The sequence below is a fragment of the Equus przewalskii genome, chromosome 13 (assembly GCF_037783145.1).
Source record: "Equus przewalskii isolate Varuska chromosome 13, EquPr2, whole genome shotgun sequence".
In the NCBI taxonomy this organism is placed as follows: Eukaryota; Metazoa; Chordata; class Mammalia; order Perissodactyla; family Equidae; genus Equus; species Equus przewalskii.
The window spans coordinates 25,633,824-25,744,076 of record NC_091843.1 but is presented as its reverse complement, the minus strand read 5'-3'; the positions used below and the strand labels follow the sequence as shown (position 1 = coordinate 25,744,076).

The 110,253-nt window shown below is 49.0% G+C and overlaps 1 protein-coding gene across 2 annotated transcripts; it reads right to left on the bottom strand.

Moving 5' to 3' along the window:
- Window positions 1-7,532: 7,532 nt before the first annotated feature.
- Window positions 7,533-86,811, bottom strand: FAT2 (FAT atypical cadherin 2). 2 transcript variants are annotated; one of them, XM_070570434.1, is made up of 24 exons: window positions 86,647-86,811; window positions 64,035-67,314; window positions 61,752-62,066; window positions 57,223-57,281; window positions 55,482-55,793; window positions 54,262-54,472; window positions 52,583-52,722; window positions 51,701-51,982; window positions 50,437-50,647; window positions 42,643-46,701; window positions 40,900-41,096; window positions 37,974-38,127; window positions 35,728-35,961; window positions 33,025-33,408; window positions 30,546-30,760; window positions 29,407-29,544; window positions 28,654-28,797; window positions 26,808-27,005; window positions 22,450-23,260; window positions 19,496-19,641; window positions 15,000-15,441; window positions 12,698-12,851; window positions 10,562-11,019; window positions 7,533-9,532 (listed from the first exon to the last, which is right to left on the bottom strand). In XM_070570434.1, the coding sequence occupies exons 2-24, from the start codon at window positions 67,291-67,293 to the stop codon at window positions 9,000-9,002; spliced, it is 13,056 nt and encodes a 4,351-aa protein (XP_070426535.1). In that variant the 5' UTR covers window positions 67,294-67,314; window positions 86,647-86,811; the 3' UTR covers window positions 7,533-8,999. The 2 variants fall into 2 exon arrangements, with proteins under 2 accessions (XP_070426535.1, XP_070426536.1); XM_070570435.1 differs by lacking the exon at window positions 86,647-86,811 and adding an exon at window positions 69,289-69,366.
- Window positions 86,812-110,253: the final 23,442 nt, after the last annotated feature.

Here is a 110,253-nt window from a genome sequence, read left to right as displayed (position 1 = left end):
TTGAAGGGCCTTAAGAGCAAAACTAGGTTTCATGAGGAAGAAGACATTCTGCCTCAAGACTGCAGCATCAGCTCCTGCCCGAGGGTTTCCAGCTTGAAATTCCCTCATTATGTTTGTGTGTATGTGTGTACGTGTGTGTATGGATGGATGTGTGTGTATGTGTGTATGTCTCCATCTTACTGGTTCTGTTTCTCTGAAGAATCCTGACTGATATGAGAGGTAACACCCAATTTTCTTCAAGTGGGGAGATTGATTTCAGGACAGTGGAAGAGATGGCATCCTTCCCTTTTTGTCGCGTTTAAGAAGAAAAACAAGACCATCTGAGCTGCCTCTTAGATGATTTGAAAACTAATTTTTGGTGGCTACTGAATTAGATTTGTTTAAAAGCAGAGCCCTCAAGGAACACTCTTAAAGTGTAACATTTTACTGACACAGGAAGGTTGGGAACGCGTTGTGACTGTTTTCAATTATCAGGATTATTATTGGAACTAAGGGGGAGGTCAAAGGGATTCAGTGACTGTTCCAGGTCACCAACCAGTCAGTGGCAGAATCGGGATACACACGCAGCCCTTTGATTCCAGAACCCAAGCACTTCCCAACACTGGCTGCCTCCCCTCGTTGTTACAGCCTCGGGGCGGGGGAGGCCCGCTTTCAGGGATTGTCTTGACGATCAGAGAGAACGTTATAAAGTACCTGGCAGGAAGGGCTTAAGAACCATTTTCTGAGCTATTAGCTGAATTGAAGAAAAGGCTCAGAGAGAGGCAGTTTTACTTGCTTTTCGGTTATGCGCTCATTTGCTGTGACCACGTCTTACTCACCTCCTTTGTGCAGAATATTCAATCCTTTGTAGTCTGTTCACCTCTTCATGTTTTTATTCCATACTTAATGGCCATAATCCCTCCTTCCAGGTAACCAGGGCCCTCAAGGTAGGCCCACTGCACTGCTGGAGGCATACATTGAGTGATGGTGGACTGAATTTTCACCCTAAACCTGGGGCCCTTTGCTACATGGGCTGCCCTCAGACTCGGCCCACTGCAGATGCGTGCTAAGAAACCGGGTGTGTCTTGAATTGGTGCACTTTACCAGACCCTTGGCCATTGGTCTCCCCGTACCTTTTTTTGAAAAAATTGGAGTATAATCTACATATAATAAAATTCACCTGTTTTTTAAGTGTACATTTCAATAACTTTTGACAAATGCATGCAGTCGTTTGACCACCATTTCAATCAAGATATAGAATGTTTCCTTTACCCACCAAATTTCCCTTATGTCCCTTTGTAATCAATTCCATCCCCAAGCCACTTGGTCTGTGGCAATAACTGACCTGATTTTTCTGTCTCTAGTTTTGCCTTTTCTAGAATGTCATATAAATGGAACCATTACAGATGGAATCCTTTCTGTCTGGCTTCTTTCACTTAGCAAATCATGTGTGTTGTTACATGTATCAGTAGTTTATTTTTATTGCTGAATAATATTCTGTTGCATGGACGACCCATAATTTGTCTATTCATTCACCAGTTGATGGCTGTTTGGGTTGCTTCTAGTTTTGGGCTATTATGAATAAAGCTGCTGTAAATATTCATGTACAGATCTTTGTGTAGACATATGTTTTTATTTCTCTTGGGTAAATACCTAGGAGTGGAGTTGTGAGGTTGTACGGTAAGTGTATACTGACTTTATAAGAAATTGGAAAATTGTTTTCCAAAGTGGCTATATTATTTTGGATTCCTACCAACGATTTATGAAAGCGCCCGTTGCTCTGTATTCTCACCGATACTTCCTACTGTGGCCTTTTGAATTTTAGCCATCTTAATGGATGTGTAGTGCTACCTCATTGTGGTTTTAATTTGCATTTACCTAATGGCTAGTGATGTTCTGCATCTTATTCTGGGCTTATTTGCCGTTGGTCTGTCTTCTTAAGTGTTTGTTCAAATACTTTTCCTCTTTAAAATTGTCTTCTTAAAGAAATTTAAGCTTTTGCTGTGAAGCAATTATAGATTCAAAGGAAGGTGCAAAGAAATGCATAGGGAGGTCCAGGTACCCTTCTCCCAGTCTCCCCAGTGTTGACATCTTGCATAATTATAATACATTATCAAAACCAGGAAATTGACGTGGGCACAATCCATAGAGCTCATTCAGATCTCTCCAGGTGTATATGCGCTCACTGTGTCTGTGCATGTACTTATGCGTGTTTGTGTCTATAGCTCTAAGCAATTTTATCACACGTGTAGCTTCTACCACCACAATTGAGATGCTTAACTGTACCATCACCACAAGACTCCTTCGTGCGTCCCCTTTATAGACCCCCTCACCCCCTGTGCTCCCCCATAGCCCTAACTCCTGGCAACCACTAATCTGTTCTTCATCTCTATCGTTATGTTATTTCACAAATGTTATATAAGTTGAATTAAGCTGTATGTATCTTTTTTTAGATTGGCTTCTTTGTCTCAGTATAATAACCTTGAGGTTCATCAAAGTTGTTGCAAGTATGAATAGTTCCTTTTTATTGCTGCGTAGTATTCCATGGTATGGATGTACCACAGTTTATTTATTCACCCATTGAAGAGAATTTGCGTAGCTTCCAGGTCTGGCTATTACAGATAAAGCTGCTGTAAGAACTCATGTACAAGTTTCTGCTTGAAAATAAGTCTTTACTTCTCTGGGATAAATACCCAAGGGTGCAATTGCTGAGTTGTATGGTAAGTTCCTTTTCAGTTTTAAAAGGAATTTTCAAACCATTTTCCAGAGTGGCTGTACCATTTTACATTTCTATTAGCAATGTACGAATGATCCAATTTCTCTGCATCCTGGTCAGCATTTGGTATTGTCATTATTTTTTATTTTAGCCATTTATCAGATCTTATCAATATTTTGTTAGATTTATACCCCAGTAAGTATTTAATTTTCTTTGGAGCATTTGCAAACGGTAATGTGTTTTTAATTTCAGTTTCCACATGTTCATTCATAGTGTATAGAAATGTAATTGATTTTTGTGTGTTAATCTTGTATCCTGCAACCTGTGTACACTCACTTAATAGTTCTATGAGTTTTTTGGTTAGATTTCTTGGGATTTCTGTGTAGACAGTCATGTTGTCTGCAAATAGAGATAGTTGTATTGCTGTAGGATTTTTCTAGAGGTTTCCCTGTATTTCTGTACTGAGAGATTTTTTGGTATCATGAATGGGTGAATTTTGTCAAATGCTCTTTTTGCATCGATCAATAGGATCCTGCAGTTTTTCTTTTCTCACTTGTTGGTGTGGTGGATTAAATGGATTGATTTTTGAATATTGAACCAGCCTGGCTTACCTGGAATACATCCTGCTTGGTCATGAGATTTTTTTCTTTTTAGATATTGTTGGATGGTCCTCTGTTTTTTACTCACCCTGATATTTACTCTGACAAATGCAGAATCCAGAATGGAGCCTTTTTATAAATGAGCTCAACCATATGCCATAGCTGCTTTCTTGGTACAAGGGAATTATTGCCTCCGGCCCGATTCCCAGCCGCTATGGTGCTACATGAAGGCAGCAATGTCAGTATTATGTATGTTTGGGCTGGATAATTCTTTGTTGTAGGGACTGTCCTGTGCATTGTAGCATGTTGAGCAGCATCCCTGGTCTCTACCCACTAGATGCCAGGTGCACCCCACCAGTTGTGACAACCAAAAGTCCCTCCAGACATTGCTAAACGTCCCCTTGTGTGTGTGTGTGTGTGGGGGGGGGGTGGTATGGAAATTGCCCCCTCTGCCATTGAGAGGTTCTGTCTTAATACGTTTAGTCCCTACCTACCCCTAGCTGGGGGGATGTCTTTTTATCTTGGCCACGGAACAGAGGTGAGTGTGTGGTTACGGATACTATGAAAAGGTCTGCCTTTTTAATAGTAGCGATAAAATATCTATCATCTCCTGAGCATTTATTATTCCAACTCTGCTAAGCATTCTGCCTGTATTATCTCCCTTAGTACTCAGATCCAGGGAGAGAAGGTGCTGGTAATATCCCCACTTTTCAAACTGAGACATAAAAAGTTAAATAACTTGCCCAAGATGACACGTTTTCTCAGTGGTGGAGCCACGTCTGTCTGACTCCAGCCTCGAGTCTTTGCCCTGAGGTCTGCTTCCCTGCTGCTGGCTCTGTCGCTCCTGCCCTCTCAGCCCTCAGTGGACACAGAACATTTCCAGCCCCCGTCTGGGCGCCTAAGTCCTCCCACATTCCAGCCTAGCCCATCGGAACTACCCCTCCTTGTTCAAATACTCAAAACATGTATGCCTTCTCTTTAGGCTGTTCTCTTAGGCTAGCTGGCCCTTCTCTGTGCTAAATCTGAAGCTCAACTTTAAGACCCAGCTCAGATGGCTGCTTCTCTCTAGAACCTTCCCCAGCCGTGTCGGTCAGAATTTATAGCTCCCTCCCTAGCAACGACGTGACATCACTTCTCTGGTTAGCCTCATGGCTTCTGATGCTAGAGAGATGTGACTCCTTGGCCACTTTCCCTAGATCATGAGTTACTTGAGGCGTTGATCAGATCAGACTTGACCTCCCAGTGCCAGTCCGTGGGGCTGGTCATGTGTCTGGAATGGGTTGGTTTCTAAATTCACTGCAGCTTCTTCCAGTTGGGAGTGATGCCTGGCCTGTAAGGTGCTGTCACTCTATATATTTTGAATTTGGTATCAATCAAACCAAGCACTTTCCTTGGTTGGACCCATAGATTTGTTGAGGAACCTTGAGAAAATTCTAAAGGCTCGTCTTTCCCAGCCCAGTCCCTGAGGGAGTTCCCGCTCTTCGCTCGGTGGGACAGCCTGTGCCTCTCCTGATCATGCAGCTGGCAGAGGCCGCCTGAGAGCTTCTGGGCTGCCCTGAGATGCTGCTGCCCGGGCTGTTCTTCAGCACGTGGGCCCAGCTCCCTTGCAGGTTGGCATTTCACCAGTTCGTCATGTGGTACAGGAGGGTGGGTCAGCCATTCTCTGCTGAACTAGCCGTGGGCCCGGAGCAAGCCACAACATATCTGAAAACTTTCGTGCTATATCTTTTTTCCCCCCTCTGTTTTTTAGACTCTCCATAATCTTCAGCCCAAAAGAGAGTAGTTTTCCTTCCAAGGCCTTTGGCTTTGCTGGTCTTCCACCGTAGAGACTCACTTTTGGGGGTTCTAGGGGTGGCTTCAGTCCTCCCAACAAGACCTCACATGCCTCCCTCCAGAGCACAGCTCCGATTTCTGCAAGATACACCTGCCTTCTCTATAAGGTCGTGAAAAGCCCCACGTGAGGGTGCCGTTGCTCAGGCCCGCCCTCCCTCCACCGCCACCCCAAGGAGCAGTCTCACTATTCTTTTGCCATCGTCCCGGCGGATTCCAGCTGCCCTTCCTCACGGGCCGTGGTCCTAAGTCCTCGCCCCTCAGCCCTGTCCTGGCTGCCCTCTTCCAGCAATGCTCAAGGTTGCCCTGTCGCTCTTAAGGTCCAGCCTCAGAACTGGATGCCGGATTACAGGAGTGGCCTGGCGTTGAGCCCCAGCGCTGGGCCAACCCACCTCCCCAGATCTGGACGCTCTGGTTCTGTTAACGCCACCCAGAATTATACTGATGTTCTAGGCCTCCGAACTCAGCTGGGTCATGAGACTGAAGCCTCTCAGTCATTCTCGCTGCTGTTCCTCAGTCCTCTGATGTCCTGTATCTGTCATTTGTTTCGTGAACCCAAGTGTCAGGCACAGAGCTGGAGTCAGGCAGCCCTGCCCTGAATCCTGTTGCTCGAACTGAGTGTCTTTGCTTTAAGTCTGTAACATAAGTTGCAAGCCAGTTAATTTCTGTGTGCCTCTGTTCCTCCATCTGTAGAATGGAGGTGACAGCACTTAGCTCCTGGGGTTTTGTGAGGATCAGATGAGGTAAGATATGCCAAGGTCTGCTCAGCAGCTGTCATGCAGCAAGTGCCAGTAAAAGGTGGTAGTGAGATGCTTATGGTGAACTGTAGAAACGCCCAGCCCAGAAGTCAGGAGACCTGGGCTCTGCCTTTCTCTGCCATCGTTCTGCTCTTTCAGGTTCAGGACATTTGGAATCACAGCCCCAGGGCCTTGAGATGGGAGAATTCTCCTGGAAACCTTCAGGGCTTCAGTGGCTCAGTAGGCTGGGTCTTGATCCCAGAGAGCCCTCTGGTGGCTGATCCATGAAGGTGCAGGCTCAGGAGAACAAGGGAAGGGGCCCTGGTGGGCAGGTGGACTGTGGGGACAGAGGCTCCCGCATCCAGAGGTCTCCCATCTAGAAGTGATGTTATAGGGCGATCCTGAGGCTGGGGGTAGAACCTGAATGTGGGTCTCACCTCTGGGACGTTCCAGCTGTGAGACTTCGGACAAACCCCTTCTCCTCTCTGGGCCTTGGTGTGAGGACGTGGGGAATGAAGATGGACTAAATCAGTGTTTCCCAAAGATGCTTTAGGGGACCTCTGGATAGTCATTTTTAAAATCTGACTGCTTATGTATTTTCATGTGTGCTAGCAAAAATAGTAACTGTCAAATCCTTTAGTGTATGGATATTATCATTTTAAGGTGAGTAAAAAATACTTAAAAAAATCTGGAAGAAAAATATTAAGTAAATAATAGTGCAGGTGGTATTCCATCAGGGCAAAAATCATGAAAATGGTAAGCATGACAACAGAAATTTGGGCAACACTGGACTAGATTATTTGTGGTTTCCTGCTCAGTTGTGATAAATTAATCCTATCTTTATATTACCTGGTGTTATTTCCTACATGGTGGTCACCACTGATTGTTTATGCTGCTATAAGCTCTTCGTGTTTATTCCCCAGAATGGTATTACGAGGGAGCTATTATTTACTGTCTCCATTTTACTGAGAGACAGAGGCCAACTGACACCTGCCCGAGGCCACGTTAGGGAGTGGCAGAGCGGGATCAGGGCTGAGCCCCCACCCAGGGCCAGTCTGCTGTGGTGCCTCCCACGGATGTGCCTTCTCTGCCCCACCGCTGTGGGAGCCCGATGGCAGGGACTGGGCTGCCCAGTCCTGGTGTCACCTGCAAGGTCTGCCATGACGATGGTTGCCCGGTGATGCTCACTCACATCCAGCCGCACCACAGGGCGAGCTGTGGAGCAGTGGCCACGGCCATGGGCTGGCTCTGGGCATCAGGGGGCTGGCTTCCCAAGGCCTGTGACAATAAGTGCCCGCTCCCTGACCAGTGTGATGCGTTGCAAAGAGTCCTGGCCGGCGGTCAGCAGTTCTAAAGTCTTGTCCTGGGCCTTTCACTAACCTGCTGGTTAACAGACTTATCTACTAATTGCAGACAATTGTAGCAGAGTTGGAGGCATTTTTTCCAAATGGTGTCCTGGGCCCCACTCCCAGAGGGTCTGACCTTGTACGTCTGGGGTAGGGCTCCGGGATCTGACTTTAGCCATCTTGCTAGTTGTGGGAATCAGAGGCCTTGATGACCTCCTGGGTCCCTTCCAGTCTCCAAGGTCCATGAGCCTCAGCGTGGAAGGGCCTGGAGGCCTTCATGCCCTGCCCCTGACTCAACTGCAAACGGGCCAAGTGACACAGAAAATAACAGTAAAAAAGACATTTTATTGTTAAAAAAAAAACAAATGACCAATGAAACCATGCATCCCGTCACGCGTGCTCACAGTCACACACACAGCCACGCACCACCCACACAAATTCGCTCTCACCCACACAGATCCCTCTCCCTGTCTGCAGCACCCCTGTGGGTAGGAGTCTCTATTGCTCTTCCTTTGACTTTGTCTCCAGAAACAGCACACGTGAAAAGTCACTGGACCAGAAAGAGGGATTGGCAGGGGAGGGAGTGGCAAGGCTACCAGAATTCTCAGGTCCCTGCCACTCCTGGCTACATACACACTGCACATGTGTACACACGTACTATACATGGGTGCCCACATGTGCAGACACGCGCCCGCATTGACCCTCCATGCGTAGGGTTGAGTCACTGCAGGTAACACTTATGTTGGCAGGCATGTGAAACGAGGGGCAGGAAAGGGCAAGGGGTCCAGCCTGGACACTCTGATGTCCAGCCCCCTGCCTCCACCCTGTCCTGAAACGAAGTCTTAGTTCCTTGTGTCTAGGGAAGAAAAATCCCTTTGGGACAACTCATCCTGACAGCAAGATTGAAAAGTGCCTAAGAATTTTTTAAATGAAAATTACATCCTTCCTGCCTTTGGCCCAAAGTGCTTGAGAAACTTGGGATGAAGAACCCAGAGTTCTATGAGGTCTGAATTCTTTAGCAAAGAAGGTCCAGGGCTGCGGAATCCCGGCGGGCCCTTGCTGGTCGGAAGTCATGGACTTAAAGAGCTGGAGCAGGCTGCTCGGACTCTGGATTAGAAGAGTGGGACCAAGTGAGGCCAAGTGATGCTCCTTATGACCATTGTCACCTTGTTCACTATCTTATCCCTGATGCCTGCCACAGTGTCTGACATGGAGCAGACACTGCAGTGAATGTATAAATGAAGTGGGTGCACAGTGACCTTTGGTACCCATTCACCTGCTGCTCACCTCTCAGCCCCTAGGACACCCTGTGGCCCTCAGGGTCAGGTGACCCTGGACCTCATGTCTATAGCAGGTGTCGTGGTTGCCAGTCAGGCACGAACCTGCCTCTGCCTCCAGAATGGAGCTGCAGGCAGGTATACACATGCACCCTGATGGAGCTTATCCAGTCCTTTGGGCCCTGCCTCCCTGGGGGCTGAGAGATGGCAAATCAGTGACATACTGCCTCTTGCCCCTCTCAGAGTCAGTTTTTCCTGGCTTTCCAGGGTAACTGCTCTGTGCATCCCTTTTCTGTTGGGGGCCCTAGTGCTGTTTCTAAAGCTCTACCCTCAGCTTCCCTCCATCGTCAGGGACTAGCTGGGGGTCTGGAAGAGCACATTTCAAGGTATGGCAGCCTGGACTGGGTATGGGGGCTCCCCACCCCCACTTTCCCAGCCATGTTCAACTCACTCCCTCTAAGACAGGAGGAAGGGGCCAAGCCCTTGGCCTCCCACCTGCCTTCCTCTGAGGACAGCTAGAACATGACCTCCTCACAGCTCCCGTAATCACTCTCCACCATGTCAGAGCCCTCATAGTTGGGGGGGGCTTGGGGCTGGCCCCGGCCTGTGGGAATCCCACCCCCTACCTCACAGTCGGCATAAGAGGGCCCGGCCCGGCTGAGGCGCATGCTCACCCCCTTGGAGCCCCCCTCTGCTAGGCAGGGCCCTCCCCCTCCCTGCCGGAACTGTGAGTGGTAGTAGCTAATGGCTGTGTACTCGTTGAGACAGGGGGCCAGCAGGTGCTCCCGGGGACTAGGGGGCCGTGGGGGCATCAAATCTTCCAGGTTTTGGTTGCTGTAACGGGGTGGGAGGGGTGCCCGCTTGTTTTCCATCTCCAGTGGGAAGGGGAAGCCCCCATAGAGGCCAGTGGGGTCCGGCATCACAGCTGGGGTCTGGTGGCGGTGAGGTGAGGGTGGCAGAGGGCCTGGGGCCACGTCAGGGTGGGGATATTCCCAGCATTCCTTCCTGGAGTAAGTAGGGGGCCAGACCGCGACTCCGCCTGGGTACACTGAAAGGGAACAGCAAGATAGGGTGAGCTCTGAGTTTCCCTGGCAAAGGTTCCAGCTGGCCTGATAGCTACAATCTATAACTTAGCATGTAGTGGAGACGGCCCAAGGAGTGGGTCAATATGTGGCTCATCTATGCGTGTTGTCTCTGGCAGCTTAGGTTGATAGCTAGAATCCAATGGGGTCAAATTCAAGTCCAGTGGTTCAACGCAAAGTCAGCCCATCTTGGAAATCTACCTCTGATCCGAGGGTCAGTGAACAAGGGAATAATATGGATGTCTCCAGTAGCTACTGGTTGAGTTTTGTCTCCTTAATTGAAGGAAACAGACACACAGTTTGGAGCTCGATGCATGATGGCATATACCATAGAGGGCGATTAAATGAGATGTGGCTTGGAAGATTGGAGACTAGGCATCTTTGGTCCTAGCTGTGTTGCTGATACTGAATAGTTGGGTGAGTTAGAACAAGTCACTGTCTTTATGGGCCCCAGTTACGCTATCGGCAAAAAGTTAATGAAAATATCTGTTTTAACTATTGGTGAATAAGCCAGAAAATACAAATTGTTTACAAATTCACCTCCTTTTGAGCCAAAGATTGTGGGGGTGGTGAAGGTCCCTCCTCTAGGCCAGCCAGGTCTGGCCCAAGGCTGCTGCCGTTCCAGATTGGGTGGACTACTGCTTCTTTTTCCCTTCCCAGAAAAGCCCAAAGCCCCTTTTCACTCCAGGGATCCTACCCACCCCTATCCAGGGTTTATAGGTTTCTGCCATGGACATCAATCCTACGAAATGACTTGGAATTTAGAGGTGTGGGTCCTGGTGCAGAGGAATACACCACAGACTCTGAGTCCAGAGACCTGGCATCTGTTCCAGTCCACTAATACACTGTGACCTTGAACACATCCCTTCATATCCCATACCAAGGGATTGGACTGGATGGTGGCCCAAAACCCTTGTATCTCAGATAATGGAGTGTTTAGGTCTACCACCCCTTTCCATCAATGCCAGAAGCTAAAGGCCTCTGGTTATACTCACCCATATCCTCGCCTGACCAGGTCCTCTTAATGATGGACTCATTGTCAGAGTGGGAGGGGACCACAGCTGGCGGGAGTCTGGGAGGCACACTGCAGACCACTGGCCGCTGCTTAGAGCTGGGTCCAAAAGTGACAAGTTCGTTGGGAACTGAGGTCTTGCTGGGCTCCAGTTGGTTCACGTTGTCACAGGAGCTGGTGCTCAGGGGGTTGAGCTCGATGGCAGGCATGGCTTGGGTATCAACACCAACGCTCCTGGCCAGGAGGTCTGGGTCCTCCATGGCCACAGGCTTGTGGGACTTGCAACGGCGACAGTAGAAGAGAAGCCCAGCAGTGCATACAGTGATCAACAGTAGGGCAAATATGATGATCAGAATCTCCTGCTGCCCCCAGTCTCCCCTTTTGATCTCAGGGGTGACTAGGCAGTGTCCTTCTGAGCAGCCCCTGGCCTCCATTTCACACCTGCAGAGACAGAGAAGTAGTCAGGGGCAGAGTCACTGTACTGCCCTTTCCATGTCCCATCTTACAAAGATCTATGGGATGGAGACCCCTGCACTCAAGCCTACCCTTTCCAATTTTTCACCAAAAAAATAAAGATAATTATCAAACATAACGACATACCAACTTCAGAACTTTCCATCCTCCACCAGTAAGGGATGGGACTCAGCTACACCTTCCTTCATGACCGCTTGGATCCAGGCTCTGGGCACATCCATCATTTTTCACCCATAAGATCTAGGCATTGGATATATTCTCCACCAATGAGGTCAGATTTCCAACTGTATACTGTAGTAGAGGCAGCTGACATACCCAGCTGTCCTCTAGCAATAATGTCAGGGTCCCAGATACAAGTCAACAGTCACCCAGCAATGGCCACCAGGCACCAGTGTTATCCGCTATTCTCCACCAGAAGGCCACAGAAACACAGCGTGGCCCTGCACAGACCTTATATCGGGCAACTTCCTCAGAGAGAGCACCTGGAGCCCTGTGACCTCTCAGGTCATCTTTGGCTTGTCATTCCATGCTGGAAGGCTCCTAGGAGACTTCCATGGCCAGCTTTATCCACTTTTGAGGGATATTGGGGCCAGGCTCCCTCCATCCCACTTGAGTCCAAAACATCTCCCAGGGCCTGAAATTTCACCACCACCAGCTTGTCCTTTTGTGTTTAACACTGTCCTCCCCAAGCTCCTCTTTTAAAATGCAAACGCCACTTTCAGCCAGGAAGGCTCCTCCCATCACGTCTACCATCTACCGAATAGGGAGCATGCTCCACTGCAGAGCAGGAAGCGAGGTGGGGCCGCAATGCTAGTTGCCGGGAGAAAGGACTTGGGTCATAAACATATGGGGGAATCTTGGGTAAGCCCTTTCCTTCCCCGGGCCTCAGTTTCTCCATCTGTAAAATGAATGGGTGGACTGTATCATTGGCTCTCTTATGTACATGCTGACAGCAAGGGGATCCCTTGGCAGCTTGTAAAAAATAGAATCTCAGGCCTCATTTCTTGGAGATTCTCATTTAGTTGGTCTAGGAATCTATATTTTTTGCCAGTCTCCCTTATGATTCTTTTTTAAAGGCTCCCAAGTTGGGGAGCCATAAAACCAGCTAATTTCCAAAGCCTCTTTGCCTCTCGGATTCTAGGAATGATTTGCCTTCCCTTGCAACCCACCCCAAGCCAGCATAATATGAGGCACACGTGGCTTGGCAGTGGGGTTCGAGACCCACAGCAGTGTCTGTACCAAGTGGAGTCATTGTTCCTAGGCTGCTTTCTGAGAAGTCATGAGCCAGAGCAAGAGAATAAGTTTAGCTATGTTCAGACTTCAGCAAAGATCAGAACCAGCTGAGAAGCTGGTTAGAAGTGCAGATTCCTGGGCCCCAGCCCAGTGAGTCTGATTCAGCAGGGTCAGACTAGGCCTTGGGAAATCTGTCTTTTTAACAAGCACCTCCCCCTCCCAGAGTGTTCTGATTCAGGCGATCGAAGGGAGAAGCCTTGACACTTGGAAAACAGCAGGGAAACCAGGTCCGTGGAGCGCTCAGCCCCTGGGCTCCCACTGGCTTCTCTAGAGCTCCGAGTGCAGAGGTCATTCTTAATGATGCCAAATCCAGAGTGAGGAGCCAATGGCAGGTGGCCTCTCCGGTGCTTACCTGTCTCCCGTGTAAGGGTGAGGGCAGTTACAGGAGGCTCCTTCGGGGGAGGAGATGCAAGTCCCACCCTCCAGGCAGGGTATTGAAGTGCAGTTCTCCCTTCTTTGTTCACAGTGCTTCCCAGAGAATTGTGGGGGACACTGGCACACGTAGCCTGGGAGGAGGGGAAGGGAGGTAAGAGAGCGCACTGGCCTAGCAGTCAGGTAACCCAGGCTGAGAGCCGTCCAGGATGGAGGGGAGACCTCGGTGCATTTGCAGTCCATGCGTTCACGTTTAGTTATTGAGTGCCTTCCTCTGCAATGAACACCAGGTTGGGCGCTGGTGCCCTGCTGGGCAAGACTTGATCCTGCCCTCAAACAACTTACAGGCGTCTAAAGAATAATAATGGATATCCTCACCATCATCCCAGACAACACTTATTCAGTGGTAGTCATTGTCCTAAGAATCTTCATATATGAGCTCATTTGATCCTCATGACAACTCTGAGATTGGTTACTATTATTATCCTCATCCGGGGACAGGTTGATGGCAGGTGAGGAAATGAGACACAGAGAATGTATGACATTTGCTCAAGGTCACACAGCTAGTAAGTGACAAAATTGGGATTCAAACCTAGACAGTTTTATATAATATCAGTATGTTACTAATTATCATAAAAATTAGTCTTATTGAAGGGATGTGTTGCCGAGAGGGGACCAGCCTAGTCTAGGAACCAGGGGAGGTTTCCTGGAGGAGGTGATATTTCAGTTGAGACCTGAAGGATGAGTAAAAATTAGTCAGGCAAAAAGATAGAGGGGCAGACAGGAAGGTGATTCAGGCAGAAGAACGTGTGCAAAGGCTCGGAGGGGAGGCTGTGGCATTCCCCAAGAACTACGATGCCAGGGTGGGAGAGCCTAGTGAGTGGAGGGGAGAGTGGGAGGTGCAGGGCCAGGAGGTGGGGGGGGGGGCAGGGCATCGGAGGGATGAGCCATATGCAGGAATTCGGAATCGGGGCTCTACCGGAACAGCACGGGGAAGCCACTGACGGGTCCTAAGCAGGAAAGTGACTCGCTCAGACCTGTATTATGTAAAGATCACTCTGGCGCCCTGCTGGAAGATGCAAGTGGGGGGAGAGAAGGGGGAGAGCAGGAGGCAGCTGGCACAGCAGAAAAGGTGAGAGACGACAGGGGCTTGGGTCAGAGTGATGGCGGTGGGGATAGAGAAGGGATGGACTCCTTGGATATTTGAAGGTAGAAATGACAGTACTATTAGCCAGACAAAAATTAGGAAATGAGACCATGCCAGGTGTTGACATGGATGTAGGTACATAGAAACCTCATGCACTGCTGGTGGAAGTACTGGCTGCTGTGGCCAGGCTGGAGAGCAATTTGACCCTATTTAGTCAAAATAATTGTTTGCATGCTCTGGGTATGTGAATTCCATCCCTGGTAGGGGTGTATGTGTGTGTGTGAAGAAGGTCCTCACACCTTCTGGAGACATGAGTTTACAAGATGACATGTCTGAGGAAGCCACCAGGGTGTTCATTGCTGAGAGAGTGGAGAGGGAAATGTGAGTGCATGCACGCCTTGGAGTACTGAGCTGCAATTAAAGCAACGAATAAGAATACTTGTGGCAACATGGATGGGAAATTGTAAAAAATGATACACTACTTACATAAATTAGAAGTTTGAGCGTGTGGAAAACTGTAATAGACATTTTGCAAGAATTCATTTAAAGACTTTAAGTGTTAGGGCTGGGGAAGGAAGAAGGCAGTGGAGTGGAGATTAAAGGGAAATAAGAAAGAGAAACTTTGCAGGGACCAATGATGACACTAAGATGTATGATGAACTCAACCGTCTGCCCCAGAGGTCCCCATGTGTGCCCTTCCCCCATCCGAAAAAAATAGAAAGCAAGGCAGCTCTTGTTGAGAGAGAAGGAAGACTCCTGGCTTCCCATAGTGTAAACCTAATGGATCCCAACTCATATGTCACCAGACAGTAGGGAGAAGATTGGAACATTTGGGATCAGGAGGGAGGAGTGCTCCCCTGAGATCCCCGAATATGCCTCTCTCACTTAATAGCCATGTGACCTTGGGTGAGTTCCTTTACCTCTCTGGGTGTCGCTTACATAGCCTAGCAGTTTCCTGAGCGGTAAAATGGAGCCATTGATGGCTCTTTTCCCTCCCACCCTCCTTCCTTCATGGGGCTGTGGTGAAGGAGTATGCTTTGTAAACTCTGCAGTGATATGTGATTGCTAATTCAACATGTCGGAGCTCTCTGAGGAGCCTTGTGGGATCAGCCGTGGGGTTGGCCCCAGCCCTTACCTGCCCCGTGGGTGTGTGAGCACTTCCCACCATTGAGACACGGGTTCTGGCTGCACTCCTCACTGTGGAAGCAGCAGTGGGTGAGGGCCTGCCTCTCCAGTAAGCCTGCCGCCTTCTTGCCATGGGCCAGCAGCTCCAGTGCCTCTCTGTTGATCGCAACAGCATCCAGGCAGCCTTCAAAGCCCCGGGAGACCTTTGGGGAAGAATGCAAGAGGACACGGCCTCCCAGAAAGAGGTCTCTCTCAGGCCTCCGACCCCGGCAGGTCTCTGGCAGCACAAGGGTGGCGTTGCCTGCGCTGTCAACCAAGAGGCGGATGGCAGTGTCCATCTCCTCCAGCAGAATGGTGTGCCACTGTTGGTCATTCACATGGAGCCAGGAGGAAAGATTTCCGTAGAAACCACTGGGGCAGCCGTATTCCAGCCAGAGCACTCCATCGACCAGCTGCAAAGAAAACCCAGATGCCGTCAGCAAAGCCAAGAAGTCCTTATTCAAATCACCGCCCATAGGCTGCAGTGCAAAGAATGTTGGTCATGTTTTCAGGGGTGGGAGGGGTAATGTTTGGTGGTTTTCAAGGCTGTTTTACACGTTGCATTTGTGAAGCATAAAAGCCCTTCAAGTGTTCTTCTGTCCATGGCCTCATTTGTCCATGGGATGGTCTGGGCAGGGATGACATCTCCATTTCACAGATGAGAAAACTGAGGCCCAGAGGTGCCTCGCAGATCAAGACCGCATCTTTTGGATTCTTCTTCACAGGCTTCTCCAACATTCTACACTCCCAACCGTGTGCCTTCAAGGAGGTTTTCAAAAGACCTCCCTCTCCCTCCTTCTTTTATTTATTTTTTTTTTGAGGAAGATTAGCCCTGAGCTAACTACTGCCAATCCTCCACTTTTTGCTGAGGAAGGCTGGCCCTAAGCTAACATCCGTGCCCATCTTCCTCAATTTTATGTGGGACACCTACCACAGCGTGGCGTGCCAAGCGGTGCCATGTCTGCACCTGGGATCCGAACCAGCGAACCCTGGGCCGCCGAGGAGCGGAATGTGCTCACTTAACTGCTGCGCCACCGGGCTGGCCCCTCCCTCCTTCTTACTCAACAGTTCAGTGGCTCTCAAAGTGGGTCTCCAAGATCTTTTCAGGGGATCCCCCAGGGGAAACTATTTTTCGTAATAATCCTAAGACATTATTTGTCTTTTCTACTCTCATTCTCTCACAAATATACAGTGGAGATTTCTAGACACATGCTATCCCAACAGACAAAGGCAGAAGTAGATACGAGAAGGCAGCTGTCTTCTAAGTCAGACATAAGAGAGATTTACAAAAATGTAAAACAATGCCACTCTTTTTTTGTATTTTGGAAAATGTAATTATTTTTTGCAAAAATACGATATTTATGTTAACATGTAACGGATTTCTTGTTGTTTTAAGTGCATCAATAAAGATTTTAACATTTCTCAGTTTTAATTTCGAATATTGAAAGTGTCAATAGCTATAACAAAACTTCCCAAGGATTTTCAATAATTTTTAAGAGTGTAAAAAAGTCTTGAAATCAAAAAGTCTGAGAACCCCTGCGTTAGAACATTTTAGTTCACCTTACCTCCAAGAAGCAGGACTACTTGGGGTCAAATATTTTTCTGATCATTCTGGGTGAGGTGGAGCTTTCTCTGGGTGAAACTGAAGATCTAGCCCAGTGTTTCTGGGAAGTTGGCCATTTGTATGCCATCTTTCAGATTTTTGCCCTGGTTGAATACTACCTATACCTTTATTGACTTAAAAAGGAAACTTAGTTTTATTTTGGAAAATAGGAAACCAATGTAACTTGCCATTAAGAAAAGAGAATGACGAAAATAAGTACAACTCAAAACATTGTCGTTAAATCGCTCCTTTCGGTTACCTAGGACACAAATCTGTTGATCCCACCAACAGATCAACAGTGTTGTCACTGTCTTTCACCTCTGTAATGTCCTCACTCCTCTCCTTATCAGGCTTAAATTCCATAGCCAAACTCCTGTTCCTTTCTAACTTAGTGGAACTGACTTGGCAAACCCACACATTTGGTAAAATCAGACTCTCCACCTACTCTATATGAGCATCGTGGAGCTGAACTTGGCTGGAGAAAAGCACACAGCCTTGCTTATTGGTCTCCCTCTAATTTCATGATCATGAGTCTCAAATGAGCTCTTCAGGCTGCCCAACCATCATACTAGCTTCCTTTAGTCTTCTCACTCTCCCTGATGACTATTTTCACAACTTCTCTCTCCTCACACCCCTAATGTCACCCTCCTCATCCTCACTCCAGCAATCAGATAGGAACTTGCAGGCACCCTCACCATCACATCTGTCCAATCGGCAAAAGCCTCTCTCTCCATTATGCACTAGATCCCACCCCCCGAAGGATGAGGGTCCACTGACTCCTTTCTCTTTCCTGCGTCTTTGTTCCTTCTCTACTGGATCAACCCAATCATCATGCAAACATGTTGTCATTGCTCTAATCTAAAAAAACAAAAGTTGTCTAGAACCTACTCCTCCTGCCAGATATCACTTTCTTTCTTTGCTCCTCCTTTGCAGCAAAATTCCACCCCCACCCACTATGACACTGAAACCACTGGTGTTAGGGTATTCAGTGACTTCTGTGTTGCCAAATCAATGATTGATATCACTTCCCATCTTGCTTGACCTCTCAGCAGCATATTGCCCAGCGGGTCACTCCTTCCTTCTTGATAGGCTTCCCAGATGCAACATTTGGTTTTCTTCCAATGTCACTGGTTGTTCCTCTTCAGTCTCGTTTGTTGGAGCCTTCTCTTCCCCTGATGTCTCAATGTTGGAGTGTCTCAAGGATGAACCCTTGGTCTGCTCTCTTTTCAATCTACATTCCTTGGTGATCTCCCAGTCTCACGGCTTTCAGTTCTATGTATATGCTGAAGACTCCAGATCTTCATCTCCAGCCCAGGCCTTCCTCACAAATGCTAGACTTGTTTATCCAGCTCCACTTGGAGGTCTAATAGGCATCTCAAACTTACATGTCCAAAACTGAACTCTTGACCTTCCCCCCAAAACCTGCTTTACCCATATCCTTCCCCAGGTCTGTTGGTAGCAACTCCATTACTTCTAGTTGCTCAGGCCAAAATGTTACTCCCAGCCCTCGTTCAATTCATCAGGAAATCCTGTTGACTTTACCTTCAAAGTTGATCCAGAATCTGACATCTTCTTCCCAGTTGTACTGTGGTTAACCTGGTCTAAACTGCCATCATCTCTCACCTGAATTATTGGAACAGTCTTTTGGTTGGGTCTCTCTGCTACTATTCTTGTTCCTCTAAAGTCTATTCTCAAGCCAGCAGCCATGATGACCCTTTTTGCATATGTCATATCATGCCAATTCACTGAGGAACCTTCTAATGCCCTTCATTTTGCTCAGAATAAAAGCCAACGTCCTTAAATAGCCTATGAGATCATTATAGATATGCCCCCATTCCATTATATCTCCGACCTCGACCCCTACTACTACTGTTCCCCTTGCTCACTTCACTCAAGCCATATAGACCTCTGGGTTGGTCCTTAAACATGCTCAGCATTCTCCTGCTATTCCCTCTACCTAGAATACTGTTCCCCCAGATGTCTACATAGCTAACTCCCTCACCCCCTTAAATTATTGTTCAGTTATCGCCTGAATGAAGCCTTCCCTGACCACCTCATTTAAAATTGCAACTCCTAACACTCCTGATCCCCTTTAAGTGTTTCTTCTTTCTTTTTGATCATAGCACTTAGCACATTCGGACAAACTATAATGTTCTGACTTATTATGTTTATGTTTCTTGTCAGTCGGCCCTCTATAGGATGAAAGCTCGAAGAGGGGTTTTTGTCTTATTCACTGATGACACCCATGCACCTAAGACAGTGCCTGCCACATAGCGGATGCTTAATAAATATTTGTTGAATTAATTAAATTCAAACCAGCTGCCAAAGACTGCTTTCTCTCTGTCAAAGTGGCAGATTGGCGTGTGTGATAGAGGTGTTAAAATCGGGCGGGCAAACTTAGACTTTCTAGATGACGTAATCAGAAGGTCTGAAAGACCATTCGAAAGGAAATCATTTTTCTTCCATGCGATTCCATGTAACTTAATGCTGGCTTTGTCATCTTGAGCACCCCCATGGTAGCCAGCCTCCCACCCCTCTGGGGAAACACTGGTCTATTAGTCAGCACAAGTGACAAAACCATCGGGGCCCAGGTGGCCTCAGTCATCTCTCTTTCTATCTTCAGAGGCTCTCTTATCCCACAGAACAGCCTGACCTCTAGTTGTCCTTGAACATATATCTCCAGGTAGGGTGGCTGTGGCGATCAGGACTAGAAAGTCTCGTGTCCTGATCCAACAGTCACGGCCAGCATCCCTGAAAACCACGCAGGGATTTCTTTGCAGAAATGGCCTTCTTGGCTGTGCTCATGCTCCCCCACCTCCCCAGCGCATGCTCACAGGAAATCTCTCGGGCTGGCGGTGTCTTACCTTCACGGAGACACGCACTGTCTCATTGCTGAACAGGAGAATGGCCTGTGACTGGAGTGTTTTCAGACGGAAACGGATGTGCCAGTTCTGAGCCTCTGGGAGACTGTACCGGGCGAAGCTCTGCCCGCTGAACCTCACGGCAGTACCTGTGACAGCAACCAGAGGTGTCACCTGCGCGTGAAGTGGTCTCCATAGACCCCTCCAACTGACGGTCCCATTCAGCCCTTGGGGGGCTATCACCCTGTATACCTTCCTTTGGCCCCGGGGACCCCAGCCTTGGCTCCCACGTGGGTCGGGAACTATGTGCTCAAACTATTAAGAAAGCAAGAATCAGGCCAGAAAAGTAATCAATCAAATGTGTGGAAATCAGAATTTCCATCCTACGTAGTTTCCACGTTACTTCTGACATCACTTGGGGAAGAAGGAGGTAGAATTGGAGAGGATTTAGCATATACGTCTGATCTCAGGAACACCACAAGGGATTTTTCCCTCAAGATATCTCTATCACCAGGAGTATAATCAGTTGAGTAAGTACTTCCCAAATGAAATGCTTCTGAGAGGTCAAGGGACACTCTGTGATACAGGAAGGGGGCATGAGAGATCGTGTGGTCAAAACTTCTGTAAAGCCCCGTGTGCTCCATCCCCCCGCGGCAATTGCTAATGCGCAGTTGCATAAGGAGTCTTCACCTCAACTTGAGTTTCTCAAGTTTATCTGACAATGGGACCCTCTTATGTGACCACCTATGCACCTATGCCCTTGGAAATAGCAATCTGTGGGACCCCCTTTGGGAAATGCTGTGTTATATCAAGTACTGCCCTCCCCAGATTGTTAAAGATGCACCCTCCTGAGAAGTGAACTGAGCTCTTAAATCCCTAAAACTTCTGTGTGAATAAGCTTATAGTTGTCAAGGGAAGGATGAGTGGTACAGGCCCCAGATAGCTAGGGAAGAGGAATAGTTGAGGAGAGAGAACAAAGGCCAAAAGGAGGAGAAGGAAGGACAGATTACAAGACCCTAGGAATCTATCATTCCATAGGTCTAAAACGCTCTGATGTGGCAATTCCATGGTAGTCGGTCATTATTGGATGGGATATTGAAGATGATCTGGATCAGGAATTCCCACACCTGGCCGAATATCAGAATCAGCTGGAGAGTCTCTTAGAACACGGAATGCCAGGCTCTCCCCTCGGAGAGTACGGCTCAGTAGTTCTGGTGCCACATGGGGATCCGTGTTTTAAAAATCTCCCCACGATGGATGTGCTGACTGGAAGAGAGCCCGAAGGAGGTTTCTGAGATGCTGGTCATTTTCTGATCCTTGATCTAGGTGCTGGTTACACCGGTGTGTTTGGTGTGAAAATTCACTTATGACACACAGATCTTTCTGTATGTCCTATTTCACTAAAAGGTTAAACAAACCCTCCCCAAGTGATGCTCATGCTCCGTGAGCCAGCCTAGCTAGTGCATCTCAAAGTGCACCCCTGGACCACCTGCTTCAGAATTGCCTGAGGTGCTGGTGAAAAATGCCAATTCTGGCTTCACCCAAGACCTTCTAAACAAAACACTCTGAAGGTGACACTCAAGAGCAGCTCTCTTTAAAAACACACTCCCCAGGTGATTTTGCACAATCTTCACTTTAGAACCTCTGCCGTCTGATGCCAGGTGGTCAAGAGAGAACCTTCCGCCATCACAGCTTTCTCTGAAGCTGACTCTGGGGCAAGAGACACAAGAAGGGAGGCCCCCTCCCGCACCCCCGAAGAGTAGCTCACTCAGCCTACATCCAGTGGGCCCTGGAGAAAGTCCACCAGTCTTCCCAGAAAGAACTGCCCTCATGCAAACTGGGTCCACCCGCAAAGGATAGGCCAGGCCAGGCAGGGGGCGATGGTGAGCTGGAGGTGATGCCATTCTCCTTTTGCCAATGCTCCTGAGCAGGTCCAGGGCATTGGTCTTAATGCCGGGGGCACTGGGGTGAGTCCTCTCAGAAAACTGAGTTCCTGAAGAGCTTGGTGAAGAACTCAGGCTTTAGAGTGGGACACACAGGTATTTAAATAACCAGCCTTTCAGTGGAGGCTGTACAGTTTCAGGCAAAGCGAGACAATACAATCCCCATATCTGAGTTGCAACTGTAAATGGAGCTAACGGCCCTGCTTTGTAGGCTGTGGTGCCAGGGAGTTTAGTAACATAAACACAGAGCCTGGCACCCAGCAGAGTCCTTATAGCAACAACTGCTACCGTGTGAATGACAGACACCACGGATGGGATGCTTATTACCGGCCAGCCAGGGGTTAAGTGCTGTTATATCCATTGAGTAATTTACTCCCCAAACCAACTCCAAAGGCAGATGATATTATTTTCATTATTTTATAAAGGAGAGACTAAAGCTAAGAGGGTTTTAATAACCCACCCAAGGTTATACAGCTATCAAGTGATAGAGCTGGGGTTTGAACCTTAGCTGTTGCCTCTAAACCTTCAGGTTATAAGCACCAGGCCAGAGTAATAACAGTAGTATTAGTAACTCGTGTTTATTGACCACATCCTATATATCAGGCACTCCTCTAAGCAAGCCTTTGCTATTTAATACTCATTTAAGTCCTACAACAGTCCAAGGGCACAGAGAAATTAAATAATTTTCCCAAGGTCACCTGGCTAATAAGTGGCAGAGCTGGGATTTGAACCCAGGCAATCTGATGCCCGAGTCCATGCTCTTAGCCATGATGCTAAACTGCCTCTAATACTCTTAACTGTTATTTTCAAAATTCTAAAAAGTGGCCAGGAGTAAGGGTGCTATTCCCTGACTAGATTTTGTGAGGCCACTGCTGTCTCACGGTGGCCTGTGGCCTTTAGCCCTGTTGAAACTTCCCTTTAACTACCCCCCAGAGCCTCCTGGGATGTCCCTGCCTCGAGTTAGCCTGGCTGAGCCCACAGTGCTGTTTGTCCTGGGGTGGGCCCACTCCTCACCATTGCAGGAGCAGTTCCTCTCCAGGCGGTGCCGCGGGGTCAGGATGCTGAGCCGGGCTGTGCTGTACGTGGGCCCAACCCTGGGATCCAGGTGCACTGTCTCTTGGCACATTTGACCCTGGCAGCTTGGCCCTTGGCAGGGCACCACGGGCATGGCTGACCTCATCTGAATTCCCACCGAGTGCTCCATCTCCTTGGCTGAGCGAGTGATGATGGATGCGAGCTCCTGCAGCTTGTAGAAGGTTCCGGAATGCCCCTCAAAGACCAGGAGCACATCCACCCCAGCCATGGCCTCTGCAGGCTGGAGGCTGGCCAGGTGGATGTTGGCTCGTTTGATGTCCAGCTTGTTGCTGAGGAACCTCTGCAGGTTCCTCCAGTGGTCGCTCACCAGCTCCTCTGGGGTGAGCTGGTGGAAGCCCATCCACATGGCCTGCTGCAGAGCCTCGCGCCCCACGTGCCACACGTGGACGTGGACCCCAGCAGTGGCAGTGAAGGTCCCGTCGCTGACTGTGACGTTGAACGCATAGCGGCCCCGAGGCAGTCCTGGAGCGGCGATGATCTTGCCATCGGGCGCACCCACTGAGAAGTGCCTGTCCCGGGTCTCCCCTCCCGCCAGGCTGTAGGTCAGTGTGTCCTGGGGGTCTCGGTCTGTGGCGTGGATTTTACCCACCATGCCGCCCTGGAACTCCTCCTCCCCGGTGGTGATGAAGATCTCCAGAGGGAGGGCGGAGGGCGGGTAGCGGCTCTGCTCCATGACGTGGACCCTGACAGACGTCGAAGATGACAGGGGAGGGATGCCGCTGTCGGACACCTGTGGGCAAAATAGGCACCACCGTTACATAGGGCTGCAGCCTCCTTGCCGAGACTCAGACTCGCTGCTTGAGGGCAGGCTCAGCATGTTGTCATGACTGAAAAAAACAATAATTCCAAAAGCTCCGAAGCTTTTGCGGAGGGAGTTACATCCACATACCACACGGTAAAATCTAACTCCACTTCCTCATGTGACCTCCCTCCAAGCCTCTTCCTAAATCTTTCCAACTACACACTCGGGCCTCCTTCCTCTTGAACTTCTCTCCTTCTAGCTCTTTCCTTAAATGAGTTATCACATGTGTCTTGGCGATTCCAGTGAGCATCCTCGTGGCCCTCTCAGCCTATGGAGATTCTCTTCGGGACTCCCCTTTACTATGCGACTGGGGTGGGGGTAGGGGTGGGCGTTTCTTCTTCACCCAGCCAGCAAATATTTATTGAGTGGCTTCGATGGGCCAGGCCCTCTGCTATGATCAGGAGAAAAGAGACAATAAATAAGTTGTTAAGTAAACAAGAAAATGTTAGACTTGGATAAAGTGCTATGGAGGAAATAAACGGAGCGATGTGACAGAGAGATCTGAAGAATGAAAGAGACCCGTTTAGATCAGGTGGGAGGGACGGTGTCTCTGAGGAGGTGACATGAGCTGAGTCCTGAGAGATGAGAAGACATGAGGAGAATAGGAGACAGACAGGGAACAGCAATTGTAAGATCCTCCGGTGGAAAGAGGGTGGTGTGCAAAACAGAAAGAGGCCACGGTGGCTGGAGGAGGGGGCAGGGCTGAGGAGCACAAGGCCGGATTTTATGCCAGAGCCACGAAAAGGCTTCGAAGGTTTTTAGCAGTGACGTGACCTGGATTAAGCAAGGAAAAGAATGTAAATTAAAAATGCATCTTCCTTTCCCCTTTCACCAAGTGCCCTGCCACGTTCTGCTCCGACTTAGGAAGGACAAAGCTTTCCACAAGGGTCTCCACACTTTTCCGCATGGTGAGATCTCGTTCACCTGAATTCCAGTGGTTTGAGTTGGTAAGACCTTTGTAAAGTTACACCTACTGCTGGGAATTGTGTATCACTCTGATGAGCTATCAAGAGCAACAACAACAATCATAGTTTATCTTTCTTATGACATAGGTACCCTTAAGTCTCCCATTTTACAAAAGATATAACTGAGGCTCAGAGAGGTCAAATAACTTGCCCAAGGTCACACACTAGGTAAGCTGAGCAGAATCTAAACTCCTACCTATGACCATAGCCTGTTTCTTTGCTGGCCTATGGTGCCTCCCAGTGAACGGAAGTGGAATTACAGGACATATGCAAGAGATGGTGATGATGCCCATGGTTACTGAGCACCTGTCCAGGCCAGGATACAGAGGTCAGGCAGCTGTTGTCACTCATCCTTTCCTAGGCAATCACATCTATGCCCTTGGTTTCGAGGACCCTCTACATTAGTCCACACCTCTCTCCTCTGAGCTACAGACTCCCATTCCCAACTCCCTACTGGACACCTCCACTTGGATGTCTCATGGGCACTTGAAAAGTAACATGTGCAAAACAGAGCCCTCATTTTACCCCATAAAGCTGTCCTTCTCCCACCCCTACAGTCTTCCCAGTCTCATAAATGGGCTCAACACCTCTCTTCCCTGGAGCAGGAACCTGGGAGTTGGCCCTGATTCTTCTCTTTTTTTCTCTCTCTCCGTATCCAATCCATCACCAACTCCTGTTTATTTCCAAGCAAAGTTTTCTCCAAATTTCTCCACTTCTGGGGCTGGCCCCATGGCCAAGTGGTTAAAGTTCTACATGCTCCACTTTGGTGGCCCAGGTTTGCAGGTTCAGTTCCCAGGCGCGGACCTACTCCACTCATCAGCCATGCTGTGGAGGCATCCCACACACAAAATAGAGGAAGATTGTCACAGATGTTAGCTCAGGGCAAATCTTCCTCAAACACACACACACAAAGAGGAAGATTGGCAATGGATGTTAGCTCAGGGCGAATCTTCGTCACCAAAAAAAAAAAAAATCTATCCACTTCTGGCACCTTTACCATCACCTCAAGGTCTCGGCACCACTATCTCCAGCTTGGACAACTTCTCATTGACCCTTGCCCCCTCCATTCTTGCCCCCTTCATTCACTCTCTCTACAGCTCCAAAATGAGCCTCTTGAGACACAAGAAGGGTCACTTCCCCGTCTGAAACCCCTCAACCACTTCTCACCGCACTTAGATTAGAGTCCAAAAGTATTTCCAAGGCTTGGAATTAGGATGACTGTACTCCCCGGTTTGCCCAGGACAGTCTTGATTTTCACCTGTTGTGGATCAATTATTACTAACTATTTTTAGTGTCTCTCTCATTCTCAAGAGGGTCACAGTTTGGTCCTCAAATATTATGGTCATCCAAGCTAGGAGTCCTCCATGATCCACCCAACCCATCTCTTCAGCTTTATTCCCACCCATACTCCCCGTGCTCTGACCACGCTGGCCTCACCTCAGGTCACTTCAGGCTCTTTGCTAACTTGGGACTTTGGCTCATCTTGTTCTTTCTGCCTGTGACACTCTTCTGCCCACTATTCACAGGGAGGGCTCCTCAGGTCTCAGCTCAACGTCCCCTCCTCATGAGGACAGCCACCCATCTTCTGAATATGTGTCGTCTGTGCCTTATGAGTCTCTCAGCACTTTCTTTCTTCATCTATTTATTGTTTATCTCCATAATTAGAACCAAAAGCCCACGGGCACAGGGACCATCCCCTCCTTCCCCCTGCTCTATTACCAGCAGCTAGCATAGGGCCCGGTATATGACAGATGCTCAATAAATACTCGTTGAATGACTGATAAATGGCTGACTGACTGGATGGCTGAATGGATAAATATACCTAAGCCCAGAGCAGTTCATAGGATAGTAGAGTCCACTAGACTTGGGATTTAGGGAAGGGATTTAGGGCGAATAAAATGAGGGGGAAATGTTTGATACCATCTTGGCCACTTTCCTTAGGCAGTTCTTATATAACCCATAATAATACCATAATCCCCTACACACACACACACACATACACATATAATATATATATATATATATATAAAATAATTGACATATATATTATATATATTCCCTCATTTGGACCCCACATCAGTTCTGCGAGCTAAGTTTTTAACAGGACCTGGGGTTCAGAGAGCTGTCCTGGCCAAACTCAAGGAGGTGGAGCCAGGGTGAGGCTGGCCTGCAGGAGCTGGGCAGGGACTAAGAGCTTGGGCTCTGGGCTCAGAGTGCTTGGGTTTGAAGCATCCCGCCTCTGTCATTATTAGTAGTATGACTTTCAGCCAGTCATGTCACCTCCGGGTGCCTCGGTTGCCGCATCTGTGAGGCGGGCGTGGTACCCGTACCCGCCCGAAGGCACGTTGTGAGGATTTAAAGCAATGATGCACATGGGGCACTTCGCCCAGTGCTGGCACACAGGAAGAGCTCTGTAAGTCCTTTTTCCTAATAGTAGAATCCCTGGTAGTGCATTTGCGAGCACGTTACTGTCCCCATGGTCACCACCAGTGGCCCAACACAGCTCTCACCTCGATCTGAAGCTGATACCATTCCTGGACTCTCCTGCTCAGGCCCGCCATGGTCACCAGCCATCCATCTGGGGTCACGTGGAAGGCAGAGCCGTCGTTCCCCTTGGTGATTCGGAATGAGTAGGGGGGGCCATTCTCTGGGGAATCTGGGTCACTCAGGATTAGCTGCAGGACTTTGCTGCCAACAGGGGAGTTCTCCTGAGACCAAGAGTGACACGAAATCAAAGAGCAACGTGAGTCCCAGTCCTTCCTCAAGCATCTTTCTGGATCCCCTCATCTGAGGTGAGTCCCGGCACTCTGGCTGCTTCCAGGACATGCCTGGACCTCAAGCTGCCATTCATTCATTCTGCCTGCCTGTGAGCTAGTTGTTGACTTTGTCAATCTAGACTAGGAGCTCCCTGAGGGCAGTGCTGGGTCTTAGAAACAAAATCCACTGGGGCTGGAATGGTCTTTAGAGTCCTCTCATCCTACAGGGAGGTGACTTGCCCAAGGTCATATCACTGATGATTCATATATATAAATTAATGAGTGCCTGGAATCCATGTGGGAACTTCGTGATTCATAGAGTCAACTGAACACCAATAAATAGTTTCCTGTTCAGAGGGCCAATGGAACACACATCCAATGAGAAAATTCAAAGATGATTAGGAATTCAGCAAAGAAAAATGGACCTCCTGGGTATTCTTCCAGTCTTTGTTCTGTAACATAGGGATTCAGTATGCTATAACACAATGGTTGTTAGTTGTCTTTTTAGCATCAAAATCTTATCTACAAACAGAATATTATGGGAAAAAATTGATAGTTTCCTATCCAAGAGACATTCTTCCCTTCCTTCTTTACAAAACTCTATTTTGTTCAGGTGTAGGGTGACAATATCCTAAGATATCCTAAGAGATGGACTATGATCGGTCTAAGTCAGCTATAATAATTAGATTTCCTATGCCAGTTTTTGGTTTAAGGGTAACCATATAATCCAATTCTGACCACTGGAGAAGTCTACCAGATGGGGGTTCTGAAAGCCTTCTTCTTTGATAAAAACAGATCCTGCAAAAGAAGTCCCCTTCTGTTTGCTTTTGAAGATGGTTAGGCAAGGATGTGATGCTGGAGCTGCAGCAGCCATTGTGTAACCATGAGGTTACATGAGGTGACGGAATTTCAAAGAAGCTAACCCAAGGCTGTGATATCATTTTCCTGCTGAAATAACCAATTCTGGAGTAGGATTTCCTACCATCAGACCTTTTGTAATGTAAAATAATAAGTCCTTATTACTTAATAAACTTTTAGTCACGTGATCTGTTAACTGCAGCCAAAGCCTCCTAACTCATACTCCTAAGAAACAAAATAGGTAAAAGTGGAGTGAACTGGTTGAAGCATAGCAAGACCCAGAACTCTGCCCTCCTATCTACTTCCTCACCTCCCTCCCCGCTTATGGTCACAATTCCCCATAGAATTCCAAGGCCCTCAACAAACCCCATATGCAAACCACTGGTATCGTGGAAATAGCTTGGGATCTGGAAGACTTTCTGGGTTGAAATCCCAAGTTTGCCACTTTCTAACTAGGGCACAGTTCCGCACCTGCATTTTTAAAATCTGTAAAATGGGTACTACCTACTTCACGTGGCTGTGTGAGTCCCAAATGAGACAATGGATGTGCAAGTGCCTAACACAGTGCCTTATTGTTTTAAATTCCTTAACCCCCTTTCAGCACACTGTGTTGCCATTAGGGTTATCAGTGGCAAGGTCACAGCCGCTATTTGGGTAGACTGATACCCGTGGTGAGTCCCCTCCACTAGGAGGGAAACGAAGGGAGGATGGGTTCCAGATGCCTTTGGAAGCTGAAGCGTACCTGGACAGAGGTGCTGTAGTTGAGCTGGAAGAATCTCGGTGGGTTATCATTGACATCAACCACTTGGATAGCGATGTCTGTGTCCTCGTGCAGTGGCGGCCGCCCGTTGTCTGTGGCTCGGACCCTCAGGGAGTAGCTAGAAGTCTATAGCAAGAAGCCCAGTGGAGAGTTAGCAATGAGACTCCTCAGTTCTGCCCCCTAACTCATCACTAACATTTGCATAAAAATAAGATAGAGACACTCCCCTATGCCCGCCCCCATTGCCCACCCATGGCATCTTAGGGCCCAGGTTCTGGAGTCAGGCAGAAATAGATTGGATTTCCAATTCAACCACTTACTAGCTGTGAAGTGTTGGGAAAGTGACTAAATGTCTGTGAGGATAATATCAGGACTTCCCTCCTAGGATCATTTTCAGGACCGAATGGCATGATGTATGTAAAGCACTTAGCAAGGTGCCTGGCACAGAGCGGGTGCTCCATAAATGAGGGCTTGTTATAATGAGCTAATGATCCCTGGTCAATAGTGAGAAGCTGGCCTGAGCTCCTCCAGGAACAGCTAGTGGTCACTCAGCTCTCTCCTGGCTCTAGCCTCCCATGCCACAGAGGCCCCAGGGAAAAAACAAGTGGGAGATGTTGAGGACAGGTCTGAAGAAGGGTCAGGATGGAGCATCGACCATGATTCATCCTCCAGACCTGCAGGAGGCCCATATTCTGCTCTGGGGAGCTCAGATTGGGCCTCTCCCACATGACTCACCTGTTCCCAATCCAGGGCCTTGGCCACCTTTAGCTCCCCCTTCTTGGGGTGGATGGTGAAGTGCCCGAGCTGGTTCCCTCCTACCAGGCTGTAGGTGATGGCGCTATTTACAGGTCCATCTTCATCAGTTGCTGACACCTGCAGCAGCAGGAAGGTGGTTGTGAATGGAGGGGCAAGGGGGAGTCAGAAAGGAATCTTGGCCCCTGGGAGTGTAGAGGGCACAGGTATGTCCCTACCCCAGTGAATGCCTTTGGGCTGGCAGTCTCCGTACCACAGTCATCCCTTTATTTACCTCCTAGTATGGACTTGAGCATGCCATGTTTCCTTCATGTATCCATCCATTCATGCATTTACTCACTCACTCATAGTGACAGGGTGCTAGGTCCCATGCTAGGAGGTGACGAATGTGCTAAAATGAATATGCTTGCCGGAAGCTTAATGTCTAATTTTACGGGTAATTCTAATTTGGGGCAAAGTATGACCAGCTGTGTGAGAGCACAGAGAACACAGTGATAAATTCCACATGGAGAGATTAGAAAAGGATTCACAGAGGAGAAGGAGGCCTTTTGGGAGTGGAGGCGGCATTCCAGGCATGTGCCAGAGCGCATGGACAAGCAGAGGACGTTTGGGGAAAGGCACATTGTCCTGTGTGGTTGGAGTGTAGGGTGCGTGTGGGGGAGTGGAGGGAGATAAGACTGGAAGGCAAAATGAAGAGGGGTCATAGAGAACCCTGAATGTGGGCATGCGGAGTTTGGCTTCGCTCCATGCAGTAGGGAGCAATTACACATTGAAATACAAAGAGGTGTTATTTGGTGTCCCCTCTGCCCCCTGCCCCCATGCACTGACACTCCATGTCACACACTGGGACCAGGCCCCTCCCAGGCTTTGAGGCTTTGAGCCTCTGGCAGTCTTCTGGGGCCTCTCCCATGCCCATTCTATCAATATCACATCTTAGATCTTAGCAAACGTGGCCCTGAGAACCTCTGTCAGGAGGGACAGTCTGCCCGAGTGGCTACAAGTCATTCAAGTTTATAGTGTATTAATTGATAAACTAACCCATGCTCATAAATGACTAGGAGAGGTGGGAGAACCCACCCCAGAGTTCATGCCCCTCAAAGGGCGGAGTTGCAGATCCTTACTGTGAGCACGAGGTCACCCACGACGGCATTCTCTAAGACCCTTGTGCTGTACAGATCCTGGAGGAATCTGGGCCGGTGTTCGTTAGTATCAGTGATGTTGACCACGATGGTGGTCATGTCACTGAGGGAGGAAGAGCCTTTCCGGCTACACTCGATGGACAGGAAGTACTTGGGGTTTGTCTCAAAGTCCAGGCTCCTGTTGACGTACAGGATCCCTGAAAAAACAAGAGGTGATGGGGGCATTGAGGCAGTTGGGATCACCAAGGCAGAGGGCTGAGGGGTCTTGAGCCAAGCCTCAGGAGAGGCAGCTCAGCAGGCTTGGAGAGACAGAGCTCCTCCATCATCTCCTCCATTATCTTCTCCATCATCTCCTCCCTTGTCTTCCTCGTCTCCTCCATCATCTCCTTCATCTCTCCCATCATCTCCTCCTTCATCTCTTCATTTCCCCTCCCTCATTACCCTCTCTCCCTCCTTCTCCTCTCATTTTCCTTATTATCATTGCCAACAGCAGCGTCCCCCTCATTTATGTCTCCCATCCGAGTACTAACCAGGCCCAACCCTGCTTGGCTTCTGAGATCAGACGAGATCAGGCGTGTTCAGGGTGGCATGGCCGTAGACTCCCTCACTTATTTCTGTAGTAGCTCATTGATATCTCATTTAAATCTATAATATTAAATCAACTTCATGTAAGTTTGTAATAACCTGTAGAGCAGAAACAGTGTGGTTCCCATTTTCTAGCTGATGATGCCATTTTCCAGGAACTGATGTTTTCAACAGCTAAGTGAGCTGCCTGACCTCACTCAGCTAGTAAATGACAGAACTTAGACTATGAAGAGTTTTACATTGTTCAACAAACTGTTAGGGCATAGATTTATTGTTCTGAAAACTGGAAAAGAAAAGAATGAGGGTTTATCTTGCCATTCCCAGATAACCGAATAGTTAATGATGAGAAACTCTTTATAAAAGAATTCCAGTTACTAAATGAATGAAGAATGATAAGAAAAATCACCATTTTGCGGCTAAGAAATAATATGTCTAAGAAATAATATATATCTAAGAAATAATCACCTCTGGCTACTGAAACCATAAGAAGTGTTGACGAAGAACTCTATGATGATGGGTCAGGCTGACAGCACCTGAGCCCACCCTCAGTCTTAACCCAAAAAAGAACCCAACAGCCATATGTGCTTCCCGACATTGTCCAAAGGAGAGCAGCGTTGTTGCCAAAAAATTGAGCTTGAACCTGATCAAGGCTTTTGACCCAAATGTCATTTGTAAGAAATATAGAGGCTAGAGAGACAGGTTGTATGGCATCACAAAGATACAGGTAGCCAGTCCAAAATATAAAAATTCTGCCCAACATGTGACCCAAGTTTTTCACTACATAAATGGCAGGGGGAAATAAAGAGGGAGAGGAAAATGTAAGAGATTAAAAGAGACTTAAGATATTGCGTATAAACCAAATGCACTGTGTGGACATTTTTGGGATGTTGACAGACAAACTTCAAAGAGACATTTTTGAGATAATCTGAAAAACTGTCTGGCTGGGTGTTAGACAATATTAAGGAATTATTATCTTTTAGGTGTGATACTGGTATTGTGGTTGTGTTTCTAAAAGGAGTCCTTATCATTTAGAGATAGACACTGAAGTATTTACAAATGGAATGACATGATGTCTGGGATTTGCTTTAAAGTAACTCAGCGAGGGATGGATGGGGTGGGGGGTGGTAAAGATGAAACCAAACTGGCCGTGTGGATGACTGAGGCTGGGTGAGGAAACATGGGGTTCATTATACTGTTCTTTCTTTTTTCGTATGTTTAAAGTCTCCATAATACAAACTTTAAAAAATACTGCTCAACAGTAAGGCGCCTGCTTTGGGAGGTAGAGGGCACCATTGCAGGCTCCTGTGGGAGGAATCCGCATGGGGCGTGGTCTGACCCGGGGGGCCTCTGAGGCCCCTCCACGAGGCTCTATGAGTCTGACTTAGACTCTTCTGGGGCTAGGGGGAAAGAAGAGAGGTGGTTTCCTAACTCTCTCTCTCTTCATGAGAAGAGGGGGAAATTCAGGGGTGCCAGGATGTTTTGGGGAGCCCTCTAGGAGGGAAGCATGCCGCTCTGCCCTGGGCTGCTTAAGCCCCAGATTCCAGCAAGTGCTTTGTGCCTCTGCAGCCGAGGAGGGAGGGTGGCCTCAGCCTCCTGGGGCTGGGTCCGAGCTGAGACCTTGAAGCTGCAAACTGTGGGAGGAGAGTGGGTTGCCAAGGGTCCCACGTGGGGATGTGGGGCAATAAGGGGGGTTCCCACATAAGCTGGGCCCAGGGTTCAAGGAGGGATTTGGTACCTGGAGAGATGCAGACTAAAGAAAGGACCAAAGGAGGTCTGCCCTGAGAGGGGCTGTGTGGGGCAGACATGCCCCGTAGGTGAGGAATCCAGTGTTCCCCAAGACTCTGGGGTTGGGGGGCTGCCTCAGGCGCTGTCTCACCTGTGCGGGGATCCAGGCGGAACCTCCCCTGCTCGTTCCCGCTGACCACGCGGTAGCCGGTCTTCTCAGCACCTGGGCGAGTGAGGGTGGCCAGCTGCAGCACCTCCGTGCCAAGCTGGGCATCCTCAGGCACCTGCACGCTGTGCTCGGTGTTCAGGAACATGGGCAGGTAGTCATCGAGGCCCACCACGGAGACGGTGACGGTGCCCAGCGTGGACAGCGGTATCGGGGTGCCCAGGTCAGAGGCACGGACGGTGAGCTCCAGGGCTGCCTGCGGCCTGACCTGCAGCGGCTTCTCCAGCCGGATGACACCCGTGGTGGCCTCGATGGAAAAGTGGCCTTCTGCAGAGTCCGTCAGAGAGTAAACCACCTGGGCATTGGTGCCTGTGGGGGAGACCGAAGGCGTGATTCACCCTGAGGGACCCTCCTCTGGCCCTGCCCGCAGCGAATCTTCCAGCCAGAGGAGGGCTGGGGTGGGGGTAGGGGGTTCCCATAAAGGCTTGCATGCTTAGTCTGAGTGAAAATCTCCACACAGGGGTTCTTGACTGTGGGGTTCAAGGCCTCTAGAAAGGTTCTTGGGGTCGGGGCGTCTACAAACCTATAAAATTATCTGAAAATGTTTATATGGGGGTTAGAGGCCAACATCAGCTTATAAAGTGAAAATTGTGCAAGATCAAACCCATCCATCACAAGTTCCTTGGTTGTGAGAGAACAACTCGGTATTTTGATTGTGGTGGTGGTTACATGAATCCATACATGGATAATATTGAACAGAGCTGTACACACAAACACACGGGCACACACACATCCAAACGAATGCATATAAAACCTGGTGAAATCTGAATAAGGATTGTACAGTTACCAGTACTGGCCCAGTGCCGGTTTCCTGGCTTGGATCTCATACCACAGCTTTCTAAGGTGCTGCCATTGGGGGAAGCTGGGTGAAGGACGCAGGGCTCTCTCAGTTCTATTTTTGGAACTTCCTATGAGTCTACAATTATGTCAAATAAAAGTTAAAAAAAGACCCATATAAAGTTCTTAGTAAATCAAAACACACGGGGTTTCTCCAGCTTTGGCTCAGATTGTATTGTTTCCTTTGGTTGTGCACCCGATGAAGCAGTTGGCTCATGTGGGGGCCACAGTGTGTGAGGAATACCAACATTTAATGCTCAGCCATGAGATCCTCACCCAGTGGGTCTCACGTCTCACACATGAGTGGGGACACATGCCCCTTTGGTGGAATGGTGGCAGGAACTGCCTATAAGAATAGCCGAATTTACATAAATTAAACGTGCATACCATGCAATTCTCCCATGTATGCGTTTTTCTGGAGAGACCGTAATCTTTCTAAAGAGAGGGAGCTGCTGGTCAGGCCACATTTGGAACATCTGGGTAGAATATTTGGGTTAGAATAATAACAGTTTTGAAGGGTTAACGGTGAACTGGTGCAAGGCCAGAGGGAGGGTCCTAGAGGGGAGATGGGATCGGAAGCACGTGAGTGAAGAGGCTAGGGCTCCTCCGCCCAGGAAGGCAGCGTGGGCCTGGAGCAGAGAGTCCCCACCTCCCAGTCTCGGAAGGGCTGTGAGGGCTGAGGGTCTAGGAGGCCCGTGTGGAGCAGAGGACAGGACCAGGACTGCCGGCGTCAGCTCCAAATAGGCAGCACTTGACAATTCTCCAAGGTTGCATGGAAGGAAGGGGCTGCCTAGGAAGCAGGGAGCTTCCTGTCCGTGGAGGGGAGCAAGCACTGGCTAACTGAACATTTGCAGGGCCTTGTAGACGTGAGAGGACTTTGCACTGACGATTTGCCCTCCCTAGAACCCCTGCATCCCTCCAAAACCTCTCACCTCCTTCAATGCCAGGCTGAAACTCACTCGCTCTAGGAAATCTTAAATTTACTCTACTGGGGTCGAACAAAGCAGGGGGTTTTGATCCCACTTTTATTATCATCACTGTCATTTCCTGTGTTCATCTGGCTACTTTGATCCTGAAGCCATTCTTTACCCACCTCAATTATAAAATTTGACTCAAGGAAATTGGACCTGTACATACACACACACACACACACACACACACACACATATACATGTCATATATATGTGTGTGTATGTATACAAAACCACAATAAACACTTCATGACGGCAGAAGCTATAATAGGTACAGTATGGAATAAATACTCCTGGAGGAATCCAATTTGTCTTGTAAATTTTAAAAGGACAAGAATTAATCCTAATGAAAATAATGTCATTAAAATTAAAATCTAAGATATTGAAAATGATTCCACATCACTGTATAGAAAATTGACCAAGGAACTTAATAGGCTTTAACGGAGTTTGTGCCCCAAATTCCTTTCTTGTAGCAAATCAGTCAGAGTTGAATAATTCTGTTTGGTGTATTTCAGATTAAATGTTTGTATTCAAAATACCCTTGAGGCAAAATGGCAGGATTGAAAGGGCTCCAGGTCTAAGTGGTGGTGAGAAACAATGAGGCCAAAATGCCCCGTACTGGCCTCAAAACACTGCCAAAATCCTTTGTCACAATGGACTTAGGTACACAGTTTTTGGATAAACATCTTCCGCTTGTAAGTGTCTGTAGACTCAGCGAGGAGGCACAGTCCTTACCAGCCCCAGAGAAACACACAGAGAGCCAAATCCTCCCCCAAGGGGACCCCGTGAGTAAACGGCCTCCCCTCGTCCTCCTTCTCACCTTGGTCAGGATCCCGGGCCAATACCACCGCCACAGGGGTCTTAACCGTGGTGTTGTCAAAGACAGCCACAGCACAGTGGCTGGGGAAGAACCGGGGGGCGTTGTCATTCACATCCTCCACGTGGAGGGTCACGTCTGCCTGGCACGATTGGCCGCCTCCATCCGTTGCCTTGGCAACAAGGCTGTACACATCCTTCTTCTCTCGGTCTAGGGCTGCGAGCGTGGTCAACTCCCCTGGCCAGAGAAATGACAGCAGGTGAGTTTTCTCTGGGGGACATGACCCCAGCATGTGCTTTCTAGGTATCTCTGGGAGACAACCTCAGCCACACAGAGTTTTGTCACAGAGAAATGGGGTCAGTCCTGTGTACATGTGGTTAGGAAAGAAGCTCAGCCTGTATCCCTCACACGCGCTCACCTCTCTAATTCTCCCAAACATATTCCACCACCACATCGCCAATTTAAGACCAACGTCAACAAGCTACAAAGAGGCACGACATTTTTAAAGGGCAATTAGGCAATTTCTACCAACACACAACACGTGTTTATCTTTTGGCTCACAATTTCACTTCTCGGAATACATCTTATAGGATAATTAACCCTAGGATAAAAATGCATGTGTAAAGATATTCTCTGCAGCATTGTTTATAATAACAACATATTGACGAACATCCTATATGTCTTTCAAAAGGGGACTGGTTAAATACATTATGATTTAGCCATACGTAAAATACTGTGCAACCAAAAAGGAATTATGATAGAGTTTTTTGTACTGTCTTGCTAATAGCTCCAAGATATTGCTATGTTAAAAAAAGCAAGTCACAAAAGAATATTCTATATAGAGATTTTCGACATCTGGGAAAACCAGTCTGATAGAACATATACCAAGAGTGCTTATCTTTCGGGGAAGGGCTGGTTATTATGCTGACTTTCCATTTCTGCATAATACACGCCTACCTTGTTTGAATTTTTGTACAATGAACATGTATTATTCCCATATTCAGAAAAACCACCTGGGTTGTTTTTTTGTTTTTTTTTTTTTGCAATCCCACTGATCATCCCGCAGCTGAGCAAACAGCAGCAGAGAGAGATTAGGTAACCTACCTGGGGTGACTCAGGATGCCTGTGTGGGGGTCAGGAAGGATAATGTCTCCTGTCCATCCGGACAGCTTCCTGGGACACCACTCTCACCTGCCACCTCCCTGCTCAGGAATCTCCAAGGCATCCTTTGAGCTACTGGTTCTAAGCCAAGTATCAGCAGCTGGCCTCTGTAACCCAGGCCTTCTGCGCTGCCATCCCCACACCCGCCCCTATAGCAGCAGGCAGGCATCCCACCTCTGTGGGGCTGCTCTTCCAAAGGAAGCAGGCCCCACCCTGTCTTCTCCACCAGACTCTCATGGGCCAACCTCTCGCAAGTATTCAGGGTCTACCCTGCAGGGCTCTCTGCTTCCCGCTCTCTACTTTGTCCCCTAACTAATAATAATGACAATGGCAACCACCTCTAATGAACTCTTATTATGTGCCAGACCTCGGCTGGACTTCTATATACTTTATCTGTTGGGATCCTTACAACAATACCGTGAGGTTTTGTCCCCAGTCTGCAGCATATGCATCTTGAGATCGTGTCCTTGACCTTGATGCTCACCTACCTAAATCCCCTATAGCTTTAAAGGTAGGATTTGGCAGCCCCTGCCCTGTGGGCCTTATCCTTTGTCCTCTCCCTTCCCATTCTGTGCACCGGTTTCTGGCCCTCCATCAGGTCCTCAGATGTGCATGCTCTTTCCTAAAACTTGATCCTTGTATAAATTCTCCTTCTACCTCGAATATCCATCCCTACCACTCCCTTACCCCCTGGCTAACTCTTACACGTCCTCAAGTCTCACAGAAAATGGCATTTCCTCAGAGAAGTTTTATTTCATCTTGCGCCCAAGACTGAGTCAAGTTCTCCTGTCAAACCTCCCCTTAGCACCCTGAATTTTTCCTTAACTCAGCACATTTCAAACCACCGATTCAATGGTGGCCTGTCCCACTAGATTGTAAAGACCCAGATCTTGTCTTATCAGTCTGTTGATTATGTCCCCAGCATCCAGTGTGATGCTCGGCACACACTGCCAACATATGTTTGCTGAGTGAATGGATGGATAGATAAGAGAATTCCTATTTCTTCTCCCAGGAGCCTACCACAGCACTGGGCACTTGGTATTCAGTAAATTAGTTCTTGGATTGATCTTGCAGTTCAGGAAACCCACCTGTATGAGGATCCAGCTTAAATTCATCTGCTCCAGGACCATGCAGAGAATATGTGATCTGAGCGTTGGTATCAGAGTCTAAGTCTGTGGCAGAAACTTTCAAAATGAAGTGTCCTGGAGATACATCTTCACTGACTTTGCCGGTATAGAGAAGCTGGGGAGGGAAGACAAAGAAGAGGGAGGTTGTGGGAGGTACACTTAGATCCAGAGAGAGAGGCAGAGTGACAGAGAGCGAGAGATGGAAGCAAAGAGACAGATTAGAGAGCAGAGATGGAGAGAGAAAGAGAGAAGCAGAGAGAGGGAGGGAGGGGATCAGAGAGATCGAGAATAAGATGAAACATGCAAGGAAAACGGAGATTAAAAACAAGAAGGATGACAAGAGAACTAGTCAGAAAAGACAGAGAATGAGAGAGAAGTTCCACCATCCAAAAGCCCACACTCAGGGCTAGAAGGACCTGCTGCAACCTACTCCACGGGGTCCTTTGAGGCTTCTGGATAGGGCTGATGAGATGGGCCTGATAAGAGGCATTCTGGAAGGTATCAGGTCAAGCCGCTCACCACGGGCCAGGCATCCCTGGTCTCTTTGGTGAGGCCATGCTGTCAGGCTCATCCTCATGCCCACACCCCCAGGATAGGCCTTTGGCTATTTGAGTCAGGCCTGGACCCCAGTGGCCCCCAGAGCCTGCCCAACCATCCCTCCATTGTGAGGACCTTCATGGCTTGGCAGGGGAAGTGGCACGGGGGAGAGGCTAGAGCTCCCTGAGAACCCAATGTTCCTACAGCTGCTGGCTCTGGGCACAGTTTCCAAGCAAACCAAGGATCCCTGTTCATGCTTTGCGTGGTGGTTTCGTGCCTGGGTGGGCTGTGAGGAGATGGCCCCCCAGGCCTCTCTTCCCTGCTCTAGTGATGTTGTCGACCACCTTGGGAAGGCCAGGGGGAGCTTGGTCCCAGCCTCTCTCAGCATGGGGAGGATGCAGGCTGGTTGTAAGGATGGCTGAGGGAAAAGAGGAAGAAGGTATGGCCACCATTTTCCCTCAAAAGGCTGTCCTTCTGAGGGGCTGGCCCCGTGGCCGAGTGGTTAAGTTCGCGCGCTCCGCTGCAGGCGGCCCAGTGTTTCATCGGTTCGAATCCTGGGCGCGGACATGGCACTGCTCGTCAGACCACCCTGAGGCAGCGCCCCACAGGCCACAACTAGAGGAACCCACAACAAAGAATACACAACTATGTACCGGGGGGCTTTGGGGAGAAAAAGGAAAAAATAAAATCTTTAAAAAAAAAAAAGAAAAAAAGGCTGCCCTTCTGAGACCACCCAAAAGGTGGTTATCTTGGATCCTGCAAAGACCTTTCCCACACCCCCTGATAACCCAGGTTCTCTTTTTCTCCTATGCTTTTCTGTTGTTGGAGTGTGGAAGACAGAGGAAGAAAGGGGGATGGGATATATGTCTTTTTGTGTGTTCCAAGGTATGTGCCCATATGTACGTATGTGTGTGCAAATAAGTTGAAGTATGTATATATGCAAATACATGTGCAACTATTTTTGTGTGTTACATATTTGCCTGTATGGATGGATATACATATGGATGAATGTTGTGGCTATGTAGATATATGCTCATGTGTATGTGTATATATATGCATAGGTATTTGTGGGTATATGTAGAGTTGTAGATGATCTTTTGTGTGTGTGTATAGGTGTGAGAATGCATAAGTTTGCATTTATGTATAGATACTGAATGGCTGGACTTTATGTAAATCTGAATTATGCTAATTTTAGATGTTATAAAATTTAAATGTTAATAATTTAACTTTATTTGCAAACTTTGAAATAATGCAAATCCCCTCAAAGTTAAAAATTATTTACTGTGTTCAAAAAATATATGTTTAAGGGCCAGCCGGGTGGTGCAGCGGTTAAGTGCACACCTTCCACTTCAGCGGCCCGGGGTTCGCTGGTTCGGATCCCAGGTGCGGACATGGCACCGTTTGGCAAGCCATGCTGTGGTAGGCGTCCCACATATAAAGTAGAGGAAGATGGGAATGGATGTTAGCTCAGGGCCAGTCTTCCTCAGCAAAAAGAGGAGGATTGGCAGCAGATGTTAGTTCAGGGCTAATCTTCCTCAAAAAAAAGAAAAAAAACCCCAAAAAACCTAACTACTAAAAAATAAAATAAATAAATAAAATTAAAAAGATATGTTTAAAAGCAAAGCTACATGACAATGATTGTTGATTTATACCCTCTAAGAACGCAGCTCTTCTCCTGACACACGCACACGCACACACATACACATGCACACAAACACACACACACATATCACTCAACATTTGTTCCCATGGGATATTTAGGGTTGAATTATACTATATCCTCAGGAAAATATCCCTTATCAAAAATGTAACTGTGTCCGTATGTTTATGTATGTGTATAACCTGGAGGAGGGTCTCTGTGTTGGTCTGTATTACCCATGCAGATATGGGGATATGCGTATACGGGCATGGGGGGCTGTGCGGGAGTCTCTGGGGGCGGGTCTCTTTGGATGTATTTGATAATAATGAGCCATGCTAAGAAGCTGAACAGTGGAAGGGTTTGCCACTGGTCGTAGCTGACTGTGTTTGGAGAAATTAGAAGTTACATTATTTCTAGATATGCTTTGCAGGGAAGTTGACCTTTGTGGGGAGTGTAGAGGGAGAGGTATGGACCATGGGTCCTAAAGAGCTTGGTGACATCCCTATGAGGGGGGTCAGGGGGTGTGCCAAGGAATTACCTAGAATGATCCTTGTCTAGCACACTAGTCTGAGAAGCCAGGGAGAAGCAAGGGCAGGTGTGGTCAATGATGGCAAGCCTCAGAGATGGTCCCCTGAGTTCTTCTCCTTCCTCCTTCCCTTCATTCCAGCTTTCTTGCCTCCACTTCCACCCCACCGCTCCCCACGCTCTTACCTGTGAGCACTGTGGGCTGTTATCATTGATGTCCAGGACAAAGATCTCCAGGAGGACGGAAGCCTGGAACTTGCCATCGGAAGCTGTGATTCTGAGCAAGTATTTGGCCATTTGCTCGCGGTCCAGGGTCTTCCTGGAGAAAATCCTCCACTCATCTCCAACTTGGCTGATGCCAAACTGGCCCAGGGGGTCTCCCTCTAAAAAGATGGGACAGAGTTTCCAGAAGCTGAGCAAAAGGAGCGAACCAGGCTTTGTGCCATAAGTGACTGCCCACCTGACACGTTTTGTAGGATTACTGGGAAAGGCAAAATTTTCCTCCCTGAACTAGGGACCCACAATTCTACTTCAAGTCACTTATTCAGTGTTATGAAGCCTCTTCCAACTTCAAAGGCCTCTTGTTAAATGGAATTATCACTGCAAGAAGCACCACTCCAAAATATGTGGCTGAGAGGCAAATTTCTTAACTTTCGTGCTTTGGGAGGCACTGGGGGAAGTTAAAGGGAAGCAAATTTCAATTCTATACAAGAACCTTCTGGAATCTAGTATCTGTTTGACAGTGGAGGGTAGGAAGTGACAACAACACTAAACTCTCTGCAGTTTTACTTTACAACTGAGGACATAGACCAAGTGGAGGTTGAGATGGGTCACTAGCCTTGCTTCTGAGTCATATTTCCTGGACACCAGTCACTGATAGGGGAGACAGATTTCTGAGATTCTAAGATTCCACAGTTCCAAGATTCAATGATTCCAAAAGTTGATGATATGTTGACATTTATTATTCTACTATTCGGAGATTTTAAGACTTTTGTGTTTTTAAGAGCCTGATACTGCAAGATGATAAGATTCTATCTCCCTAAGTCTCCATATTTCAAAGAGCTCTGATCCAGGATCTGTCTCCAGGAGTCTGTGATTCTTGGTTGGAACTTTAGGCTCATTAACTCTCCACCAGATAGCAGAGATAGACAAAGGAGCCATGTCTGTGGGAATGAGATGACATGGCACCTGGGAGAGGGGAAAAGGACACCGACAAGTAAAGAAACTCTCTTTTGGCTACTGGTTGGCTCGTTCAGCCACTGGGCAGGGATTGGGGTGATTTAAGTTTGCAATAGTTATCCACTGAGGAAAGTAGCTTGTACGGTGTGGTTTTAATCCCAGCCTGAAACAAGCTTGCAGTGTGCCCTTGGTGGAGTTTCTCTCCCTATCTGGGCTCTGGTTCTCCCATGTGTCAAATGAGGGGATAAGGCTGGAATCCTATCTAAGGAAGTGTTTTCACTCCAACACGTACATCCTGTGATGGAATAAGAAGGCTTTTCTACTTTCTACAACTTGCTCTAGACAGAATACTACTCTACGAGGACAGTCACCTGATGGTTTTCATGGATTACACAATGGTTGATGCCTTCTCCATCTCCCAGAAGCTAACTGAGAACAGGTACAGTATCTCTCTTCTATCTACTCCACTTAAAGTAATCAGAGATCCTCTTGCAAAGCATTTTCATATTTATAGGGGGCTCTCAGAGCTTTTTCCAGTTATATCTTATCAGCATCCTGGGAGGCCAATGAGAACAGATATGCCAAGTCTATAGATGGAGCAGTTGAGGTCCTGGGAGGTTAAGTGATTTACCCAAGGTCACACTGCTAATAAGCGGCAAAGCCATAACTTAAACCCATGCCTTAGGGTACCTCTTACTGGACTTTTCTCAATGCACCCCTGTGCCTCCATTGCAAGACAGGTATCCTTACCTGTGATATAGCAGGTGACCTGTCTATTCTGTTCAGAGACATCAGCATCCAAGGTTTTAAGAGTGGCCACAGGTTCACCAGGTTCACTGTTCTCAACCACAGATCCTCTGTAGTCTTCAGAAGCAAATTGGGGAGCATTGTCATTCTCATCTGTAATGGAGACTTCAACCAGGACCTGAGAAGATAGCTGGATGGTCCGGCCATGGTCATAGGCCACCACATAAAAGCGGTAGGTCTGGCGGGTTTCGCAGTCAAGTTCCTGGAGCGTGGTGATCCAGCCGGTCTCACTGTCAATGGCAAAGAGCTCATGGATATTGCTACCAGGGTCCACTGGCAGCCTGTAGCTCACCTGGCCATCATTCCCAGTGTCCTGGTCATTGGCAGTCACTTGAATGACTGTAGTCCCCACTGGCATATTCTCAGTGAGGACAGCCTTATATGGATCAGCCTCAAATATAGGCCTATTATCATTGACATCCTTCACTTGGATGTTGACAGAGACTAAGGAAACCAAGTAAGTGTCATTATGGGGGCAATGTGCCATCAAATCAATCTGGTACCATTTGGTGGACTCGTAGTCCATGGCTTTCCTCACCTTTAGAACCCCTGTGTTTCGGTCCAAGGAGAAGGTGCCGTCCTTGTTGCTCTCTGGTGTAGTGCCCTGCACTAGACTGTAGATCACTGGATCTTGAGCTGCCACTGCTTTAACAGAACCAATTTCAGATCCCTCTGGAAGGTCTTCAGATGCAGAGAAACTATAGAGAGGTTCAGAAAATTTGGGCAAGGATACTTCATTAGGAACCACCTGAAGTCGTAACAGCACCAGAGAGTTCCAGTGAGGAGGGCCCCCATCTTGGGCTTTGATTTTTAAGTCAAAGGCCCGATTTTCCAATCCCACCAGGCTCTCTTTCACCTTGACAACACCAGTGGTTGGGTTGATTTCAACGACCTCTTCATCCAAGTCCTCCATTGAGTCCACTGAGTAGGTGACATCTGCATTTCGACCTTCATCTGCGTCATATGCCAGCACCTGGATAACTGGGGAGTCTTTACTGACATTGGACTGAACGGACACTGTGTACTCAGATGCTTTGAACTGTGGGGGGTTGTCATTTTCATCTGTGAGGATGATCTTTACAGTGCAGAAGGCCACTCGTCCCCCTCCATCCTGAGCCATGACCTTAATAGCAATGACTCTTTCTGTTGAATTTTCCCGATCCAGTTTCTGCAGAGTGGTAATCTGGCCACTGGGGTTTATGGAGAACTTCTCATCTGCTAGTTTATTGATGATGGTATAATCTACAGTGCCATAGGGACCACTATCTTTGTCTATGGCTAGCAACTCAATCACCTTGGTTCCCACCTTTGCATTCTCTGCTAATTCTGCCTCATAAACATGCTGCTGGAACTCCGGGCTGTACTTGTTGGCATTTGTAGTGTTGATATACACAGGCACAGTTGCTTGGAAGACCCCATCAGAAGCACCTACCCTCAAACTGTAAGAAGAGTCCAGGTGCTTTTTGCAAAGGTTGAGCATAGAAATTATTCCCGATGAGCTGTTAATGGAGAAGTGCCGGTCCTGATTGCCAGAAAGAATCAGGTACTCCAGGCGGGAGATGTCTCTGCTGTCAGGGTCAAGAGCTTGGACTTTGAGAACCAGGTGTCCACAGGTTGCTAACTCACTGACATTGGCTTCATACTGAGGTTGCCTAAACTCTGGGGGATTGTCATTGATGTCAGACACATTGACAACCACAAGGGTTTCACCAGTGAGTGGGGGGTCTCCTCTATCCATGGCCCTGACTTTCACATGAAAGTGTTGTTGGGCTTCATAATCCAGCTCTTGAACTGTGGACATCTCCCCTGTGCTTCCATTGATCTGGAAGAATTTGGAAACATCCGAGCCATCCTCTACAATCTGATAGGAGACATCACGGTTCTGCCCTGAGTCCTGGTCAAAAGCCAACAATTGGATCACAGGGGTCTGAGCAGGCAAGCCTTCTGAGATTGAAGTGGTGTAGACTGATTGGGAGAAAGTGGGAGGATTATCGTTGATGTCCTCCACCAGGACTTCCACTGTGGCTTCAGAAAATGACCCCAGAGCTGTGTCTGTGGCTCTGACTGTGAACGTATGTTTGGTCTTAGACTCATAGTCCAAAGGGCCTGTTACTGTTAGGACACCAGTCTTAAAGTCGGTGGTGAAGAGCCTCAAGGGCTCTTCCTCCACAATGTTGTAGATGAGCCGGAGTCCCTCTGGACTGCGGGCCTGGGTGTGGAGAATTGGGGTATAGAGTGTAATATTTTCTGGCACTCTGACTTTGTAGTAAGGACTCTGAAACAGTGGGTTGGATTTATTTCTCACAATGACAATTACTTCTTCCTCAGTCTGGAGGGATGGGGTTCCTCCATCTCGAGCAATGACCTTGAGGTGATACTTATTTAAAGCTTGATAATCAAAGGGTTTCCTCAGTGATATGTCCCCAAGATAAGGGTCCATTCGAAAATATGTGTAATCTTCTGCAAATGCATATGTAACAGCACCATTTACCCCCAAGTCCTGGTCAGTGGCAGACACCTGAAAGAGGACATCCCCTGGCTCTGTGCCGTCTTGGATTATGGTGTAATAGGGCAGATGCTTAAATTCAGGGTGATTGTCATTGACATCCTGAACAAAGACTCTGACTAGAGCCTGAGCTACTCGCTGAGGGGTCCGATTGTCCCTCAATTCCACTGCCACCTCATGAATGTCCTGTTGTTCTCGGTCAAATGCCACACCTCGTGTCTGCAACACGCCTGCTGACTTGATCATATGAAACATATCTGTGCCATTCAAGAGGAAGTAGGAAAGAGTGTCATTCAAATGACTGCCCTGGCCACCAAGAATCACCAGTGCCTTTCTGTCCCGCAAATTCTCTTTCACTGTTGCCCTGTAGACATCTTGGTCAAACCGTAAGCTTGTGTTAAGGGCTTGTGTTAAAAAAATTTTTACCAGTGCAGTATCTTGATACAGGCCATCAGAAGCCCTGATGATGAGCTCTCGATTGAGTCCCAGGAAAGCAGGATTCAACACAGATATGCAACCAGCAATAGGATGGATGGCAACAGCTTCATCAGCATTGCCAGTTTTGATGCTATAATTGACTTCTGAGTCATCATCGCTGGCGCGCACTGTGAGGAGCTCCATACCCGGATGGATGGGTGCCACTAATGCTACCTCATATATCTGGTCTGAGAACCTGGGAGGAGAGTCATTTACATTTCTGACATTGATGATGACGTGGGCAGGCCTGGGTGCAAATAAGATGGGGCTTCCTTGGTCATGGACATAGATGCTGAATTGGAAAGAGGGCATGCTCTCGTAATCCATCTTTAATATGATGGTTAGGGTTCCCATGCTGGGGTCGATTTTGAAAAACTTCAAAGCTTCTGGATCCAAAATTTTATAGACCAACAAGGAATTAGCTTCCTTGTCACTGTCAGAGGCACGAATCACAACGGGGTTGTTGTTTTCATCCACGATCATGCTGTTCAGTGGAGCTGCTTCGCTAATTTGGCCCACAAAAGTCAACTTTAAGAACATGGGAGCATTGTCATTTTCATCAATGATGTAAACAAGAACTACAACATCAGTAAATGCACCCGCCATATTGCTGCCTCGGATCTTCAGCTGGTAAGATGAAATTTTCTCATGGTCCAAGTTCTTCTGGGTGGCAATGAGGCCAGAATACGAGTTCATGGAGAATACACCATCCTTGTTTCCCTCTCTTAACTCATAGGTGACTTCTGAGGAGCTTGCAGCTGAGACAAGGAGGATTGGAGAACCAACAGGGATTGACTCAGGGATCTCTACAAAGTACTCGGCTTTTGAAAAGATGGGGGCGCTGCTATCTGAGGGGTAGACGTGAATAATCACTGTAGCCAGATCATGCCACTGTGGGGAGCCTTGATCTTCTGCCTTCACTGTCAGAGTATACTGGACATGATTTGTTTTCCCAAGTTTCTGGGCTAGAGTGATAATGCCAAGTAGGGCATCGATGTTGAAGAAACCCTCGCTGTTCCCTGAAACAAAAGACAAGACAAACCAAAGTTTACCAAACCCTCATGGGGTGCCAACTAGGCTTTCGAGATCAGCAAAGAGGCTATCACACAAAGGTTGGACAGGGCAAAATCCACATCCCCTGCCTCCCTGGATTTAGTTATGACAGAGTGTATAGGGTAGATATATACTTGATAAAATTCCTCATATGGTTCACATAGCAGATGCTCCATAAATGACAGCTTCAATTATCACTAAGTCTTCGGGTCACAACTTAAGCCACAAACCAAAGCTGCAGTAGGTCTTTGAAGCAAAGACAGGAGACTTATACTTTGTAGGAAAGACGGACTCCACCCGGTATTTCAGTGGTGCCTTTTATAGGAAAAGCTTCAGTCATATTATGCAGAATTTTTAATCATCCTTTACATAACTTTTAATAGCTTTGGTTATATACTTGCTATAAAAACTATATGAAAGTTATAGTTATATACTTGATATAAAAACTTGATATGAAAACTATAAATATGGAGTCATAAATTGTCAAGACTGTAGGGACTTTAAAACCCACTGTGTCTACTTCCCATATAGTCTATAGTGGGAAAGTCCTTGTCAGCCTTGGGGAGTGAGTGGTAAGGAATTGAATGGGGCGGGGGGGTGGTACTGGATAGACCACCCAGGTGCTGAGGCTCCTCATCAAATGCCCTTTCCACCAGCCCTGGGTTTCCTAAACTTCAGGCGTTCTCACATTGCCTTTACAGTTTTTTCTACATCCAGCCACTACTATTTCATATTATTATTTAATCAGTGTTTTCCTTTAAATTGATTCATTTTTCAAATTTAAAATATTTTTAACAGGCAACTTTATTTTGCTACTTTAAAAAGAAAACCGTTATTGCTTGCCAGAAATCAGAGGTTACCAAAAAAATGGCAATGGAAAAATATCTTATTAAAATCTGGATCAAATCTGTTGCTTGCTAAAGGGTGTCAGCCTCAGACCTATCCTTTTTCTTTGGTAAAGATGAAGAGTAGCAAGTGTTAGAGAAGAATTAAAAACACTCTAGAACCCAATGGAAGCTTTGTCCTTGACTCCTCAGGGAGTCCAAATGAGAATCAAAAAGGGAATACTTTCTCCACATCCGGCTACCTATTTTTCTTTGTGGTTCTTTTTAAATTTAATATCTATTTTGATAAATGCATAGGAACACTTCAAATTTAAGTTTTGAGGAAAGTTATGGTTATACGACATTGCATGGTTCACAAAAAATAGTGTTGAAAACTAATTATATTTCCCTAAAAAATAGTTTCTCAAAGCTATGGCAGTTTTTAAAGTCTGACTTTACTTGGACAACAAAAATCCTTTTTCTTTCCTTCTTTTTTTTGTTGTGGTAAGAGCAGATAATATGAGATCTATCCTCTTCACAAATGTTTAAGGGTGCTGTACAGTATTGCTACCTATGAGCACAATGTTGGATGGCAGAACGCTAGAACTTATTCATCTTGCACAACTGACACTTTTTTCCAGTTTTATTGCAATATAATTGACATACGAAATTATATTAGTTTACAGTGTACAACATAAGGATTTGATATATGTATATGTTGCAAAATGATCACACAAAAAGTTTACTTAACATGCATCACCTCACACAGTTACAAATATCTTTTTCCTTGTCATGAGACCATTACCTATTTAATGCCATGATGACTGATACCTGAATAATTTAGCTCACCCCCTCTCCCCCAGGAGGTTAGGTCTTCCACTTGGGGAAGTATTGCTCTTTACTATTATTATTCCATGGGTACGTATTTTATTATTTCAATGGCAAAGCAAATAGCTGGGCTTCGTCTCAGAACATTCCATCTGATTCTCCCACTCATGGAAGCCATTCTCCAGCTGACTAGTGAGGTGATTTCCCAGTTTGCCTTCGTGAAACAAATCCCAAGTTCAGTCAAAGGACATGGTTTTGATGAGTAGACAGCAGTCTAAAAGTAGTTCCATTAAAAGTAGCCAAGTAATCTATCTAAATGTTAATTATAATTTCCTATCTTATACTGCTGAGAGAAGAAAAGCGGGGCCCAAAATTGTATGTTCATTTTGATCTTAGTAATGCAAAAAGGTGCATAGAAAAAGACAAGAGGGAAATACACAAAATTATTTTCTCTGGATGATGGACACTATGACTGAGCGCTATTTTCCTCTTTATACATTCCTGTTTTTTCCATGTTTTAAAAAATGAGCATGTGATTATTCACAATAGCCAAGACAAGGAAGCAACCCAACTGCCCATCAGCTGATGACTGGATAAAGAAGCTGTGGTGTATATATACAATGGAATACTACTCAGCCATAAAAAAGACAAAATCGTCTCATTTGCAACAACATGGATGGACCTTGAGAGCATTGTGCTAAGTGAAATAAGCCAGACAGAGAAAGACAAACACTGCATGATTTCACTCACATGTGGAAGATAAAGAAACACGTGGATAAAGAGAACAAATTAGTGGTTACCAGAGGGGAAGGGAGTTTGGAGGGTGGGGGAAAGGGGGAAAGGGGCACTATACATGGTGGTGGAAAAAACTAGACTATTGGTGGTGAGCATGATGTTGTCTACACAGAACCTGATATATAATAACGTACACCTGAAATTACACAATGTTATAAACCAATAGGACCTCAATAAAACAATTTTTTAAAAAATGAGCATGTGCTACTTCTATAATCAGAAGAATATTTAAAAACGAATCTTAACTTATCTGTAAAATAAAATTAGTGCCTCCATCAATTGGGTTGTCAGTGGGATAAAATGAGATAAAAGATGTGATTATACTTCATAAATCACAAAAAGTAAGCAATTAATGGGGTATAATTTGTATTCTTCTTCAGGGATCCATAAACTTCTGCCACATAGCAAAGTATAGCAACTTCTCTTTTTCCAAAAAAGGAAAATGTAAAAAGCTCTGATTTCCTGAAAGTGTAGAAGATACTGACAAGCAATAAATGACAATGATGCTCTATGAGGGCAGAGACAAGCCATGTTCATCTTTGTCCTTCCACAGCATCTAGCTCTACGAAGTGTTAATTACTATCAAAGATAACAATTATTATTAAATACTTTCAATTATGAATTATCAAACATTACAAATTATGATTAATAATTAGGTGGATATTAGATATTATCATTTTTGCTACATTAATTACTTATAATTAATACTTATCCATGATAGCAATAACCCCTGGCATTTGTATAATATTTTACCATTTACAACATGTATTAACATACATCTTCTCTTTTAATCTTTGTAAAAACTTTCTGGTACAGGTAATATTATTCCCATTTTTAAGATAAGGAAAACCATATAATAGATATGAAATCATGATGTGGCGTTAGCAGAAAATGAAAATTACTCCTAAAACTGTACCATGCATCTCATAAAGTATTTCTAGGTCCCTCTATTGTATTGGTACAAAGATATTACATTTTTAAATGTTGCGTGGATTTCATAAGCATCCCTTACACGTAGAGTCGTTGGTAGGTTTATATAATATCTATATAAGTTCTCCCATAGCTTGAGTAGTCCCTTAATTACTGCTCTTACCATCTTTGAAAGTGCAGTCCCAGGGAATGCTCTAGAATGGTAATTTGCCAAAGCTTAGAGAACTTGGCCCTTGATTAACTCGCAAATTCATGCCTCTAGTCCTTTCTCTTATTGCTGAAGCCCCTTCCCCTATGCTCTGGACTCACGGCCAGGCCTCTCACCTTTGAGGAGGGAGTAGTGGACTTCAGCGTTGTCTCCTCTGTCACCATCCATGGCTCGGACCTGGAGCAGCTCTGTGCCGGGGGCTGTGGTGTCAGCAACATTCGTCTCATAGTGGAGCTGGGTGAAGTGCGGTGGGTGGAGGTTCCCATCCTCCACGTGAATGGACACCCACACAAAGTTCCTCTTAATGGGCATCTCCTGGTCTCGGACCTATGGGCCCAAGGGGGTAATACAGCGAGCAGCAAATGGCAGGAGAGGAGGCAGGTTAGATTAAGGCCAACGAAATAGAATGCCAATGAAAATATACCCAGTTGTAACTCTCCCTATTCCTTTAAATTTTGCTCTCATTTTTGCTCTTTCCTCCTTTTAAATAAATTTATCGATTAGTGATTACTAGGCTTAGCTATTTTCATGGATAATTTCACTTTAGGAGAAAGGCAGAAATAAGCAGAGAAGCAATATTTTCCAAATTAGGTCTCATAGAATATTAGTTCTTCAAGATGTTATGCAGGGAAAAGAAGAAAAAATAAAAAAAAACGGTTCTACGGTCATTCTAGAGGGAGCACTGAATTAAAGGAAGTTAAAGCCCAGAGGATGATAAACTAACGCGTAAGGATCCTGGACCTCGAGTCAGGAAGGCTGGACTCTGATTCTGGTTCCATCATAAACAACTGTATGATGGTGAGCAAGTCTCTCTTCCTCTGTGGGCCCCAGGTGTAAGATAAGAGAAGTTGATGGGTGGGATCAGAGCTGGGACCACAGTGAGGCACGTAGGGCATAAATTTAAGGAGGCACTCACTCTCAGGGTCATAAAAGTGCAGGCACACAACCCTAAGAGTGAGTCTTCCTCAAATTTTGTGCCCTACGTACTTTGCCTGCCTCACCTTAGTGCTTGCTCTGAGTGGGATGGTGTCTGGGTCCCTCCCAGCTCTGACACTGTGTGAATCCACAGTGTGGTCGTGCAGTCATGGAGCACGGAGAGAGCTGTTGGGGGATATTTGAAGTGAGTCCAGAGAAAGCCAAGGTTATAGGAGTTTCCTTGGCAGCTGTCCCATCCCTTTCTTCACCCCCCCCAGGCATCCCTTATGGAAGGTGCTTCAGGCAGGCTGTGAAATGTCACAACTCATTTCATGGATTATCATCATGAGCATCAGGACACCTGGCTCAGCAGGGGAAAGGGAACCTGCAGCACGCCTCCAAGCATATCCACCCCCTCACATCCGCATGCAAGTACATCCTCGCCCGATTTTGCAGTTTACTCACCATAACGGTCAGCGTGTGCCAAGAGAGCCCAGAGCCCAGGTCCAATTTTCCCACAGTTACCAGGACACCACTGCTTGGGTCTAGCTGGAAGAGGCTGGCACTTCGTGGGTCTAGGCTGCCGTGTATGGTGTAGATGAGGCCCTTGCCCTCGTCTTGATCCGTGGCCTGAACGCGGAGGAGCTCAACCCCAGGCAGCGTGTCTTGGGGAACTCTGACCTCATAATGAGCCTCCAGAAACTGGGGCCGATGGTGGTTAACATTGGCAATCACGAAGATGTGGACCTAGGGAGGCGAGTGAGAGAGGAGACAGACTGTCAGCTCCAGGGGTCAGGGACCTTGTCTGTCTCATTGGTCACCAGATCGTCTGCCTAGCACAGTGCCTGGCACGCAGCAGTCACTTGACAAACACTTGTCAAATGAATGTTAGGACTTAAAAATTTCGAGGCTTTCAGATAGCACACAGTCTGGTGGTTTTCGAAAACAAAATTTTTGATCAAGGGCCTTTTCTACAAATGAAGTTTTTTGTGAAATTCCCATGGGTGAAACCGATAAAACTCTGGCTGAAACGAGAGTAGAAATCCAGAGCCCCACGTACCATCATTCCTCATACCCGTGGAAGCTCCCGTGGCACTCTATCTTTAATTGAAAACCACCCATTTAGACAAACCCCCTCATTTCACAGAGATCCACAGTGGGAACAAGAATTCTCCCAAGATCACAGAAGTAGAGAGTGTATCAGATAAGACAGGCATGCAGAACCTTGATTCCAGATTCAGCGTTCTTTGAGATACACCCTTCACAGGAAGCCTTCTGTAGCCCCATTCCCACCAACGAGTCCTCCCATGTCCTCTCAACTCAAGGGTCCCCAGCAAGGTCTCTAACCTGGGTGGCAATGGCTTGAGACCCATCGGTCACCTCCACGGTCAAGTTATAGCTCAACTTCCTCCTTGTATCAAGAGGCTTGGCGATGACGATGCTGCCTGTGGTCTTCTCAATGTCAAACTCCATGTCCTTGTCCCCACCTGGTGTGGGAGTGGGGGCAAAGCACACACAACCTCACTGATTCAGGCAATAGGAGCACAACATGGGATTTGGCTGATAGATTTCCAGAAGGTGCTAGTAGATTCTGTCAAGTTATTGTCAAGTTATTATCAAGATCCAAGTGATGATAAAGAAAAAGGTCAGGTCATAAGGACTGAAGAGTCCCAGAGGAAGACCAAAATCTGCCGTGGAACGTATTCTGCTCCTAGGATTGAAACGTGCAGGAGTAACGGAGCTCTACTTCACGGCTGACAGGTGGCTTGTGCAGTCTAAAGGTGCCTACACATGGGAAAAAATGAAATCGGCCTCTGTTCAACAAGAGGGAGTTGATTTAATACACTCTAAGTATTCAAAATATAGAATCAGCATGCAGCGATCTAAATGTCCACTAAATTGAAATCTGTTTAGTGACATGGAAATATTTTCAGGATGTATTTAAAGAGGTTAGAAAACAATATTTTAACATAACCCTAATTGTGTGTGTGTATAAAGAAAAATGACTAGAAGGAAACACATCAAAATTGTGATAGTGGAATTATGTTCTGATTGATGGGCGTTTAGGTGATTTTTATTTTCTTCTCTGCACTCATTTGTGTTTTCTAAATGTTCTGTTGAATACGTCTATTAATTTTGCACAAAAGAAAAAAAAGCCAAATATAAAGAGCAGGGAATCAGAACTGGAACTAATCCAGGAGGTCAATAAGGTTGGGATGGGTGTGTATCCAATCTCTGAACCAGGCTGGGAAACTCTATAATGAGACTCCATGGTTCATGTGGTACCGAAACTCTTAGGTTAGAGATTCTTAACCTGGAATCCCTGGTTGGGTTTCAGAGAATCTATAAAATCCCTAAATTTGTATGCAAATTTGTGGGGGGGTGGGTGGTGTGCGCGCGCACACATGCACGTATGCATGTCTTTCTGGGAAGAAGGCTTAAGTATTCATCAGATTTCCAAAGGGGTTCATACTGCCCCCACCCTCTGTTTTAAAAATGTTTTAACAAATTCTTGCTTTAGAGACAGAAAGGAATTTCAGAGGAGGCCATGAGAGCTTGGACCCAACTATCTGCTACGACTAGAATGGACACTTTCCTCTGATCTTGAGGGTGGAACCTGGGACCAGAACATTAAGCGTGGCCCCAAGGTACAGCTGGCCGCAGGCTCATGGTCAGTGAAGTCAGCTCTGCACTGCTTTTCACACGGAGGCAGAAAAGGAAACACAAAACCTGTGCCTTCTCCTCCAGGTCTCCCTGGACCACCATCTTTCGTCTCCCTGGTAATTGGTAACTGAGGCACTGTCCAACTCAGACTGAGGTTGCCAGTGAGACCGTGGAGCTTCCACCTGAGGTCCTAACTGGTGTGGGAGGAAAGCTTGGCAGAAGTGGTACTCCTACTACCCACTGCCCCTGAAAACCAGGGAAGAGGCAATCACCACTAATGGCCAAAAAGGGGCTGCCAGGGAACGTGACCATGAGATGCTTGGAAAGACTGTACCACAAGGACTGACGCTGCTCTGCCACACCTGAGATGCTGAACCAGAAGAGGCCGGGTCGGCCCTCAACGCTGATGACTCCCACCATATGGTTCACGGGGTCTGTCTCCATGACTGTGAATCTGTAGTGGAGCTCGTCGAAGGCCAGGGGGATGGAGGAGGGCCGGGGCGGGGGGATCCACTCGATGTGTAGCCGGACACTGGCAGAGAGTGGTGGTTGCCCATTGTCTGTTGCCTTGATCTGAAAAGAGGCCAAAACTGAAACTGAGGCTTTGTCTTTAGTGTTGGGGCCAAAAAACAAGAAAACCCAGGTGGCCAGGCCAAGAGACAGAGCGTCCTTGACTGACCGAGCTGGCCTCTTGTCCACTGGTCCATTCCATCAACGTGCACTTGAGGACTTCCTGTAAACAGGCACAAAGCTAGCTGCTGCGGGCACGGTGGTGAACAAAACATATAACCTGTGCTCAAGAACCGCGTGGATGGTGAAAAAATAATAATAAACAACCATAAAATAAAGCCACGATTAACTGAAGGCTTACTGTGTGCTAGTTCCTAAACTGGACTTGACGTCCATGGACTTTTACCCTTCCCAACAACCATAAACATGAGAAACCAGAATTTATTGAGTTCTCACTATTATCAGGCTCTGCTCTAAGTGCAATGTCTGGTTTAATCCTCATGACAGCCCTGAGAGAGGTGCTAGTATCATCTCCATTTTACAGGAGGAAACAGGGGCTCCGCATGGTAAATTCACCTGCCTGGGACTGTCTGCCTGGTCGGCAATGAGGCTGGGGTTGAATTCATACCGTCTGACGTGGAGCCCAGGCCCTAGCCACTTGCTGAATTGGCTTCCTACAAGGAAACATTCTAGCTCCATTTTACTGATGATAAAAAAAAAAAGGCTCAAAAGGATTAAGTGACTTGGCCAAGGCCCCACAGGTGAACCACGGCAGAGCTAGGATAGGAAGCCAGGCTTACCTTGATTCCAAAGCTCCTGCCACTCTCACCAAAATCCTTATCTCTAGCAGAGTGCATTTCCCAGGCAAGGACCTTATTGCCCTCAAAGAGAAAGGCCCAGAATTCTGATCCTTTGGCTGAAGTCAGGCCTCTCAGTTTCTCTGGCAGAAAGCCAGGGAGGGGAGTGCCGCCTCCATCATCCCTGACGGCTGTCTCCCTCCTCCTATATCCTCAAAGAAAATCCCTGACCAGTTATGCCACTCCCGCCCCTGCGGCCTCCATGTACCCCTCACCGTTAAGATGTTATACACTCCAGCTTTGAAGGTGCTGCTGGATGACACCACGCCCGTGACCGGGTCGATACTGAAGCCCTCGTCATCACTCTCTTCGATGCTGTAGGTGACCCTGCCGTTGAGACCCTCATCCAGGTCTGAAGCCACCAGCCTGTACACAGGCCCAGGGGTCCCTGGGCTCAGCCTCTCTGGAAGGCGGACATTGAAGAGCTTGTGGGAGAACACAGGAGGGTTGTCATTGACGTCCAAGATGCGTACCACCACCCTGGAGGTGGACCTTAGCGAGGGCTCCCCATTGTCCTGCACGGTCACCTGGGGACAGAATCCAGTGTGAGTTGCCAGATGCAATGCAGTGAATATGGATCACCACCCGCTGCAACCCTACCCCTACCCCTGCCTTCCACAGCCTGGAAATATTAGTCAGTCTGTTCTTTGGAATATCCTTGTGATTTTTATTATCATAATCTCACCCACTTGGAACCCAGCTCTCTAGTAACCTCACCCACAGGAAAGCCAGCAAGAACCGAGAAAAAAACTAGAAAGAACTGGAAGCAGACAAGTCACGGAGGCTCCAGAAAAAAGCTGGTGCTCTTTACTCAGGAGGCCCATGGGCCGTTTCTCAGAGACCATTAACTTTTTATTTGCTCGTAATTTTCATAAGCTTTGTTCTCCAGTTTTCTTAAGCTACTGGAGGTTAGAAAAAACAAATGAGAAGATGTTTATGAAGGAGTGGGAGGTAGCTTTTGAGTCAGACTTGCGGCCCGATGCGTGAAATGAAACCCAGAGTGAGTGAAAAGGCACTAAAACAATTTCAGAATTGGGGGCTGTGTCATGCAGGGGCAACTTATCCCGGGCATCAACAGCCCCAAGGGCATTGTATGGGGTAAGACGTTTCCACTAAATGGCTCTGAATTTTTAAAAATATTTTGCTATTTAAAGATAAGTACCTCTACTGAACTGTGGAGAATGCTTTAGCCCCTAGAAGGCCATTTAGCTGCTGCTTACTAATAATACCTGCTACTTACAAAAGGAATATGCAAAGCCTGGGAGCATAGAAGGCAAAGTTTATTTCAGTTCTGCTGAGGAATTTGTGTCCCTCCCACCTGATATCTTTAAGACTAGAAGAGATGCCTGTACATCAATTATGGGTAGCTCAAGAGGGGACACAACTACTAACTCAATGGTAACTCAAGAGGGGACATTCCTTCTGATTTACTCCCCTCCAGGTCAAGACCAATGCCTCTCATTGGAATGGGCACCAAGGATGCCTATGGGATTTTAGAGACATCCTAGAAAGAGCACAGATCTAGAAGACAAAGGTCTGAGTTTCCATCCTGGCTCTCCTACTGAACTAGCATTTGACCACGGGTAACTCTCTCTCTGGACTGTGGGGATGTGCTAGAAAGCAGACTCAATAATTACATAGCACATGTGTACGGCTCGCTATTCCTTGCCCTCACTGCAGGCATTACTAATCAATCAGTGCTTCCTGCCCTGCCTGGACATGGTTTCAGATTCCTTCCCTTCACAGTGCTAAAGAGCCAGTGAAGACCCTGAGAGTCTTCACCACCAACTACAGCAAGTCTCAGCTTAAGTAGCAACTCCTCCCTGAGCCCAGTACCCTCCTCAGCCACAGTGCTTGGAGGCAAGCATGTGACCCCCAAGGCCTGGCTCGGCTCCAGCCTTGGCCTCCTTCAGGAGGATTTGGAACCCAGTGAGTGGGTTCACCACCAGCACTCACCTCCAGGATGTGTTCATCCTTGTTCTCTCGGTCCAGCTGCCGGGCGGTGGATAGCAGACCTGGGGGAGAGATGGCAGGAGGGAGAACTGAGCAGAGGGCTCCCAGGACCACTCTACTGGGGGTGAGTGCAAGGATTCCATTCAAATCCTACCTCAGAATCCTTCTGGTCTTTGGAGAACAAGAACATTAAGGAGAAATAGAATCCTGGAGAAAGAGAAGGGGAAGCGAGGAGGGGAGAGCACAGCAGAGATGATGGTATCTGTGGAGGCTCCCACCTGCATCCTGCTTTCACCATCAGCAGGGGTGCTGTGCACAATACATTGTTAAGGAAAAAAGGCAGCTTGTCGGGAGTCATAACAGAGATCACGGTCATCGCCTTCAGTTCATGGGAAATCACAAAATGGTAGCTTTTTACTCTTTTGTTATTATTACATAATTCACCTGAGTCCTAGCACTGACTCTTCCCACGACCGGCTGGCACAGACGAGCCAGCGGAGGGCTCCTCTGGGCTCCTTCCAGCTCATCTATAAATTGAGGAAGGTGAACTTGGTGATCTGTAAGTCTAGTTTTAATTTTCTGAGGCACTATCGCTATAAATTGATGGTACAAAGGAGAGGAGGTGCCAGTTCTCTGCCAGCATCAGGGAAGCCAAGAGCGCAAGGCCCCGAGGGGCATCGGAGCCCATAGACGAGAGGTCACCGCTGGGGAGGGAAGGGCTTTTTAAAATAAAAGCAGAGCTATTGGCAGAGGTCAGTGAGTCATCCGAAAAGTTTCAATAAGTTTCTTGATCTTGTTTTAGGCAACTAAATGATGGAGTAATGGAATGAAGTGTGGGGATGGGGGCTCTGTGAGAGGAAGGCGGATTCAGTGCTGCGGTGGAGCCTCCAGTGCTGGAAATGGGAGTAGAATGGGAGGAGTGGCCTCTGCCAGGGGCGTGCTCTTGCCTCGTGCAATAATAATATATAATAATAATATATATAATAATATATAATATATAGTAATAATAATAAGTCACCTGGACTTGTTCTTCCCTAACTGAAGGCAGGCATGGGAGGGATCAGAAAGGGCTCCTGGAGAGCCCCACAGCCAGAGGCCCTTCCAGCCAGAGAAGGAAGACACATGCCTCTCAGACATTGTGAATATTGCCCCAGGTCACCCCACCCAGCTCACCTCCAAGCTGAGGGGCCTGCAGGGGAGGACCCAGGATCTGGGATCCCCCAGAAGGAGTACAGGGATGAGAGGGCCTCAGCAGGGCAGCCTTCCTTCTGGCTCAGTCCTGGCTCTCCTCCCTGCTCCTTCTCCCTTCATCTCTTCTGCTCCCTTTCTCTCTCCTCTCTCTCTCTTTATCCCTCACCATCCTCCCTCTCTCTTCCTTTCCAGGTCTTGCTCGCTCCCTCCTCCCTCTTTGCCTCTCTGAGTCTCAAACACTCTTTCTCTGGTTTTTCTTTGCTCTCTTCCTTTTTCTCACCACTGCCTCCCTCCACCTTCTAAGGGCCAGTGTCCCTGGACTTGCTGCCTTGGCTTCCTGGACCATCGTCCCTGTTATCAGCCTCATCCCCCTCTGTGAGATTGGTGTCAGGATTCCCAGGGAGTGCTCGTGTAGAATGGGGACATGGCAGAGCCCCCCCTTGGAACTATGTGAGAGTCCACTGAGGACCCTTCTTGGCCCAAGGTGGGCGCTCAGCCGAGTCAGCTCTCATCACTTCTCCCCTCAAACAGGTGTTTCCCCATCACCCTATCTCAGCTCCCTCTCCCTCCCCTCCTTCTTCCAATAATTTTCCAACTGCTGTTGATGCCACTTCTAACGGATTCCAGATCCTTCTACTCCTTTCCCCCTGACCCACCACAGTCTAGGTCTTACCCAACTACCTTCCCAGCTTCCTCTCCCCCTCCTGCCCTCCCTGAGGATCATCACAGCCAACACTCACTGAGCTCTTACCTGTCCAGGCCGTTCTTCTAAGCTCTTTATACGTCTCTATCTATTAACTCATTTAATCTTTACAACCACCCAGGAGGTAGCTATTACGATCTCCATTTCACTGATGAGAAAACTCAGGCATGGAGCAGTTCAGTAACTTTCTCACGGTTCGTAAGTGGTGGAAATGGGATATGCCTTTGGAAATTCACCAGCATGCTCTGTCTCCAGGACCTGGGTCGTCTTCCTTCCTGCTCTTGCTCCCGTCGCTCTCCTGTCCGAGTGCCCGCCCAGACTGCTCCTCGTCAAAATTCTCCCCATCCTCCAGCTCAGCAGATCCACCCCTGTCCGTGAAGCCAGGGCTGACCCACCACACTGAACAGCTTCCTCCCTCCTCTGAGCAGCCACGGCACAGCATCTACACACATTTCACAAAGTTTCCTCCTTCTCCCTGGTTCTATAGTTTTTTATACCCAGATCTTCATGCTCCTGATGGACTAAATTCCTCAAGGCCTGAAATTGTGTTTTATTTATCTTCATTTCTCTCCACAGCATATAGTTTAAATACCTTATAAGGGCAGATACCTTTAACCGTTTGCTGAATCAGTGAATGAATCTGGGGCTTAACACAAGATTGTGGATGCTGGCAGAGATTGGTGCATTCATTTCCCAATTATTTATTGAGATCCTACTGTGTGTCAAGCACTGAAGATATGACAGTGGGCATAAACTATCAAGCTTCCTTTTCTGGAAAGCCTTTGAAGTCTAGTGAAGGATATGGATAATTAATGGAATAATCACACAAGTGAATATAAGGTCTCCCGTGATAAGTGTTTTAAAAACGGAGGGAGAAGATGGTGCTGGGAGATGTCTTATAGTATTAGGAAAAACTTCTCTAAGGAAAGAACAGCTGGGCTGGGATCTGAAAGAAGAGCAGGACTTAATCAGACAAAAGGAGAGGAGACGAGAAGAGCATGTGCCAAGGCCCGGTGCCAGGAGAAGGCATGGACGGAAGCCGACCACGTGGCTGGAGCCAGAGAGTAGTAGGGTGAGAGAGGCAAGATGAAGCCAGAAAGGGCAGCAGGAGCCAGACCAGGTAGAAGTTTGTGGGACACAGCAGGATCTGGCTTTCTCTTAAGGGCACAGGGAACCCATCCAAGGTATCCAGGTGGGGAAGTGGGACGATACAATGGTGGTGATAAGAAAGGAGAGCTAGCGGCTCATGGCTGATTTATGGTTTTATTTTTAAATGTTCATGCTGATAAAAGTTTCTCCTCTTCACCTGCGGGGAGACTAGGAACATCTCTGCCCTCTGGGGCGTTTTGCCAGACCCCTGTCAGGGAACTGTTGACAGTAAACAGAACAGGGATTTGGAAGAAGCTGAGGAGCTAAAGCCCTAGGTGAAAGATCTCTTCTCTCTTCCAAAAAGGGAGGCACAAGGTGGATCCAGGTGGAGAGCCAGCTCAGGCCCTGCCTTCCGAGGGAAAAGCCGCCTCCTTTTAGGAGCAAGAATCCATTCCTGAGGTCAGAGGCCAACAGGAATGGCTCCAAACAAATGTCCCTGGGCAAACAGACACTTGGATCTCCGCCCCCCGACCCTGCAGTGTCTGTCCCAGGACCCCCCATGCTCATGCGTCTCCTGTTTCCTTTTGTCTTAAGGATTGAGGGACTGCCTGCCAGCATTCTCCTTATCCTCGTCCTCGCATCTCGCCAGAGTTCTGTCCTTCCAGGAATGAATAATTGTTGGAGCTGGAGAATGGGATGTTGGGTTCAGAGGAGAGAATGCCAGCCTTCTCTGCAGTAGGGTTGTTGTTCATCCTCCAAGAGGAAGATGTGGCCTTGGAGGAATACCCACAGCAAGGGCAGTCAGCTCTCAAACTGCAGCACCAATGGGAGCCAGGGGGGGAGCATAAATGCAGGAAGCAGCCTGGGACCAAGGCAATAGGGGGTGAGGGGACTATGGGGACCAGGGGACGTGCACCGGCTCTACACAGGGAGCTGCTGTCGATTCCAGGTAATTGTGGCCCCGGGGGAATGTGGGCTCAGTGTGGCTAGATCTTCCAGTTTTTTAAGAACAACCAGAAATCTGGAATGTTTTGTGGAATTTCCTGACTTTTACATGTTAGCAACAACTTGAAAAATTGTTATTTACGGTTTGTGCAAACCAAACAAAACACTTTTGTGGGCTACATCTGGCTCACAGCTGCCAGCTGGTGGCCTCTGGATTCCTCGAAACCACCCAGCATCTTTGCCCCAGATGCCCTGGCGCCACAGCTCTGGGCCGGCTGGAGATCAGACTGACCACGGGGCAATCTGCTTAGCTTCCCTGGCCCCAAGGAGAGAAAGCTGATGTATTCCTGTTTTCCCAAAAAGACACAGTTTGTAGAGCAGTGGTTCTCAAATCTTAGCACACATCAGAACCTTCTGGATAGCTTCTTAAAAAACAGATTGCTGGGCCCCACCCTGAGTTCTGACTCAGTAGGTCTAAGGTGGGGCCTGAGAATTTAAGTTTCTATCACGTTCATAGGTGATGCTAATGATGCTGGCCCTGGACCCCAGTTTGAGAAGCACTGCCGCAGAGAATCCTGTCCACCCAGACACCCAGGGTCCTTACCTGTGAGAGGATGAACGACGAAAAATCCCATATGGTTCCCACCGGTGATGTTGAAAGTCAGCTTTCCTTTGGAGCTGGAATCCGGGTCCCAGGCATCCAGTTGAAGCACAGAAGTGTACAAGGGTGCGTCCTCCCGGACAGAGGGGTAGAATACGGGTCTGGACATCCGGGGTGAGTTGTCGTTGACATCCATAACTTCAATGTAGACTTCAGTTACAGAAGAGAGGGGTACGGAACCGCTATCCACTGCCTGGACCGTCAGCCAGTAGCAGGACACGAATTCTCGGTCCAGGGGTGCCAAAGTCAGAATCACTCCTAGGGACAGTCAATCACCAAACCCAAAATATTTTAGAGCTCAAAGTAGTTTTAGAAGTCACTTTGCCTCACAGTTCCAAAACTGTACTGTGGAAAGGGTATTGATAGGTGTTCCATGAGAAAAGGGAACTCTCGCCAATGTCGTGTGAAAGATGCTAAGTTAAACACAGGGGAATTCACATCCTCATTGGAGAACCTCTCAGACCTTCCTGTACTAAAACAGGCCCAAGACTCTAGCGTATGGGCATATGCAGGGTTTCCAGAACACAGCAGTAGGTGACCTACTTTCTCCTGACTACCTACTTCAGCTCAAGTCCTGTCAATTTATTTCCCATTCTGTAAGTGGAATTTCCTTACAGTTGGCCTTAAACCGGTTCCTTCAAGCTTCAAGTCCTTACAGATATCAATTCAAGGGTTAGGGATTTGATGAATAAATTGCTGTTCTCCTCTCCATCATCTTCACGGTTTTAGAGGCTTAGCTTCCTCCATTAGTTCACTAATTCCACGGATTGCTCACTATGAGCCAGCGCAGTTCTAGAAGTCGAGGGTCCAATAGTGAGCAAAAGAGGCTTGCACCCTAAGCTCTCATGGATCACACTCAGCTGGAAGGACCTAGGTGAGAGGGCAGGACTCCTGCTCACAGCTGTAGCATGTCTGAGCTGAAGGAACCTTACTCCTTTGACAGGTGGGGAAACTGAGGCCCAGAGAGAGCACACGACTTGACCAAGATAATGTAGCAAGTAAGTGGAAGAGCTGGGTCTAGAACCGACTCTCAAGCTAATGCTCTTTCTACCATATCACCCTGCCCTTGACCCTGGAGATAAATCGCCTGCCAGATTGTAAGCTCCTTGAGGGCAGTGACCTCCCTTTATTCACCTGGGAATTTCCTCCAGGTGCCTACCTCAGGCCCCCTCAAGTAGAGAATACTCAGTAAGTGTGTACTCAGTTGCACTTTTTTTTTTTTTTTTTTTTGGTGAGGAAGATTGGCCCTGAGCTACCAATCTTCCTCTATTTTATATGTGGTACGCTGCCACAGCAACACTTGATGAGCACTGTGTAGATACGCACCTAGGATCCGAACCTGCAAACGCCAGGCTGCCGAAGCGGAGCACGTGACCTTAACCACTACACCACTAGGCCAGCCCCACAGTTGCACTTATTTCTATGAAGCTTAAAAGGAATAAATAAGTTGCTGCCCCTTTTTGGAGGGCAGTTTGGAAATATCTATTAAAATTGAAAATATGCTTTATCCTTTGACCTAGCAACAGCATGTTTAAGAGTTTTTCCTATAGAGACTCATTCGTATGAGTAAAAGCATATGATCAAGGATGTCATATCTATATGATAGAATAAAATGCAGCCATTAAAAAAGAGTGAAAAGGGTTTTTAATTACTGACATATAAGATGTCCTGGTGTTATATTAAGTGAAAAAAATAAGTTTCAGAATTAATGTCTATTGTATTATGTTTTTATAATAATAAAATGAACAGTGATAATATATCGCATACAAGGAAGAAAAATTTAGAAGATTATAGACCAAATCATTAATAAAGATTATATCTGGGGAGATGGGAAACAGGGAAACATTCATTTTTAAATTATATATAAAAAAATGTATAACCACCATGCTTTACTTTTATAAGCAGAATATATATTTGTAGTATATATAAAATATATTGTTTGCGTGTGTGTATATATATATACATATATATAGCATATATATATGCTAGTGAGATGGTTGATTCTACTTAAGTATACACATCGACACATATGCATATAAATGTGTGTATATATATGTATATATCTCCAGTAAAGATAAAATAAAATAAAAGGGACAGGAAAGAGAGTCCCCATTTATTGCTTTGATTTTTAGCCTGCAGCCTGACTTCTTTCAGGAAAGACCCTGATTTCCTTAGGCCCATCTTCTCCCAGGACCTGGCACTCCCATCCTACCCCACTCCCAGTACCTGTGTCCTGGTCGATGCTAAAGGCTGCAAGGCCGGTGCCAGCCCGCAGGGAGTACTGGAGCTCCCCATCCAAGCCACTGTCGTCATCGTGGGCAGTCACTCCCATCACCTGGGTTCCTGAGGGGCTGTTCTCCTGCACCTGGCCCTGGTGCACGAAGGAGGCAAAGCGGGGAGGGTGGAGATTCTCATTCACATCCAGGACTATCACCTCCACATGGCAGAGGGTCCTGCGGGCCAGGGGCCTCCCACTGTCACTGACCCACAGGCTCAGATTATACCCAGCCCGCCTCTCAAAGTCCAGCTCTTTCTCCAGACTGAGCACGCCGGTCGATGGGTCCACATGGAAGGTCCCACGGGCATCATCCAACAGGGTATATTGTACTTCTCCTGCAGGGCCCAGGTCAGGATCATAGGCATCCAGAAATGTGAGGACAGTGCCTGGGGGCAGGTCCTCTGGGACCTTCAGGCTATGGAGTTCCATGATGCACTGGGGAGAGTTGTCATTGGCATCTTCCAATGTGATTGTCAGGTCAGTGACAGAGAAGAGCTGGTGGCCCTTCCTGGGCTGATCCCTGGCCTCCACCTTGAGTATATACTGAGGTTCTGATTCCCGATCCAGGTGTCCTGTGACAACCAGTTCCCCAGTGAGGGGATGGAGGGAGAACTTGTCCGTGGGGCTTAGCAGGGTGTAGCGAACCCTGCCATTGTCCTCTGAGTCAGCGTCTTTTGCTTTCAGCTCTGCAATTGTAGTTCCAATTTCTGTGTCCTCTGAGATGGTTACCTGGTACCCACCAGGAGGAAATCTGGGTGCATTGTCATTCCAGTCTTTCACATTCACTGTCAGCAGCTTCCAGGAGGATTTCTGGGGAGTGCCCAAGTCATACACTGTTACGTTGAGGATGTAGAAACTGGTGGCTTCATAGTCCAAGGGGGCAGCTACAGTGAGTAGCCCTGTCTCCAGTTCAATGTCAAAGCAGCCCTCTTCATTGCCATCTGCAATCACATAGACCAGTTTGCCATTAAAGCCAGTATCAGGGTCAGTGGCCGCCAGGCGGGCCAGGAGGATGTTGAGAGGAACACTCTCGAGGATGTCAACGGACTGCGGGAAGTGGTCCTCAAATTGGGGGGTATGATGATTGACCTGATATGCGCTTAAGGAAGTGAAGTCCTCATCATTGGAGTCCTGGTTCTGAAGCTCAACAGAGTGTAGGATGGTCTTTGTGAAATGTGTCAAGACCCCTGTTTTATCACATCTCACGGGGACCTCCAAACGAGGGTCCTTCACTACAGTAACATTCAAAGTTGTGGGTGAGGCATAGTTTTTCCCATCCGAGGCTGTAATTTTCAGGGAATAGTTGATGGATTGACCAGTAGTATGATTTACAAAAGAGCGTTTGAGGGATATCACTCCAGAGAAATGATTTAGATCGAAATACTCTAGCGCATTGCCTGCCACAAACTCATATTTCAGGTTCTGAAGCTCATCCACGTCTATAGCTGACACCGTCATCACTGACTTTCCTACGGGCCAGTCTTCACGGATAGCCACAGTGCAGTTGACTTCCTCAAACATAGGCCTGTTGTCATTCAAGTTCCTGAGCCTAAGAGAAACGGACACTTCCTTTTCCTGGCGGAATGGGGATCCCCAATCTGATGCCCGTACCCGGAAGGTATAAATTCTTTTCATGAGCTCGTAGTCCATGGGTTTGGAGGTGGAGATGATCCCCAGGTAAGGGTCGATGGAAAAGGGCACAGATTTCGGACGAGCGATGGAATAGCTGACATAGCCATTCTCTCCATGATCCCGGTCTGTGGCAGTCACAGTCAAAACACTGGTGCCTGGAGGGATGTTCTCATCAAAGGTGCCCTCATAGGAAGACCTGTTGAAGATGGGGGCATGGTTGTTACAGTCCACGATGTCGACGACCACGGTGGTGGAGGCCAGGCCGGGAGAGGCTCTGATGTGTAGCTGGTAGTGGGCTCGGTCACGGAAGTCCATGAGCTTCGTGGTGGTGATGAGCCCAGTGCGAGCATTAAGTTTAAACCCTGCACTGTCTGAGGATGGCTTTAGAACATATTGCAGGTTGGGGAAGGCTGGGGTTACTTTCACCATCGCCACGCGGCTGCCAGGAGGGGAAACCTCACTGAGCTGCACTCTGTAAACAGCCTTCTCGAATTGGAGGGAAGCCAGTTTGGAAGAGGGTAGGTGAAAGGCCCTGATCTGGGAATAAAAGGAAGGTGTGCTCGTACTCCTGGCCTGCAGGCTGAGGTTGAACCCGTGAAGGTGGTCCATCCAGTTGATGTCTTTGACGGACACCAAGCTGAACTCGCTGCTCCGGGCGTAAGACTTGATGGCCTTGAAGTACTTACCAGGGTCACCATCAACAATTTCCAGTGAGTCCACTTCAGCACCTGAGCTGTTCGCATCTACCACTACAGTGGCATAGGGGGCATCCTCACGGCTGTTTGGGGGAGCCACCACCACCGAGACGATGGCCGGGGGCTTCCTGAGGGCAGGCTCAACATGGATGACCAGTGCAGCCAAGTTGCCAAATCCGTTGCCCTCTGAGATTTTCCGCATGCGGTCCACAGCCAGCACCTGGAGCTCATATTTCCCTCGCCAGGTGACATTGAACTTCCCAGCCAAGGTGACCACGCCGCTGGTGGGATGGATGGCAAACATCTCCGACCTTGTGTTAAAGGCATAATAGAACTCGGCGTTCTGGCCCAGATCAGCATCCGTGGCGGTCACCTTGCAGATGGGGCTCTTGAGGGGCATGTCCTCAGAGATGGTGACTCGATATGAAGGTGGGGAGAAGAGGGGCTTCAGGTCATTCTGGTCCAGGATGTGGACCACCACGCGCGTCAAAGCTTCAAGCTCCAAGGTCTTCTCCGTGGCTTGGACGATGAGGGTGTAGCTGTCTCGCACCTCCCTATTCAGAAGGGCCGTGTTGCTGCTCTTAGTCCTTATCCTCAGGAAGCAGAAGTTGCCCACGACGTACTCCTCTGTTTTAAACACATTGGCCACATCTCCGGAGATGATCCGATACTTCACTGCCCACTGGGGCTCTGCGAGGTAGATGCCCATTTTCACGGAGCTCTCCACGTAGGTCTTGGGAGCAGAGTTTTCATAGATGGTTGCATTGTAAAGGGGGTGTGTGAAGTGCCAGGCTGAGGAGAAGATGATCTCTTCTTGGGGCTTCTCACAGGATGTACAACGGAGCAAGAAAACAGCAACACCCAACAAGGCAATAACCATGATGGAAAAACTCCCAAAACCCTGGGCAAAAAAGAAAGGAAGGGTGCAAGTTAGGAAACAAATGGCCCCTACTGCTGTGGTTCTTAACTAGGGATGACTTTGCCCTTCTGTCTGAAGATACCTTCGGCCGTCCCAGCTTGTTGGGGTGGGTGCTACCGGCATCTGGTGGGTAGATGCCAGGGATGCTGCTAAACATTCTATGATGCACAGTACAGCTGCCACGATGAAGAATGGTCCAGCCCCAAATGTCAGTGGTGTCAAGGTTGAGAAACCTTGTACTTGAAGAATAACAGACTGGTTTCAAGGCTCCCTCGAGGGCACCAGCAGATACAACACTGTACTGGACACTTCACTCCTTTTCGGGAAAACCTTTGGTGGCTCCCCAGCGGTGGTGAAATAGTTCCAACCGGGTACCCAAGCTTAGCAATCTGGCTCTAAGTACTTCCTACAAGGCGCCTCCCACAGGGCTGAGCTCCAGCCAAACTGAGCTGCGTCTACACGTGCGGGGACTGCAGGGAAGCCCAGTGACCCAGATCACAGGCCTGGCTCACGCAGCCTGGCTCAGCCCTGGCTCCACCGCTGACCAGCTGCTGACTTTCTGGGCAGGTTCCTTAACCTCTGTGAGGCTCGATTTCCTCTTCTGTAGAATGGGGACAAGGATATGATCCAGATCACAGGATTGTTGTGAAAATTAAACAAAATCACAAAGGGAAATGGTGCCTGACAGGTAGTGTCAACTTAATATTAGCCGTTATTCATAAAGGGAGGGGATCTGCTCAGGGCCTCACAGCTAGATAGAGGCAAAACCAGAATTAGACCTGGGGCGTCTTGAGTCTCACCTCCACCTGTGCTACCACAAGTCCCTCTGGACAGGGACTGATTCTGGCTCATCTTATGACCCTGAACAGCTCCTGGAATGTGGGATCTGAAATGGATCTTGGAGATGATGGCGTTCTGACCCTACTCCTCATGCGTAGATGGGAAAATAGAGCCCCAGAGGGAGGAAGGGTCTCGCCCCAAGTCTCATAAGAAGTGGCCGGGTATCAACTAATCGCTGGGAACTGTTGAGCTAACCATGAATGAAAGCTTTGCCCCTCTGAGACCTCCTGCTGTACCAATTCTCTCCTTTGCCATTTTGACATGGTTAGTCCCTGAACTCCAGCCCGGGTCAAAATGTGAGACCCATCAGGGCTAAGGACAGCGAGGGCTAAGGGGAGGGCAGAGTGTGGTTGCCAAACTGGGCCTTCTCGAAGCAAAATGTGAGGCTGAGTCCCCCAGGCTGGTGCCTGGCCGGCCATGGGAGTCTTCACTCCCAGGAGCTTGGTGGCTGCCAGCCAGATGTGCTGAGCATTCCTGGAGGAAACAGGCAGGACTGGTTTCTCCAGTCGCTTTTCTCTTCAAAGGCAAGCAAGAGTTAAACTTTCAGAGCAAGGAGGAAAGGGAGAAGCTTGGATCCCTGTCCTTCCAGAGTCCTGAGGTTGCTGAATGCAGGTTCCTTAAGACCTTGCAGGTCGCAGCCCAGTGTGGGAGACGGGATGGAGGCAGGAATGGAAAGTTCTGCCTAACCTGGGATCCGAAAGCCTGGGACAGGAAAGAATTGGAATATGCCCCATCCTTCCGGCCTCCCTACCACTCCACCTTGCTTGAGATCCTGTTAGTAGAGCCCCAAGCCCAGGCACCTCAGAAAACAGCGGGCAGGATGGAGGCTGGGTCCACATTTGGGGTCTTAATGCCAGTGACCGAAAGGGACGCTACACTGTCTATTCCCCACTCTTCCTGGCCCCCTACCCTCACCCCTTGCTTACCACCATAGCCCACAACGGAAATGGCCCCAGGCAGAAAGCCACATTCACCCCATCCTGGACACTGTCCCTTGCAAGCAGGAGGGGACCCCGGAGTCACTCAGACTCCAACTACCCGCCCCCGCCCCCCACCCCCGCCCCGCCCAGGGCACTGCATTTGAAGTTGAAGCCCCAGGGGAACATGTGTCCTTACCCCAGTCCCAGGTCCACTCAGGGAGCCCCGTGAGCCCAGGGTGTGCGCAGCCGCCCGGCTCCGCCTGCCTGCTTTGCGGAAAGCTTCCTGTTCACCAGGTCAGCGCGGTGGAGGGCAGGCCCCAACAAGACACCGCTCAGCAGCTGCACGGGGCGCCTTGCAGAGCGGGTGTCGTGAAGATGAGCTATAGGGAAGGGAGCAGGGGCGGGGTCTCCCTGGAGGGGCATAAGATGCAAAGAGAATGCACCCTTGGATGAGGCTTTGGTGCCCTCAGCTGTGTTTAAGCTGTTGGACCCGTAGACATGGCGAGTGGTTTGCTGAGGGAAGAGCTGGTGTCTGATATTTGTTTCTTGGCACCATGCCTGGGCAAGTGAACAGGCTTGTAGGGTGCAGAGGCATGTTGGGTTCCCTGGGCCACCCTTCTGGCCCACAGCACCTAGGACCACTATCTTGAAACATCTTGTGAAAATATAAATCAGTTCATATCACTTCTCCACTTCAAATTTTCCAGTGGCTTCCCAGCTTCCCACAGCATTTAGATTAAAATCCAAACTCCTCACCGTGGCCTGGCAGGCCCCACACCCTCTGGGCCCTGCCGGCGTCTCCAGTGGTAACTCCCAGCACTCTCCCCATTGTTCTCCAAGCTGCAGCCACATGGGCTCCTTTCTGCTCTGCAAATATACCAAACTGGGATCTGCCTCAGGGCCTTTGCACTGGCTGTTCCCCCTCTACTTAAGATTCTCACATGGCTGGCTCCCTCTTGTGATCCAGTTCTCAGCTCAAATGCCACCTTCTAACCCCTAGTTTGGTATAGCCTCCTTCCCAAAGCCTTTCTTTATCACATTCCTCCCTTATCACCACCCAACGTGTCCTTATTTGTTTAATGCCTGTCTCCTGCACTAGACACGGGGCTCCATGAAGACATGCAGCCTTGTGTATCTTATTTGTGCATGAATTCCCAGTGCCTAGATCAGTGCCTAGTACATAGTCACACTTAACAAATTCTAGTTGAGAAGGAGAAGGATCTGGACTTAGGAAAAGCAATGACAGAACGAAAGTGGAAAGAGCCTTTAGTGGCCATCCCTCCCTTTTTGAAGCTGGAAAATGAAGTCCCAAAAAAGAAAGGGACTTGCCCAAAGTCGCAGGCTGAGATCTAGAGCCAGGGGCTTTCCTCCAGGCCATGCCACCAGAAGGAGAACGTGGTCGCTTGTGAATCCGACTGTTTGCCTTCAAGTTCTAGCTGCAACCGTCGCTAACTGTATGACCTCAGGTAACTAACCTCTCTGAACCTCAGTTTGCTCATCTGTGAGGTGGGGCTGTGGAGAGCACTGCTTCCCTGGGGTTTCATGAAGACTCAGTAAGATCATGCACCTTGATGTGCTCAGCATAGTGCCTGGCCCCTAGAAGAGCTCTCAATATGTATGAGTTGTTATTAGTTTTCAAAGCCAAGGCAGAATCAATGCCAAAGGTTGGGGTGAGGGTGGGGTCCACTGATCTCTCTGGAGAAGGTCCAGCCTGGGCCCCAGCGGAGCAGGAAGCCACTGGTCTCTGCTCGAGTCTGAGCTTGCTGGCCCAGCCGCAGGCTCTTCTGGGAGCTGCGAGCAGCCGCTTGTCCGGGGCGGGGCGTCTCGCCTGTGGCTCCCCAGACTCAGAGAGAGAGGGGCATAGGGTGAAGGTGAACGGGCGCAGGAGAGCACCCACACACTCGGGAGGCAGTTCTTGAGTAGCAGTGCGGGCACGGGGATTGTGTGTGCCTGCTGGACAGAATGAATCTGATGTGAGTACACAAACTGGTAGCTGTAGGGTTTGTGTGTGCACAGGCGTGAGCAAGTGCAGGTGTGTGGGTTCACGAATGGACCCTTTCAGGATACGTGTGTGAGTCAAACTCTGCCTCCTTGTAACTCCCAACCCATTTCACAGATGGGCAAGGCAGCAGAGAGCGGTTCACAGCCCACAGATTCGGGCTGTGTGACCTTGGGCAAGTGGCTTACCTTCTCTGATCCTCAGTTTCCCTACTTCATAATTCATTTTGAGAATGAAATTAGTTAACGAACATAAATACTGAGCATAGGCTGTGACAGAGTTTTCAACAAATATTACCAAGCACGATTACTTTTTAGCAGCTGGCTCAGACTATTGCCTGTTGAATTTGTGGGAAATGAAAACCCTCAGATGTATGGTCACGTCATCCCCAAGTTGTTCTTGTGTGGGCTGATTTTCCACAACTAAAGCCTGTAGGACTATAAGGAGACCCGGATTCACCTCACCCCGTGCTTCAGCTCACTGCTCCCGCTTCTCGGACCTGGATTCTAACATTCAGAGACTTGGTGGATGCAACGTCCATGTCTTTCTCCAAGTCGCTGATATTCTGGTCGAGTCTTCTCAGAATAGGGAGAGCTCCCCGTCCCTGGGGGAATCCAAGCAGGACCTGTGATGGACATGCTACTCTAGGGGATGTTTGCCCTTGGGGAGACCAGAAGAGCTCTGAAGTCCCCCCCAGCTCACACAGGCAGGATCCTCGGGCCTGGGCAGGCCTCTGGTCTCATTAGCCTCCATGAGCCTCGGGGGCAGTGAGGGGACTTCTTCGGGCTGCGGATCAGGGGCGCACTCTCCCAGGTGCTTGTTCGGTGGTCAGTGTAGTGAGCTGGCCTGGCTCTCGGGAGACCTGGCCCTAAACTCACTTGTTCCCTGTGGCCTCGGTCAAGACAGTCACCTCTGCCCTGCGGACCTCTTTCCTAGTCCGGAAAGGATGCGTGTGTGTCGGGGGAAGGGGTTGGAATGGATCTGTGATTTCAAACCCCTCTGTTGCTTTCAGGGGCAGAATCTCTTTTGTCCTAATGAATTTGTACCTAGAAACACAACCCATAAACAGATGGAAGCAGAGCTTTACTCCTAGAAGCAGTGGCGGGGGCCTGGACCCTCGCGGCAGGCTTGTTTCTCTGCCCCTGGGAAGCACAGGTTTGAAAAGGTGGACCAGATGACCCCTAGGAGCCCCTCCCGACCTGACAGGCCGGGGCTCTGCTGGCCTAACGTTCTGTGTCCCATCATAAAAGCTTCTAAGACGTGGCTGGATGCGCTATGAGTCTACTGCTCCACGATCTGTGTTTACAATCGTCCCTGTGCAGTGGCTCGGGCATTATAGCTCTGGGAGCCTATGCCTGTGACCACTTCTGTCCTTTCTACAGGAAACCAGATGTGCTCAAAGGAATTCAAACTTGAATCAAACTTCCACTAAGGACGCTCCTACCAGATTTGTCGAAAATGTCACGCTTTGTTTCTGGAGCTGAAATTCCTCCCCATCACGCCCAGAAGTCCCCAGGCACAGATCGGCAACGACGCTCTCCCACACGGCCCAACACAGTCCCTTTTCTTGGTCGTGTCACAGACGTTAATTCATAGCCCACATAATACTCCTAGGAAACACATCTGCCCTTTTACTCCCATTTCTCAGAGAAGGGAAACCGAGATTTGCATGGCACCCCCAAGGCCGCCCGGGAAGCTGGAGGCTGAACTGGAAGCAGTGCCTGATTTCCTGAATCTAGTGGGTGCTCTGGATTGCCTGGGATCTGCGGAGAAGCAACGAGATACAAGATGGTTTTAAAAGTTTAGAGAGTCTTTCAAGAAAGAAAGAGCCGCTGGATTCATTCCTCTGGATTGGAGAATGTCCAGCCTCTCCCGAAAATCTGTGTGTGAAGTTGCCATGGATTTGGGTGCCCTCAATATTTATTTTCTGACACCCACCCACCACCACCACCCACACACACTGCCTCTGCCTCAGGCATCCAGTGTTAGGGCTGGCTCTTGCAGCTCCCAAGAAAGAAGCCTAAATATATTCTGTTTCTGACAAAAGCTGGGAGGTGGAGGGTGGACCAGGGAGGGGGAATTAGGAGGGATGGTTCCCTTGAACCAGAATTAAAATCATAAGCGGGAGAATGTTGACGTTCCAGGTACCTGCCAGACAGGAAGTCTTTAGCTACTGAAATAATTTTTCCCCTAAGTCGTAGGGAGCCATTGAAGGTTTTTGAGAAGAAGCAGGACCAGAACAGAATACATGCTGGAAAGAGTAATCTGTCATGAGATCAAAAGGGGGATCTGCCCATTCAAGACTCTCACTCTGGAGTGAACTGGGCTCGACACCAGCTCCAGTTGGTTTAAGCCAACTGGAATTCCCTGTGGGTAGGCAGACTTAAAGTGCTTCTAAGAAACTTGCATGAACACTAGAGTCATTTGCTAGTTTGTAGGCAGCCACTGCTGGCTTCTCATGTAACAAAAATAAGACAAAGAACTGGATAAGAGCAGGGAAAGGACCGATGCCTTGAGCCCTTGATGGGTCATATGACCTTGGGAAAGCCACAGAACCTCCTCTGAGCCTCAATGTACCTGTCTGTAAAATGGAGATAATAATAGCTACTCCTAGGGCTGCAGGGAAAACAGATGATACAATGGGTGAAAGCACAGGCAGTACCGATGGAGGGTGACACCTTATTAGGACCAAGAGTGGCTGGGCACATGGAAGCCAGAACCACTGTGGACTGACAGGCTGTCAGGAGCGCTGTCTGTAAGAGCCAGGCCTGCCCGAGATGGAATTAGAGGGAAGAGAAATGGCTGAAGAGGAAGTCCTTGTCTAGGACCTGGGAAAGGGAGCTGGCACTTGGGGTCCCCTTCTTTATCAGTGTTCTGATTATTATTATTGATGACAAAAATGACACTGTCTTATGTCTGTAGGCTAGCCTATACGTTTGCAAAAAATGTCTGCATGCACGATCTCACTTGGTCTTTGGGGAGGGGTGTAGCACTGCGTAGAATTAACAGTAGGAAAGTGGCCTGTGGAGTCAGATAGACCTGCTTTCAAACCCCAGCTCTACCACTCACCAGCCGTGTGACCTTGGGCAGTTATCTAACCTCTCCGGTTCCAGAAAAAGGGAAATGATAATAGCACCTATCTCATGCAGCTGTTGAGAAGGCTGCATGAGTCAATCCATGGCAAGGACTTGGAAGGCTCTGCCCGGGTCCACCCACCTAGTAGGCAGTGGATCCAGAATAGGAACAAATATTCAAGGAAAAGAGACTCTGAGAGGGCTGGAACAGCTGGAACCGATTCTCCAGAGCAGCCTCTCCAAAGGAACTTTCTACAATGATGGAAACCTTCTCTATCTGAGCCGTGCGGTGTGGAAGCCACTAGCCACGTGGGGCTATCAAGCATTTGAAATGTGGCTGGTACAACTGAGGAAGTGAGTTTGTCATCTTATTTAACCTTGACTAATTTAAACGTAAACAGCCACCTGTGACTAGCAGCTACACAGGGGACAGCACAGCTCCAGAGAGTGGGGCGCAGGAGCCAAGGATGCGTGGGGTTCAGAAGAGGATGCCGTCCGCCTACCCGCTCGCGTAGCGGGCATGCCCAGGGCCCACGGTACTTTTAGGGGTGATGTTTCGATAGAAGGTTTTTAATTTCTCTTAAATTCAGAAGAAAGAAAACAAAGTTTTAGGTTGAAGAAAATGTTTCATCTATAACAATATATTCATCTTTATACCGATGTTGTCATTAAATATATTTCTACTATTTTTTCCATGGAGGAAGGGGCTCACAAAGGCTGAAATACCTGGGCCCTCGAAATCACAATATGACCCTGGGAAGACAGATATTTGAGGGGAACAGAGGGATCCCAGGCACCTGAGCTTGAGGAAGAACAGGGACGAAGTGGGGCACGATGAGAAAGTGCTTTGTTTCTGGATCTCCTCTGCCCAAGCCATTCATTCATTCATCCACTACTTATTTATCGACAGCCTATACTGTGAGGGCGTTCTACAACAGAGAACAAGACAGACGACATCCCTGCTATTGTGGGGATTGTATTCTAGTGGCAGAGAGACAGAGATGTTAAATAAAAAATAGACACTTATCAGGTGATGAAAAGTGATATGAAGAAAAATAAGCAAGGCAGGGTCAGAGAGTGATGGGGCGGTGGGGGGGATGCTGTTTTTGAAAGTGGTCAGGGGAGTCCTATATGACAAAGTGATATTTGAGCAGGGGGAGGGCCACAAAGCCATCTTGAGAAAGAGTCCCGGGCAGAAGAAACAGGCCATGCAAAGGGCCTGAGGCAGGAGGAAGGAGGTCAAGCAGATAGACAAGAGGGAGCAAGGAGAGAGGCATTCTAGCAAGGTCAGGGAGGTGGCCCAGGGCTATTCAGGCCACAGGAAAGACTAGCAGTGAGGTGGGACACCACTGCAGGATTTATATGATGGTTACACGAGAAGCAGAAGGAGAGAGGGACCTGGGTTGGACATCAAATCTGAGAACCCTTCAAGACCATCTACGTGGCCAGCTGGTGGGACACGGGCTGTCAGGCTGCGGTTAGGTTTGTTGGGCCCACGATATGTTGGTTTGTTGTTTGATGGTTTCCAACTTAGTTAGTTGTTAACGTATAAACATTGGGAAGCTTCACTCAAAAATCTAGATTCCAGCTTCTCTTTAAGAAATTGGAGGATGCAGCATCTGTGTTCCCACGGCACAATGGCTGGAGTTGAGGGTTGGCTGCCCCACTAAAGAGCCAGGGCCGCGCTCTCCGTCCCCAAGGCCTCGCAGACACTGAGGCTGTTTCAGCTGCCCTTTATCACCAAGGTCAGTTTTCTCATCAAAGAGACACTCATTCTGTACCCACGTCTCTATCCCAACAGTGAAGAAACTAGCATCCAGGATGGCCTGGTGTCCACACACTGGGCCCGCGTCACCCCAAAGGCTCCACCCTGGCTGCAGCCATTCAAGTTTGCAGACCCGACACTCACTGAGGCCCCAGAGAAGAGGTCCCTCCCTCTCAGGGTTGTCTGTACGGATCCACGAGCTTTGCATTTGGAGCTGAAAACTCCCTAAACCAGCGGGGACCCCAGGACCAGAGGGAAGGGGGGACTCCAGCCCCACCACTTCTAGGGCTCTCTGGCCAGAGGGGTCTGTAAGATCAAAACCATCTCCAGCCCAGCAGGGCATCCAATGGCCTTTATCAATTGGAAGCATGGGGACAAAACAGGGGGAACAGCACCTCCTCCAGGTCCTACCGGGGCACAAGGGCGAACTCAGCATGGCGGTGACACCGCTGGAACCAGAACCCAGTCTCCCTGTCCTGGGTGCTTTGCTCTGGCCATGTTGCTTCCACCTAACCCAGCTCCTCTTCCAACCGGGACTCCTCAGGACCCCACAAAGCCGTGGTCCTCCTAGTGCAGCGGGAAGGAGCCAGGCCTCCGTCAGCCCTGCTCTCCATCCCGCCTCTGCTTGCACCTAGGGTCCTGGCTTCCTCTGCCAGAGCCTCAGTTTCCTCATTTGTGAAATGAGGCTAACAATGCTTACCTCCCTGGACGATTTAATGAGCTTATGCATGGAAAGCACTGAGCATATGCCAAGCACACAGAAAGTAGGTAATGCCATTACTATTACTACTTTCAGTTATTACTATTGTAATAATTATAGTAATGTTATTACTCTGACAATAGGTGTTCAAAAAATCTGTGTGGAATGAGAGAACTCTTCTCTGTATGTGTGCTGGTCCCTGCCCATACCCTCTACACACACACACACACACACACACACACTCCCCTGTGGGTCTTTGTGACATTCCTTTTCTCCTTGAAACGACTTGTAGCAAAGCTCAAGCAGCGGCTTGAGCAGCATTAAAATAATAAGAATAATTTCTATTCTGGTCACCCTGTTCCCCACTGTGGGTACTGAGAGCTCACAGTTGAGATCTCATTGAGCGTTCAAGGGAGCAGAGGGGCGCACGTGCAGCGGGCAGGGAGAGAATGTGGCGGACACCCCACCACAACACAGGTCTTCTGATCCCTTTTCTTCTGCCACTGACGTGTTGGGGTGGCCTCTCCGGGCCCCATCCTATGTGATTTGTACGAGGAAGCCATTCCGCATGCTTCCCCTCTCTATCCAGGACCCATCGGCTGCCCTCCTGGGAGCCAGCAGGCCCTGTGGCCACAGTGACGGGAAGCAATTCCTCTCAGCTGGCTCTGAGAAGCTGCTGAGATGGAAGATTCTCCTTGTTCCTTGTGCCTGAGACTGTGGGCCACCCAGGGCCACTCCCAGCCAGGTCTGGCTCTAACTCAGGCCCCCAGGGGATGGGGAGGCTACGGTCAGGGCCACATAACAAGGCGGTCACAGGCTCAGGCTTGGAGAAAGGTGGCCTCCATTTGAGTCCTGCCTTGGCCCATTGCTGACTGTAGGGCCTTGAGCAAATCCTAGAACCTGATGGAGCCTCGGTCTCTCGAGGTATACACTGGGGAAGGCAATCATCCGGCGGTCGTGAGGATCAGTTAGGACAAAGGGCCTGAAACAGTCTGCACAGTGCCTCACACGGAGCCCTCATGGCCGCCGCTGGGATGAAGGAGATTCAGGGACCAGAGCCGCTACATCTTCAGCGCCATGGGGCCTCAGTACCATTTTGGAGGGCCAAGTCGGGGCCCAGAGGGAGACTCGGAGCAAACTCCCTCATTTTATGGGGCCTCCACTAGTCCGTCAGGGAATCGGGACCAGTCCCTGCTCTCCTGCCTCGCTGAGCTAACCCTCCCCGGAGCTGTCGTCAGATGACGCCCTGACGGCAGGGAGGTTTGGAGAGCAGAACATGCTTCCAGGGGCACAGCACTGGTCACAGCCGTTTCTTGAACATTTGCCGTGGGCCAGGCCCTGTGCTAAGCAGTTGGCATGCACCATTGTTTTCAAACTTGCTTACAGCAACCCTATAATTATCCTCATTTTGCAGATGGGATAAATGAGACTCAGAGAGGTGACCTAACTTCCAAGTTCACACAGCCAGTATGTGGCCAAGCCAGGATTAAAACTCAGCTCATCTGTGTCTAACAGTTCCCTGACCCACCTCCCCGTGCCCGAGGGTCGGAAAGAGCACTGGACAGGGGATGGTCGTATGATGCCACCCCCACACAGAGATCCTATAATCACGGGTCCTCTTAAGCCGGCGAACACAGATTCTCAGCACACACTCTATCTCCAGTCCTCCCTCTCGATCCCACTCCCGCTGGCCCAGCCCAGCCATGCTGTCTGTCCGTCCGAGTGCAATCCTCTCCAGGCAGAACAGCTTAGGACCAAGCCAGCAGGCGGGCAGGCCTCGGGAAGCAGGAAGCGGGGTCCCAGCAGTGGGGCAAGACAGGCAGTTCCGCTGTCTGAGGCACTGGTCCTGGAGTCGAGCTGGTTGAACCTGACTGCAGGGCCACAGACAGGAGAGGGGTTAGGGGCAATTTGGGATCATCAAGGTGCATACTAATGAGATGCAAATGAGCCTCTGCTTGTGGGTTCCAGGCCAAGCCCTCGAGATCCACATTCGAGCCCCCGGGCTGTGTCCACACAGATTCCTCTTGCCCACTGTAGCTCCGTGCTCCACCCAGCCACACAGACACAGACTCCACAGAGCCGCTGGACAACACTGGCCATTGACTTGAATCAGCGGGTCTCCCCATTGGGAATTCCCTAACCGGGTGGGGTTGGGGGTTAAAAATACGTATTCCCAGCGCCGCCCTAGAGCTACTGAATCAAAATCTTTGGGAGTGGGGCTCAGGAATAGACGTTTAACAAGTTCCCTGGGGTGACTTTGCTGTGATGGGTGTTTGGAATCCGCTGAAGAAGGTAATCTCTTTCTTTAGGATCCTGCGTTCCTCTACGCCTCCTTTCACAGTTGATATCCCAATTGTGGCCACTCCGAGGCCCCAGTGAGGAGGGGGTGGGGAAGTTAGGAAAAGACCTCAGTCTTCACGTTTTTAGGCTAGAGAAGTGATTCTCAAATGTCGGTGTATTAAAAACCGCAGCCTCATCGTCAGGAAGTCTGATTTAGTGAGACTACAGTGGGATCAGAGCTCACGTTTTCCCCTGTGGGTGGCCCACTGACCACTCAGGGGAGAACATCAGCCATCAGGTGAAGCAGACACAAGGTTATCTCTAAAGACGAACAGAAGAGCGGACAGGAGAGGGAAAGCAACAGCTCTCATTGGCGCCTGACTCTCACCCGGAAGTCTCTGAGTCTGCAAGTCTCTCAGTTCAGCAGCATCTCAAACCCCAGAGGCAACTGTTTACCTTCCTGTGGACAGGTCTGTCTGTCTCCCAGATAAAGACAGCGCCGAGAGCCACGTTCTACCTGCAATGAAGAGAACTGAAACTGAAAATAAAAAGGTTCCATCCACACGCCTCGTGACCCAGCCATGCCACTCTCAGGTGTATGCACAACAGAAGTGCGTACATATGCTTCCGAAAACATTCCCGAAAGCATTCCGAGAATGCTCAGAGTGGCGCTGTTCATAACAGCCCCGCGTTGGAAACAACCCAAATGTCCATCAAGAGCCGTTCGGATAAGTGCATTGTGGCATGGCCATCTCATGGAATAGTATACAGCAGAGAAAATGAGACATTGCTCTAGGCAACAATGCAGATGAATCCCACTCACGTAATGCCAGGTAAGACAGTCACAGACAAATACAGATACTCTACTGTTCCAACTATATAAAGTTTAAAAGCAGGCTAAACTCATCTATGGATTAGATTAGGATAAAGTTACCCTTGTGAGGGGGCGAGGGGGTGTTAGTGACTGAAAAGGGCATGAATGGGATCTCTGCAAGGATGGTAATATTCTGTTTCTTTATCTGGAAAGGGGTTAGTTTCTGGAAAGTTCCTTGAGCTGCACACATATGGTTGGTGGGCTTTACATGCATATTGTACTTCATTAAAAACTTTTCTAAAAATGCTAATAAACGATTTCAAAGAAGACTTTTAATAAGAGGGAAGACGTTTAAATGCTAAGAGATTCTGACTATGGCAAATTGTGCGAGATTTCACGGCTATGGGATCTTGGACTCTTCCTGCCCCTGGAACCAGGAAGGAGACACTTCTCAGAAACCACGAAGTGTGGGAGCTGAGCCAAGGCACACCGGGGCTGTGGAAACCCGATGCCTCAGCAGTCCCCTTCCCCACACCCACCTCACCAGACCCACCCTCCACAGAACCGCAAGGACAATGGCGAGCCCACTTTCCACAGGGTTCCCAGGTTCAGCTGAGTTCCAGTTCATTGGGCTTACTTCATGCAGCAATTTTCTGTCCTCGGAGCAGTCTTCTGGGCCATTTTCTTGTTTGGTCCCCTCAAAGACTCTACGAGGGGAGCAAGGAGTATTTTCATTTTATAGATGGGGAAGTTGAGGCCCAGAGATGGGGATCAAAAGACTTGTCCAAGGTGATATTGCTAGCAAGCGACCCAGTAAGGACTCAAAGACAAGGCTTCAGGTGCCAAATTCACCACTCACCTGGCTACACCACAGATGAACTCTTCCCAGTATCACCTATCACTTCGTGAGAACTCGCCCTGTGGATGACTCAGAGCCCTTCAACCACCAAAAGAAGTAGATGGTATCATTTAATTCTCATTTTACAAATGAAAAACCTGACAGTCAGAAAGTCCAAGTGCCTTGTCTAAGGTCAATGGCCAGTAAGCATGGAGCATTGATTCGAACAATTGGTCTGTCAGAGCTGAGTGTGAGCGCCGAACCACTAGTCCCGTGGTTCCCAATCCAGCTGGACCTCACCTGGAGTTCCCTTGGAGCTTGGAGAAATACACAGTCCCTGGCCTCACTCTCAGACCCCACATTCTAATTTTGCAGACTGAGGATGGGGCTGAGAAATCTGTATTTTTAAAAAAATAGCCCTAGGCATTTGGGAAGCTCAGCTCTAAACTAGGCTACCACTGAAATACGACAGTAAAAACAAAATGATGTAAAGTTTAATTTAGCAATTTCCAAATAACTCACTGAACCTCTCTAATAATTAAAGTTCTCCTAACAATGGTACCCAAGCCCACAAGACGTATTTGAGAAGGGCCTGCCTGGCCAGATAACAGCTGCACTGGGCTGAGGGGTCCTGGCTGCATCCGGAGGGCTCTTGAGGGGCTGGTGATGTCTGCTTTTCGCTCCGGTTGCTGGTTAGCCACGTCTACGTTCACTTTGTAAAAATCCGTCAAGCTGTAACTTACAATTGATGCCCTCTGGTTTTGAATGTTTACAAAAAGAAAAAAAAGGCTGACCATTTGTCAGAGACACTGTACAAGCAATCTTTGCATAGAGTACAGTTATAGTAGGAATCCAGTAGGGTTCTACTATTTATATACTTTCAAGAGTTTAAGATTCTAGGATCTGAATTTTCTATGTTATGATTCTCTGAGTCAATTCCCAAGACTTCAGGAGCCCCCAAAGCTGTAATAGTAGCTAATGTTTAGTGAACTCTTAATATGTTCCGACTACTATGCTAAAAGCTTTCCATGGATGAACCTTTGTGAGGTAGATAGCACTAAGCACCCCTCCACCCCTCAGAGAGGTGAAATGATGTGTCCAAGGTCACAGAGACAGACAGCCGGAAAGCCAGGACTAGAACTCGAGCCCCCTAGCTCCAGGGCTCATGCGCCCAACCTCGGTGCACACTGGGCTCGAGCTGTGCCACGGCCCCCAGCTAAACTTCTAGGTGTCTAAACGATGCATTTTGTGCCACCCAGCCTCGCATTTGCTGGGAGGACCCAGAGGGAAGGGGCTGCTGAAGGGACAGTCGGCAGCTCTGAGCTGGGACACGTGAGCACACGTGGGCCAACACGCACCCGCATGCTGACGTTACCCCACAGCTGGCATGTACCATCCTGCTCAGCTGGCACCGACGCCAACTGCTGTGGCACCGGAGCCAAACGGGAACTGGGACCTGGAGAATTCTCCATTGTGGGCGCCCTGCCTCCTGCTGGGGGACGGACAGCTGCCGTTTACCTGCCGCTCAGGTCGCCTTGCAGGGGCCGCTCTAGTCTCAGGAACGGAAAAAGTCTCGGAAGGGGGTCAGGGCAGGGATTTTTCTCTTCTGCGGGCTTCAAACTGGAGAATGCTTAAGGCCTCACCTCAGGAGGAGGTGGATTTTAGGAGGTAATTTGTTAATCAATGGGTAATGGTGGACTATCAGGCACTGTGACTGACCAAGAAAGAGACAATGAGCTATCTGAACCTTCCACTCCGACCCCCCTCCTTAAATTTCTGCTGCACCCCACAGCTAAAGACACCTAGCCAAGGCACGCTTTGATTTAAACTCCTCTGACATGGTCCTCCAATCTTTACAAAATAAAAGCCATACCCCTATGGTGATTTTCTGAAGCCCTAATGTTTTAAAGATATATATGGAAACATTTTCAAATGCAATTATATGTCTGGGATTTGTTTCCGAATAATCTGATAGGGGAAGCATTGGTGGGGGTATAGAGGAAACGTAATTGTTGAAGCTGGGTGATGGGGTTTTTTTTATACCATTCTGCTTTTATGTATTTCTATAATTTCCCATTAATAAAAAATTATATGTAAATTACATTTTTTAAAAAAGCCGTACTCCTTGACCTAATATACAAGGGCTTCAATGACCCAGCCCTGTCCTACCTCTCCAAACGTTCCCCATCCAGCTGAGAGTTTCCTGCCTCACCTGCTGTTTTCTTTTTTTTTCAACCACTGTGCCTTTGCACATGCTACTTTCTATTTCTGAATTGCCTTTCCCACTTTTCTTTCCTCATTTAAGCCTTATTCAGTCTTCAAACTGATGTTCAGTGCCAGCTCCTCCGAGAAGCCTTCCTTCATTGACTCCATAACTGGACTAATTATGGCTCCTCTGGGCCCCATGCCAGCCCGAGTTTTCCTCTATGTTACCGCCCACCTCAAGGTATGAAGCCGTGCACTTACAGGCCTGCCTCCGTCAACTGTGAATCTTTGGGCTCCCGACACATCGTAAGTGCTCATTAAATGTCTATTGAACTAAGTGTTTAGAGAACAGAAGCCGTGTGACTGGAGGACGTGGCTTAGCTTTACCGAGTCTCTGTTCGTCTCCACACTGAAAACAGCAATAGCAACAACAAAAAGAAGCCGTAGAGGATTGTGACAGCTGACCCGCAGGGCAGTGGTGCGGAGTAGAAGAGAAGGCGTACGTGAAACGGTCTAACCTGGGGACAGGCGCACGAGGGGCTCAGTAAGTCAGAGCTCTCCTTCCGACGTTTAAATCTATCCCATGCCCAGAAATGGCTCCCTGTCGGCTGCACACCGACCTAGGACACCATCACAAACCGGCTACTGACTTTAGGCAAATCATTCAAAATCTATGGTTCCGCCTGTAAAATGGGTCCAATAAGGCCTGAAGGGAGACTTCAGGGAGCTCCTGAGGACCTTTGCATTTGTACAGTGACAGGTACCTGCTGACTCGCTGGCAATAGTGATGAAGTGACGCGTGCTCGTGTGCATGCTTGTGCGTGTGCGTGCATGTGCATGTGTTGGTGGGTGTTGGGGGAGGGGTCTGGTTTTTTTTTAGAGATTGGCACCTGAGCTAACATCTCTTGCCAACCTTCTTCTTTTTCTTCTTCTTCTTCTTCTCCCCAAAGTCCCCCGCTATGTAGTCATATATTCTATTTGTAGGTCTCTCTGGTTGTGCCAAGTGGTCTGATTGATGAGGTTTGTGTCCCCTGTCCCCTGAAGGGAAGCTTACAGTCTAGGGATCAACCTTGTTGTTGATCCCAAATTGCCTCCAGGAGACGTCGGGGGGTACGATTCACTGGCCTCCGAGGCTGAGCACCCACATAGGGAAAAGGGCCCTCTCCTGAGCAGGGCCAGGGAGAGGGAGACGGAGGAAGGTGAGAAGATCTGCACAGTAGTCCTGTTTCCCACTCCCTTGCTGTGTGACCTCAGTCAAGTTGTCAGCCTTCTCTGGTGAGGCCTCGGTGTCTCCATCTGTCTGATTCGATGATCTTTAGGGACCCTCTGACTCCCGACTCTTATCTATGATTGGGTTGGGCTAATGCTTAGTCCCTCTGAGTGACCGTTCTCGTCCATGAATTAGAAACAAAGATCCATCCATTCTCTCATAGATACACAAGGCTGCTTTAACGCGCCAGGCACCGTGCCGGACACGGGGGCCGGAGCAGCGAGCAACACTTCGTGGGAGAGACGACGTCAAACAAAAAATACACAATAAGGAATACTGCAGTTAGAGTTATGACTTGCTCAGGAAGACACCCCAGGGGAAGCAGACAGGAGCCTATTAGTGATGACTGTGGAAGCGATAAATAAGGCCCGGGCACGACATGCCTTAGCTCATTTAATTCTCACATCAATCTCTGAGGAAAGGACTATTATTAGCCCCCTTTTTCAAATGAGGAGACTGAGGTTAGAGAAGTTGAGGCCCAGGTCACACAGCTAATAATCTGCAGGATTTGGACCCACACTTTTCTTTGTAAACCTGTCTCTAAACCCCGTTATAAACGTAAGCGTCAGTACTGTTAGTCATAGAAAGCTAGCTCAGCTTGTGCTGGGGACCCAGGAAGCACGAGAGGCTTGGCCCATGTAGTACTGAAGGGTCCCAAAGGCAGGGCCCCTCGAGGGGGTGCAGGGAGGTCCCCGACTGCCCCAGCCCCGTCGCCCCCAGCACACACCAGTTTTCTCTAAGGCTTGGCACCTGCCCCACGTCCTCTCCCACCTGGCCTCACCTGGCCAGTGGCAGTGCCGGTGCTGTGGCCTGTCATGGGGCAGCTGGAAGGAGAACTCCCAGGCCAAGGTGCGTTCAGTTGCACCCAGGGAAGGTGTGCAGGGAGCGGAGGCTGGTGGCCCAACTCCCAGAAGGTGGGTGTGGAGGGAGCCCGGCAGCCTCTCCCTGTAGAAAGCCCAGCACAGCCGACACGGGCTGGAGCATGTCTGTGTCTTCCGGGTCTGGTTCCCGGAGTCCTTAAGGAGGCCGCTAAGACTCATGGCATCAGAAGGGAGTGCCAGGGAGACCTTGACTCCCTCTAATTCCTCCTCCATGTTACAGATGAGGAAACTGAGGCCTGGGGAGCTCATGGCAGAGGAGACCTTGCTGTTTCACTCCATCAGGTTGGCCACCATGGACTCAGCACCTTCCTGCCAGGAGTGTAACTTGTGCTCCACAGAGCGCCTGGGGGAAACTGAAGCTGGCCTCTTTCTGCCCCGTGGGATGGCGAGCCCCTCGGCAGACACATCCCTGCTCTGCCTACCCAACAGGCTCGTTGGGGTGAGTCGATTAAGAATGGATCTTAACAATAATCTAGCCACTTTTATTTTATATGTTGGGAAAGAGGCCCAGAGAGGTATAGAAGTGTCTTAGGCCACACAGCCTGTGAGTTACAGGGACATGAGTAATGAAATTCTCGTTCCACCATTTCCAAAAGCCTGCTTTGAAAACTTAAAATTTTCAAATGACCATGCATACTCAGCCCAGTCCCTGAACGCAGGAAGCATGGGTGAGTATCAGCTGTAATAATAACTGTTAGCAGTGTTCTGCGTGGGGGGCACTGGTAACTCAGCCTCCGCCCCCCATCCGTAGAAGGAGCTGACGGACAACAAGTGCTCGAGTCCTGAGTCTGCTTCTCTGCCTCCCTCCTCTGTCCTGAGCCCAGGCCGTCAGCTCAGGAGTGCGGCTGGGGACAGAGGCAGCCTCTCTGAGCCCTTGTCAAAGGTTGGCACGGCCCCGCTGCTCCCACACTGGGGCAAATAGCACCCCCTCCCCCAGTAGAGGGCTGAACTCTGGCCTGGTGGCCCTGCTCAATGTTCCACTCCAGCTCTCCTGCCTCTGAAGATAGGCATCGGATTCCTGCTTCCCCCAAGACAGGGGGAGAGAGCTGCTCCCACACCCCCACCCACCCCGGTGCACCTCGGGTGCCTCTCAGACTCACAGCCTTTCACGGCACCCCCATTTGACAGCCAGGAAAGCTGAGGTTCTAACCTGGGTGCCTTTAAAGTGTCGCATGAGAGCCAGGGTGGCCAGGCCATCTGATCTCCCTCAGGCCCTCCCTCCTTCCTTCTCCTCCTCCGCAGGTGGCTTTGTCTGTGATAGCGTCCCTGTGCCCCTGGGGACTCACGCAAGAAGCCGGCACCTCGTGGTTCCCCGGCCCCAGCACTGCCTCCTAAAACCGTGGAGGACACCGTCCTCGCATTTCTCTGAAGCCTCATCCCCAGAAAGCCCAGGCAGGGAATTTCATTCTCCCAAGGACGAGAGTCCAACTCCACACACGTGCAAACATGACCTTGCTCCTCCAGGAGATCAAAGTGCTCTCCTTGTCCATTCCTGGGTCCCAATCCCCGGCCCCCAGGCTGGGGCTGGCTACATCTCTGGCTTCATTCAAGGGGATCCAAGGCCCAGGTGTCCCTGTCCTGCCCCCACCATGCCTGCCCCAGCCATCTCCTGGTTCCCTCTCTTCCTTCCAAGAGCCCCTAAGACCAGCCTGCTCTGGGGCAAGACAGAAGAATGGATTAACCTTGCAACCCCCTGCCCCCAGCTTCCCATCCTCCCGCAGTTCTTACCTGTGCCCTTCAGGTAGGGGAGGGGGCCCCGGGGTGGGCCGCTGGGCTCAGCCCCTTTCACCCGCTCTCGGGGCTGACAAGCTCCGGGGAAAGGCAGGCGCAGAGACGCGAAGCAGGAAGGCGCGCGCTCTCCAAACAGGCTGCTGAGAAAGTTGGAGTAGGTGTGTCCCAGCCCAGGAGGAGGAGGAGGGAAAAGGAGGTGGGAGAATTGAGGCGGATCGTCCCCTCCTGCCAGCTCGCTGTCTCACGGAGAGGGAGGGAGCAAGCCAACTGGTTTGTGGCCCAGAACGCACAGTGGGGAATCAAGTCATGGAAGATGACGGCTGGGAAGTTGCTGTGAAATCAGGCCCATTTCCACCTCCCTGATTGGTTTTACAGAGGGATAAACTGAGGCCCGAAACAGAGAGTCCTTGCCCGAGGTCACACAGAGACCGTGAGGGGACTGGGAAAGGACCCAGGTGGCTTAGCTCTCCGGCCAGTGTTCTCTCCACTCTCCTCCCCAAAGCTGCAGGTCTGAGACCAGCAACCACACCATCCCTCTCCCAAGGCCTGGTTCAGACCCCTGGCACAGCCACCTACTAGCTCGGTAACCTTGAGTGACTTACTTAATCTGAGCCTCAGTTTCCTTTTTTGAAAAGATGGGGACAATAATAACTCCTACCTCAGGAGGCTGTTATGAGGATTAAATGAGACAGAGGTTGATGGAGGGCACTTGGAAGGGAAAGGCCCCCATAAGATAATTCTTCTCCTTGTTACTGCTATGAGCTGTGACTTCCTCCCTAAGTGACTTCACTCTCCAAGCTCTGGCTTCCCCACCTGTGAAATGGGGCTAACAAGAATCCCTGCTTCACATGGTTGTGCAGATTCACAGCACAGAGTGCGTGTGTAAAGTGCAAAGCACACTGCCTGGGAACAAGCCGGGAGGCAAGACATCTTAGTTTTGACGCATTTTACGGGGTGCCTCTCTGCTCTGGCTCCCCAAATGGTCGCAATGTGCACCCCGTGTCGAGAATGAGTGTTCTAATGGAAGGAGAGTCAGACAGGAATTAACTCTCTTCCCTCCTCCCCGTTGCTATGCTTTTTGGTTATAGAGGCATTCATTTGCTTGTTCCATGTGTGCACACACGGCAGAGGCCCTATACCTCCCCTTTTCCAGACACTGTATGGGCCACCGGGGACATAGAGGTAAATGAAATAGTTCCTGCCCCACAGAGCCAAAAACAGTTCTGCAATCATCCTGTCCAATGCCTCCCACCCGCAGCACCCCAGGCCTTGCAACCCCTCTGCAGCTTCCCTGGGAAATAAGTGAGTCTTTGCTTGCACACTGCTAATTACAGGGAGCTCATTACCTCTCCCAGATGTCAGTTCTGACTCTTAGCAAGTCTACCTTATGTTCAGCTGAGCTGCAACCCTTGAGCCTGGTTAATAAACAAGAATTCTACATATCTTTATTATTACAGTTATTATAAGCCATGTGACCCAAGGCAAATGACTTAAATTTGCCAAATCTCTGTTTCCCCATTTGTTTGATGGGCTCACAATGGCTGGGGCCACTCAGAACAGATCTGCTTCTTTTGCCATGTGACAAAAACTGAGGTCTGGGTCTGCAGCTAAGACAGGGTTTTCTAGTTCAGGCTGGACCCTGGGAGAAGGGAGCCAGGACTCTGGCTCTGTTGCTTATGAAGGAGTAATGAGGTTCTTAGCTGTTTCCCAGCCTCAGGGGAAGCTCATTCATGGAGCTGCTGTAGCCACTAGGGGCCCCGCCCTCAAGGATCTGTCACCAGCATCGAGGATGACCACAGGGGTCAAGTGGGCTGCTGTGGTGTGTCGCCCAAAACATCCAGAGGAGCTCCCAACCAGGAGGAACCGCCCAGGCCTCCCTCCCACAAGCCGCCTCTACCCCGGCTGAGAGGCCAAGGGGTTCGCAGCGTGACGGGAGCTGCTGTGATCAGCTCCAATGGGACGACTGACCTGAGCAATTATCCGCCCGGCTGAGTGCCACCCAAGTCTCTGAGCCTGGGCCGATTAGGCATTAACTGGAGGGAGGGTGGCCGGGGGCCTCCTGAACCCTTTGACTAGTCATGTGCGGAGTGGCAGGCGACTGTCTTCCTTCGAGCTCCCATCCAGGCTAAGGCTGGCCTCCAGCCTGTCCAGTACAGGGACTGCTGCAGCCTAGGGGGAAAAGGGCCAAATGAGGATTGGGATGGACTGCAGAATCCTGTAACACCACCGACATTCATCCCCTCCTCCCAGTTCCCCTGCGCTCCTGACTCAGGCGCTGGTCCTTCTCCTGGCTGGCCCCACGACCTTCCTGGGCCATCTCCTGGCCTCCAGCCCCCCAGGCAGCAGGGAAATCAGACTCCTCAGTGTCTCCCAAGCATGCTTGGAACCTTTTCATTGTGAGAAGCTCACAGCTGCCTGGACAGCTACAATTGTGCGGATCCATCTTGGTATAGCCCATAAGCCACCTCCCCCCACCCCCGTAACCCCCCCTGACCTGAGAGAGAAGTAATAATAATAACAATAGCTAATCTTTGTGGCAGGCACTCAATTCAGCCCTCTGCAGGGATTATCTCATTTCTCTGAACACCACCACAAAGGATTAGGTGCTGTTATCTTTCTCTATTTTTCAGATGAAGAGACTGAAGCTCAGAAAAGCTTTAATTACTTGCCCAAGGTCACCGGTCTAGACTAAGCTACATTTCAAGCCCCAATCTGTCTGAACCCCTAACCCCTGGGCTGCACTGCCCTGGGTCTCTCCTGCCCACAGACCTCTGGCTGAACCTCCTGTGGGCCCCTCTGCCCCGTGTTCTGCTTGTATGTGTGCCTCTCCTCACTCCGCTCCTGCCCCGCTCTATCTCAGCTCCTCAGGGACGGATCTCTGTGTCACCCAGTGGTTCTCAACCGAGGTTGCACATTGGCATCACCTGGGGAGCATCTCCATCTCCTGACGCCCAGGCCCCCCGGACCCATTACACCAGACTCCCCGGTGGGGGTGGGGGCGTCAGTGTTTCCTACATGGTGCCAGCACTTCGTAGGCACTAAAAAGAATTGTATCTGCTCCTGAATCCCCTGCCTGGACCTCAGTTCCCCTATCTCCATGAAGCAAGTGTTGAATTTTGATCTTTAATGTCCAGCTCTGATGTTCTAAAGTTCTAATAGTCTTTATGAGGATGAGGATGTTGTTGGCTTCTAAAGAAAGACCTACCCAATAGTTGCTGTCTACCCTCCTGCTTGCCTGAGGAGAGCTGTGTTCTCCCCTGTGGACTGGCTGAGTTGTTTCTCCTGCCCTCCTAGGTTTTTCTTTCTGGAGCAAGCTGTCCACATTTACCACGGGGTGGAGAGCATAAATGAGGGACTTGGGCAGCGATGAAAATTCTAACCAGGTGGCAAATTCCAGGAGCCCATAGAGTCTGGAAGCACAGATAGTGTTATTTTCATTTCAATAGATTGAACCCCTTCAATTCCTTCCAGGGCAGGCTAAAGTCTCAGGGTTATTCATAGACGCAAATCATCAGAGACAGCCCGTCACAGGTGCGTGTGCAGGGTTGGCTGACCGACGTCTGGGTTGGCCCAGGACTCAGGGGGTTCCCAGGATGTGGGGCTTTCAGTCCCAGGGAAACGGGGACGGTTGGTCGCCCTAGCGGAGGGAACTGCTGTGTTACCGCCCCTCGTGGGTTCTGCACCCGGAGGAGGTGCCGAGTGAGTGTGGTCCACCTTGGAAGGCCAGTCTCAAGAGAAGATTCAGCTCACTGGGGACAGTTGGCTGCTGGACTGGTTACACTGAGGCAACGTGTTCAATGAACATGAACTGCAAACTGTCATTCGCAGGGCTGCGGTCCCTTCCATTGCACTGCATCCTCCCTGGGGAGGGTCACACAGCAAGATGGGAGTGGGACTGGGAGACAGGTACAGAGAGAGACCCTGGAGTCTGGTCTGTGGACCTGTGGACAGGAAAGGCTCCAGAGGCCTGGCTGTCAAAAGGACACGATGCCTTTAAGGAGGATGAAGTCATCGGGGGCTGAGGCCACCTGGCTCCGCGAGGGCTGCAGCCTGCAGCCGAGAGGGAGAAGCAGAAGGTGGAAGGCAGGTGGGCCGTGGGGGCCGAGCCTGGGATGTCAGCTCTGTGGCTGACAGACGGGACCCAGCAGGAGTGGGAACAGCCATCCCTGGCGTTGCCTGGGGTGCCCGGGAATGTCATCAAACACTCAGCAGACCCGCTGGCCGTGGGCATCTGGGCACCCCCGGGCCCTGCAGATCGTCCTGGCCCCCAGCTGGCAGTTTTGACGGGCTCCTGCCAGGAGAAGCGTCCGGCCTTGTTGGCCAGGCCGGTGAGCATGAGCTCATCTGCTGCCAAGCCAGCCCTCCGTCGGCTGGCCCCGGGCAGGTGCTGGCGAGTGGGGCTCTGGTGCTGAGAGCTATTGGAGCCAGGCTGGCAGGTTCAATGGCCTTGCTTAGTCACCCCAACAGGAAGCCTGGGAGGTGGGGAGCCACTATGAAACAGAACCTCTGATGCTATCCCCACCCTTGGCTGCCCCCAGACTTAAGGTCTGATGTGGCCCTGGCCCAGAGAGGCCCCGTACCTCTCCCATGTCCCCTTCTCCACAACCATGAACTACATTTCCAGCATCATCTCCCATTTCTCCCTATTGTATCAACAACCATAAGAATTGCGGTGCTAATAACAACTAACATGTGTTATAATTTATTAAGTACTAGGCTAGGCATCATTTCATTTGACCCTCAGATAAAGCCTCCCAATGAGGCACTATTATTATCATTTTCTCATTTTGCTGAGGAAGGAAGCGAGATTCAGAATTTTATGTGACTTGTCCAAGGTCGTCATACCCTTGAACGGTAGAGCCAGGGTTTGAACTAAGCTTATCTAGCTCTAAAACCTGTGCTCTTAGCCTCCACCCGCATGTCATGCTTCAACCAAATCACAGGATCTGGACCCACGCGTATGCCACCCACACTGAGAAAGTCCTACAGTTGATTCAGTGCTCTGCTGTCTTATCTTGCAAATCTAGCTACCTTGTGAATAAGGTTCCCCACGTTGTCATTTTGCACTGGGCCCCACAGGTGACATAGCTGGTTCTGCAGATCAGCCAGCTTCCTTCTCCCAGCCTCAGCCTATAACCCTCCATTTGCTGGTACTGGGTCTCTACCCAGGTTGCCATCCCACCTGCACCTACCAGGCCCATCGCAATGTTGCCTGCTCAGGAGCGTCTCTCAGTCTCCTTGATGAGGCCTCCCCATGAACTGCTAGGGCTTCCGTGCCCTCTCAGAGCACACACTGCTGTGCTCTGGTCCCACAGGGAGGTCAGGGCAGGATCTCACTGTGTGGTCCTCATCTCGTGTCTGCACCTGTCGGGGGAGTGGAGCACAGGGTGAGATTTGGACTTGAAGGCAAGCCACTGGATTCAAACCCAGCTCTGCCATCTTGCAGCTGTGTGGCCTTGAACAAGTTACTTAACCTCTCTGGGAAGCAATTTCCTCCTCTGCCAAGCAGAGGTGGTAACAGTTCTTATCTTTGGGGATTGTCAGGATTAAAAAGGTGATGAATCAGTAAAACACTAAGCAGTGTACCTGAGGCAAATAAAATGGTAGTTTCCTGGATGGGTTTGGCGTCTAATTCATCTCTGAATTTCCCATAGCTCTTCGTACAGTGCTAATGAGAGGCGACAGGTGCAGAGGAGGGATAGATCTAGAATTGCTTTGGAAGTGCCACAGTGCCACACAAGTAGAGAAGAAGGACATGACTTTACAGATGAAGAGACTGAGGCCTAGTGAGATTTCCTGGCCTGTCCAGGGCCCTGTGACCCTCTCTCCTCCGATCCCAGCTCGAGTGCTTGGGTCCTGCTGGGTCCCTTCAAGGCCAGCAGCACAAAGGGCCTCAGGGACAGGAGTCTGCTCTCTGCTGCCTGAATTCCAGAGGCAGCTCTGGCAGCCCACCAGCCCTGTGTCCCTTGGCAGCCACCTTCCAGACATTCTGCCCAGGCGAGGAAGAGTCCAGCTCCCAGGGAGGAAGCCCCAGAACCACGCCTCGACAGGGGAAGGGGCAGCAGGGAGTGAGGCCAGGGTCTCCTGGGGAACAGGGATTGCCAGCCACTCTGGGTCCCTCAGCACTGAAGCCTCCTCACAGGCCAGGCTTCAGGCCCACAGCTCAGGGAGGGTTGCCCAGGGAAAAAAGACTCAGTGGTTCAGTGGTCTTCTAACTTCAGACTTAGTAGGCATCATCGGGCAGGGTAGGGGGGTGCTATGGGGTTATTAGAAAGCACATTCCAGGCCCCACCTCCCCATCATGGAGGGGCCCAGGATGCTGCCTTTTTAAACCAGCTTCCAAGAGGGTGCAAAAGCAGGTTTTGGAGCCACTGGCTTGGTCAACTGTATAGATGATAGATGAGGAAGCTGAGGTCAAGAGAGGAAAGGGAATTGCCCAAGGTTGCCCAGCAACAAGGCTGTCCAAACGGGAGCCACGGCCCCTATTGGAAACAGGAGGGCCTCGGAGGCAAGCTGCACAGGGCAGGGGAATCCAGAGAGGAGGTGGGCTGAGCACAGGGCTCAAAGAAAAGTTAGAAAGACAGGCAATATTTCCCCCTTCTTGGCCCACCACCATCCCTGCACCCCTCGCCCACAAAGGCTGCCAACTGGCCTAACTCAGGGGTGCACAGAGCCCCAGCCCCACACATTCTGGCTCTGGATATCCAACCTTCCTCCCCCTCCACTCTCCTAGTAGGTTTCCTTCTAATGTCACTGTGTACAAGAGAGAGCACCACCTTGGAGTAAAATCTTCTGGGCTCAAGTCCCAACTCAGTCACTACCATGCTGTGTGGTCTTAGGCAAATTCCCGACCCTCTCTGACTCTCAAGTTGCTCATCTGCAAAATGACGGACTAGACCAGCTTTTCTCAAAGTGCCGTTCATGGATCAGCTCCACAGAAGCACCCAGACACTTTGCTAAAATGCAGATTTTCAGACTTCCAACCAGATAAAATAGGTGAAAAAATTGGGAGAAGTCTTTTTATTTAAGATTGGCACCTGAGTTAACAACTGTTGCCAATTTTTTTTTTTTTTTCTGGCTTTATCTACCCAAATCCCCCTGGTGCATAGTTGTATATCTTAGTTGTAGGTCCTTCTAATTGTGGAATGTGGGACGCTGCCTCAACGTGGCCTGAAGAGTGGTGCCATGTCTGCGCCCAGGATCCGAACCGGCGAAACCCTGGGCCGCTGCAGCAGAGCGCGAGAACTTAACCACTTGGCCATGGGGCCAGCCCCAAAGTCTTTTTATTTAAATGTTGCATTTGCACAAACAATGCGTGATACATTTTCCTTATAAAATAATAAAATATTACATTTAAGACGAAAGCCCTCTTTGCCACCACCACCAATACCTTCTCCAAAGGCAGCCAATATAATTATTTAGGTGTGTAACCTTTCTAGATATTTGTATTCACACATAAATATACCAGTAGGAAATATTCAGCATTCAGGGTTTTTGTTGGTTTGGGAGGAGGTGGTTGTTATAGTATCTTTTGTGTTATTCTGCAACTTTTCCAGCCAATAGTGTGTCTCAGTGCCTTTTCATGGAGTACACATAGATCCACCCCATGCTTCGAGCTCCCCACATCATTCTGGGGCTCCCTCAAGTTTGAGAACCTCTGAGCTAGATAAACTCTGATATCACATCTTTTAGGGGCAGGGTCACTGGGCTATTTCCCAGGAATGTGGGAAAGTCCAGCCTAACTGCAGTGTCCTTGGCACTTGGAGCTGGTCTCCACTACTCAGATTTCCCCTATCAAGGGTGTGGCCCTCTGGGATCCAGCTACTTTCCTTCCCTGAGAACCCTCAGGGCCACTCCCTCCCTCCTTTACCAAACCCTGGTCACCCTTATGTCATCTCTCCAGGCAAGGCTGACTCAGGCTCTCCCTGCCACCGGGAAGGCAGCTCCCCATGGCTCTTGATGGGGTCTAACTGGTTTGACTTGGTGAGGCAGCCTGTGGTTTCCCAACAGCTCCTCTCTGGAGACCTTCAAGCACACACCATCTGACTCTGTGGGGATCTCAGGAGCTGTCTGGGTCCAGAGTAGTGGTGTTCTCTTCACCGTCCTCAAGGCTCTGCCATAGCTGCAGGACCTTGAGCAAGCCCCTGTCCTTCTCAGAGCTTCCCTCTCCCCATCTGTAAAATACAGTTGTACTCATTAGTCTCTGTGCCTGGCAAGAGCATCTAGCAAGCAAATCTATGCAAGATTGCTGAATGAATAGCAGTTGAAAAGTCCCTTTCAGCTCCTAAGGACTGTGAATTCGAGGCAACCAGTGTGAACAAAATGCTTACCATGTGTGTTGCCCTAGACTGGGAACTCAGCGGGGAGACCCTGGAAAAGACCTGGTCCTTGCCCTTGGGTTGCAAACAGTCCAGGTGGGGGCTCAGTCATCTAGTCAATCAATATTTCCCTGGAGTCTAGCGTGGGGCAGGAATGGAGCCAGGTCCAGGCAATACAGGAAAGACACGGGGTCCATTCACAAGTGAAGTGAAGATGTGGGTTAGGAGAGAGGCAAGTGGACATTGTGGTCACACAGACTAAGTGTCCTGTGAAGAGGTTAGAGGAGAAGGACTGAGTGGGAAGATGAGGAATATGGAGAGGAGAAGAAGGAGATACAAGAAGGGAGAGTGTGTGACACATGGCAGGCTCTGAATAAATGTTTGCTAAATTGAATAGACTGATTATTACAGAGAGCAAATCATGATAAAGGGATACATAGAAATAGATGAGTGTGTTAAACACATGACAGAAGTAAGCAGATGAAAGTAAGTTAGTAACACATGGATGGATGGACACAGAGATGGATGGATGGATGGATGGATGGGTGGATGATGGACACATGGATGGGCAAAGAGAGAGACAGACAGACAATCTTGGTCCAAGATCATTGGATGTAGAGTCAGACGTCCAAGTTTGGATTTGGGCCCTTCTGCTTACTGACTCTTACTGATCATGTGACCATAGGAGTTTTGTGCTGTAAAACAGGGATGGTCAGTCCAGTCTGCCACCTTCTCCAGGAAATTATGAGAATTGCCTGAAATAGTAGATGAGAGGGGGCTTTGCATAAAGCTGCACGCTATTGTCACAGGATAGTGACTACAAGCAAATCTGAAGGACTTTTCAGTTCCAGATACGCATAAAAAGGATAATCTAAGAGATTCAGAACCAGTGTGGAAAGAGTGACTGACAGAGGAATAGACACAGGAGCTGGAATTTATATTACACAACGGTAGCTCTCCTCCAGCAAGTAAGAGTTGAGAAAACTGAAGGCTCCATGTTTGGGGGCCACTTGAGGTCAGCGCCGGGCTTACTCACTTTTGTCTCACCATCCAGAACACGCCACCCCTCCCTGACACAGCGCCTTCTGCTGTGATGCTCCGCTCTGCTTCCCTCTTCAGGGTCACCTCGATAACCCAGGCTCAAGGTCAGTGTCTAGAGCACCGATATCAGAATCGCTCTGATGCCCACTGACGAGTAGAGTCTGGGTCCCCCTTCTGTCCTCTAAATCAGTGTCCTTTGATGTGCCCAGGCTGAGGATACCCAGCTCGGGGCCCTGCACCCAGTGACTGTTTAGTTATATCTGATCATTTTCCAGCTCTTGCTCCTTGCCCTGGGTCACTGATGGTGCCTGGCAGGGTAGAGACTTGCACCCAGCTCTCTTGCTGCCTATTGCAGGGCCAGTGCCTTCTGCCTAGAGGCAAGGAAATGGTCCAGATGACCTCTCCATGGCCCTAAGCTCTGCGATTTCAGACTCCACGGCAGCTCCCAGACACAAGAGCTCCAATTGCCCAAGGATTTCAAGCTAAGCCCTCCAGCTTTCACCAGGCTGCTGCGGGATCCTCAGAAACCCGGGGCTGAGGGAGGCCCAGTGGAGATAAGTGGTTCTTGTTCTTCCTGCCACCTGGCTGCTACTCAGATGCAGGCCACTCTCATGCCACCGCTGCAGTCCCAGGCTGGAGGAATGGGAGCCTCGCAGAGAAGCAGAGGTGCTAATTACCCACAGAAGCCCCAGGGTTGTTTAGAGCAGTTGTTCTCAGCCCCTGCTGCTCATTGGAATCACCTGTGGAGCTTTACGAAGTACTTCTCTCTGGGTCCACCCCCAGAGATTCCGAATTCAGCGGGGTGAGGTGCAGGCCTGGGCATCGGATTGTTCAGACTCCCTAGGCGACGCCAGTGCAGAGCTGAGGTCAGAAAGCAATGCTTCGAGGCATCCCTTACACAGGGACTTGTTGTGTGAATTTCCAGCTGGACTGCTAAGCATTGAATCCCCATTTTCCAGATGGAGAAAATGAGACTTAGAAATGTGGAACAGCATGCTCCAGTGCACACAGTGGGCTCCTTAAAGCCACAGAAACCAACCCTGCCCAACTTACACAGAAGGGGGTTTTCATGCAAGGCTTTGAGCGACACAGAGAACGAGAGGGCAGAGTTCCCAGTTAGACCTCCCCAAAAGACAAGAACCAGGAATGAACGGGCAGTTCACTCAGGCCGCCATCACCAGAAGGACGCCCCTCCTCTCCGTGAGCCAGGCCTCTCAAGGTCCCTATTGCTGCGAGGGGGGTTGGACTGGCCAAGCTTGGATCCCATGCTGGGCTGGGATGAGGGGGAGGCTGACCCTGCACTTGTCTGACCCTGAGAGGGAGTGCCTCCTTAAATTTTGCAACCTAGGTGCCTTAGGCCCCTGATGCCCCTTACCCTAATGCTGGGCTTGGTCCCAGGCTTGCACCTTGGCCCAGGGAGAGGGTACCTGGAGTGACAGCTCAATGAGACTGCATCGAATAGCTGCTGCGTGCCTCCCCAAAGGACAGTTAGGGTACTGTTAGCAAAAGGAGAGGAATGGACGCTGGCTGGGTGAAAATACAGGTGTCTACTCCCCCGCTTTAGAGCAGAATGGTTAAAAACAAGACTCCTGGAGTTGGATGAATCTGGATTGAAATCCAGGGTCTCCCCTTAGTAGTTACCTGAACTTGGATGAATCAGCTTGCTTCTCTGAGCCTCCATGTGTTTACCTAGAAAACGATGTTAATAATGGTCCCATCTGTTGACCTGTCTTCTGGCTCTTTATTCCACGTTCTTGCCTCTATACCAACGGACTCAAATTTTCCAGTGAGGGCAACTAACTGCAAAGGACAATGGGCTTGGGCCCCGGGGAGTCTCTGGGCAGAGTCTGAAACCGCTCACAGCAAGCACACTCTTCTTTGAGACACACATCCGCATTTTGTTCTGGGTTCGCTTCTGTGGCGTCTGTCTGCTGCACTAGCTGGAAGCTCCACCGAGGAGGCGCTGGCGGGTCTTGTTCACCACTTCACCGCCGTTGCCCAACAGGGGGTGTCGACATGAATTGAGGGGGAAAGCAGAGGGGAGGAAATTCTGGTGCCAATGTGGAGAGTGAGAGGGTTTTATCTCTAAGTACCCAACTGACAGTAGATGAGACTCTGCAAGACGCCGGTTGGTTACCAAAAAGCAACAAAGCCTCCTGCTCACCCCCATAATTGCTCCTCTGAATTCATTAAAGGATTATCCCCAAGACTGGGGGAGGGGAGGAGCCCAACCTGGGAGTTCTGGCGGCAGCACCACCTCCTCCGAGGCAGCAGGGAGACCTGGGGACCTCAACTGCAGCAACAACAGCCAGGTCGGGAGTCAGGGAGGTGGAGTTCTAGTCCTATCTCTGACCCTCAGTGACTGTGTGACCTTGGGTGGGTATCCTCCCCTCTCTGGGCCTCAGTTCTCTCATCTGTGCAATGAATGAGGGTGGGCTAAGAACAGTGGTTTCAAGCTATGCTTCAAGGAGCCCTAGAGCCCCAAAGAGGGGTTCTTAGGGGCTGCCTTGGGGGAAGGGGCAGCGGAAGGCAGGCAGGACAGGTAGGAGTGGGGCCCCCACTCTTTTCAACCGGAATGGCCCCACTTGAATCTGTTTCCCACCCTGGGTTTCCTCATAAGGAGGTGATGGGTGTAGAGATTATGAAGATAAACACCGAGCCCTCACACGTTGCTGAGTGGATTACATGAGATAATTTGCCAAGTGCTTAGCACAATAACCCCACAAAGTATTTGTATCTCAATTTTACCGATGAGGAAACTGAGGCTCCAAGCTGTTAAATAACTTGCCTAGGGTCAGACCTGGCATGCAAATGCTTGCAGTCAGGCCCCTGAATCGTCACTTTTAACCTTGCTTTGATTAAGAGTACAGACGGTTGGTTTCAACTGCCAGGCTCTTGAGGTCTCTGCTGCTTACTAACACCGTGGCCCTGAGCACCTGGAGGGCCATTGAAGGAGCTCATGCACACGAGATGCTTCACATAGTACTCGGCTTATGGTAGAGGCTCTGTCGTCATTAGCTACTATTAAGATTATTAGTATTTCACTTTCACGTGAAGACTGATTCCACTCCGAAAAAGTGTTTGGAATGGGCTGGAGTAGCTGATCCCCAAAGATCTATGAGCCCTGGCGGTCTCCTTCTCATAGGGAGGGATCATGCTGCGGGTGGGCAACACCCTGCTGTGCTGGGTGGGTGGGTCGGTGGGATGTCAGCCCGTAAAGAAGCTTTTGCTTATTTTCACAAAATGAGAAAAAGAAGTGAGATTTTCATAAAGATCACTTTATTTTATTTAAAGGGCTGTCCTTGAATCCGAAATGACAACCTATCTCACAATAAAAATGGTGATCTATGTGTGCTTGCTATGTCCCAGACACCTTACACACAGGTTCTTCCTTAATCCTCACAGCATCCCCCAGACGGTTGAGGAAACTCACACTTAGTACAGTCAATTAATTGCCCCAAGGTCCCACAGCTGAAAAAGGGCAAAGCAGGGACTCACACTGAAGACCCTGGGGTGCCAGAGCTCTGCACGCTTCACCAACACGCTGTTCTTCCTGGGGCCGGCTTTTACGTGTAACAGCTTTATTCAGATATAACTTACACACCATGAAATTCACCCGTTTAAAGTGTATGAGTCAATGGCTTTCAGTTTATGAACAGAGTTTTGCAGCAATGGCCAGAGTCTAATTTTAGAACACTTTCATCACCCCAAAAAGAAACTTCATACCCATTAGTAGTACCAGGCCCGGGGAAAATCTCCTTTCTTCTCTTCTTGTGTTCTTATGGCTGGACTAATAATAAAATAGACACAAGACCAGATTAACAGGAGAAAAACCCAGTTTAATATGTATTGGAGATCATAAAGAAACGGTGCACAGAGAGTGAACAACGTAGGCAGTATATATATCTTTTACACAAAGAAACAGTAAATTTGTGAAGAATTCACAAGACAAAGAAACTTCGATTTGAGGTATGTGATTAGTGAGGAGCTGAAGCAGAGTTGAGGCTGGAGGTAGTTACGCCGGCTTCTCAGCCCTGAAGCCCCAGCTCTGCCGGTGAGGATGCAGGGTGAGCACCTGTCACCGAGGAGATTTCTTTCCTGCTTTCAGGGGGCCCAGAGACAGGAGGGTCACAATGCCCTTTTGCTCCTCAAGTAACTTTAATTCAAAATAACCAATATGCCATTGTGGGATATTTTGGGGTGCCCTCCCCTGGTTCCCAACAGCAGTTACTCCTCAGTCCCCATCCCTCACCTCCAGCCCCTGCCAACCGCCAGTCTGCTTTCTGTCTCTGTAGATTTGCCTATTCCAGACACTTCAAATAAATGAAATCATACTACGTGTGTTCTTTTTTCACCAGCTCCTTTCACTGAGCGTAATGTTCCCGAGATTCATCCACGTGGTAGCATGTGTCAGTACTTCATTCCTTTCTGTGACTAAATAAAATTCCGTTGTATGTGTATACCCCACTTCCTTCACCCACTCATCAGTTGATGGAAAATTGGGCTTTTTCCACTTTTTAGCTGTTAGGAATAATGCTACTACGAACATTTGTGTATGACTTTACTTTTTATTCATTTACTTTTTGTGGACATATGTTTTCATTTCTCTTGGGTAGACACGTAGGAGTAGAATGGCTGGGTCATACAGTAACTATCCTCAACATTTTGAAGAGCTGCCGATCTGTTTCCCAAAGCAACCATTTTGCACTCCCACCAGCAGCGTCTGAGGGTTCCAATTTCTCTGCATCCTGGCCAACACGTGCTATGATCTGCCTTCTTGATTATAGCCATCCTAGTAGGTGTGAAGTGGCGTCTCATTGTGGTTTTGATTGGCATTTCCCTAATGACTAAAGATATGGAGCATCTTTTCATCTGCTCATTGACCATTTGTGTATCTTCTTTGGAGAAATGTCTACTCAAATTCTTTGCCTACGTTTTAATTAGGCTGTTTGTCTTTTTGTTGTTGAGTTGTAAGAGTTCTTCGTATATTCTGGATACAAATCCCATACCGGATAGACAATTTGCACGTATTTTTTTCCCATTTTGCTGGTTGCCCTTTCACCTGCTTGATGGTGTCGTTTAAAACACAAAAGTTTTTAATGTCGGCGATGTCCAATTTACCAATTTTTTCTCTCATTGCTTATGCTTTAGGTGTTGTATCTAGGAAATCATTGCCTGATCCACAATTGCAAGGATTTACTCCTGTATTTTGGAAGAGTTTATAGCTCCTTAGTTCAGGTCTATGGTTTATATTGAGCTAACTTTTGTACGTGACGAGCTACAGGGGTCCAAATTCATTCTTTTGCATTTGCATATCCAAGTGCCCCAGCACCATTTGTTGATGAGACTATTCCTTCCACGTTGAATTGTCTTGGCACCCTTGTCAAGAGCAATTGACTGCAAATGTAAGGGTTTACTTCTGGACCGTCGATTTTCTTCTATTGACCTATATGCCTATTCTTATGCCAGTACCACACTCTCCTGATTACTATAGCTCTCTAATAAGTTTTGAAACTGGGAAGACTAGTCCTTCAACGTTGCTCTTCTTTTTCAAGGTTTTTTGGCTTTTCTGGGTTCCTTGCATTTCCATATGAATTTTAGAATTAGCTTGTCAATTCTGCAAAAAAAAAATACGTCCTATTTTTTAAAGTGTTCTATCTCTTATGAAATAACTGATAGAAGACAGTAATTGAATTTTTTAAATGACAGTATTTAACCAAAAAGAAAAATCTGTATTAGACCTCAAAAAATGTGGCAAATTTTACCAGTTTGTGAAATCCAAATGTGATTTAGAAAGTCCTGGAGAATGGGCCAGGTTTGAGGTAGGACAGAGAATGTCCACTGCTAGGGAGGAGGAGGAAGATGGAAGACAGAGATGGCCTCAAGTGGGACATTGAGAGGCCCACCTGGGCCAACGTTGTAACGGATAGATCTTGGCATATCCAAAGGACTAAGAGATGGGGCGTGGAAGACCCTGTTGAAAGGCTCAAGAGAGCCCTGGGAAACAATGACTCTCAGCAAAAGGAACCAGATCTTGGTCCCAAGACAGGTACCACTTGTGAAGGTGAAGGAAAAGGGTGACTTGGGTACCACCCAACATCACATGTTCAGATGTAGCTGATATTGACTCAGTACTTACCTCGAACAAAGCACTTTACATGGAGCATCTCATTTAACACTCACCACAATCCTGTGAGTTCACCTTATAACGGCTTAATTACCTAACACTGCACCGTCCAATAGAAACATCGTGTGAGACACATATGTGATTTTAAATTTCCAGGAGCGACATTAAACAAGTGAAAAGGAACAGGTGAAATTCATTTTAGTAAAATATTTTTATTTAACTATTCAAAATGTTATCATTTCAATATGTAATCAATATTTAAATATTTATTAGTGAAATATTTTTCATTCTTTTTTCTTACCAATGCTGTAAATTCCAATGGGTTTTTATACACGTCCAGCACATCTCAACCCAAATGTTAAATTTTCATTGGCAATGTTTGATCTGTATGTAGATTTCACAAAATTTACAGTTGAAAAAGTAGCTTTATCTCCCCAAGTTATTTCAAGTGTACTTAAAAGTGAACCAAGTGTCCATTTTTAAATTTACATTTAAATTAATAAAAATTAAATAAAATTTAAGATTCAGTACCTTGGTCACACTAGCCAGACTTCGAATCCTTGATAGCCATGGGTAGTTAGTGGCTATTGCATTGGACACACAGGCCAACACTCCTGTCACACTGTATCATGGGGGCAAAGTCAGCTTGTAGACCACTGCATCCCTTGCATTGTGTGGGCACACAGTAGGTATTCAATAAACATTTAGCGAATGATGAATAAATGGATGAATTGAAGAGCAAATTGAACTAACGAACAAATGAAATAACTAGTAAAGAAACAAGTAAATTAGGCCAAATGCCTACAGCTAGTAAGTGGCAAGGAGGGAATTCAAAGCCAAGTCTGACTCATTCCAAAATCTATTGGCTGCAAGAAACATATGGGGGTATAGGAAAGGAAGACAGAGCCTGTGCCATTGAGCCAAGGATCATCAGGGTGTCCGCGATGCCCTGCCAGCCCTGCATAGGCCCCCTTTCGCCCACCCACCCTCCCTGACCTGCCATGCCACCTTCTCCCAGCCAAGCTCCAGGGATGCTCCAGGAGCCCAGAGGATGAAAGGCTAGTGGGGCAGATGACGCTGTGGACATGGTGACAGCCGGCCGCACCAAGCACAAGGGAAAAGCCCCGGGCACAGGAAATGGGCACCAGCTGCCCAGACAGAGCCCTCCTTTGTGTTGAAATCTGCAAAACTGACCTCATATCTGGTCACAAGTCCTAGGGCTGGCTCAAAACTGGAATGAGAAGCCAAGGGGAGACTTCAGTTTCAGTCACAAGACTTCAGAGCTGGAAAGAGTTGGAAAGATCACGTCCTCCAAAACATTCATTGTGTCCATCAGGAAACTAGGCCCAGGAAGGGTAGGGTCCCATGCATGGCTGCACAATTGTGTCTTTAAAAGGAAAGGCCGCATCTTAGTTTTCCTATTGCTGAAGATACCACTACTTCCTTTCTCTAAAATGATACAAGGTCCGGGTTCCCGTCCAGCCCCTGCGGATCCTTCTGTTCCCGTCATAACGCGGGACCCCAGCATTCCTGGGGAGTAGCCATGATGCCAGGAATTTCAGCTGGTCCCTCTGTGAACGGTTGCTGACAATCCTCTCCACCTGAAATGCCTTTTCTCCCTTCCTCCTTTCTACCCCAGCTCACAGCCTCAGCCTGGCTAGATAACACGCACCCTTCAAGGCCGGGCTCACATGGCCCTATTTCACTGATGTTTTCTCCTGTCCCACTGAACCTGTGCATCTCCTCTTGCCCTTCCCCCATGAGGCTCACCGTGGCAGCCATTGGACAGTGGAGAAAAGCAGGTGGCTTCAGGGAACCCTGGGAGGGGCTCCGTGGCTAATACCCAAGTTTGAGGGAAAGCTGTGGAAGGTAGGATTGGGAAGAAAGGTTGGGGCCGGGTGGTGGAAGCGGGTAGGTTGTAAACAGCTGAGAAGTGTGGATGTGGAGCTGTATCTGCTATATCTGCCTGGAGTGGACTTGGGGAGATCTGGTCCCATAACAGGGACATTTCTCTGGGGGCCTCACTCAATCCCGTCTTCACCGGGAGATGAAAACATTTTTGAAGGCAAGAACCCTGGCTCCATGACCTTCAACTGTAGCAGACAAGACTCACTGACTCCTTCATTCATTCAACACGTGCTGCCTGAGAATTCTGCCTTGTGCCGGGCACTGTCATTAATGCTTTCGATGTGCTGGGTGCTGTCGTTTATGCTAGGGACACAATTGTGGATGCGGCAATTACGCTCCTGCCTCAGGAAGTCCCTGTCCTGGGGAGAGAAGGCGGATACTGAATAAGTCATGACACGTTTGGCAAGTGCAGTGGATTTTATGAACGGAGAGTACAGAGCACTATGGGAACCTGTCTTGATCTGGTGCCTCCATGATGAGAAGGCATTTCGCCCACCCCTCAGAGATGACATATGAAATGCCAAATGTAGAGTGTCTTGGGAGCACATCAGGAAGGCACTAGATTTTGACAAGGCTGACAGGAAGACTTCGTGGAGGAAGTGGTATCCAGTGTTCACTTACATAGATGTATAATTATAGAGGGGAATAAGTACAAGGAACAAAGGGAACCTGTAACCGAGGGTCTGAGCTTTCCTGAGGAGGTGATATGTGCTTTAAGTTCTGAAACATACGTGGCAGTTAACTGGTGACAAGTGAAAGACAACAAGTGTTCTCAGTAAAGGGACCAGCATGTGCAAAGGGCCTGGGGTGGGAGGCAGCAGGGTTATCTGAGAACCATTTTCCTCTCCAAACTCTCTGACGAGGATCTGCAGATTCAAACCATGAGGGGGAGGAGAGGGCTGGTGCCGGGAGGACGCCCAGTGTACTTGCCATGCTCTGTCTGGTGCGCTTTCAAGGCACTTAGAGGCCTCTCCCTCCGACCTACCCCAGGACTAAGAGTGTCCAAAGAAGCTTTAAAGATCACTGAATTTAGCATCATCCCCTGCTTTCCTGAAAGGGAGCTGAGACTCAGAGAAAGCAAGGGACTTAGCAAGGTCACAGATAATCACACTGATTAATCACTTACTGTGTAGCAGCCACTGTGCTAAGCGCTTTACTATTCAACACGAGGGAGAGACGATTACTGGTCTCATGTGACAAATGAGAAAACTGAGGCTCACAGAGGGGATCTTGTCTGGGGTCACACAGCTAGAAATTCCCAGAGATGTGAAACCGGGAGGCTGACCCCAGCGCCTACACCCCTGTCTAGTGGGATTCTTTGGCAGAACTTGGCCAGAACCCAGGCTCTCTGACTGTCAGCCTCGTGCTTCTGCCATTAGAACAGAATTCAGCCCAATGCAGCCCTTTGGGGAGACCTCCGCAGCCCTGTGCCGGGACTGGCTGACTTCAGGCGGGTCCGCCCTGACATTGCAGGGCACCAGGCAAGAGCATAGATGGAGGGCCCTGGGGCTGCAGCCCACGGGCCTTCCCTGCCTACCCCTTCCCTTCCCACAAAGAAGGCACTCACACCTCCCAGCCCAAGCTCCACTCGCACCATACCCTGTTTGCCCAGCAAACAGCTCCAACCTGGCCCCCTCAGGCCCCCCTGGGGGTGCACAGCCTGCCCTAGGAAGACACCTGGCAGACGCCTGCTACACAGGCCCAGGGAGCTAGCTGGGGACCTCTGAGCAGGAAATCAAGATGTTGGCTGCCCAGAGTGTGATCAGGAAGTGGGGGTCATGGGCTTGGGGTGAGCTGTCCCCCTTGATGCCACAGACTCTTGCAGCTAGAAGAGGGGCAGGACGGAGCCCAGTAGCTCCAGTGCAAGGGGATCCTAATTGCAGACCACCCTGGGGTTACTGCTAGAGCCCTCTCTCTACCTCCGTAGCAGCTTTCCAGCAGGAGTGATTGACACATATTCCTTGTGCCCCCGCAAGACACACGGCCCACACCCATCCCTCCTCCTGGGCCCTCACCTCATAGTGACCCCCACCCCCCACCAAAATCACCCCATCCCCACCCCGGGTTGTGCCCTGACTTGTGCAAACCACAGGCCTCTGCATTGCGCTAAGGCAGGATGAGTCAGGGGCAGCACTCAGGGAGCCGAGCCCTGGGAAGCTGCTCCGAGCAGCAAAGAGGAAGCTGTGGGGCGCGGAGAGCAGTGAATCAGGCAGGAGTGGCTCTGGTCCTGCTCTCCAGCCTCTGCTCAGCAAATACCTACAGCAGCAAGGGGAGTGGGGGAGGGAGCCGGCGTCCCTGGTCTTGGGTCAGTCAAGGATGTAGATGTCATCCCTGGTGATGCTCAGACTATAATTTGCTTATGGGGGAGAACGTAAGAAGGCTCTGCGTGTGTGTACCCGTGTGTGTGTACATGTATGCATGTGTTTGTGTGTGGCACATACGTGTTCATGTCTCTGCTGTGGGCACACATCTACACGTATGTCTGTGTGTGTACGTCTGTGTCCACGCGTGTATATGCATAGGTCGCTCTGCCTGCGCCTGTGTGGCTCTGTCGTGTGGGTCTGTATGGATGTCTTTGCCTCTGTAACTCAGGGTGTCTAAGTGCAGTAAGCAGGGGGCCCCCAAGCTTGGCCCCTGGCAAATCATTCCAGAATCTGTCATCTCAACCACTACGTTTAACTGTTGGCCCCTCAAAGACAGGCACCACTTCCGATTTTTCTCACTGTTGCGAGAACATAGTAGATACTCAACACATGTCTGTTGAATTCATGTATCAGAGAGGCCCCCGCCTGGCCCAGCTCCCTGGGAAGCTCCAGAAGTCCCAAAGAGGAGGCACAGGGTGGGAGGGGAAGTTCAGCTAGGTTGATCCCATTCCCAGCTCAGGATACCAGTCTCAGGAGACCTCTCTGACCCTCAGACTTTCTCTCGGTGTCCCCCTCTGCCCGAGTCGAAAGGCGGGAAACAAAGCTCTGAGTTCTGCCATAACCTTGCTGTGTGACCTGGAGTAAGTCTCTTCCCCTCTCTGGGCTTCAGTTTCCCTCTCTGTTAAAAGAGCAGTTTGCATGTATGGACATCAAAGGCCACATCTAGTCTCAGAATTGTGTGTTTTTTACCTTCAAGCCCTTGGCTCAGTGACCCCTGCCCGTTTAGACACTGGACCCATTTAAGTGCCTCTCTCAGATCTTTCTCCTGCTCCACTCCTCGTGCAACTTCCCCTGCTCCCAGCTCAGGCAGCAAACAGAGCTCCTAACCAAGTCTGCCCCTGGAGCCTTCACACCGTTGCTGGCTTCTCCGCCATCAGCACCTGTTGGTAACCCCCAGGCGTTATAATCAAGATCAACTTTGCTGCAAACACGCTGGTTGACATTTATAGGCTTGGGAAGGGAACATCTTGGGAAAATGGTGATGAAAATGCAGTCCTCTGACAGCTTGGCCCCTGGGCCTCTGTGAGCTGACTTTTCCAGAGAGCTGGGTTGGGGGGAAGGGAGAGGAGAGGTGTTGCTGGTTAACATGCTGAAAGTTTCTTTCATTTTCACTGTTTCAGGTGGGGACCTTCCTAGGCATACTCCATTCTTCCCCGCCTTCTCCAAAAGCGGCTGAGCATGACTTCATCTTTACTCGATGTCCTAGGGCCACTATAAAATGCAAATGATCGAGCTGAGGTTTAGTACAGAGGTGTCCTCCGGGCTATGAGGCATGTTTAGCTATTTGCCCTACACAGACAGAGCCAGGCTTTCTTCCTCATATTTTATCTTGGTCATTGACAGAGTGTCAGCTGTCACTTATGTCAGGGGCCCTTCTCTCTCTCTTTTTTACAACAGTGAATCTGTTAGATACCGACATGTCTACACTGTGTAGAAACTGAGTCTATCATCTCTGAGCACAGGGTTCCCTTATGAATGAAATACATGGTAGAATCCATCATGGCCACTCAGAAGCCTTTTTGTCTCCAGCACTTATTACCATGTGACCCAGTTCTAGACCATGAAACAAGGAGAAATTTGCCGAGAAAGGAAACATAAGGGGCATCTGGGAAAGTAGACATAGTCAGCATCACCCTGTCTCCTTCTTCCTGCCTTGAAAGAGGATGTGATGACAGGAATTGCAGTAGCCACATTGCGACCATGAGGTAGAGGCCAAAAGAAGTGCAGTGACACCAGTCCTGACATCATTGAGCCACTGAACTAATGCTAACAGCAGTCTGCCTGTGTGCTTCTTGTAATATAATACAAATACCTATTTGTTTAAGTTACTGTTAGTTGGATTTTCTGTTATTTGCAGCTCAAAGTATTCTTTAAGAATGAGTCATCTCACTCATGCAGAATTCTGGCAGTGCAAGGGATCCTGAAAAACAAGAAACAGGGGTGTCCTGATTAGTTTAGACCAAACATCACATCTCTCCTGGGACTTACCACCCCGTCTCTCCCTGCCCTCACCTCCCGACCCAGGGTTCTGCTGGTGAGGAAGATGGGGAAATGGATATTGGGTCAGCAGCTAACATTGTGTATTGCAGTAAGTATCATCACTCTTTTTTTTTTTTTTTTTGTCTTAACTAGGAAATTCTGATTGCAAGTGACAGAAACCTGAATGAGACTAGCTTAAGCAGAAATAACTGAACACATAGAGGAATTGATAGAAAGAAAATGGAAAGGAAATAAAAGAACTGGACTGATTCACATTCCTGAGAAGCCTAGGGATCCTTTGGCTTTAGGTAAATCTGGGACCAGAGGTGCCAACAACGTTGGCAGAAAACTGCCCTTCTCCACCTTTTGTCTGTCCCACTTTGCATACGCTTCATTATCAGGAAGATGCTCCTCAGGTGACGGGGCCTAGGAGCCCCAAGCGCCCGCTCTCCCAGGCTCTGGTCCAGCAGGAAAGAGGGTGAGGCATCTCCCTGTCGCTACAGGCAAAAGTTCCAGGCTGAGCGTTGGCTGCTGTGATTGGGTCCCAGGCCGGTCCCTGAACCAATCACGGCGGCCACAGGGAATTCAGGGCTCTGATTGGCAGGGCGGGGTCTCAGACCCAACACTGGAGCGCAGGCGGGGTCAGCTGCCCCCAAACCACGGATTAAAACTGAAGGTTAGAGCGGACTGGATCCCTCATGAAAATCGAGTTTGGAACCAGAGGAAAAGGAAATGGACGCAGAGCAGCCAGAGGATTTCGCAGTTTTCAGCACAGACCTACGAACTAGGAAAAGCAGGGATTCCGGCCCCATTTTGCAGTGGGCAGAACTGTCTTAGAAAAGTGAAATGACGTGCCCGGAACCATTTAGCTCACAGGTGGTTAGGAAGAATCCAGGTGTTTCTGGGCTCCTGGTGTTTCTCCTACACCACATCCTGAGCTGACCCAGGGCTTGTCCAGGATCCACGGAGCCGTGGGACAAACCAGCCAGAGGGGCCACCAGGAGAGATCACTGGTTCCACATAGACCTTTACAAAGCTCCTTTACCTCCACGGTCTTACTGGAGCTTCACGCTGCCCCGAGCAGAGAGCAAGTCCCGAGATAGGTCCACTGCACTGAAAGGGTGGAGGAGGAAGCTGAGGAGGGAAAGAACGACTAGCAAAGAAAGATGAGGAGAGACCAAGCCCCCGGGTCAGAGGAGAGATGGCAACCACTATCATTTCTCCAGCACTGACTTTGCGCCCGTCCTGCATTATCTCATTCATCTCTCAACCACGGGTGAGGAAGGCCCCATTAGCACTACCATTTCACACACAGGTAGTTCCGGTTCAGCAAAATTAAACCACTTGCCTAGGGTCACACAGCTCAGTAGAGGAGGAGCTGGGGCTTGAGGCGGGTCTGTTTAAAAAAACGGGCCCCAAACGAAGGAGCCTCCATCCGAGCTGGGGTCTTAGGAAAAACAGAGCTGCCCACTGCAACCTGAGGATCGGAGGGGGACATGTTTGTGGCGCCTGGAGCAACCTGGTGGAGGCAGGCATGAGTGTCAGGAAGGCAGCTCCAGGAAGCATCCACAGAGTGTGAGTCCCTCTTTCCTGCTTCCACACAACCTGGGATCATACCTCCCCTGCTTTCTTCCTGCCCACCCCCTGCCCACCCCCCAGCCCCGCAACACTGTGTGTTCATGACAGCTTTCAGCCCAATAGACTGTCCCCACGCTCCAGAGATCAGCCCAGGAGAAAGGATTTGGCCTGGGAATCTGGGAACCTGCGCTGGAGGCCACCCCTAACTTGCTGGGTGAACCTAAACCAA

Coding starts and splice junctions, on each gene's coding strand:
- FAT2 (XM_070570434.1), bottom strand. CDS start 67,293: ATGGTTATTGCCTTGTTGGGTGTTGCTGTTTTCTTGCTCCGTTGTACA. Junction 57,282..61,751: donor CGTCGTTCATCCTCTCACAG/GTAAGGACCCTG, acceptor TCTCTCCCCCAG/GTCTGCTATCCACCGCCCGG. Junction 55,794..57,222: donor AGGATGAACACATCCTGGAG/GTGAGTGCTGGT, acceptor TTCTGTCCCCAG/GTGACCGTGCAGGACAATGG.